The 142,595-nt window shown below is 46.9% G+C and overlaps 5 protein-coding genes and 1 long non-coding RNA gene across 9 annotated transcripts; 3 read left to right on the top strand and 3 right to left on the bottom strand.

Annotated features, from left to right (window-relative positions):
* Positions 1–25,165: 25,165 nt before the first annotated feature.
* On the top strand, positions 25,166–28,588 carry SDR39U1 (short chain dehydrogenase/reductase family 39U member 1). Its single transcript, XM_049898292.1, is given in 7 exon segments — positions 25,166–25,225; positions 25,511–25,617; positions 25,701–25,785; positions 25,788–25,860; positions 26,165–26,286; positions 27,190–27,333; positions 27,627–28,588. Coding segments are annotated over 7 exon segments (960 nt in total). The 5' UTR covers positions 25,166–25,209; the 3' UTR covers positions 28,040–28,588.
* A 1,167-nt stretch (positions 28,589–29,755) lies between these two features.
* Positions 29,756–41,671, bottom strand: KHNYN (KH and NYN domain containing). Of its 2 annotated transcripts, none has more exons than XM_049898290.1 (8): positions 41,407–41,671; positions 40,534–40,751; positions 38,421–39,514; positions 38,154–38,284; positions 37,974–38,070; positions 32,501–32,608; positions 32,195–32,296; positions 29,756–31,152 (listed from the first exon to the last, which is right to left on the bottom strand). In XM_049898290.1, the coding sequence occupies exons 1-8, from the start codon at positions 41,426–41,428 to the stop codon at positions 30,903–30,905; spliced, it is 2,022 nt and encodes a 673-aa protein (XP_049754247.1). In that variant the 5' UTR covers positions 41,429–41,671; the 3' UTR covers positions 29,756–30,902. The 2 variants fall into 2 exon arrangements, with proteins under 2 accessions (XP_049754247.1, XP_049754248.1); XM_049898291.1 differs by lacking the exon at positions 41,407–41,671 and adding an exon at positions 40,931–41,204.
* A 966-nt stretch (positions 41,672–42,637) lies between these two features.
* Positions 42,638–45,048, top strand: CBLN3 (cerebellin 3 precursor). The gene is made up of 3 exons (XM_049898278.1): positions 42,638–42,937; positions 43,265–43,384; positions 43,676–45,048. The coding sequence occupies exons 1-3, from the start codon at positions 42,638–42,640 to the stop codon at positions 43,871–43,873; spliced, it is 618 nt and encodes a 205-aa protein (XP_049754235.1). The 3' UTR covers positions 43,874–45,048.
* A 17,590-nt stretch (positions 45,049–62,638) lies between these two features.
* Positions 62,639–83,676, bottom strand: NYNRIN (NYN domain and retroviral integrase containing). 2 transcript variants are annotated; one of them, XM_049898006.1, is made up of 9 exons: positions 83,155–83,676; positions 82,797–83,011; positions 73,256–73,941; positions 71,585–73,144; positions 70,588–70,718; positions 70,360–70,456; positions 68,746–68,847; positions 68,413–68,514; positions 62,639–67,190 (listed from the first exon to the last, which is right to left on the bottom strand). In XM_049898006.1, the coding sequence occupies exons 1-9, from the start codon at positions 83,495–83,497 to the stop codon at positions 64,343–64,345; spliced, it is 6,084 nt and encodes a 2,027-aa protein (XP_049753963.1). In that variant the 5' UTR covers positions 83,498–83,676; the 3' UTR covers positions 62,639–64,342. The 2 variants fall into 2 exon arrangements, with proteins under 2 accessions (XP_049753963.1, XP_049753964.1); XM_049898007.1 differs by lacking the exons at positions 82,797–83,011; positions 83,155–83,676 and adding an exon at positions 81,561–82,593.
* LOC126083911 (uncharacterized) lies at positions 82,480–116,425 on the top strand. Its single transcript, XR_007518891.1, has 5 exons — positions 82,480–82,700; positions 84,744–84,881; positions 109,747–109,863; positions 110,911–111,003; positions 115,465–116,425. It is a non-coding gene; the product is annotated as an uncharacterized LOC126083911 (long non-coding RNA).
* NFATC4 (nuclear factor of activated T cells 4) lies at positions 109,844–122,221 on the bottom strand. Of its 2 annotated transcripts, XM_049898009.1 has the most exons (11): positions 121,987–122,221; positions 120,705–120,880; positions 119,785–120,584; positions 117,706–117,868; positions 116,915–117,114; positions 116,419–116,591; positions 115,476–115,616; positions 114,332–114,387; positions 113,924–114,050; positions 113,143–113,724; positions 109,844–112,415 (listed from the first exon to the last, which is right to left on the bottom strand). In XM_049898009.1, exons 1-11 carry the CDS (start codon positions 122,084–122,086, stop codon positions 112,348–112,350), a joined length of 2,586 nt encoding a protein of 861 aa, XP_049753966.1. In that variant the 5' UTR covers positions 122,087–122,221; the 3' UTR covers positions 109,844–112,347. The 2 variants fall into 2 exon arrangements, with proteins under 2 accessions (XP_049753966.1, XP_049753965.1); XM_049898008.1 differs by having other exon boundaries at positions 119,785–120,880.
* Positions 122,222–142,595: the final 20,374 nt, after the last annotated feature.

The following is a 142,595-nucleotide window of genomic DNA, read 5'->3' as shown; positions in this document are numbered from 1 at the left end:
CCTGCCAAGAATCATGTATCCAGCAAAACTGTCTCTTAAATATGAAGGTGAAATTAAGACATTTCCAGATAAACACAAGTTGAGGGAATTCATAAAAACCAAACCAAAACTGCAAGAAATACTAAAGGGAGTTTTTTGGTTAGAAAATCAATAATATCAGGTATCAACCCAAGACTAGAACACTGGGCAGAGCAACCAGAAGTCACCCCAGACAGTGAAATCCAAGAAAACAATGAAATCATACACCTTCTATATGGAGAGGAAGATATGGCGATACAAAGAAATAAAAGTTACATTTAAATTTAGAAAAATAGGGGTAAATAATAAGGTAACCACAAAGGAGACAAACTATCCCACTCATCAAAATACAATACAAGGGAAAAATACAGACTCAGCAAAATCAACAACAAATATGGGGTGGCCCAGGGCATTATTGCCTATGGGCAAAGTGATGGACAGCTACCAGTTGTTTTCACTCAAATCTCCTATCGCTGGTCTTGGATTGATCAAATCCTGGTGAAGAACTAACCCCAGAAACCTGACCTAGCCTGACCAGCAGGGGTTTCCTCGCAACTCACTGCTCTGAGGTGTCCCTACACCAACCACGGTCAAGGAGAGGCTCTCAGATGCACACAGAGACTCTTGATGGTTATGTCTCCAAAAATCCCAATAAATTAGTTTTTCCAGGCTTGTGTGTGTGTCTCCACTCTCTCCTGCTCACTTCTCCCTAAGTCATTCCCTGATCCACTCCCCCAGTGGACAGTGAGATTTGAATGGATTTCTCTGGACTGACAGAATCCACATTTATTATACTCACGCCTTCCTTGACTCATTCGTTTTCTTCAGAACTGACTACTTTGTTCCTTTCAGTGGGATCAGGATGAGTGAGGGGAACACTTTGAACTATACAACAAGAATTCTCAACACAAACACACACACGCACACACAAGTCAAAAGATGGAAAAATCATGACAATCTCCCCATAGTGATCCCATTAAAATATCCCTGGGAATCAAACTTTTCTACCACCCCACTTGCCCCTTCATGGGCCCAGCTCCACCTCCATCCTAGCAGCCAGCCTAAGCTCCAGACATACCCTCAGGAAAAGCAAAAGGGATCTGCAGTGCCCCTGAGGGGAGAGGTTTTCTCACGTCCTGCTACCTCACTCCTACTCTACAAATAGCCCACAAGCCTACTTGACTTGACCTTGTCCCTGAAATACTATGACAGGCTTCCCATGAAGGAGCTGTTGGTGCTTCCTCTCTGTGTATACAGTGAGTACATGTGTCTAAATTTGGCAGCAACCAGGAACTCAATGAACACTGGTTGAAAGAATAAATAGAATATCTCCAAGGGTTGGGCCTCAGGCCAGGAGCTTATGCTTTGTGACCAATACTTGCGAAGTATACACTTTCCTGCTACATCATCCCCATCAAAACAGCCAAGATGTTATCTGTAATCAAAAAGGTGGAGGAATCTGCTGCCAATAACAGGATTTAGATAGCAAAGGAAAGAATAAAATCTTTGCAGCCCTCTGAGGATCACAGTCTAGAGCAGTCACATTAAAAGAAGACAATTAGACTACTCAAGGGTCTTACAGAAACCCAGACTGAACTGGACCCACAGCCACCTCAGTTGTTGTTGTTGTTAGGTGCCACCGAGTCGGTTCCGACTTATAGCAACCCTATGCACAACAGAACAAAACACTGCCCGGTCCTGAGCCATCCTTACAATCGTTGCTATGCTTGAGCTCATTGTTGCAACCACTGTGTTAATCCACCTCGTCAAGGGTCTTCCTCTTTTCCGCTGACCCTGTACTCTGCCAAGCATGATGTCCCTCTCCAGGGACTGATCCCTCCTGACAACATGTGCGAAGACGCAATCTCACCATCCTTGCCTCTAAGGAGCATTCTGGTTGTACTTCTAAGACAGATTTGTTCATTCTTTTGGCAGTCCATGGTATATTCAATATTCTTCACCAACACCACAATTCAAAGGCATCAACTCTTCCTCGGTCTTCCTTATCCATTGTCCAGCTTTCACATGCATACGGTGTGATTGAAAATATCATGGCTTGGGTCAGGCACACCTTGGTCTTCAGGGTGACATCTTTGCTCTTCAACACTTTAAAGAGGTCCTTTGCAGCAGATTACCCAATGCATGCTTCTTTTGATTTCTTGACTGCTGCTTCCATAGCTGTTGATTGTGGATCCAAGTAAAAGGAAATCCTTGACAACTTTGATCTTTTCTCCATTTATCAGGATGCTGCTCATTGGTCCAGTTGTGAGGATTCTTGTTTTCTTTATGTTAAGGTGCAATCCATACTGAAGGCTGTGGTCTTTGATCTTCGTTAGTAAGTGCTTTAAGTCCTCTTCACTTTCAGCAAGCAAGGTTGTGTTATCTGCATAACGCAGGTTGTTAATGGGTCTTCCTCCAATCCTGATGCCCCGTTCTTCTTCATATAGCCCAGCTTCTCGTATTATCTGCTCAGCATACAGATTGAATAGGTATGGTGAAAGAATACAACCCTGACATACACCTTTCCTGACTTTAAACCAATCAGTATCCCCTTGTTTTGTCCAAACAGCTGCCTCTTGATCTATGTAAAGGTTCCTCAGGAGCACAATTAAGTGTTCTGGAATTCCCATTCTTCCCAATGTTATCCATAATTTGTTATGATCCACACAGCCAAATGCCTTTGCACAGTCAATAAAACACAGGTAAACATCCTTCTGGTATTCTCTGCTTTCAGCCAGGATCCATCTGACATCAGCAATGATATTCCTGGTTTCACGTTCTCTTCTGAAACAGGCCTGAATTTCTTGCAGTTCCCTGTCGATATACTGCTGCAGCCATTGCTGAATGATATTCAGCAAAATTTTGCTTGCATGTGACATTAATGATATTGTTCTATAATTTCCACATTCGGTTGGATCACCTTTCTTGGGAATAGGCATAAATGTGGATCTCTTCCAGTCAGTTGCCCAGGAAGCTGTCTTCCATATTTCCTGGCATAGACAAGTGAGCACCTCCAGCGCTGCATGTTTGTTGAGACATCTCAGTTGATATTCCATCAACTCCTGGAGCCTTGTTTTTTGCCAATGCCTTCAGAGCAGCTTGGACTTCTTCCTTCAGTGCCGTCAGTTCCTGACCATATGCCACCTCTTGAAATGGTTGAACATTGACTAATTCTTTTTGGTATAATGACTGTGTGTATTCCTCCCATCTTCTTTTGATGCTTCCTGCTTCATTTAATATTTTCCCCATAGAATCCTCCACTATCACAACTCAAAGCTTGAATTTTTTCTTCAGTTCTTCCAGCTTGAGAAACACCAAGAGTGTTCTTCCCTTTTGGTTTTCCATCTCCAGCTCTTTGCACATGTCATTATAATACTTTACTTTGTCTTCTCGAGACGCCCTTTGAAATCTTCTGTTCAGTTCTTTTACTTCATCAATTCTTCCTTTTGCTTTAGCTGCTCGACGTTTTAGAGCAAGTTTCAGAGTCTCATCTGACATCCATCTTGGTCTTTTCTTTCTTTCCTGTCTTTTCAATGACCTCTTGCTTTCTTCATGGATGATGTCCTTGATGTCATTCCACAACTCATCTGGTCTTCGGTCACTAGTGTTCAATGTGTCAAATCTATTCTTCAGATGGTCTCTAAATTCAGGTGGGATATACTCAAGGTCATATTTTGGCTTTCATGGACTTGCTCTGATTTTCTTCAGTTTCAGCTTGAACTTGCATATGAGCAATTGATGGTCTGTTCCACAGTCGGCCCCTGGCCTTGTTCTGACTGATGATATTGAGCTTTTCCATCGTCTCTTTCCACAGATGTAGTCAATTTGATTTCTGTGTGTTCCATCTGGCGAGGTCCATGTGTATAGTCGGCATTTATGTTGGTGAAAGAAGGTATTTGCAATGAAAAAATCATTGGTCTTGCAAAATTCTATCATTCGATCTCCAGCATTGTTTCTATCACCAAGGCCATATTTTCCAACTACTGATCCTTCTTCTTTGCTTCCAACTTTCGCGTTCCAATCACCAGTAATTATCAATGCATCTTGACTGCATGTTCGATCAATTTCAGACTGTAGCACCTGATAAAAATCTTCTATTTCTTCATCTTTGGCCCTAGTGGTTGGTGCATAAATCTGAATAATAATCGTATTAACTGGTCTTTCTTGTAGGCATATGGATATTATCCCATCACTGACAGCGTTGTACTTCAGGATAGATCTTGAAACGTTCTTTTTGACAATCAGTGCAACACCATTCCTCTTCAAGTTGTCATTCCCAGCATAGTAGACTATATGATTGTCCAATTCAAAATGGCCAGTACCAGTCCATTTCAGCTCACTAATGCCTAGGATATTGATGTTTATGCGTTCCATTTCATTTTTGACGATTTCCAATTTTCCTAGATTCATACTTCATACATTCCAGGTTCCAATTATTAATGGATGTTTGCAGCCGTTTCTTCTCATTTTGAGTTGCACCACATCAGCAAATGAAGGTCTCGAAAGCTTTGCTCTAGGTCGACTCTACTTTGAGGAGGCAGCTCTTCCCCGGTCATCTTTTGAGTGCCTTCCAACCTGGGGGGCCCTTCTTCCAGCACTATATAAGACAATGTTCTGCTGCTATTCATAAGGTTTTCACTGGCTAATGTTTTTCAGAAGTAGACTGCCAGGTCCTTCTTCCTAGTCTGTCTTAGTCTGGAAGCTCAGCTGAAACCTGTCCTCCATGGGCAACCCTGCTGGTATCTGAATACCGGTGGCAAAGCTTCCAGCAACACGCAAGCCCCCACAGTATGACAAACTGACAGACACTTGGGGGAGCCACCTCAGAGCACCTCCAAAATCCATCTGTCCTCATCAATAACACACCATCTCAAGTACTGTATTCCAGACCAGTAATAATTGGGGCTGGTCCAAGCCTGCGAGGAAATAGCATCCTCCAAATGCAAGCAGCACCACCTGCCTTCATCCCAAGGCCTCTGAACACTAGAGTAAAACCACCAGTTGCCATCGAGTGGACTCCAACTCATGGTGACCCCATGTGTCTCAGAGTAGAACTGTGCTCCATAGGGTTTCCAATGGCTGGTTTTTCAGAAGTAGGTCACCAGGCCTTTCTTTCAAGGCACCACTGGGTGGACTTCAATCTCCAACCTTTTGGTTAAAAGCCAAGTATATTAACTGTTTGTACCACTCCGGGACTATTAACACAAGAGTAATAAACTAAAAACCAGAAACATATCTTTTCTGTGCTCATTTTGATAATTGTGTTATATATATTTGTGTGCACAAAAAATATTATTGCTTTATGTGCTTTAAATTTTACAGAACTGGTGACAAACAGTACATATTCTGCCACCTGCTATTTACCAACATTAGATTTTTGAGATTTATTCATGTTAAAAGGTTAAGAAATGATTTATTCATTTCTAACTGATATTAAAAGATCATTATAGGATCATCTCACAATTTATTATTTTATCCTCCTATAGGGTCGCTATGAGTTGCACTGGAATCGGTGGCAATTGGTTATTTTGGTCTACATAGACTGTTTTCAAGTTTTTGCTTTTACAGTGCTGTTAGAGCATTCTAAAAATATGCGTCCTTGTGCACATGAACACAGGCAAGAGATTTTCTATAACATATTCCTAAAAGTGGAATCATGGATTGAAGTGTATGCCAACTTCAAATTTATCAAACATTGTGAAATTACTCTCCAAAATGGTCGTGCCAATTAACGCTCCCACCAAAAATATGTGAGAATTCTCCTTGCTCCATATTATTTCCAATTCTAGGTGTTACCTAACTTTTAAACTTTTGTCAATCTAGTTATTCAACCAAGTTCCTATATATGAATAATATGTACACATCTTTGATCCATTTTTCTATTGGGTTTCTCTCATGTATCGAACTGTGTCCCCAAAAAATATGTGTCAACTTGGTTAGGCCATGATTCCCAGTATTGTGTGGTTGCCCTCCATTTTGTGATTATAATTTTCCTATGTATTGTAAATCCTAATCTCTGCCTGTGGTTAAAGAGGCAAGATTAGATTATGTTAAAGAGGATTAAGGTGGGATTGTAACACCCTTACTAAGGTCACATCCTTGATCCAATGTAAAGGGAGTTTCCCAGGGTGTGGCCTGCACCACCTTTTATCTTACAAGAGTTAAAAGGAGAGGGAATTGAGCAGAGAGTTGGGGGCCTTATACCACAAAGAAAGCAACGCCAGGAGCAGAGTTAGTCCTTTGGACCCGAGGTTCCAGGGCAGAGAAGCTTCTAGACCACAGGACGATTAATGACAAGGACCTTCCCCTAGAGCCAACAGAGAGAGAAAGCCTTCCATTGGAGCTGATGCCTTGAATTTGGATTTCTAGCCTATTAAACTGTGAGAGAATAAATTTCTCTTTGTTAAAGCCATCCTCTTGTGATATTTCTCTTAGAGCAGCACTAGATAGTTTGTATTATCTTCTAATTATTGTTTTGTAGGACTTTTTTATACATTCTGGATACTAATCATTTTTCAGCTATAGCATTGCAAATGTCTTGTCCCACTTCATGGCTTTTCTTTTCATTGTGAATGTGGTGTCTCTGGTACGAGAGACTTTTCATTTTTAATGGAGTTAAAGTTATCAATTATTTATTTTATAACTTAATTTTTGTGTCTTGTTTAAAATATCCTTCCCCTATGCCAGATTCATATAGATTTCCCTATTTTTTTCATTTAAAGGGTTTTTCTTTTTCTTTCCTTTCCCTGCCCCCTTAGGTCTTAATATAACTTGTTGTCCTAGTTCTGATCACAAAATAATTCCTCTTTTCTGACTTTCAGTCCATGGAAGGATTATACTTCCCCATCCTCTTTGGAGTTAGGCGTGGCCATGTAACTAACTTTGACCAATGAAATGGGAATAATACATGAGCCATGGGTCGCTTCTAAGAGGAATCTTTGAAATCCAGTGCACAATCTGCTACATTCTCTCTTTCACTCTGCATAGCATCGGGCAACAGATAGTGGTTGTTTCACCAGCCTGGGTCCCAGAGTGAAAAAAACACGAAGTTGAACCCCAGCTAACCCATGATGGACATGTGCATGAGCAAGAATAAATTTTTATCTTGTTCTAGATACTATGACTTTTGGATGTAACCTAGCTCATTCTCATTAATACAGAAATTGATATCTGGAAATGAGATACTGCTACTAAAAAAAAACAAAAAACTAAAACATGTGACATTGGATTAGTTTGGGGCAGCAAGGCAGCAAAGAAACAGTTATGTTCTTTGTTATGTTAATGAGACAGGATTAGTATTGGGTATGTCTTAAATCAATCTCTTTTGAGACATAAAAGAGATTAAACAAGCAAGTGAGAGAAACAGAAATGGGGGAAGAGAGATGTCAAGCCACATGAAGACTGCCCAGGAGCAAAAACTCAAAACAGACAAAGACCTTCCTCTAAAGACAACAGAAAAAGACTTCCTCTAGAGCTGGCACCCTGAATTTGGACTTCTAGCCTCCTAAACTATGAGAAAGTAAACTTCTGTTTGTTAAAGCCATCCACTTGTGATATTTCTGTTATAACAGCACTAGATGACTAAGACGCCAATGAAAATGATGAGCTGGGTGGGAAACTAAATCAACACGTGTAAACTGGAACTTTCCTAGGCAAAAAATGATGTATGGTCACTTTGATGCTGGAGCATTATTGCCTAAAACTGAACCTGAGTATGATCTGATCTAGTTTTTTAATTTGTAGAAAACACAGGTGACAGAAGGACATGTCAAATGACACCACAGAAGATGCTATCAGCAAAAACCAAGATGTGAGGACTGTCTAAGACAAACCACCTTGATTTCTTCAACATAAACTGCAAGGAAAAAAATAAAATAGGGAGGTCCATCCCATAAATCGAAAGATACTTAAGAGACATATCATCCAAAAGCAGTGTAGGAGCCCTGTTTGATTCCGATTTGAAGTATGAAAAAAATATTATGAGATGATCAAGGAACTGAAGACAAAAGAGATATTTGATTATATTAAGGAATTATTGGTATTGCTTAAGGTGTGATAATGATGTTGTGGTTATGTTTTTTCAAAGGAAGTATTCTAATTTTTTAGAGCTACAAATTGTAGTTGCCAATGACAAAAACCCATGAGGTTACTAACTAGCTTGCAAAGGTATACACTCAAAGATTTTCAAAAGCAAAACACTATTTTAAGCTAAGTAATAGTCTGTTCCTTGTAGTTCTTTGTTACAAAGAAACAAACCAAAATCAATTTGCATAACATATTTACTACTGAGTAGAACTCATTCCCAGAGAGGAGCTAGAAGGCATATTATTTTCACAGAAGGATATGAGAGAATAGAGATGGGGAAAATACTGAAATAAAGATAACTGTGTAAAAATGGAAAACACTGATGAGAACACCCTGGTAGGGAGACCCGCCCAAGCAATCCAGAACATATGTACAAAGCCAGGTACTCATAGACAACCAGAAACCTAGATGAATAAAAGGAGGGAAGGCATTTTTAACTTCTGGTATAGCTAAGAAATGCTACAAATCCAAAACAAAAAAAAAATTTAATTATAAAACTTGGTCATACAGGGAGAATCAATGAAGTAAAATATGAATACAGAAAGAAGAAAGAGACAGCACAGAGAAAGGAATGGGAAAACACATGTTGGTAGAAGAAACAAAAACACAGGCAGGGGAAGTGAAAGAAATCTACAGAAATACAGAGAGAGAAAGGCTTAGAAATCTGGAGAAAGCAGAGTTTCCATTCTCGTTCTTAATCTGTTTTTTTTACATAGCCTACCCACGCCATCTTCTACCTCTGCCTAAGTCCCTCCCATAGAGAACGGTCAAGATTGGCGCTCTATCTCTAAAAAGGGTTGTAAAGTCCCAGATCAAAAGGGTGGGAAAGGAAAAATAATTATGCTTTACTACATAGTTGTACATTCTTCCATCCCTGCATTCCTACCCCAACCCAGCCATACCCAAAGAAGACCATGGGAGTGCTGGTAGGGTGGTCTGCCTATACAATTTCCATCCAGGCTACCTAAGCTGAGGTCTTGGGCTCACAGCATTCTCTGATATGGAGGCTGGGAATTGGGTCTCTCTCTCTCCTGGTCCCTTCTCGTCAGAGAAGCTTCCTCCCTGTTCTGAATTCAGGCTAATTTCTCTGTCTCTGTGACTACCAATGACTACTTAACTGCATTAATTAATCTTGTAGCTGGGAGGGGAGAAGGAGGAGCTGGTCACAGGATGGCCATGCTGTTTGCACCTGAACAAAAGTACCATTGTAATTACAGGATGGCTGTGCTACCTGCTCCTAAACAAAGGCAGCTTCCTCTTAACCTACCTCCTTCCTTTTGCTTCCATGCAGTCTAGTACATACACCCCTCCAGCTTACACTATATAAGCCCCAGACCCGAGTCTCCCTTTGTTGTCTCATCCATGGTGCATTGAGGGGAACACATGAAAGTGACAGAACATCCCACCCTTGGATGGGAGACTTTTGGGAGAAACTGGTAAACATCTGCTCTGTTTATTGTTGTCCTGATTACTGTAAGTAATAAAAGCCTGTGACCACATCAATGAGTAGTGTAATTATTTGTTCTGATCCAAAGAGCCCTGCATGGTTCCATCTGATTTATTTCACACAGCACATTGCAGAAGGTGACCTTTGCCTTCCCTCTTTAGCCTGAGGTATCAACACTGGTGTCCAGAGAGTAGACTGTCGGCCCAAATAATCCATGGGCGCCTAGAACCACTGGGGGCCGGCTCTGATGTCCCAAGATTTCTGATATGTGGAACACGCTCCCCTTCTCGCTGTTGTGGTCAAGGCCCTGACAATGAAAATCAGTTTTTTACAACTTTCTTTAGCTGGGTGAGGAGCTAGTAAAGTAAAAACCATCTTTGCACTGGCTCCAAGTCCCAGCAGGTGAGGGGAGCAAGGTGAGCCTCAGTCAACTAAGGCAACAGGCCATCCACCAGGCTCTGAGGCTCACCCCACCCTGAGAGCTGGGTCATATGAAGCGAGGGGTGGCATGTAGTGTGGGGAGTCTCTCATACCAGCCCTCAACACGCCAAGATAAAGGTGCAGTGGCCAAGAGTTAGGAAGGAGCAGTTGCAGACCTGCTGCTATCCCCAGCAGATGAAGCAACCCTAGAGATAAGAAGTTTTCCTTCCAGGTCAGTGCCACAGGCATATTTTTAAGATTAGTATTGCCCCAGGAGACAAAGTGACTCATGGGAACCATAGAATTAGACTTTACCCACAAGTCCCAACAACCAGAAATTTAGAGATGAGAATTGGGGAGCCCTCCATTGGCGCATTGAGTAGTAAATGAGGACCCCTCCAAGCTAGGCTGTGGTCCTTACCTATCCCAAAGTAAATAATTCGTGAGACTCCCTCGGAGGGGAAGAGTGGATGGCTCAAGGAGCCAGCAAACTGGGGCTGAAGTGGTCAAAAGGGATAGGCAGGACTGGAATCACAGCACCTAACAGAGTCCCTGCTCAGTTTCTGGCCGTCCTCTCCCTCTTAACCTCACTCACACACTAGCAGCAAACTGAGCCACTTCCTCAGCCCCTTACTTAGGGAAGAGGAAATAGAGTTAACAAGAGGAGGGGTCTCTAGCCCAGGGTATTCTCTTTATGTCTCAATTTTTTTTTTTTCTTTTTCTGTTTCTTCCCAACAGAGTAGAGCTCAGGGCCCCTCCTCCTATCTTCTCTCAGGTTTCCATCTTGCTTCCCTGGGTAAAGGGAGTGCCGAATTCTCTCAGCTACAGCAACCCAACTCATGGCTGAGCCATATTCTGTGCAGCAACTATCCCCAAGGAACTTTCTAAATTAGAGTGTGAACAGTTCTGTTCCTCCTCACCCATCCCAATTCCCCATCTGTGCCCCCAGGACCCTCTCAACCCACCACAAAACCCTACAGGTGTGCACCCATTTCTAACCACACCCTTGCATGCCAGATCTCTCTGTTAGGGCTCCTCTTCAGGAAAGTGGAATTTCCTCCCTCTGTTCTCACCCATCCCACCTCCTTCGAAAGGCAGAGATAGCTGGGATGGAGTGAGAAATCAACCTAAGGTGGGGCAGGCTGTGAGGCATGGCTTGGAGTCTCTTCAGGGCCCTGCCCCAAACCACTGGGGAGAGAGTGGAACCTTCCTGCCCAGGGGCAAGGCTCTCTTCCACAGCTAGACCAGCTGGCCACTGGGAAACCCACACAGGTCTATCTTCCATGCCCTTCCCTTCTCTGCCCTGCCTTGCCACCTGCTGCAAGTCCAAAACCCAGCTCAGCCTTAGGTTTCCCTTGATGCCTATCCTCCTTCAGCCTGGTTGTCTCTGCAAATTGCTCAAAGTACCTCCTTCCTTCCCAGCCACCAGCTCCTATCCTCTCCAGCTCATCTTGACTTGAGCAAGTTCCTCCCACACCTCCTCTTTTCCAGGCTCCCAGAGCCCCATGTGGGCTGCATCAGGACCTCTCCATTGTCTCATGCTCTAGTCTCTGGGGTAGGTGGGGCTTCACCCCAGAGGCTACTCAACGCTTCACAGCTAGCCCTGGACTCTCCGTGGGCTCAGAGCCCACTGACCACCTAATTACTTTGAGCAGCCCTGTCCCTTGTACTGAAACTCACCCCATCTGGCCACCTGGAGTATGGCACCTTTTAAGTAAGAGAAGGTTCCTCTCTGCCACAGCCAAAAATTATTGCACGCCTACTAACTACATCCCAAGCATAGGGATACAGCAAATAAGACAGGCTCAGTGCCTACACTACTGACAATCACGGCCCATCAGACTTTTGCCTGTGCTAATATCCCAGGAGGAACACAGCTTATCCAAGATCTGTGTTTGAAATAAATTTTTTTTAATTAATGACCTTGTTTTGAGATAAATACAGTCATATAGAATAATGCAAAGTTTGTATATATTATCTCATTTAATCCTAGAGGAGGCAGAGCCAAAATGGCAGCTTCATCACATGCACCATAACATTCTTCTGCACCAGAGGCCCAAAAAACCAAGCAAAACAGAATCAGGTAACAATGCAGGAACCCTGAACATCAAAAAAGAAGGCCTAAGAACTGAACCAAACACTGACTAGAAGGAAAAAGAGAGCGAAAGCAGTGAAAGAGGAGCAACATGGAACAGAGGAGCTCAGTCAGCCATCCCGCCTGACTCAGCCATCTTAGGACAAAGCCAGCAGCAAGCCCAGGTGAAGAAAATAGCAAGGCAACTTTACAACTTCCCAAAAGGGACAGAGAACCTCTACAAAGACATACAGAAAGAAGCAGAGATAGGGAGGGTGCCAGGATTCAGAACTGGAGATACTCAGGAGCACTGACCTTTGACCTCAGGGGTGAGTGGTGCTTACAAGACAGTGGACTTGCAGAGTGTCACCAGGGGCTCTCCCACACAGCTGGTCTCCAGCCAGCCCCCTGCCTTGTACTCAAGACAGGACAGGTCCCACTCACTGGCTGCAGTGGACTCACGGTGCCCCAACACCAGTGTATCCTAACCAGAGGGATGTATTCCCCCCTCACCCCATCCTCCTAAGCAGAGGCAGCAGAGGGTCAATACCCCTACCCCCTTGCCTGACTGAAAGACCACAACACAAGCCTATCCACTACCTACCCTTGTCCACCAACGAGCAAGACTAGGCATGCCCTTGTGCATGTGCCCACTTGCCATCTACTGCCCCCCACGGGCCCAGTGGAGGGCAGCAGCAGCAGGACAGCAAGAGAGCTCACCCACCACTCCCTCCTCATTCCCCCACCCAGCATAAGGTGGTGGCAGCAGCACCACTGTGCATGCATCCACCAGACTCAACTCTATACCTTAACCCACCCAGCAAGAGGCAGAGGAACCACAACTGTGCACATCCCTCCATAACCCCTTCCTACCTCCCCCTGACTAGAGGCAGCACCACTATGTGTGAATCCACCAGTCACTACTCCACCCCTTAACGCACCCAGCAAGAGGCAGAGAAGCCATGACTGTGCACACACCCATCCACAGCACCTTACCCCCTTCCCCCATCTGACTTGAGGTAGTACCTCTGTGCATATCCGCCAGGCTCAACTCCATCCCTCAACCCACCTAGCAAGGGGCAGGAGAGTAGCAACTGCACATGCAGCCCCCCATGGCCCCTTCCTCCCTCCCCTCCCCAGTGCAAGACAGCACCACTGTATGTGCATCTGCCGGGCATGACTCTCATGACTCCATCTTTTAAGCTGCCCAGTTAGGGACAGAGGAACTACGACTACATGTGCATCACCCTGAGGCCCTTTCCTCTCTCCTCCTGCCCAGATGCAGGGCAGAGGAGTATAGGATGTGCACGCATCCACCTACTGCACCTTCCTCCCTCCTCCCACCACTGACAGACATATGCAGCAAGGCTGCTTAAACATCCAACATCTGCCTGCCATTCCTTCCTCCCTCCCCCTGCCCAGGAGGAGGTGGAGGTAGAGCAACTGCATGAACATCCACCTGCTGTACCCACTCTACCACCATACCTCCCCCCCAACCAGCAAGAGGTGACGAGCATGCTCCCACTCACCCACCATACCCACCACACCAGCTGCTCTACCTGCACAGGAAGCACCATTCCCGGCTTCTGCTTCACCAAATGCAAGACAGATGGAGGCCAAAGCCCAACCAACCCACCCTCAGCTACCCGGCAAGACCAATAAAACAGAGGCCGGAGCTCCCACGCCTACCCACCACTCCACTAGCCCAGAGACAGGTAAGGAGCACTCCAGCACAGCCAGTCCAATGACCAGAGCACCACTCCAGCCACACCTGCCAAGAATCATCAAAACAAAACAAAAAAGCAGGACCCAGCAAATAATCATACAATTAAAAAATAAATGCAATAATCCCTTAATGTCCCAGAGACAACAAACAATAGCAAACTACCTAAAAAAGTGGGGCAAGATGGCCCCAGCAAGTGACCATAATAAAGAACCAGAAATCCTTCCTGAGGAAGAAAATGTAATGGAGCTTCCTGATAAGAAATCCAAAAGGCTTATGTATAGGGTCCTCAAAGGAATCAAGGAAAACACAGACAAATCTATGGAAAGCACAGACAAAACCGAGGAAAGCACAGACAAAAAGCTACAAGAATTCAGGGAAACAATACAAGAACAAAATGACAAATAGACAATTGGAAGCCATACAAAAACTGCAACTAGAAATCCAGAAGCTTAACAATAAAATTTCAGAAATTGATAATGCAACGTAAAGTCATAGGAGTAGAATTGAAACGACAGAAGGCAGGATCAGCAAAATAAAAGACAAATCCCTTGACACTAATCTGTTTTCTAGAAACAATAAAAAAAAAAGAACGAAGAAAGCCTAAGAGTTATGTGTGACACCATCAAGAGGAATTACTTACACATGACCAGAATCCCAGAAGCGGAGAAGCCAACAAAAAGCACAGAAAGAATTGTTGAAGATATGCTGATAGAAAACTTCCCTAATATCCTGAGAGATAAGAAGATAACCATACAAGAAGCACACCAAACCTCATGCAGGATAGATCCCAAAAGAACAACAAGACACATAATCATTTAATCCTAGAATCACAGTTTGATTGGAGCTAGAACGCTCAAACACATCTTTGAAAGGTAGTATGGTGTAGTGGGTTTTGTTTTTTTTTTTTTTTTTATGGTGTAGTGATTAAGCACACTGGAACCAAATTGTCTGGATTCAAATCTCAACTCTACCACTGTGTGACCTTGGGAAAAATACTTACCTTTTTTGTGCCCCAGTTTCTGCATCTCTGAAATGCAGATAATAATAGCACCTATCTCATACAGTTATTGTCAGCAGTTAATGAGCATTAATACTTGCTTTAAATACATAAGAGCTCAATAGACATTAACTACCATTGCTATTGCCTAATTCAGTACTCTAATTGTATAAGTATGACACAGAAAGTTAAAAGGACTCCCATAGTCACACAAAAGTTCCTGACTCTTACACCAAAGATCTTTCCTCTGTGTCATTGATCCCTTTAGGAACTAGAAGACTCAATGGAACCAAGTTAACTTACCCACCTAGCACCCTAACCAAATGCTTAAATCCTCCTACCTCATCCTCATCCAGTGATCACTAAGCCTGGGTGGCCACTTCACTTCCTGACTACTCAGATGATTAGAAAGTTCTTAAACTAAAATCTGCTTGCTAGTAACTTCTGCCCAGAGGTCCTAGATTTTCTGTCTATATTCACAAGAATGGTTCTAATACTTCAAACCCAAGGCTACCCTCCAAATGTTTCAAGACAGCTGTCATAACCTCTCAAGGGCACCCCTTTCCCTGACTAATTGCTCTCATTCCTTCAACCACTCACTTCTCTGGACATAGTCCTCAGAGTCCAGGGCAGACATCTTTCTGGGACAGATGTTTTCCCCCATGTCCAGCTGTTGTGAGACAACACGTGCAAAGACAAGAGACAAGTGCACCTGCCCTTTCCCTGAGCCCCTGCAAAGAAAAAGGTGGACAAAGTGAGGTTTTGATATAAGGCCACTGGAAGAGTGGGGCCAGTCAAGGATATAAACTAAAACAGAGTCACCCCTTGAACCGAGACTCATGTGTTCAAGTGTAAGAACAGTGGCGTAGCTGATGAGTGTGTTGTTGATATCTGAGATTTGGTTCAAAACAACCAAGGACCAGGGAAGGCGGGGAAATTGGCATGGAAAGAGTAATAGATAGATTGAAGTACATTGGGTTCATTGTACAATCCTCCCTACTTTTGTTTATGTTTGAAATTTTCTATAATAAAACATTTTTAAATGTTTCTGATACAATATCTAATACAAAAAAATGACCCCTTCCTTTCTCCTGGAAATAGAATTCTTCTCTAGTATAGGAAAGGATGATAGCCAGGCTCCTGAAACTTCTCCTGTCTCCCACATGGAGACATTTTCTTGCCTCTAAACCAAAAAACCAAACCCATTGCCATTGAGTCAATTCCAACTCATAATGACCCTATAGAACAGAGTGGAACCGCCCCATAGAGTTTCCAAAGCTGTAAATCTTTACGGAAGCATACTGCCACATCCTTCTCCCACAGAGCGGCTGGTAGATTCAAACCACTGACCTTTCAGTTAGCAGTAGAGCACTTGAACCACTGCACTACCAGGCTCCTCTTATCCTGCATCTAGCCTTTAAAAAAAAAAATCCGTTGCCGTCGAGTCAATTCCAACTCATAGCGACCTTATAGGACAGAATAGAACTGCCCCATAGGGCTTCCAAGGAGTGGGTGGTGAATTCAAACTGCCAGCCTTTTGGTTAGCAGCAGAGCTCTTAACCACTGCACCACCAGGGCTCTGCAAAATGTAATGCTGAGGCATTACGTATGTGCACTGTTTTAGTTATCTAGTGCTGCTGTAACAGAAATACCACGAGTGGATGGCTTTACCAAAGAGAAATTTATTCTCTCACGGTTTAGGTTTAGGAGGCTGTAAGTCCAATTTCAGGGTGCCAGCTCCAGGGAAAGTCTCTCTCTTTCTGTTGGCTCAGGGAGAAGGTCCTTGTCACCAATCTTCCCCTGGTCTAGGAGTTTCTCAGCACAGGCACCCCAGGTCCAAAGGATGTGCTCCCTTCCTGGTTCTTCGTTCTTGTTAGTAGGAGGTCCCCCTGTCTCTACCTGCTTCTCTCTTTTACATCTCAAAAGAGATTGACTCAAGATACAACCTAATCTTGTAGATTGAGTCCTGGCTCATTAAGATAACTGCCTCGAATTTTGCCTCATTAACATCATAGAGGTAGTATTTACAACACACAGGAAAATCACGTCAGATGACAAAATGGTGGACAATCACACAATACGGGGAATCATGATCTAGCCAAATTGACACACATTTTTCAGGGACATGATTCAATCTATAACATGCATCATACCTATAATAGTGTGATAGTGGGTACTTGTTTGTGATATTATGGGTAATTATGTGTTTTTTAATTAATTTTAAAATTATTACATAGATTTGTATAATCAATGTGACTAAATATAAAACACAAAGGAGCAAGAGACTTTTTCTGAACCACCTTCATAGGGATCCAGAATATAAACTGAGGTAGAGCACATATTCCAGAAAGGACCTTCTCAGAATGCTGTGGGACCAGAGCACAGGGGATCCAGATCCCCAGGGTAGAAAGTGCAGGAAAGATTCATGACCCTCCAGACCCAGTGCTGGGAACCCCTCATGGGAAAGGCAGTAGAGGGGCCCAGAGTCTAGACGCTGCTGAGCCCTGCCATCCATACCTGCAGGAGTCTGCCAAGGGGCTAGGGTGGGATCCTGGACTGCAGGCTGACTGAGATCCCAGAAGCCAAATGTCCTAATGGAGCCATGACTGATCCCATCAAACAAGCCACCTGTGGGCACACAGTCAGAGAAGATAAGCGCAGCCAGCAGTAGAGATATGATTCTGAGATTGGGGGATTATTGCCTATTACTTCCTCCTGCCTACCGATAACTCATTGCTGTCAAGTTGATTCCAACTCATAGTGACCCCATGTGTGTCAGAGTAAAACTGTGCTCCAGAGGGTTTTCAATGGCTGATGTTTGGGAAGTAGACTGCCAGGCCTTTCTTCCAGGGTGCCTCTGCATGGACTCAAACCTCCAGCCTCTGGGTTAGCAGCCAAGAGCATTAACTGTTTGCACCACCCAAGGACTCTTCCTCTTGTGTGGCTGGTGCTTAAAGCCATCAGGGGGAGTTGCATGTGATTCATCCCTCACCATAAGAGGCTTAACCCAACCAATGGGAAGGGAATGTCCCACGCCTGCCCAGCACAAGCACTGGGCTGTGCTAAGTCCCCTATGCTAAGGGAAAGAGAAAGAAGTTAAACTGATCAAGTCAAACCATTTTCTGAGAACTGGCCATGTACCAAGACATGGTGTTGTGCATGAATTAAAGAGAAGGGAAAAGAACATGTGTTAGTGTGTGGGATTTGTTTCTCCTGGGAAAATCCTGGACTTTCTCTCTTCTCACTGTAAGATATCTCATGAACGATCCTCCTACAAACTATCTAAGGCTGCCCTTCTGACATCAGCCCACTCAGCCAGCCAGGCCAGGGAGAAATGGAGAAGCAAACAGATCACTACCCAGAGGATGTGATTTGGGCTGGGGCTATCATTTACTAAGCCTATGTTTTTGATTAAATGATGAGAGGTTTCTTCCCTTACTCAATTTTTCAGTACTTTGAACATATTTGTACAGTTTAAGCATTTTGGGGTTTTTGTTTTTCAATACATGGCTTTAGGGCTATCAAACTAGAACCAGGGCGACACTGCCCCTCTGCCCAATGGCTCCCCAGAAGAGAACGTGGCTGTGTTACTTTGGGTTTATTTTCTCATAGATCATTGCCTCATTAGGCAGGGGTAGCCAGGAAGCTAAGATCTTTGTCAGTTTTTCTGATGGTTTTACTGATGAAAAATCTCTGATTTTCATCTAGCACATGACCTTATCATCTGAAAAGTGCACCATGTCCAGCTGCCTGTTTTCTATCACCAACTCCATCTCTGGGCTCTTGAACAGTCACATTGATCTGTTCTTTGGGCCTTTCTCCTCAAAGGGCCTTTCTGCCATGTCCTGGCAGTGACATATAGCACAGTCACACATGGGTAATTTAGGAAAAGCTCAGTGGTGGGTCTGTATACAAAGTAGGCAGGGTTAAGGGAAACCAATAGGGGATGATGATGCAGCACAGAGCAAACAACAGTGAGAAGCCACACAGTCCCTTAGGCATGAAGGGCCTGGAAAGAAGGCCGAAGCTCTAACCCTCCTGTGGTTGTAGCTGCAGGACAGGAGCTGTGGGCTATGGTAGAGGAAAGAACCATTTCTCATCAGTGGCCTAGCAGGGAGGGATTGTGTGAATAAATTCCAAGGCTTCACCCTCCTCCTGCCCCCCAACTCCTGCCAGCTCCAGCTGAAAGCCCCAGGGAGACTTTCAAAACAGCCAACAAAGCTGGGCATCAGACCTGGGTGGAGGGTGGATCTAAAGTGGTAAATGGAGAATAACCATGCAAAGCCTTTTTCCTCTCTGAGCCCAATCCTTAAGAGAAGCTTCTACAGACTTCTTTGGCCTGTTAAAGACATTTAAACCATGTCTTTGGCCTGAAGTTCTAAAATACCCACCCCCCATTCTATTCACAGTAGGTCCCTCAACTCTTCCTTTTCACGGGCAGAAGAAAAAGGAAAAAGTCACATCCCTTAGATATTCTCAAGCCAGTGCTAAAGTAGTTTTTGTGCAGGAAAGGCAGCAGGCCCACAAGGGATACTACTGTGACTTACTTCCACACGGGATGCAGGAAATGCTACTTGTTAAAGCCAAATCCCTCAAGCGGAAGACCTCTGGTCCTCAGGTGACAGGGGCCATCGAGAAGGTTGGAGTTTTTTAAGAGCCAGAGAGAGGTCTTTTGGTCACTCAGTAACAATTGTCTCCTACAAACAGTAATTTAACCTGGACCTCACCATGCCACTACAGAGAAGGAACACTGACCCATGCCAGGAAACGTAGGGTGACATTCATCAAAGTTCAGCTAACAGCTTCACGAGAACAAAATATTTGACATCTATTCTACCATGTATTTCGCCCTCTTTACTCGGCATTTTATAAACATTTTCTCTGGTTCCTCATTTTGGCCCAAGTGATTTGAGAGAATTGCTGGCCTCAGGTCCTCCCACTCTACTGGAGGGTTGCGACGAGTCAGAATCAGAATCAACTCGAAGGCAGTGGGTTTGGGTTTTTTTGGTTTTTTGTTAGCCCTGGTAGCGTAGTGGTTAAAGCAATCGACTGCTAACCAAAAGGTCTGTGGTTCGATCTGCTTCCACAGAGATTTATAGCCTTGGAAACCCTATGGGGTCACCATGAGTCAGAATTGACTCAACCGCAATGGGTTTGGTTTTTGGGTTATTAATGTAAAGGTTGGTGGTTCACCACAAAAGAAAGACCTGGCAACCTGCTTCCCTAAAGATTACAGCTAAGAAAACCGTACGGAGCAGTTCTGCTCTGTAATACGTGTGGTCGCCATGATAAAAAAAAAAAAAAAAAAAGTGTAGTCGCCATGATACCAACACTAAAACCAAAAAAACTAAACCAGTTGCCATCAAGTCAATTCTAACTCACAGTGACCCCGTAGGACAGAGTAGAACTGCCCCACAGGGTTTCCAAGGCTGTAATCTTTACAGAAGCAGACTGCCACATCTTTCTCCTGCTGATGGGTGTGAACTGTCGATCTTTCAATTAGCAGCCAAGCACTTAACAACTGTGCCACCAGGGCTTCTTATACTAACACTGTTGTTATTAAGCGCCATCGGGTCCGTTCCAACTCATATTGACCCTATAGGACAGAGTAGAACTGCCCCATAGGCTTTCCAAGAAGCAGCTGGTTGATTTGAACTGCTGATCTTTTTGGTTAGCAGCTGAGCTCTCAACCACTATGCCACCAGGGCTCCATACTAACACTAAACCCCCCCCCAAAAAAAAAACTATGGCCAACCTGTTAACAGTTGAGACTTACAGATGCAAACGAGTAGCCTAAGGCAGCAGGTGGGTCTATTGCGTCCTTGAACCCACTCTGTAGTCAATTCCGTTTCCTGAGTCATACTGGGGGAGGTGCTACTGCCATCTAGTGGCTGGAAGTCAGCGATGCTGTTAAACATCCTACCATGCACAGGACAGCCCCCAACAAGAAACATTTATCTAGTTCAAAATGTCAGTTGTGTGAGCCTGAGACACACTGCTTTAAGGTTAGTGCTTTTGTGTTCCTTGAAGAAGACTTTTGTTTTTCCTATTCTTAACTGAGCTAATAGGTGACTGTTTTATCAAAATAATAATAGCAACAATGTATTGGATGATTATAGCTTATGGATAAGTGAAATGAATAATAGCAATGTTAAAACAAAAAAAAAAAGAGGGAGGAATTTTGAATACTCTGTTATAAGGTACCTGCGCTACCCGTGAAGTGGTAAAATGCTATTTGAAGATGAACTTAGATCAGTTGATGTATATTGAAAACTCTAGACCAAACACTATGAATCTAAGAACAGGCTTCACACCTTTCACAAAATTTAACTCAAAATGGATCACAGACTTAAATGTAAAAGGAAAAACTATAAAACTTTTGGAAGATAACATAGGAATCTATGTTCTCTTCTAGTTGTCTTTGAATTCAGGGAAGAGATTCAGGCTGGAGACAGAAATTTGAGATTCATCAGATACTGTTTAAAAACATAAGATCCATACTAGGGAGTAGGCACAAGGACCAAGCCTGCAGCGTTCCCATGTTTAGAAATCAGGAGACAGGCAAAACCAGCAAAGAAGACTGAGGAGTGGCTAATGAGGTAAGAGGTAGGAAGATAGAACAATGTCCTGAAAACCAAAGGAAGAAAGTGTCCCATTGTAAACAAATGCTGCTAAGATGCAGCATACATGGACTGAGAAGAGATCAATGAATTCTACAACGTGGAGGTCACTGACAAAGCTCTTTCAGCAGAATAGGGGAAAGGCAGCGGCCACAATACCTCTAAGATAGAACCTAGGCTTTCTTCAAAGATTTTATTTCCCCTCCAAGAGTTCTTCAATCCCAATAAAATTAAGTCCCTGCTCTGCATACCAGCATTTCATCTAAGAGCTAATACTCCAGCGCTTGCCTCAATTGGAGTTCTGAGAATGGTCCATAAAATTTCCTGGCTATGACTTTCTTCCTCACAATTTGTGCCAAGTATTTGGAGCCTCTCACCTTCACTCCTGTCTTAGGCTGGGTTCTCTAGAGAAGCAAAACCAGGGAAATATGTATATATGTGTATAGAGAGAGAGAGAGAAATTTATATCAAGGAAATGGCTTGCGCAGTTGCAGAGGCTGGAAAGTCCCAAGTCTGTGAGTCAGGTGTCAGGCTGGAGGCTTCTCTTGACTCACATAGCTACACAGGCTGACAAATTCAAGATCGGCAGGTGAGACAGCAGGCTGCTGGCTCAAGTCCCAAGAACCAGTGGTCAGATGATGACAAGCCAAATGCAGAATCCAGAGCAGAGCAAAATCCACTGAGCTTTGCCAGAAAGTCCATATACATTGGATGCAGGCCACACCCCTAAGGAAACTCCTTTTCAACTGATTGGCTGCTCATCAGAGATTTCATTATGGAGGTGATTACGTCATTACATAACGAACAGAGTACATCATAACTGCCAAACCACAGAGAATCAGGGCCTAGCCAAGATGACACACAACCATAACCATCATAACTCCCATGTCACTAGTCACACCCTCAGCCTCACTGTCCCTTCTCACAAGGGGCACAAAGCTCTGGAAGAGTCCCACCTTGCCTCCATGAGGATACTGATATACCTCTGCTGTCTTGAATCTATGGCCTAAGGCATCTGATTCAGGAGAAATCCCCCGCCACCCTCCCCCCGACCCCGCACCTCCACCAGCTCACTGAAAGGAACAACAGAGCAAGGAGAGTAAGAAAGGTGTTATTAATAACAAGGGTATGAAGAGGGAGGGAGTTCCTTTCAGAGCTCCAGCTGTGACTCCACCCCACAGAAGGTCCAGTACTAAGTACATGACTCAGGTATGGGCAGTCAGAACACCCCATAGTTGCCCAGAATGATATTAGATGGACTTTTTCATGTTCACCTTTTCCCGGAGGTCGTAACCCACCAAGAGCTTTATGCAAGGGTTTCAGTCCCAGTCTTGCTTGGGTCCCAGGCATTATCTTCTGTTACCCAAGCTTCTGGATTACTAAGACTCGCAAATAACAACAAGATAGCTCAGTCCCAAGGCATGCTTTGCTTTTGGTCCCTGGGGATTTCTAACTAACTCAGCAATGTATTTATGTGGGGTCTGTTAAATTTTATCCAATGTATTCAGGCATTCTGTACTGGGAGTTTTTTAGGATATATAAGCCGCTGTAACATTTCTCCTACATGTTTTTATCACTCAGCTTGCCATATGTGGAATAGTTTGCAGGGGAGAAACACACATAAGTAAAGAGACCTCTTTGGAGACTATTATGGATTGAATTGTGACCCCTCCCCCAAAAAAACAATATACACATGTCATGGATTGAATTGTGTCCCCGCAAAAGATATGTCAATTTGGTTAGGCCATGATTCCCAATATTGTGAGGTTGTTCTCCATTTTGTGATTTTCTTATATGTTATAAATCATAATGTCTGCCTGAGGTTAAAGAGGATTAGGGTGGGATGTAACACCCTTGCTCAGGTCACATCCCTGATCCAATGTAAAGGGAGTTTCCCTGGGGTGTGGCCTGCACCACCTTTTATCTTATGAGAGAAAACGAAAGGGAAACAAGCAGACAGTTGGGGACCTCATGTCACCAAGAAAGTGCCAGGAGCAGAGCATGTCCTGTGGATCCAGCGTTCCTGCTCGGAGAAGCTCCTAGTCCAGGGGAAGACTGATGACAAGGACCTTCCTCCAAAGCCCACAGAGAGAGAAAGCCTTCCCTGGAGCTGACACTCTGAGTTTGGACTCCTAGCCTACTCAACGGTGAGAAAATAAATTTCTCTTTGTTAAAGCCATCCACTTGTGGTATTTCTGTTGTGGCAGCACTAGATCACTAAGACTACATACATATATGTATATTACATATATATATTATATATATAAAGTGTGTGTGAATCCTAATCCTTATACCTCTGAATGAAATCCCGTTTAGGAATATGGTTTTCTTTGTTATGTTAATAAGGCCATATCAGTGTAGGATGTGTCTTAAACCTAATGGCTTTTAGGATCTAAAAAGAACAGATTAGACAAAGAAAGAAGCAAGCACAAATGGGAGAAAGATAGATGCCATGTGGAGATTGCCAAGAAACTGAAGGATGAGTTACAGAAACTGAGACAAGAATTTTCCCCCAGAGCTGACAGAGAGAAACCCTTACCCTAGAGCTGGTGTCCTGAATTCTGACTTCTAGCTTCCTAAACTGTGAGAAAATAAATTTCTGTTCATCAAAGCCACCTACTTGTGGTATTTCTGATACAACAGCACTAAGAAACTAAGACACAGACTATTGCAAAAAGTTAGGCAAAAGAGAATAATTAAACAAGAGTGGTGGCGGAGACAAAGAGAAATAGATGAATCTGGGAGATATTTAGTAAGCAAACTCAAGGGAGTTTCAGACATCCAAGAAGAGATGTCTAGTAGGAAGTTTTAAATACAAGTCAGGAGCTCAGTGGAGAGATGTCAACTGCATATGAAATTTGAGAACTCTTCCGTGAAAAACTGATAACTGAATTCACAATGCAGATAAGATTGCTTGGGACAAAGTGCAGAATGGGGAGAGAAGAAGATCCTAAGACCCAGCTTTGAGAACTCTAACGTTTTGAGCCGACTGAGAAGGAGCAAGCAAAGGAGACTGAAAAAAGCCAAAAGAAAAAAACCTTTAAGCTAGGAGAAAGATCAGACTGTGGCTTAACTAAGGCCAAAGGAACTTTCTAGAAAAATGACTGAAAAGTAGCCATTGGATTTGGTGACATGTGGGAAATTGGTGATTTTGCAGAGAGGAGAAATGAAAAGTCAGAAAGGGGGTAAACTGGGAAGCAGAAAATGGAGACCACTCTTGAGAAGTTTGGCTGTGAAGACAATAGAAAGGACACTAAGCAGGAGAAAGAAGCGGACTGGAGAAGTAATTTTAAGATGGGGGAAACTTTGAAGTGTTAAATGCTGATAGGAAGGAGCCGGAACAGAGAGAGGAGAAGATAAAATAATTGGCTGAAAAGAAAGAAATCCAAAGAACAGGGGGACGGATTTTCTTGGATTACTGACCCACCAAACCGAACCGACAGCCGGAATTCGGCGGTTTGGACCGCATCGAGTTTTAGATTAAGGGTATTTTCCTGCACTAAGACCTTCCCTCCTCCGCCTCCTATCCGTCTTTCCGTGTCCCATGGCTCTAATCCCACATCGCCCCGCCTCGGTGAAATAAATGCCTTGTGAACATGTAATAAACGTCCTAACCCCATTAATAAACGTCCTAGACAATAAACTCTTCCGGGACACCCGGCAGGGCCGCGCCCATTTCAAGATTTCCCGTCCCCCTAATTTTTTTTATTGGGACGCGCTTCCGGAGACGCATGCGCAAAGAGGTCGTAGACGCGCTCAAGGCAGGAAAAGTTGGGGGGGGGAACTCTAAATCTTGCACAGGCGCGTTAGGTTCTGGTCGCTATGCGGGTGCTTGTGGGTGAGGGAGGCCAGAAAAGGAGTGGGGGTCATGTTTATGGAAGAAAATCTAACCTGAGATGGCGGGCTCGCACTGACTGTCTTGTGCGCAGACAGCTTGGCCTTGGCAACCTAGTCCTAGAAGCCGAATTCCCCTAATCCCTGTGACCTTTGTCACCTCTGCATCGCGGGGAGGGAGGGAGAAAAAAAAAAGTCTGGACTCCGAAGGGGTGGCACCAGAGGAGGGGTCACATGCGGGGATTAAAGGAGCCCCTGGGAGGATAAACAATTCGTGTTTCCCGGCCAGGTGGCGGGACGGGCTTCATTGGAACAGCCCTAGTCCAGCTGCTGAAAGCCCGAGGCCACGAAGTGACGTTGATCTCCCGAAAGCCTGGGCCTGATCGGATCACATGGGTATGTCCAGCCGCAGGACGCAGGGTGGGAAGGGGCGGCTTGGCAGGGCGGAGCCTTGGGGCACTGTGCGCCTTCCCTCACAGGATGAGCTCGCTAGGTCGGGGCTGCCCTGCTGTGATGCCGCTGTCAACCTGGCTGGAGCAAACATCCTCAACCCTCTCCGAAGGTCAGCCGGGTCCTGAAGCTGATATCCTCCAGAGCAGAGGGAGGAGAGGGTCCGTCTCTGAGGAGAGCCTTTGAGCTGTGGGTACTAGAACTCCCAGATAGAGAAACCAAGTTGAAATCTCTCCGTGACAACTTGTCCTCTTACCCCTTCCCACCCACCTACTAGTCTCCTCAGTCAGCTCAGTTGACTTTAGTCCTCACATGTAACTCAGGATGCCCAAGATAAATACGTCTGTTCTCTCTACCGGCGGCATGGGCCATTTCTCTAAGCCACAACACAGTGTTTTATTAGAAATGGCTACTGAACATGCCCTAGGGAAAGAGAGAAAGGCATGTGCATGTATGCATTTTAGTAACTTTTTGTTTCCCGTTTCTCCTGTAGGTGGAATGAAGCCTTCCAAAAGGAGGTTGTCAGCAGCCGTCTGGAGACCACCCAAATGCTGGCAAGCACCATCTCCAAGGCCCCACAACCGCCAAAGACCTGGATCTTAGTCACAGGTGTAGGTATGCCTTAAATCACCAACCTCTTACATTGGGAGTGGGGTGGGGAATGCAGAATGAAGGGGTAGTTCAGTCCTTTTAGTTATATCCAGCCCAGAGCCATGGTCTCCTTCCATAGGCACAACAATTTCCTAGGCCTTCAACAGATGTATGTTTCTCCTGACCTTGTATTTACTTTCACTGAGAAACGGGGGCCCTCAGAGAAAGAGCGGGGGAGTGACCTTCCTCTCAGTGCCAGGGAAAATTCCACCTACTCCAAAGTCCCTTGCTTCTCACACCACAATTCTTCAGGAACAGAGTTCCTGATTGTCGTATTTCACCTTTGGGGCCAAATAACTGAAAACAATTATAATGTATATACCAAACCCATTGCCATCAAGTCAATTCCGACTCATAATGACCCTGTAGGACAGAGTAGAACTGCCCCATGAGGTTTCCAAGGAGTGGCTTGTGGATTCAAACTGCCAATCTTCTGGTTAGCAGTCAAGCTCTTAACCACTGTGTTTTATACATATTACATCATTTAGTTCTCACAACAACCCTATGAGGTAGCTATTGTTATTTTTCCCATTTTAAAGATGTGAAAATCCTGCACAGAGAGGTTAATGACTTGCCTAAGGTCGCAGAGCTAATAAGTAGTGGAGCTGAGATTAAAACTCAGAAGCCTGGCACTCAAGTCTTTGTTCTCAACCACTACACTCTGGCAGCCTCTCAGCTTAGCCCTGCAACCAAAGATAAGCATCCCTCTAGGACAGTTACAGGTCAGTGTCATGGAGAAGTTAAGGGGAAAATATCCATGACTCTGTCTTCCCATGGGGAGACCCTAAGGGCCAAGGGGAGCCTTGACCTCAAAAGGCTAGGCAGGACCAAGAACACCCAGGCAGACGAATGCTGTTTCGCTGGCAGCTTACTACCAGCCCAGCCTGACTGCGGAGTATGATGAGGACAGCCCCGGAGGGGATTTTGACTTTTTCTCCAACCTCATAACCAAATGGGAAGCTGCAGCCAGGCTTCCTGGAGATTACACGCGACAAGTGGTGGTGCGCTCCGGTGAGAACCAGGGGCCTGGGAATCAGACAGGGTTGGGGCATCTTCTCCGGGCTGGGGGGCAGTGGGATCAGGGAAACTGAGGTTACAGAGGGTGAGAGAGTGCCACTGCTTCTGGCCAGCCTTCAGATGGGGGGAGGGTGGGAAGTCCCAAAGGGAGCCACGCGCCTCAGCAGTCACGGAGCTACACTGGCATGGGGAGAGGATGAGGAAGAGTAAACAGAAACAGAGAGGAGCAGTGGGACTGCTTGTAGGCTGAGGAGCCTTCCCCGTACCATCCTTCCTGCCTCCTGTAGGAGTTGTGCTGGGCCGTGGGGGTGGTGCCATTGGCCACATGCTGCTGCCCTTCCGCCTGGGTCTGGGAGGCCCCATCGGCTCAGGCCGCCAATTCTTCCCCTGGATTCATATCAGCGACCTGGCGGGAATCCTGGCCCATGCTCTTGAAGCAAGACACGTGCAGGGAGTCCTGAATGGAGTGGCTCCAGCCCCCACCACCACCAATGCTGAGTTTGCCCAGGCTTTGGGTGCCGCCCTAGGCCGCCCAGCCTTCATCCCCCTTCCCACCACTGTGGTGCAGGCCATCTTTGGGCGAGAGCGTGCCATCATGATGCTGGAGGGCCAGAAGGTGGTCCCACGACGGACATTGGCCACTGGCTACCAGTACTCCTTCCCGAAGCTGGAGTCTGCCTTAAAGGCAGTGGTAGCCTAAGTAGGGAGGCTGATGGCAGGGGCCTGAGGCCATTCCCTCCAACAGTGACTTCCAGGGTAGATACTGTGAATAGGTTCGAGTGTGCCTCTACTTGAACTCTGAAGTCATGCATTCTTAGGGATTCCTTCTCCTACTTCTCTCCCATTGTTTTGTTGCTCCACCCTATTTAATTGAGAGACTGCCCACGGTCTCAAGATTGTAAATCCATGAAGTTAGGACCTCAACCCCTTCCCAAAGAAATTTCCAAGCCTGGTTTCCCTAAGCGTCCCACTCCTGCCTCAGTTCTCCTTTATGCTATATAGGGAATGCTCTGTAGTTCAGGCAATAAAGACAGATTATCTCACTAGCTTTGGCTCATCTCTTTGGCCTAGGTTCTCCCAGAATTTATTTCAAAGAATGTCACCTTAGATTGACTCTTTCCCTTATATGGGGTTTTGGAAGTTGCAATGGACAACATCTCTCCTCACCCATCCCCTTGGTCCCTCAATTGCCACAAGTGTTGGGCACAAATTTGGGGCATGAGGTTGTGATAGACTGGAAGAAACAAATGAAGACGCATTTCCAGTAGATCCGGTGGTCACCCTGCATACCTGTTCATGGACTGCCACCATGATGCTGACAGAGGAAGAGGTGAGGCCAGGTCTAGGAGAGCCTTCAGTCCATGTCACCAAATGGTAAGGAATTGATAAAAAAATCACGTTGGTCCCAATTCATCAAGCTGCAGCAGGACAAAGTCAACATATCCGCCTGTGAAAGCACAGGACTTGCCTCTCAGCTGAATGGGGCCACTTCGGTCAACAGGGGCCCATAGCACAAAAGAGTAGAAGATACCTCTGGCCCACTCATACCCCACCATACTGAAAGTGAATGGGGCAAGGATATAGCACCATTAAATTCAACCCAATGGGGGGCGCGGGGGAAGGCCCAAAAGTTCATCTAGGACCTTTTCCCTTTTTATCTACGCTGTAGGTTTCTGCCACAGCTTGACCAGAAGTAGCCTGCAATTCAGGTCATATTAGCCAGTCTCCTTTCTTCCCAGGGGATTATGGCTATCTTTGAGTCACTGTCACCTCCTTGGCCAGAAACTATCTAACACATCCATCCCCAGCCCAGGTCAATACTGTCTAGTGGTGTAAATCATCAGTCATGGGAGGGAGGGTAGTGGTAGGAGGAGGCGCATGGGACCCAGCGACCCTGTCCACCATCATCCAGCTCCCCATGGTAGTTACTAGAATGAGGGACAGGAGCAATAGCATTCAACACACTGTGCCTCTCAGAGCGAGGAAGTCCGAGCCCGAAAAGGATCGGGCCCAGAGACTTGCTGCAGCATCTAGACAGAACTCAGGGCACCTGTCCTTGTTCCTTCTCGAGTCTTAGAGTCAACTCTAGGAATTTGACTGGCCTCAAAGTAATAGAAAAGCGTATTTCGGGGCTGCACTAAAGAAAGGACTAATGACTAATACTTCCAAAGATTGAACATGCTACCTCGTGAGGCAGTAGCTTCTCTGGCAAAGGAGGACTTCAAGCAGATACAGGATGGTGCCCTCCAGGAATCAGGGTGGAGAGAGAATGTCCTGATGTGACAGAGTTGATCTAGTGGCCAGTCAGATACCTTCCAACTCTTGATTCTTTGGTTTTCATTTTCCAGATAATCAGTTCATTGAGATACAACCTCTATAAACCCTCCCATCCCCATACACACACATACACACAACAGAAGTGTGCCTCACTTTATGAAATATATGTATTAGGTAGAGAAAATGTTAGGGTCAAATCACATCGTCACTGCAGAGCATGTCTTCGTTGGATTTGTGATTGCTCCCAGCATTTCAGCAAGTGCATCTAACAGGGGACTTTCTGACACATTCGTTAATCTGTAAACACTTGATTGCAATGGGAGAGCTGCCATTTAAAAGAACCCTGAGAGTATTTTGGTAATGTAAAAAGTCACCCCCTAATTTAACTATTTTGTAAGTGTGGATTTTGAGGTTGCCCAAAAGGGACGCAGCCATTATAGGGCACGTTATACTGAGAACTCTGTTAAAAGCCAGGGCACAGGTGGATGCCCAGGGGACAGACGACCCACAGCTCTCTGAAAGTTAGGTCTTGGTTAAGAAACATGCGCAGTCAGATACACCTGAGACGGTCAAAGTACCTTTCTTCCAAAGAGCTTTCCAGTATGTTCTCATTGCTCCTCCCAACGGGTATTTCTACCCCTAATTTACAGGTAGAAATAAAGGCCAAGCAGCTCGATCTGATCCCAGACAGGCATAGCTAAGACCAGAAGCCAAGTCTCTCCTTGCCTTCACCAGCTTCTGGCTCTCCCACTGCGACAAGCCCACCTAACACTACAGCCTTTCCAGGGCCCAGCATTTCTGCCAGTGATCTCAGAAGCCTAACCAGGCCTGGACAGCACCTGTCCTCTGACCACCCAGAGCAACAGCCAGGGGAAGGAAAGGCTTAGTTTCCTTGTCACCGTTCTTTGTTTCCCACCCTGACTCGGCTTAAAGGTAGAGCTGGTAGTCCCAGTCTCTACGATTTAGCCTTTCCAGCAGCCCCCACTCCCTACAGAAACCGTGTGCTAAGGCAAAGTTGAGAAGTCAAGGCTGAGCAGAACCTCTTGAGAGCTGGTTGAGGTCCTGACTCCAAATGACATCAGGTCACTTTATGGACCTATCTCCAAAGTGACCCAGGCAAAAGCATTCCCAACTCTTGAACGCTCTTCCTTAGTGCTTCCCCAACCCAAAGTACCAACTTAGGGTGAGTCTGGGTCAGGCTCTGAGCAGCAGAGAGACTCTCACAGAAGGGACCGAGCTGGGTGGGACTGGAGCTGATGGGTGGCAGCCACTCAGGCAGGTGAGGCTCAGAAATTGAGACTGAGCAGGGCCTCAGAGAGTTGATTGATGTCCCGGCAGTATGGCTCCCGCTGCAGGATAAAGTCCACCTTGTGATCCTGGCCCCAAAACACCTCCAGCAGCTGGCGCCGGAGCCGCTCTGTCTCACGGGTCTTCCGAATGCCACTGCTGCCTTTTTCCTCTTCTCTCCCCTGCTGCTGATGATTGTGTTTTGTGATGCCCCTGGAAGGATGCTGAGCCTCAGAAGACCCCTGTGTCCTGGGAAGAAGCAGAGAAAACGTGAAAAGCTGATGAATGTCCAGGAAGGAAATAAAAGCACAGTGGGCCTCCCTGCTCCCCCCCGTTAATTGGCCTGCCTATTTTTTTTTATTCCTGGCTCAAGGAGCCCTGGTGGCGCAGTGGTTAAGCACTTGGCTGCTAACTGAAAGGTCAGCAGTTTGAACCCATCAGCTGCTCCATGGGAGAAAGATGTGGCAGTCTGTGTCTGTAAAGATTTTTTTTTTTTTTAACCCATTGCCATTGGGTCGACTCATCTTTCTCCTGTGGAGCAACTGGGGGGTTCGAACCATCAACCTTTCAGTTAGCAGGCTAGCGCTTAACCATTGCACCACCAGGGCTCCTTTCCATAAAGATTACAGCCTTGGAAAACCTATGGGGTGGCTCTACTCTGTCCTATAGGGTCGCTATGAGTCAGAATAGACTCTAAGGCACAAGGTTTTTGGTTGTGGGGTAGAGTCCTGAAGTTCTCAAAGATGTCCACTAAGTGGCAGTATCAACCCACCTCTAAGGGTAGACAGTTCCTCTGGAACCAGGAAGGTGAGCTTTACCATTATAATCTAGATCTAGTCTAGTAAATTAATCACTTAAGGGTCCAGCAGAGGGCAGAAGTAAAAGCAGCCATGTTACAAATAACTGTCAAAAGCACTGGTTAGGGGAAACAGGATCTCCCCTCCCAACCAGGAGGTTCTAAGGATTCCCCACCAAACCCAGCCAAAACCAAAAACCCATTGCCATCTAGTTGATTCTGACTCCTAGCGACCCTATAGGACAGAGTAGAATGGCCCCATTGAGTTTCCAGGGAGCACCTGGTGGATCTGAACTGCCGACCTTTTGGTTAGCAGCTGTAGCACTTAACCACTACACCACCAGGGTTTCCCCACACCAAGCCCAAGGCAATTCAAACTAGAACATAATTAAGCTGGCCCAAATCGAGGTCACACCCAAGCCCCCAGGCCTACAAGGCTTCCCTGCAGAGAAGGTCAGGCTGGGAAGGTCTCTGCAAGAGAACCTGGGGCATTACCTGACTGGCTTCTTCAGGAACTCATCCAGGGTAGGGCCATTTCGCCCCAGCGGGTCATCAGGGACCATGAAGAGGTTTCCCACAAAGGTGAAGGGCAACAGGCTGGATGGGGACAGAGAATGCAGAGTCACAGAGGGAGCCCTTGCCCACCTCCCAGGCAGCTGAGACCAATACCACCAGAAACTGCTGGCTACCATCCTTGAAAGCAACTTCAACCCCTTCCCATAGTCCCCACCCAGAGGCTAGAGCAGAGCTGGTTTTAGAGAAAGATGAGTCCCTGCCCTATCTCAGGGAGGGCTCCCTTACCGCTCTCTGATGATTGCCATCCATTTCTCAGACTCCTCTGCCAGGTCCCGGAACTGGTCATTGGAGACAATGATCCCATCCGTCTCCTCAGCCAACTTTACCATGAACCTGTCTCAAAAACCAGGGTAGCCATTCTTGGACTCTCCAAGGCTCCAACCCCAGAGAGTATTATGGACTCCCACGACCTACTTCTGGTGATGATATCTAGCCCTCACCTCACCATAACCCAGCCACCAGGTGACTGACTGGCTATAGGTGCCATGGGTTAGAAATAAAACAAAGATGAATCCAAGCTGGTCTCCCCAATAACATCCCCTCCACTCACTACAATCCCTCACCAACACTATGCCTCTGTAATAAAAGTAAGATCTGGCTCTGTCACCTTCTGCTCTTCCCCACCAGTCAGTCATAAATCCAATATGTTCTTTGTTTGAAAAGCCTTTTACCTCTACCCCTTTCTTTCCAGTTCCACCATTATCACCCTATTCATTAGATTATTTCAATGGGGATATTGCAAGATTCTCCAAATGGGTCCCCTACCTTCAGCCACCATCCAGGCTATTCAGCCCTTCACCAAAAGAACATGCTCTTCCCCAACACAAAACTCTCCTACAGTTGCCCTTTATCTACCAAATAAAGTCCACGTGCCCAAGCCTGGCGGCCAAGGCCCTCCGGGACCCAGCTCCAAGCCATCTTTACAGCCTTCTCTGCCAATATTACCTAATGTACCCTCAAGACCAAAGTGGATGTCAGAAGAGACTGTGAAACTTGATCTTGAACACAGAGTAGCTAAAGGAAATGGAAGAAATGATGAAGTAAAAGAGCTGAACAGAAGATTTCAAAGAGCAGCTCGAGAAGATAAAGTAGGTATTATAATGAAATGTGCAAAGACCTGGAATTAGAAAATCAAAAGGGAAGAACATGATCAACATTTCTCAAGCTGAAAGAACCAAAAAAATTCAAGCCTTGAATTGCAATATTGAAGGATTCTTTGGGCGAAATATTGAACGACACCAAACCAAAACCAAACCCAGTGCCGTCGAGTCGATTCCGACTCATAGCAACCCTATAGGACAGAGAAGAACTGCCCCATAGAGTTTCCAAGGAGCGCCTGGCAGATTTGAACTCCAACCCTTTGGTTAGCAGCCGTAGCACTTAACCACTATGCCACCAGGGTTTCCATTGAATGACACCAGGATTTCCATTGAACAACACAGGAAGCACCAAAAGAAGATGAAAGGAATACTCAGAATAACTGTACCAAAAAGAAGTGGTCGATGTTGAACCATTTGAGGAGGTTGATCAAGAGCTGGTGATATTGAAGGAGGAATTCCAAGCTGCACTGAAGGCACTGTCGAAAAACAAAGCTCCAAGAATACCAATTGAGATGTTCCAACAAACGGATGCAATGCTGGAAGTACCTACTCATCTATGCCAAGAAATTTGGAGGACAGCTACCTGGCCAGCCGATTGGAAGAGATCCATATTTGTGCCCATTCCAAAGAAAGGTGATCCAACAGAATGTGGAAATTACCGAACAATATTATTAATATCATATGCAAGTAAAATTTTGCTGAATATAGCTCAAAAACAGTTGCAGCAGTACATCGACAGGGAACTGACAAAATTCAAGTAGGATTCAGAAGAGGACATCGAAGAAGGGACACCATTGATGTCAGATGGATTTTGGCTGAAAGCGGAAAATACCAGAAAGATGTTTACCTGTGTTTTACTGACTATGCAAAGGCATTTGACTGTGTGGATCATAACAAATTATGGATAACATTGCAAAGAATGGGGATTCCAGAACTCTTAATTGTCCTCAGGCAAAACCTGTACCTAGACTAAGAGGCAGTCGTTTGAACAGAACAAGGTGATACTGTATGGTTAAAATCAGGAAAGGTGTGCATCAGAGTTGTTTCCTTTCACCATATTTATTTAATCTGTATGTTTAGCAAATAATCTGAGAAGCTGGAGTGTATGAAGAAGAACATGGCATCAGGATTGGAGGAAGTCTCATTAACAACTTGAGATATACAGATGACACAACCTTGCTTGTTGGAAGTGAAGAGGACTCGAAGCACTTACTAATGAAGATCAAAGGAGTATGGATTACACCTCAACATAAAGAAAACAAAAGAAACAAAAACAAAAATCCTCACAACTGGACCAATAACCAACATCATGATAAGTGAAGAGAATATTGAAGTTGTCAAGGATTTCCTTTTACTTGGATCCACAATCAATGCCATGGAAGCAGCAGCCAAGAAATCGAACGATGTATTGCACTGGGCAAATATGCTGCAAAAGACCTCTTTAAGGTGTTGAAAAGCAAAGATGTCACTTTAAGGACTAAGATGCGCCTGACCCAAGCGTGGTATTTTCACTTGCCTCGTATGCATGTGCAAAAGGGGAAAATAAATAAGAGAGATGGAAGAAGAATTGATTCATTTGAATTATGGTGTTCGTGAAGAATATTGACTATACCATGGACTGCCAGAAGAACAAACCAATCTGTCTTGGAAGAAGTACAGCCAGAATGCTCCCTAAAAGCGAGGATGATGCAGTACTTTAGACATGTTACCAGGAATCCCTGGAGAAGGACATCATGCTTGGTAGAGGTTCAGTGGAAAAGAGGAAGACCCTCAACGAGATGGACTGACACAGTGGCTGCAACAATGGGCTCAAACATGGCATTGACTGTGAGGATGGCAAAGGACCGGGCAGTGTTTCACTCTGCTGTACAGTGCGTCACTATGAGTGAGAACCAACTAGATGGCACCGAACAACAACAACCCTCAACTCCAGGCAAAATCAATGGTCAGATTGCACACCGTTCTCCAAATATGCCCTGTGCCTTCTCACTTTCATGTTTCGTCAACTATTCCCTTTATCTGGAAGGCAGTTAGCAAACCTCACTGGTGAACAGAATCATCACAGGAACTTTAAAAATATCCCTGCCTGGGCCTCACTTTAGTAATTCATATTTCCTAGGGCAAGGGTAGGACTCCTGAGCTGGTGGGTGGGGTCTTTTTAACAACTAAAAAAATCAAGAGATTCAGAACATCCAACCTCATTCTCAACCAACAAAAAGCACACAAATACCTCCCTTCCCACACAACCGCTGCCAGAAGTGAGCTCCTCTGAGTTCTTGTAGAGTTTGATCTATAGTTTATTTTGACTCTTTGAAGACAAAAATCAGGTTTGTTCCCAGAATTCCCACCTCCTTCTGCAGGTCATGTACCTAGTTATGAACTGGGCAGTTAATATTTGAAAGTGTGGTACAGAGGAGACAGGGATTCAGGATTAGGTGTGACAGATGTCTAGTTCTGAGTTCCTGTCTGGGAAACAAATTGAGGGAATGACATATAAAAGTATATGCCCAATATTTCCATATTTTACTGTTATGTTATGTTGTGTCTTGTTCAGCAATAGCCTTACAGGAGGCCTATGCTATGCGCCACTCTGCTTATTCACTGTTAACAGGCCAAATTCCAAATTCATATCATGTTGTCTGCCCACCAGGTCCTACACAACTGTGCAAACCTTTAAAATTTGTTAAAACTGGCTCAACCTTCACTTTCAGTTCTTTTTCACTGCAGGTGTGGAAAGAATGGTCCATACTTGGATAATCTGTGAATCTGGGCATAAAACAGAATAACATTGGAAGAAAGCGAACTGCCTTTTTGTAGAATGGCACTTACTTGTTAAGGGGGCGTTACGGGTTGAACTGTGTCACCCCAAAATGATTCCCAGTATTGTGTGGTTGTCCTCCATTTTGTGATCTGATATGATTATCCTGTGTTGTAAATCCTAACCTCTATGACGTTAATGATGCGGGATTACAGGCAGTTATGTTAATGAGGCAGGACCCAATCTACAGGATTAGGTTGTATCTTGAGTCAATTTCTTTTGAGATATATAAGAGAGAAGCGAGCAGAAAGAGGGGAACCTCCTACCACCAAAAATGAACCAGAGGAGCACACCCTTTGGACCCAGGGTCTCTGCACTGAGAAGCTCCTAGACCAGGGGAAGATTGATAACAAGGACCTTCCTCCAGAGCCAACAGAGAAAGAAAGCCTTTCCCTGGAGCTGGCGCCCTGAATTCGGACTTCTAACCTACCAGACTGTGAGAGAATAAATTTCTCTTTGTTAAAGCCATCCCCTTGTGGTATTTCTGTTATAGCAGCACTAGATGACTAAGACAGGGGGTAAAAGTTAAGTATTTGAAAAGGCAAAATATGTAATCACTACGGTTTAGAAACTGGTTTTTCATTTAAAACTGAATGGTATCCTAGAGAATAAAGAACTTTTAATTTTTTAATTTTTAATTGGTTTATTAACTTTCAAAATCTGTCCATTTTCCACACCATGTATGTATACTAGGGAGGGAGTGTGCCCTTTGGGGGGGTGTGTGTGTGTGTGTGTGTTTTAAATATCTGGCAACTCTACTCAGAGTTTTGACTTCTAATTTTTCCTTTGCCAAATACTAGCTTTTGCCAAGACAGTCAATCACTCTTACCCTGAACCTCAGTAACCCACTGCCATCAAGTTAATTCCGACTCACAGAGACCTTATAGGACAAAATAGAACTGCCCCATAGGGTTTCCAAGGCTATAATCTTCACAGAAGCAGACTGCCACATCTTTCTCCTGTGGAGCAGCTGGGTGAGTTCAAACCATCGACCATTTGGTTAGCAGCCGAGCGCTTAACCACTGCACCATCAGGGCCCCTTCCCTCAGCCTCCACGTCTGCATAATAAAGATACCCTCCTTCCACATTTGTTTGAATTCATGCAGTTAAGAGGTAATATCACTCTGCTGTTGCCTAGCACCTTGACTTAGGCAAGCACATACCTTATCTTCTTTTGATATTCACAAGGAGCGTGAATGAATGGAGGAGAACCCTGAGACAAAGAGGTAAGTCACTAAGAGAGTGGTCCACAAAGTCAATGAGTAGTGCAACTTGGGGCTCAGATTCAGATCTTCAAATTCTAAGTCCAGTGATTTTTCTATTATGCTTTGTAGAATCTTATTACTCATGGATCATGTTCTTCATTTTATTCATTATTTTGAAGGTTTACCAAATTGTTGGGGAAATTTCTCTATGTGTTTAGAAATTTAGGTTGTAAGAAGGCATCTGTCAGCAGTCATGCCACGAGCTTTTCCACCTTTCCATTAAACCAGTATGTATTTTCTAGACTCTAAGGCACCATAATATGAGGGATCATTAAGTAGTTTGATGAATAAAAACTGAATGGTGAATGGGCCAACAGCTGCTCACAGTATACCCATTCTCTCCTGTAGAGCAGGCTTACCTATCCAGTCACAAGGACACACTGAGGAATAACTAGCCCCCTCCCTGTCACCCATGCATGGAGACAGTGCAAAGGGCCCGAGATTCTCCCTCTCTCCCTCAGTTTCTCACTGGGCTCCCCTGAATATCAAGTGCAGTCTGGGAGAGGAGCAAGTACCTGTCATCATAGGAGGAGATCCTCTTGCCATCCATGACCCTCGAGGGAGTGAGGGAGAGCAGACTGAGAGAATACAGCTTTTGCAGGAAGTGACCCTCTATAAAAAGAGAGGAACACGAAGAGTTACCCCAAGGTAGAAACAGAGCCTATCCCTGGACACGTGAGACCAGTCCAACTCACCTCTGACCCTGGCATCCTTACTGAAGCGCCACTGAGGCACAAAGACGGTTATGTCCCGGTGGCCGCGGTCCCAGAAGTACTGCACAGCAATGGCAATGCCTCGGCTGGAGAAGTAGTGCTGGAGGCCGTGCCTGCAATGGGAAGAAGTCACCACTCTGGGGGCCCAGAGCCTGGTGGAATGCCAGTCCCTCAGCACATGTCCCCAAGGTGGGTAGATGCCTGTCTCATCCCCCCTCCCTCATGCTCTTTGCCCCACCAGGTACTCACACCATGGCCACGTTGCTGCCGTCAATGACAATATGGCGGAGGTCTGGCTGGCCAGGCACATTGGCAAGGCACAGAGTGAAAGGGTCCTGTAGGGCCTCCTGGAAACGCTGCGTGCCAGTCACCAAGTTGCTGCCCCGGGTGCCCCGTTTCCAGGGAGACCCCCGACCTCGAGTCACAATCTGCTGCTTGTCTCCCTTGTCTCCCCTGTCTCCCCGGTCTCCACAGTGCCATGGGGGTTCAGGTGCAGGTGGAGGGCTAGGCACTCTTGGAGGTGAGGCTTGCCCATTGTGGAGCCGCTGGAGGAGGGAGGCTCCCCGGGGCTGACTTGCTCTCTGAGAGGGGCCATGAGCCCCAGGAGGCTCACCCTGGGCACAGAACCCTCCTCTCTCCTGAGGCAGCCCCTCCTTCCCCATAGCCTTCCCCTTCAAGGGCCCTGATATCCCTACCTCTCTTCCCCCTGACTGTGGCCCCAAGGCCACATCTCTCTCCCAGGCCTCTTCCCCAGGTAGCTCCTTCCACCCCAAATCCATCTCCCTGGAACTACCTTGTCTGTCTCCCCTTGACTCTCCCCGCCCCACAGATCCAGTATCCTGGGACTCCCTGCCTTCACTTAGGGGATCACTGACTTCCAAGAGCTGAGCACCCAGCAGGCCTGGGCTTCTCCCCTCCCAGGAAGAGCATGCTTGTGGCCCCTGTCCCCTGGATGCCTCCTGCACCAGACTCAGCAGTTCCTCTTGGACAGCTGGAGGCAGCTGCAGTAGGGCCTCTTTGTGGGTATCCCCCCAGGGCTGCAGCAGGGCAGAGAAGTCTCTCAGGACACCAGCAAACTGTGAAGTTCCAGCGGATGGCCTTGGCTGCAGGTTCCAGCTCAGCCGCTCCACCAGTTCCTCCACGTGGCTCTGAGCCATGACGAAGGCCTCAGTCAGGCCACTGATCATCAGTGAGCCAGGCGCCCGGGGAACCAGGTGGGCTGTTGTGCTCCAGGCCAAGCAGTCAAGGAAGAAGCCCTGGGCTCCGAGGAAGATGCAGTGCAGTTTAGGCGGATAGTGGATCTCACCCTGCAGTTCTGGGCTGCAGAGACCCTTCAGGTACTCCTGGGGGGTGGGGGAAGGAGGTGGAAAAAAGGAAACTGCTGGAATCCTAAGTGGCCCTGTCACCCCATCTGCCTCATAGCTCACCCCTGAGCTCCAGGATGCCAGTGCAGAGCTCCTGACAAAGGTGGGGGTTGAAAAGAAAAGGTGTAAAGAATCTCAGTTCTTTCCCTTTTTAGCTGACAGCCTGTGGCTGTCCACCTAGGACTTGACTCAATTTGTTATTTCATTAATTGGCTACGAGGCTAGCTCCTTCAATATTTATGTGTGTGTGTGTTGTATATTTTCCTAACAATGATCATCATTGCTAACTTTTACTGAACTCATGTTTTATATGCTTTACATGCTTCATCTCATTCACAATAAGCCCAATGAGGTGGATACTGCTTTTATTCCCATTTTATACATAGATAAGGAAACTGAGGTCACAAGGTTATTAGGTGGTAGGGCCAATACTGGAACTCCAGCCTGCCTGACTCCAAAGGAAGCAATTTAGCCCAGCCTCAGTGGCACCAAGGGTCAAGCGCTCAGTTGCTTTGCTAACTGAAAAGTTGGTGGTTTGAACCCACCCAGTGGCTCCTCAGGAAAAAGATCTGGTGATGTGCTTCCATAAAGATTACAGCCAAGAAAGCCCTAAGAGGCAGTTCTACCCCAACACATGGGGTCATTGTGAGTCTCATACCACTCCTCACACAACCACCACTCACCCCATAGCAAATTCCTTGGTGGAGCCTGCTTGCTCCGTCAGACTATCTTTACTCTTCCCAAGTAGCACAAACTGCTTTGAACTGAATCATCTGCCCCTAAGTCCTGGCAGAGCCACCCAGAACTAGGCTGGCCTCCCGGCAGAAATGAAACCAAAACTACAGGCAAATAGAGAATTGGGAAGTTCCTCAAAGCTCAGGGGCACTGAGGTTGCCAGTGATACAACCCAGGAGTCAAGTACCTCCCCAAGCCACTCCTCTGCCCCCTCAAGGAGGGAGTCATAGTTCCCCCGGAAGAATCCGGAAAGGGGCGTTTACCTTGGCTCTGCTGGCGTTCTCCTTGGGGCCCTCAAGCTGCAGCCAGATGTGGGGGTTCTCGGGACAGTCCTTGGGAAGGATGCTCATTCCTACGCTGAAGATGCGCTCCACGTTGGGCTGCTGCTCCCGCACCTTGTCCTCCGCCTCAGCACACACCGCAAAGCGGTCAGGTGACAGGCAGCCGGTCCCCCAAGTAGGCATGGTTGCTTCACTCAGCCCTGGGAGGTGAGAAGGGAACTCAGAACCTCCTGTCCCGTCAACCCAAAGAAATCTTGGTCTCTTGGCCTACACCAGCTATCAACAGGCGCTGCACATAGTTACTAGTTCTGGTAAGCAGTCCCAGGGTGTGACAGGCATCTGAATCCATCATGGACGTAGGGAAGGAAAGCCAGGTTACCTGGACAGAGGATTTCTTCCTGGAAAGGGAGTCATGGATAAACTAGGCTGTCTCTCTGGGATGGGCATCTGGCCTTTTGGAAATGAGCTGGAAGGGTGGGGGACTCCAGCTTGGCCTGGAAGCCAGAAAGAGTGGACAAGTGACGAAAGACTCCTGAGGGAACCTCTCCTTGGGGAACTCTGCAATCTCCCAGTCCCAAACAGCTCCTTAAAGACGACTCCTCACCGGGACTTGAACTGGGCTGTCCTCCGGGGTCCCTGTCTGCATTTCCAAGGTCTTAGCCACTCCCACCCTCCCCCAGCGGCCCGCCTCCCCCGCGCGTCACGCCACGTTCCCCACCCCGGGCCAAGGGACCACGACGTGCTCCGCCCAAGGCCGCCGCCCCCGCGCGGTCGCCTGGGCAGCCCCAGGAGCTGTCGCACTCAGAATTGGGCCTCGGGGTCCCTGCGCCTCCGCAGAGAGGGAGGGGCGCCTACCCGTCGCGGCTGCCCGCTCCATCCTTGTCCCGCAGGCGCCTCTCGGTGCCCCGGACCCCCAGCTTCGCCCAGGGAAGAAGGGCAGGCAGGGGGACCCGATTTGGGCAGGCCTTCCCGGACTCTTCACCCAGCCGGGCCCTCTCGTCCCCACATCGCAAAATGTTTTTTTGAGTCACTTCCTGGCCTTGGGCGGGGTCAGCCTGGCTCCGCCTGGGGGCTGGGCCTGCGCGACCAGGGGCTCGCTGCCCGGCGGGAGGAGGCACCCCGCGGCGGGCTCCCCCTCCGGCAGCGACCGAGCCCTCCTCGCTCCGCCTTCCTTGGCAGGCTGGCGGCGAGGCCCAGCCCAGTCGGCTCTCTTGGCTCCTCTGGGTTCTTGCTCCTTCTGCGCAGCTGTTTCTCGCTAAAGAGGAACCACTCATTGAAAGTTGGGGGTGAAGAGAACCTTAAAGTTCATCTAATCCAGACCGTTCGGATGAGATTATGCAAGGAGGGAAAGTGACCAGCCCAAGGTCACCAGTTGGTGACACTCTTGGCCTAAGCACTATCCACCAAAATAATTGTGGGAAAAAGACAAGGGCAGGCTTTTCTTCCAACAAATGGAAAAAATGCCACGGAGAAGGGCTGTCGACTTGTGAGCGATTTTGAAAAAGAGGAGGAAGGGACCGTGGAGCTGTGGCCACACACACACTCATATGCACACTCTCAACATTCACACACATTCTCTCATATGTACACACACATTTTTACAGCTCACATTCACACACATTCTCACACACAAATACGTACTTTCATACACTCACATATTCAAACATGCACACACACTTACATACACGACGCCCATGCTCAAACACCCATGCTCTTTATTGCCCCAGTTCCAGCTTTTGTTGCCATCAGAAAGGGCTGCCCTGGGGTTCCCGCTGTGGCTCTCCTGTCCGGCAGCTTCATCCCTCCTCTCCCTCCCAGGGCCCAACTGCTGTCATTTTATGCTCTGCCAAGGGGGAGGGAACTGCGGTGACAGCAGGAGTAACTGAGTGAGAGGCAGGACAGACTCTTGGGGCACAGAAAGGTATGGAGAGGGAGGTGCCGAGGCCAGATGACAGTGAAACCAGAGAGAGGGCTGAGGAATAGGGTGAGGGGTGGTGAGAGCCTGCAGAAGAGGAGGGGAAACAGAAAGGATCAAGAGTGAGGGGGCAGAGGACGGGGGACTGGTGAGTCGCAGAGCCACTCAGTCATGCTGGGGGCAAAACGTGGCTGGCTACCAGGTTCCCCACCCAGCCCCAGGCTGCCCTTGGCCCTGATGCTTCTGGCCCTGGGGGCTGGGTGGGCCCAGGAGGGGGCAGAACCAGTGCTGCTGGAGGGGGAGTGCCTGGTGGTCTGTGAGCCTGGCCGAGCCACTGCAGGGGGGCCTGGAGGAGCAGCCCTTGGAGAGGCCCTCCCGGGACGAGTGGCATTTGCTGCAGTCCGAAGCCACCACCATGAGCCATCAGGAGAGACAGGCAATGGGACCAGTGGAGCCATCTACTTTGACCAGGTAACTCCCTCCCACCCTCTGGAAGGACTCTGCCAGGACCTGGAATAACTGTCCGAGCCTACTTTACTGCCCCTCAAACTTTAAGAAAACAGCCTTCTACATCTCCCCTAACACAACCACCTGCCCCGCTATTTCCCTTGCCTACACTCACTCATCCACCCTCCTTGACTCTTCCCACCATTTCTTTAGAATCTATACATTCCCACTGTTTGCTCCTACTTGACACCCTCCTTCTTTTCCTTACTCATTGCCCCTTCCCCCAATCCAGGGGTATCCCTGAGCCTCAGACATCCTCTAGTCCCACTCAGCAGGCTCTGCCTTCCCCAGGTCCTGGTGAATGAGGGTGGTGGCTTTGACCGGGCCTCGGGCTCCTTCGTGGCCCCTGTCCGGGGTGTCTACAGCTTCCGCTTCCACGTGGTGAAGGTGTACAACCGACAAACTGTCCAGGTGACCTGAGCGCCGGGCCCCATCCTAGCTCAGGAGTGGGGTCGGGGGGTAGGTAAGTGGAGCTGGACTGTCCACTGGGCAGACCCTCCACTGACCTGTGTCCTGGAGGGCTGGGGGAGGGAGGAAAGTAGGAAAGGTCCAACCTGGCAGAGTGTGGGAAACATGCAGCTCAAAAGGTGGCCACCCCCGGGGTTTCCAGAATTCCACAGACTCACTCACTGGGGCTGGGGGTCCTGAGATAAGGGGAACCTAGGGCTGAAGGAGGGGTGCTAACCAGGCTCCCCTCCCCAGGTGAGCCTGATGCTGAACACATGGCCTGTCATCTCAGCCTTCGCCAATGACCCTGATGTGACCCGAGAGGCAGCCACCAGCTCTGTGCTGCTGCCCCTAGACCCCGGGGACCGGGTGTCCCTGCGCCTGCGTCGGGGGAACCTGCTGGGGGGCTGGAAGTACTCAAGCTTCTCTGGCTTCCTCATCTTCCCGCTCTGAGGACCCAGGCCTTTCAAGGGCAGGAATTTAGCCCCTGGCTGCTGCCCTCTGCCCTCTGCCCTCTGCCCTCTCCTGCCCCCAGAAACAGCATCTTTGGGACAGGGGAGAGGTTCCCTCTGGCTGTCTGTATCCCACCTCCTTGCATGGGACCCTGTGCCAAACACTCAAGACTAAGAGGAGAAAAGCGTAGAGCTGTGGCATCTCCGGGCCTGCCCCCTCTCACTCCGCCCTCTCATCTGCCTTCCCAGCCTCCCCCCTGCATCTCTTCATGCCTGCAGCCCCAGGATCTGGGCAGGGTTTGGTAGTGAGGGTGGCCTGCATTACTTTGCTGTCTCTGTTCCTCCTGCTTCCCCTACTCAGCTTCTTGCTCAGTGCTGTTTGGAGACAGGTGGCACAGGTGACCCTGGCAGGCCCCCACAGGGGACAGATGGACTAGCCTCAGCATACCCTGCAGGCTCCTTCCTGTGAGAAGTGCCAGCATCCCGGATCTCGACTGACACAGTCAGGAGCTGAGCCAGCACTGTATGGATGAGAGCAGGAGGCTCAGCTGTGAGCAGCACTGTGGGGAGGGCCACAGAGCAGCTCAGAGGCTGTGGCTGGTGGGGCAGGAAGGGGGAATACACCTCCCCCGAACTTGGTACATGTTCTGCGTGTGCACGGACAGCTGGCAGGGAGGGAGCCCAGAAATCCATGGTGCCAGGTCCCAGGTGAACTCTGGCCTTCACCTCCCCACCCGAGATATGGGATGTGTGTGTTTGCTCTGGCATTGTTCATGAGTGGAGCTGAGTGCGTGTGCACAGAGTCACCTTGGGCAGCTGGAGGTGAGGGTGGAGGGTCACACATCCATGACTTTGTATCCTTTCTCTTGGCCACCTCCTGGAACAGCTCCACCCCTGCAGTCTGAACTTTGTCCCTATACACTCTGACTGCCACCTCCTTCAATTACCTTCGCTGTACCTGTTCCAGTCTCTCCCATGACTCTCTTCTTTTTCCTGATCTGTGTTGTCTTACCCTCCTTCTTAAACTTCCTTCCATTCCATGACCCATCCCTCTAACCACTCTCCTACCAATACCTTCAACGCTCTCTCTTTTCCTCACTCCACCGTCCCATTGGCCCAGCATGGATGAAGCTATCAATAAAGTGACCAGAGAATGAGGATCGGTGAGACACTGAAGAGGGGGGATGCTGTTACAGTTTTTATCAGGGTTAAATAACATAAGCAAGTATGCTGTAGACAAAATAAATGTAAAACTGTATACTTGAGTCAAATAAAAAAGGATTTAGTAAAATTGAGCTAAATAGGAAATACTAGTGTGAATTTGTGGTTTTAAAAAGAAATTTTTTTTTGAAACTTTGTCACTCGTGTAACTTAGAAGCATCAGAGACAATCTGATACACAGCCTTAACACCTGGATTTTGATCTAAAATACCATTCACTTTGAAAAGGACCTAGAGTTCTTTGGACTATAGTTCCATGCCTTAGATAACTACAGGCCTGGGACATGTTGTTGATAACAGAAAGCAAGGATAATTTTTTAAATGTATAGAGTAGAGCTGAAAAGACAAAGGAAGCAACTTAATGAGGCTCCCACTTGCCGTGTTGTGACGATTTCATCATCAAACGAAAATAATATCATTAATTGGAACAAGGTAAATTTTTAAAATCTATGAACCCATAATGATATTCAAAAAGGAAGACTACACCATGAAGTGTGCAAAAAGATATAATAAAACTGAAGAAGAATGACTATAATAGGATGTTTTTCAATGAACTTCGAAAAGTAGAAGAGGGTAAATATAGTGGATATTTTGTCTAGTCATAAAGCACATTTATTTTTCTTTATTTGTATAAATAGGCAAAGACAGATACAAAGAAAGGATCACTGGTAGCACAAGAGTTAAGCACTCAACTGCTAACCAAAAGGTCAGCAGTTTGAACCCACCAGCTGCTCCTCAGGAGAAAAGACCTGGCAATCTGCCGCAGTAAAGATTACAGCCTAGGAAACCCTATGGGGCAGTTCTACGGTGTCACAATAACAACAGATACAGAGAATAGTGAATAAGCCAAATAATTCCAGAAAAAAATTAGAACTGTACCAAGAATGAAAGGAACTGGTCAACACAATTTGATCATATGTTATCATCAGAAAAAAAGAGTCCTACAGTGTGTTACAAGATGATGAATTAGTCAAACGTCCAGAAGAGAACTGCTCACTGCTCAGACTTGATCCCACAGCTCCTAGGAAATGAAGCCTATATATTTACTCAAGTAATTATAATGAGATTTTAAAAAGGTAAAATGATTAGATTTGGTTTGGCTGAAACAGTAAAAATCCCAAATAATAATGGCTTAAACAAGAGAGCATATTATTTCTCTCTCATAGGAAAAAACTGTAAATAGAGTTCAGTAATGGGATGGCAGACCAGCTTACACTCCTGTGTGGAGTGAGGGACCCAGTGGTCCCCATGTTGGCTGCAGACAGCAATAGAGATTCAGGGAGGGCTAAGGGTGGAGACAGCATCTGAGCCTCCAAAGGGCAGGGAAGCACTCGGGAAAGGCAAAGGAGGTCTCTGGAATGGGGGAGTGGGCAGGAGTCCTGGGGCAGGGGCTGGGTGACTCTACCACAGACCAAATCCCACACACATCACACTGCAAGGCCTGGAAGCCACCTCCTGATGGCTGATGGACTCAGAGCCAAAGCGTTTTCTGGGGGCAAGTGACGAGGACGGTGCAGCAGATCACAGCGGGGCTTCACGTCCAGGGGCTGGCCAGAGAAGGGCCTTTGGACCCCTCAATGGTATGGCTGTATAGCAGGAAATTCCATGGACAGAAGGACTGAGCTCGTCTTGATGAGCATCAAAGACCAGTTTCCCTTCTTGCTGTTCTACCATTCTTAGCATGCCACCTCATGACCCAAGATGGCTCTTTGAGTTTTAGCCTTTACATCAGCCTCACAGCCAACAAGAAGAAAGAAAGGCACATCCCTTTCCTTTAATGAAGGTTTCTGAAAGGTGCACCCAACATTTCTGATTGCATCTCATTGACTAGAATTTAGTCACATGGCTACACCAAGCCAAGGAGGGGGGCTAGGAAATGGTCTTTATTCCAGGCAGCCATACCCAGCTGAAAGTCAGTTTTATAATAAGGAAGAAGGCGATATTAAATATTGGGGTAGGCAAAGTAGAAGTTTTTTTAAATGAAAATGGACCAGATCAATTTGTAAATAATGACAAGAAAGTCATTGTATTAGTTTTCTATTGCTATGTAACAAATTACCACAAAATTAGTGGCTTAAACAACACCTATTTATTATCTCATAGTTTCCTCAGGTCAGAGTGCAGCAGGGCATGGCTGAATTCTCTGCTCAGGGCTTCCCAAAGTCAAAAGCAAGGTGTAGGCAGAGCTGTGTTCCTTACTGGAGGGGAAGAATCCACTTCCAAGCTCAGTCAGGTTGTTGGCAGAATTCAGTTCCTTGTGGTGTAGGACTAGGGTCCTTGACCCACTCCATCTTCAAGCCAACAATGGTGGATCAAGTCCTTCTCACACTTGAATCTCTCTGACCTACCCTTCTGCCACATCTCTGTGATTCCAGAGAAGAAAGCTCTCTGCTTTTATGGGCTCATGTGATTAGATTGAGATAATCCAGATTAAGAAAAAAAAAGTGCCATCGAGTTGACTCCGACTCATGGTGACCCCGTGTGTGTCAGAGTGGAACTGTGCTCCGTAGGGTTTGCAATGGATGACTTTTCCAAAATAGGTTGCCAGGCCTTTCTTCTCAGATACTTTGGGTGAATGTGGACCTCCAACCTTTCAGTTGGCAGCCGTGGAGAGTCAACGCTTTACACCATCCAAGGACTCCAATCCAGGATGTCCTAACTCGACGGCACTGGTTTTTTTTTTTTTTAACTTTAATAAGGAAACCCTGGTGGTGTAGTGGTTAAGTGCTACGGCTGCTAACCAAAGGGTCGGCAGTTCAAATCCTCCAGACGCTCCTTGGAAACTCTATGGGGCAGTTCTACTCTGTCCTATAGGGTCGCTATGAGTTGGAATCGACTCAACGGCACTGGGTTTGGTTTTTTTTTTTTTTTTTTTGGTTTAACTTTAATAAGGAGCCCTGGTGGCACAGTGGTTAAAGTGCTCAGCTGCTTACTAAAAGGTTGGTAGTTTGAACCCACCAGCTGCTCTTCGGGAGGAAGATGTGGCAGTCTGCTTTTGTAAAGATTACAGCCTCAAAAACCCTATGGGGCAGTTCTACCCTGTCCTATAGGGTTGCTATGAGTCAGAATCCACTTGATAGAAATGGAAATGAAACTTTACATCTGCAAGGTCCCTTTTGCCATGTTGCATAACATATTCTCAGGTTCTAGGGATTAGGGCATGGATATCTTTGGGGGGCCATTCTACATATCACAGTCATTAAATATCATTTAGAGAAAATACAACCAGTTACAAGACACTAAAATGCATGCAAAAGGTGAGGTCCTAAAAAGTCCCCATGATGTACAAGGTGAACACTGGCTCAAGTTTTAATCATCTTTGAAGATGAACCAGTTCCCAGATCCCAATCAAGAATTCATTGATAATCTGAAAACTGGTTTCAACTGATATAATGTTCTTCTTTTAAATAATCCAAATCTGAAATGTAGTCTGAACTGACATAGTGTTTGTCTCTTGGGTCTACAAACCCATCTTTACAATGGGTTAAGTGTAGGTGTAATAAATTTTATAGTCCTAGTAATGATTTGCGTGTGTTACCAAAATGTTTGAAGCTTTAGAGAAGACGACCTAATAGACTGGTGATTCTACTGAAATACATAGGAGGATTTTACTGATTAAGTTTGTAATCAATGTTAAAATAAGGTGATTTGTAAAATGTACATTTTGATTTATTGTTTAAATGTGTTTATATACATAAATACTGTTTAAATGTCTAGAAAATTTTTACTTAAGTAGATTTATGAAGTAAATAGATTGAATAATAAATAAATAAAGGTGGTTAATGTTCCTCTCCATGTACCAAAAAAAAAAGAAACTCCTCATACATTAACCAGTGCCGTCCAGTCGATTTAGGACCCTAAAAATAGAATACAGCTGTCCACTTTCCCTACACCCATGCCCTGACAGCTGAGTTCTACAGAGAAAAGTCCCACCAGTGAACAATTCAATACGGATTTAAATCCATGGCCTCCAGCCACGCCTGACCCTCAGTATTCCAAGCAATTCATCTGTGGATTCCTTTGCCAGCCTTATTCCTTATCCCCCCAGAATCCAGTTGAAGTCTTCTGTTCTCTCCTTAAGGCTTTTCAACTCTGCCTCCAATGTCTACAGCATACGACCTCTCCTTCTACTTCACTGAAAAACCAGGAACACCAGGCAGGAACCCTTCCTGCTACCACACCTGCAAACCCACCTTCATCCCCATCTCTGCTTCTTCCTGTCAGGTTCCATGGAAGATGAGTCCCTCTTGTCAAGGCAGCTATCTTCATCCACCAGCCACGGATCCCATTTTCTCCAAATATACTCTGATCTTTTATTTTCCTCTCCCCTGAATGCTCAGCTTCTCCCTTTCGATTCATACTTCCCTTCAGCATTCGGCTCAAGTCTCTAAAATCTAAAATAAAAAAGATAGATGTGGATATAGATATCTTCAGTCTTATGTGCCCCTGCAGCTAGCTAGCATCATCTCTCCTTGTTAGAACCAAATATCTTAATAGAAATATCTGTGCTAACCAATTGCTCACCTCTTAAATCACTCGTCAACTATGGTCTCCACTGCTCCACCTAAACTGCCCTCCGCTGATCACTCACAACTTCCTTATCACTAAAGTCTACAGACACTTCCTAGTCCTTCTGTTGCTCAGTCTCTCCCTAACATTTGACCCTATTAACCACTCCCTCCTTCTAGAAGCCCAGCTTCCATGGCTTTGTGCTCTCTATTGTACCCCCCACCCTGACTCTGGCCGTGCTCCAATTTCTGTCCAATTCTTAAATGTTAGTTTTCCTCAAGATATCGCCCTACGATTTCTCCTGTCCTGACTTCTACATTTTTACCTCTAGCCAGGATCTGCCCCCTAAACCTCAGACAAGTACAGAAATGCCCCAGCTACAGTCAATATGCTTGTTATGTTTTTAGGTGCCATCAAGCCGGTTCCAAATTTAGTGACAAAAAAAAAAAAAAAAAATTTTTTTTTTTTTTTTAAATGTACAATAGAACAAAACAATGCCCGGTGCTGCACCATCCTCACAATCGTTGCTATGTCTGAGCCCACTGTTGCAGCCACTGTGTCAATCCATCTCATTGAGGGTCCTCCTCTCTTTCGCTCATCCTCTACTTTACCAAATATGATGTCCTTCTCCAGGGGTTGGTCCCTCCTGATAACATGTCCAAAGTACATGAGACAAAGTCTTGCCATCTTTGCTTCTCAAGAGCATCCTGGCTGTACTTCCAAGACAGATTTAGTTGTTCTTCTGGCAGTCCATGGTATATTCAGTATTCTTTGCCAGCACCACAATTCAAAAGCATCAATTCTTCTTCAGTCTTCCATATTCATTGTCCAGCTTTCACATGCTTATGAGGCAATTGAAAACACCCTGGCTTGGATCAGGCCCATCTTAGTCCTCAAGGTGACCTCTTTGCTTTTTAACACATTAAAAAGGTCTTTTACAGCAGATTTGCCCATTGCAATACGTTCGCTGACAACTTCGATCTTCTCTCCATTTACCACGATGTTGCTATTGGTCCAGTTGTTTTCTTTATGTTGAGGTGTAATCCATACTGAAGGCTGTAGACTTTGATCTTCATCAGTAAGTGCTTCAAATCGTCTTCACTTTCATCAAACAAGGTTGTATCATCTGCACATCACGGGTTGTTAATGAGTCTTCCTCCAATCTTGCTGTCGCTTTCTTCTTCATACAGTACAGTTTCTTGCATTATTTGCTCAACATACAGATTGAATAAGTATGGTGAAAGGATACAACCCTATTGCACACATTTCCTGATTTTAAACCATGAAGCGTCTATCTCCTTGTTCTGTTCGAACAACTGTCTCTTGATCTAAGTACAGGATCCTTGTGAGCACGATTAAGTGTGTTCTGGAATTCCCGTTCTTTGCAATGTTATCCATAATTTGTTATGATCCACATAGTCGAATGCCTTTGCATAGTCAATAAAACACAGGTAAACTTTCTGGTACTTTCCGCCTTCAGCAAAGATCGATCTGACATCAGCAATGATATCCTATGATAGGCTAAAACCTAAAATTATAGTTTTTCTTCCTCAAATCTGTTCTCTCTCCCTTGTTCTCTGTGTCTGTAAAAGGAACTTCCCTGTTGCCCAAACCAACAAGTAGCCATTACACTTGATCCCTCCCTCTTCCATAACCCCCACATCCACTGCTTTCCATCCACCCTGCCTCAAACCACCAATCTCTCAACTTGATTTCTACAAAAGCCTAACTGGCCCCTTGGCCTCTAGTTTTTCCTCCATTCATTCTCCAAACTGAGGTTGCCATAGTGATCTAAGTGAGCTTCACTGCCTAAAACCTGTTAGGGGTTCCCAGTGGACCTTAGAATAAAATTTATATTTCTTAACATGGTTTGCAAGGTCCTTCATGATCTAGCACTTATATTCTCCTCTGTTTCATTTTTTTATCATCTACAAGAGCGCAGAGACATAAGAAATTGCACCACTTATTAACTGAGGCAAAATTGTTCCCTTTGGGAAAAAAGGTATGGTATTTGAATCGAAACTTATCAAGATGAATTCTGGAAAGATGGCAGCATAAACAGACCTTTATCCACAAACACAACAAGAAATACAACAAGAGCACCCAGCTTTGAGGGACTCTGAATCGGGACCAGAGGAAAGCAACAGGGAATTAACTGCAGAGAGGCAAGTATCACCGAATCAACAATGGGTCACATACAGTAGGAAAATCTTTTCTCCCACCATCCCTGCCCCTCCCCCAAGTCATGCGGGCTGCTGGCTGCTGTGAACTGAGGAACTGGCCCCAGAGAAAGAGCCTGTTTCCCTAACCACCACATCCCTTGCCTGTACAAGGAGACAGGACCCCAAGCTTCTGCACAAAGCTCAACAAGGCAGACCTTCCCAGGGGCCCATTTGGAGTGTACCAGCACCTCCCCCACTGGGACATTGTCCATTGCAAGCCCACTGTGAACTGCTACAGAAGGTCCCCTGCAGTGGAGTCTGCTCTCATAGTCAACACTCTACCTTCCTCCCTGTACACCCTATAGATCAGACCTTTGAAATCAACAGGACACATCTCCTGGGGAATCAGTTTAGGTCTGCCTGCTCCCTCTTGGACTCCCTGGGAGGTATGTCCTGTTGGTCAGGATAGAGGCTCCTCCTGATTCCTGTAGCCATAAAAAAAAAATTTTTTTTTTTTTTTTTTTTGATAAATCCAAGATCTGCAGGCCAGACAGCATGGATCTAGTTCACAGGCTCTGCAGATTGCCAAATCCCAAAATCAGCAGGCAAGATGGCAGGTAAGCTGCTAGCTCAAGTCCCAAAAGCCAAACTTCAGGCGTTCCTACCTCTACAATCTTGTTAGCCATTTCCTTGATATAAATCTCTGTATATATGTTTATATGCTTTACTGGTTTTGCTTCTTAGAGAACCCAACCCAAGACATTTGGTACCAAGAGCAGTTTTAGAGAAACAAAATTTTAAGTATGAGTTTTCTGAACTGGTTCTCAAATCTGCTTAAAGATGTTGATGACTCTGCTTCCATTAGTAAAGAGGACACTGCTAATCCATAGCATGAGGTGGCAATACAAATACCCAAAATATCACCACCAATAGATGAGGTATTGATGAGAGGCAAGGCTCTGGGTGATTGCATATTTGATACCTCTCTACAATTTTGTCATAATGACAAGTGTAAGGAAGCTGGCTGGCTGGTCCTACTTTCGCTAGATGAGCTGGTGAAAGAAAGAGATGAGCTCAGGACTTCAGAGTCAAAGCTCAAGAGCCACATAAACAACCTCAAAGTTTCCACTTGTGCTTTGAAAGAAAGCCTTATTTTTTGTAGTAACAGAGCTGATATTGCCAAAAACCAAACCTCAAGTCTTATCTTAAGAGTGGTTGAATTACAATACCAACCAACTGAATTCCCAACATCAAGTGTATGAAATTGAAGTGAGGAAATTGGTTGGGAAGAAATGGGATCCTGAAACTTGGAATGGGGACATATGGACAGATACTCAGGGAGCTGGGGACACTGAGCCCTTCAAGTCCATTGAATCGCTCCTGCCAACAAAACTAGCCCTTTCACTCTCATCTGAAGATATTACTCAACCTTTGTCTATTAAGCCACCCTCCCCATTAAACCATTAGCCCCTCCACACTCATCTAATGAGATGAACCCAGCTCATCTAATGAGATGAACCCAGCTCATCTAATGAGATGAACCCATCTTCTGAGGCAGCTGCCTTACAGAAAAATGTTAAGTGTTCTCAAAACACATCCCCACCACGGATTTTGGCTTCTAGACCTTTAACTAGACTTAAGTTCCACCAAGGCCCAAAAGGTGAAGTACGAAGTGTGACCCAGGAGAAGGAACACTATACTCCAAAAGAACTGCTTGATTTTTCTAATAAGTACAAACAGAAACCTAGGAGACATGTGTGGGAACGACTATTAAGGGTGTGGGATAATGGCACAAAGAACATAAAGATGGATCAGTCTGAGTTTATTGATATGGGCCTCCTAAGCATGGATTCATTTAGTGTTTCAGCTCCAGAGGTTAGGAAAGGATCTAATAGTTTATTTGGTTGGGTTGCTGAAGCATGGATTACACTATGGCCTACACTAAATCAAGTTAGGGAAATTGGCATGCTAGAGTGGATTTACCAGTTTAGACCCAAGACCCACACACGAAGTGCCCAGAGAACACACCTTTTACCACAGCTGTAAGGAACAAATTTGCGAAGGGAGCCCAGGCATCCTTGAAGATTGCTGTGATTGTTATTTTATGGGAACTGCCCTAATTGAATTAAGACACCTAACTACAATGGGGCTGATTGGACTTAGGGTTGGTAGGGCCCAAGTGGCAGCAATCAATCTACAAAGAAAAAGTGGGTGTGGTTACCATAATGGACAGCAGAGTTAAAGCAGTAATCAGAATAGTATGACTCATATGGACTTATGATGTTGGCTACTTAGTCATGGTGTCCCTAGGAGTGAAATAGATAGGAAATCTACTAAATATTTACTTGATCTGTACAAGCAGAAGAATCTAGGTCAAGTGAACAGCAGTCTAACTCAAATTGCCAGAGAGAGAGTCAAGGCCCCCTCAATCAATTCCCAGACTTGAGCAATTTTACAGATCCGCAACCCCTTGAATGAAAGGGAGGCCAGGTCCTCTTGAGGAAGTGCTCCATTTCATTCCCAAAAACTTATACTGTTAATCTCTCTCCCAGCCTTCCCCCAAAGGGGTTTATGGCATTTTGCAACAGTGACTGTTCATTGGAGAAAAGGAAATAATCAGACTTTTTAGAGATTACTGAATACTGGCTCTGAAATGACACTAATTCCAGAATACCCAAAACTTCATTGTGGCAGAATAGCCAGAGTGGGGGCATATGGAGGTCAGTTTATTAATGGAGTCTTAGCTCATGTTTGTCTAACAGTAGGTCCAATGGGTTCCCAAAACCATCCTGTATAGATTCCCCAGTTCCAGAAAAGCATAATTGGAATACATACAGTCAGCAACTGGCAGGACCCCCACACTGGATTCCTGATAAGTGGAGTAAGAGTTATTATGGTAGGAAAAGCCAAGTGGAAGACATTAGAGCTACCTCTACCTAGGAAAATAGTAAACCAAAAGCAATACCGCATACCTGGAGATATTGCAGAGATTACTGCCACCATCAAGGACTTGAAGTATGCAGTGGTGGCGATTCCCACCACGCACCCATTAAACTCACCTATTTGGCCTGTGGAAAAAACAGATGGATCTTGGAGAATAGCAGTGGATTATTGAAAACTTAACCAGATGGTGACTCCAATTGCAGCTACTGTTCTAGATGTAGTTTCATTGCTTGAGCAAATTAATACATCTCCTGGTACTCGGTACACAGCTACCAATCTCGCTAATGCCTTTTCCTTCATACCTATTTCAAAGGAACACCTGAAGCAGTTTGCCATCAGCTCGCAAGCTGGCAAGGCCAGCAATATACCCATAGTGTCCTACCTCAGAGCTGCATCAACTCTTCAGCCCTATGTCACAATTTAATCCTCAGGGACCTTGATCACCTTTCTCTTCCACAAGACATCACACTGGTCTGTTACACTGATGACATTATGCTGACTGGACCTAGAAAAGAAGAAGTGTCAATGACTCTGGACTTATTGATAAAATATTTGCACGCTAAAGGATGGGAAATTAATCCTACAAAAATTCAGTCTCCTTCCACCTCAGTGAAATTTCTAGGGGTCCAGTGGTGTGGGACATTTCAAGATATTCCTTCTAAAGGGAAGGATGAGTTATTGCATCTGGCTCCTCACACAACTAAAAAGGAAGCACAATACCAGGTGAACCACTTTGGTTTTTGTAGGCAACATATTCCTCACTTGGGTGTGCTACTTCGGCCTATTTATCAAATGACTCAAAAAGCTGCTAGTTTGGAGTGGGGCCCAGAACAACAGAAGGCTCTGCAATAAGTTCAGGCTGCTGTGCAAGCTGCTCTACCACTTGGGCCATAGGATCCAGCTGATCCAATGGCGCTTGAAGTGTCAGTGGCAGATAGAGATGCTGTTTGGTGTCTTTGGCAGGCCTCTATTAGTGAATCACAGAGCAAACCCTTAGGATTTTGGAGCAAAGCCCCGTCATCCTCTGCAGATAACTACTCTGCTTTTGAGAAACAGCTTTTTGCTTGTTACTGGGCCTTAGTAGAGAATGAACACTTAACCATGGGCCACCAAGTCACCATGCAGCCTGAGCTGCCCATCATGAACTGGGTGTTGTTTTGACCCACAGAACTATAAAGTTGGACATGCACAGCAGCACTCCATCATTAAATGGATGAGGCCTGAGCAGGACCTGAAGGCACATGTAAGTTGCATGAGGAAGTAGCCCAAATGCCCACGGTCTGCGCTCCTATCACATTACTTTCCATCTCCCAGTCTGCACCTATGACCTCATGGGGAGTTCCTTATGGTCAGTTGACCAAGGAAAACTTGTGCCTGGTTTACAGAGGGTGTGATATGCAGGCACCACTCCAAAGTGGACAGCAGCAGGACTACAGCCCTTTTCTGGGACCTCCTTGAAGGTCAGTGGTGAAGCGAAATCCTCCCACTGAGCAGAGCTTCGAGCAGGGCACCTGGTTGTTCACTATGCTTGGAAGGAGAAATGACCAGATGTGTGATTGTATACTGATTCATGGGCTGTGGCCAATGGTTTGGCTGGGTGGTCAGGGACTTGGAAGGAGCATGATTGGAAAATTGGAGACAGATTTATGGAGAAGAGGTATGTGAATAGACCTCTCTATGTAGCCCAAAGAAGTGAAGATACTTGTGTTTCATGTGAATACTCACGAAATGGTAACCTCAGCAGACGAGACTTTTAACAATCAAGTGGATAGGATGATGCATTCTGTGGAAACCAGTCATCCTCTTTCCCGAGTCACTCCTGTCATTGCTCAATGGGCTCATGAACAAAGTGGCCATGGTAGCAGGATGGAGGTTATGCATGAGCTCAGCAACATGGACTTCCACTCACCAAGGGTGACTTGGCTACAGCCACTGCTGAGTGCCAAATCTGACAGCAGCAGAGGCCCAAAGTAAGTCCCTGATATAGCAACAACCCTAGAGTTGATCAGCCAGCAACCTAGTGGCAAGGTGACTACACTGGACCACTCCACCATGGAAAGGGCAGCATTTTGTTTTTGCTAGAATAGACACTTACTCTGGATATGAATTTGCCTTCCCTGCACACAATGCTTCTGCCAAAACTACCATCCATGGATTTTCAGAATGCCTTATCCACCATCATGGTATCCCACACAGCATTGCTTAGAATCAAGGGACTCACTTCATGGGAAATGAAGGGCGGCAATGAGCCCATGCTCATCTAATTCACTGGTTTTATCATGTTTCTCGTCATCCTGAAGCAGCTGGCTTGATGGAATGATGGAGTAGTCTTCTAAAGACACAATTACAGTGCCATCTAGGTGGGAATACCTTGCAGGGTTGGGGCAATGTTCTCCAGGATGCTGTATATTCTCTAAACCAGCATCCAATGTATGGTGCGGTTTCTCCCACAGCCAGGACTCATGGGTCCATGAAGCAAGGGGTGGAAATGGGAGTCACACCACTCACTATTACCCCTAGTGATCCACTCACAAAATTTTTGCTTTCTGTCTGTGCAACCTTATGCTCTGCAGGTCTGTGTCAGTGGCATGCTCCCACTCGGAGACATGTTGCTGATTCCATTGAGCTGGAAGAATGCCACCTGGCCACTTTGGACTCTTATGCCTCTGGATCAACAGGCAAAGAAGGGAGTTACCATACTAGTGGGTGTGATTGATCCTGATTACCAAGAAGAAATAGGATTGATATTACACAATGGAAGTAAAGAAGAGTATGTTTGGAATGCAGAAGATCCCTTATGGTGTCTCTTAGTACTACCATGCCCTTTAATTAAAGTCAATGGAAAACTACAGGAACCCAATTCTGATACGATTACTAATGGACCAGACCCTTTAGGAATGATGGTTTGGGTCATCACATCAGGCAAAGAACAACGACCAGCTGAGGTACTTGCTGAGGGCAAAGGGAATATGGAATGGGTGATGGAAGGAGGTAGTTCTAAATACCGGTTACAGTCACACGATCAGTTGCAGAAACAAAGACTATAATTGCTATGAGTATTTCTGCTTTGTATATGTGCATCAAATATTTTTGTTTTCTTCACTTATGAAATATAAGATGCAAACAGGGCTGGTGCATTTTCAGTTGTATGTGTGTGTTGTTGTGTCATGTTAGGTGCAAGTGTGGCTTTATAATTTTCTTTATTCAGAGATTATGTATGGTTGAAGGAGATGTCTACAGGTGCCAAGTTTACAAGGGGTGGACTGTGACGGTTAGATTGTGTGTCAACTTGCCTGGGCCATGATTCTTAGTGTTTTGGCAGTAGTATAATGTTGTGATCACTTCCCTGTTGAGATTTGTTATGTGATCACCCCCATGATGGGATGTGCTGTGAGGAGCCAATCAACTGAAATGGAGTTTCCTTAGGCTTGTGGCCTGCATCTGAATATAAGCAGATGTTCTGGCTTTTGACTGCTCTGGATCTTGCAGCTGGCTCCTGTTCATCTGACCTCTGATTCTTGGGACCTGAGCTAGCAGATTACCTGTGGTCTTGCCTCCCAGTCGTGGGATTCCTTGGTCATCACAGCCTCTGAGCTAGAGCCCTGCTCTCCAGCTTTCTGATCTTGGGTTCACCAGCCTCTGCAGCTATGTGAATCAGGAGATGGCTTGCAGGCTTGCCTGACAACCTTGGGATTCATCGATCTTTACAGCCTGTGAGCAAAAGCCCTACTCTCCGATCTGCCTGCCAATCTTGGTTTCACCAGCCCCTGTGGCTACGTGAATCAGGAGAAGACTCTATCCTGATCCATTGACTTGGGACATTCCAGCCTCTACAAACCCGTGATTTTTTTTTTTTTATATATATAGTTACACTCTTTACTGGTTTTGCTTCTCTAGAGAACCCAGCCTAAAACAGACTGCTTATGTACATCCAAACTCCTTATGGGATTTGCTTCATTGGTTTGAAGGTTTAGGGTCATGGTTTCACGGGACATTCCAGTTAATTGGCCTAATAACGTGTTAAGTGTTTCTGTTCTACCTCCTAGATCGTTGCATAGTGCTTGGGGTCTTAAAAGCTTGCAAGCAGCCATCCAAGGCACAACAGTTGGTCTTTACTCACCTGGAGAAATAGAGGAAGAGAAAGAGTCAGGAATAGGAGGAGGATATGGAGTGTGTGGATAATTGCCTCCATCAACAACTGCCTCTTTTATCATGAGAACATCAGAACTGGATGGTGTCTGGCTACCACTGCTGAACATTTTGATCAAAGAGTCTATAGAAGAATTTTGATCAAAAGTGGGGAAATGCAGAACAGAATTTCAAATTCTCCTGGACTCCAGACTTTCTGAAGCCATGGAAGGTGGATGAACCCCTAAGATAATCTTTAAACCTTAAACTAAAAATATCCCCCAAAGCCTTTTTAAAGTCAAACAAGAGATTAGCTTAACTAGTAAAAAGAGGTCTGCGTTGAGAATTATGCTCTTTTAAGAACTATATATATGGGATCAAATTAACAACAGCAGCTGGAAAGATTAGAAAGGAAACTTAGGGGTCAGTGAGTTAATGAGGGAGGAACAACTCAGAAAAGGAGGATGAGAATGGTTGCACAACTCTAAGAATGCAATCAATGTCACTAAATCGTACATGTAGAAACTGTTAGATTGGTGTCTATCTTTCTGTGTGTATTCTCAACAACAATGACAAAATAAATTTTAAAAAACAAACAAACAAACTTATCAGGGCCAAGAAATTGTTCTCGGTCCCACTGAGGTCAGTCAGATCCTGTAGCCTGTGAATCATCTCCATCTGGATCAAGTTCAAATGGAGAAATCTTAACTGACACTATATAATACATTAATAAAAGATGGAGAGGTCATAGATTAAAGGGGGGAAGGAGTAACTCTAACAAAGGGAATATACTCTGGAAGGTGAAAGGCATTGAGCATAAGCGGTTAAGATGATGGACACTGGATCCAGGGTTCATACCCAACCTCTCACTTAACAGCTGCATATGACCTTGAATGAATTACTTAACCTCTCTGTGCTTCATTTTTTTCATCCATAAAATGGAGGTAATAATTGTACTACCTTACAGGGTTGAAAAGCACTTGGAATAATGCCTAGCACAGTGCAAGTACTCAATATATGTAAGTTACTGTTACCATATGAATTAGTAAACAAGTTAAAACTTAAACTTGGGCATGCTCCCAGGATTCTTAGACAATCCTAGAAAAGCAGGTAGGGTTTTGTTTTGTGTGGCCATTTATTTGTTAAAATGTTTCTTTCTCTCATCTGTGTTCACTTTTTTCCATGAACACATAGATTTAGGAAATAATTGCTAGCAAATGCAGATTATACCAAGCTTAGTGGTTCCCCCATACAAGGTAGATTATGTAAATTTTAACATGAGAATGGGAGAGGGCAGGGGATCTTCTTTATAGTTTGCACTATTCATGAGACTATTTGCATACTGGCTACTCTGTAATTTCTATCTACTAGAAAATTGGGAAAGCCCCTGCCAGGGCTCCAAATGAGAAAATTGAAATTGAGTATAAAAGAAAGAGCACAGGGACTATTAGTCTAGATGTCCATGGTGCTCGACTGTGGACCAACCTCATTTACTTGTCCCTCCAAACGCAGGAGGATCTCAAATCTGTGCTCAGACTTTGAAAATTATTCAACAATGGAGACATCTCACCATCAGAGGGCTGAGAAGCCAGCATGGGTAAAATCTGATAATTGGCTTGAAGTTCTCTTGAGTAAAAAAGCAAAGGATTTTGCTGAGCCATTTTTCTGATTGATGTCTTCCACTTAAGACTTCAGAGCCTTTTGCCCTCTGAAGTAAGGGCAAAAGTAAGAACCTGTATGCTGCTTTTGGGGTAAAGGAGTCAGGAAAGACCTCTCAGAATGACACGTAGCTGAGGCCCCAGACACCTGGCCATGTGCTCCTATGTCAGACTGTTTCCCTTCCTGCCCTGTATTGTATTTGCTTGTTGAATCAGCTGCCTCCCCACATGACTTGAGCTCCAAAAGGGCAGATACCATGTCACTTACGTCATCTGCTATCCACCCCACACCTAAACAGAGCCTGGCACACAAGAGGTGTGCTATAAATACTGAATGAATGGCAGTGTGTACATGAGCTGAGGAGTCCTCAGGAACCCAGTTCCCTCCTGCCACTCCATACACCTGCCAGTGCCAAGCAGAGGTCTGGGCAAGAAGCCAAGGCCTGAGCTGCAGAGATCCAGAGTTGAGAAGCTTGGACAGGGTCATGAAGGTCTCTGAGCCTGAATGTAGACAACAAGAGTTCTAGGGGCCACAAGAAGAGTAATGTTAAATATTGTAAGAACTCAAGAAATAGTTTAAACAGAGAAGAAAATATTCTTTGATGGTTATGAGAGGGGGGAGGGAGGGAGGATGGGACAGGGGTATTCACTAATTACATAGTAGATAAGAACTACTTTAGGTGACAGGAAAGACAACACACAAGAGAGGTCGGCACAATTGGACTAAACCAAAAGCAAAGAAGTTTCCTGAATAAACCGAATGCTTCGAAGGCCAGTGTAGCAGGGGCAGGGGTTTGGGGACCATGGTTTCAGAGGACATCTAAGTCAATTGGCATAATAAAATCTATTAAGAATACATTCTGCATCCCACTTTGGAGAGGGGCATCTGGGGTCTTAAACACTAGCAAGCGGCCATCTCAGGTGCGTCAATTGGTCTCAACCCACCTGGGTCAAAGGAGAATGAAGAACACCAAGGACACAAAGTAATTACGAGCCCAAGAGACAGAAAGGATCACATAAACCATGGACTACATCAGCCTGAGACCAGAAGAACTAGATGGTGCCTGGCCACAACCAATGACTGCCCTGACAGGGAACACAACAGAGAACCCCTGAGGGAGCAGAAGAGCAGTGGGATGCAGACCCCAAATTCTCATAAAAAGACCAGGACTTAATGGTCTGAGACTAGAAGGACCCCAGAGGTCATGACCCCCAGACCTTCTGTTGGCCCAGGACAGGAACCATTCCCAAAGCCAACTCTTCAGACAGGGATTGGACTGGACAATGGGTTGGAGAGGGATGCTGGTGAGGAGTGAGCTTCTTGGATCAGGTGGACACTTGAGACTATGTTGGCATCTCCTGCCTGGAGGGGAGATGAGAGGGTGGAGGGGGTTAGAAGCTGGAGAAATGGACACAAAAAGAGAGTGGAGGGAGGAAGCAGACTGTCTCATTAAGGGGAGAGCAATTGGGAGTATGCAGCAAGATATATGTAAGTTTTTGTGTGAGAGACTGACTTGATTTGTAAACTTTCACTTAAAGCACAATAAAAATTTTTTTTAATTCTAAAAAAAAAAAAAAAGAGTAATGTTCACTAGCATGCAGTGAATGCTTACCCCATCCCAGCACCACACTAGCCAATTCACACACATTATCTCATGCCGTCCTCCCACCACCCCATAATTTAGGAACTGTTACCCTGCACTTTATAGATGGGAAACAAGCCACATAGGTAGCAAATATAGAGCCAACATCCAAACCTAGGTCTCTCATGTGTCCAGTACAACTAATCTGGCTCAGCGCTAATGTCATTCTCTCTAGCCAGCCTTCGTCTTCATTCCCACCCTGCCCATTTCCAAGACATGAACTGCAAAGAGCCTGAGCTTACAAGTCCAGAGTCTGGGCTCTAGTTCTAGCTTTGCCATTAACCAGCCAAGGGGCTGAGTTCTGGCCTCATTTATAAAATCAGAGGTTGACCAGATGACCTCAGAAAGGTATCATGCAGGTTTTAAGATCCGTAAGTCTGTTTGAGAAAAATAGAGCAACCTTACTCCACGGCCACCCCCACCCTCCTCACTCCTATAGTGAATACAACGTTCAAAAGAGAATGAGACATTGGTTCCAGTTTGATCTGTTTATTGACAAATCAAATGAGGAAAAAAAAAAGTCACCAAAAGGGGGGTATAAGATCATGAATGTGGTTAACAGGAGGAATGAATATAGCACTGGGGAGGGAAAGTGAGGTCAAAAACATCATTAGAGAAAAGAGGAAGAGAATAGCTGCTAAAATCCTCACAGTTCACCTTTCAATTTTTCAGCCAGCACCCAAACATTCTTTCCAGGGCAGGGTCAACAGCTAGAAATGGTTTAATTATATCTTGGTAGTCTGTCTACAAAATCTGGGAGATGGTGAGCTGGAGGGAATGCAGGTATAGGATTTTGAGGAATTCTCTAGCTTGAACCTGTCACTAAATGGCTGTTTGTGGTGAACTAGGAATCAGGAAGCTTGATCCTGGTCCCAGCTCAGTCATGAACTAGCTTCATGACTTTGCACAAGTCACTGTCCCACTCTGAGCATCTCCTCAGCTGTAAAACAAGCAGGCTCTGCTCTGGCTCTGGCACTCCACAATGCCAAGAGTTCTGGCCACCTCAGCTTGCCTTCAGATGGAGTCCACTCTGTCAGCAGCAGTAGCAGCAATTCAGAGGGAAGAGCATATGCACACTGCACGGCTGGTACACACGCACGAGAAATTCACTCCTGCTGCCAGAGTGGTCTTTGCCAAGAGTGGCTGAGGGAGCTCGGGTTTTGCTCTAAACGGAAGGCAGGGTCAGAGGACCAGGGTGATCCAAACAAACCAATCACACACTACAGAGGGTCTGGGAATGAAGCGGTGAGGCAGGATGAGCAGAGGGCTATGGGCTTTGGGAGGGGGTGGGGAGGGATCGGGAGGTAGAGCCATGCTGGCACCTCAGTGTGTACCAGACTCCTAATTTCAGAACCCACCCAAAAAAAACCGAGGCCTGGGCCCCTTGATCTAGTTGAAGCAGCTCTTCAGGTAGAGATGCCTCAATCGGCATCGAGATCCTTGATTCCTGTGGGATTGACACCATCAAAACATGGAGGGTGTCGTCTCCACTGGCTGAAGTAAAATGAGGTAGGCTGGATCCATTCTCTCTCTTCCCCTGTCTAGGCTGACTAGTGGGCTACTTGTAGCTGCCTTCCTCCCACCCCAGCTCCGAGCCACTGCCCTTCCTTAACAGCTGGGCGGGCCTGGCCTGGCCTGAAAAAGCCACCTGTGAAGCCAGGGAGCCAGCTGCCTCCCAACAGCCCACTCAATCTGTCAGCTGTGACAGCTCCAAGGGCAAAGGTCCCTAGTGAACAGGTTGAAGGGAGGAGCCCACATTCAGGGTTTCTGTTTGGGAGAAAAATGTGGTTCCATTTCAGTGGACACAGAGCCACACTGTTTCATAGCTAAGACAGCCAGAAATAAGATTCGGGGGTGTGTATGTGTGTACACAAGCGCACCTGCATGTGACAGGGCAAAAGGATACTTGGGGAAAAGACGCTGAGCTTGGCCTAGCTTGGTAGGGGGCTTTCTACTTCCCAGGCTAAAATTGCCAGAGGCCCGTATCTGACAGCCTTTGACAGATTCTCTGAATACCTCAAACTGGTGGTGTTTCCATAGGGACACTGGTCCCTAGTTCAATGCAATTCAACAAAGCTTTATGAAGCAACTTCTCTACAAAAGGCACAACTGAGGGCCCCCAAGTGTGAGAGCACTGCTGGGGACGGGAGACCTAGCAGCAGACACCCAGGAGCCCTGGGGCAGAGGGGGCTCCACCGTGCTCCAGCTTACTGCTCCAAGGCCTTGAAGGACAAGGGAGTGCCACTCTTAGCAAAGGCCTTCATCAGACTGCTGGGATAAACGCAGCCCAGCTTCTCTGGGGTCGGGAAGCCCCACACCCTATAGAGAGACAGGCTCAGCCGGTCCCCGATATAGAAGGGACCCACCCATTTGGCACTGCTGCCATTTCTGGGGAGGGACAGCAAGAGGACCTGGTCACCCACATTCCACTCCTTCTCCTGGCTCTCCTGCTTAAAACGCCTGTTCTCCGCCTTCTCAGACGCCTTGTCGGCCACCCTCCAGTGCAGGTCCAGCAGTTCCCCAATCAGCTGGAGCAGGAAGATGTCCATCTTGAGCCCTTCAATGTTGGCACTGCTCATCTCCCACCAGAGGGGCTCAGCCAGCTTCACCTCACCCCCCGTCAGGATCTGGGATGGCGTGGCCTCCGTGGAGGAGGCCCTGAAGGCCAGGTGCAGCAAGGGCAAGGACGCCGCCCACTTCTTCCCATGAAGGAAGATGAATTCTTTGAGGGCCCTCTTGAATTCCCAGTAGGCCCCTGAGCTTGTCAGGCAGGGGAACTGAAGGTCCCTACTCAGGGAGGCTGCCTGGGCCCCCAGGGCCAGCCCACAGCTCACAAGGACATGCCGGGCAAACTGGGAGCCCTGGGCTGCCTCCAGCCTCACAGGAACACCCCACCTGGCAAACACGTGCTGCAGCAGCACCTGGGCCACAGCCGTGTGCGTGTAGGGCTTCAGCGGGAAGGCCTCCACCCACCTGGTGTTGGGGTCAGCCACAATAAGCACGTGCTTGTGGCCCTCCTCACTGATGGTGACTGGACCCACCACCTCGATCTGTAGGTTCGACCAGGGGGCGGTTGACCTGATGGGCCACAGGGACTCAATAGCCTTCAACTCGCTGCCTATGAGATTCCTGGGGATGCAGAACAAGCAGCTTCTACAGTACTCTCTCACGTGCTCCTGCATCCCAGGCCACCACCCCAGCAACCGCAGCTTCTTGTAGGTCTCCTCTGGCCTCTGGTGGGCCCCCATGGGGAGGTCATGCACAGAGAAAATCAGATCCCTCCGGAGTTGCCTCGGGATGACCCAGACCCTGGGCCTCTTGTCTCCCTTGAACATAAGCAGGCCACTCTCCTTGTCAAGGCTGAGGGAGTTAAAGGCAGAAGCGAAGGGTGAGGAGTTGGGCAATTTCTGCCCAGCCTGCAGCTTGGCAATGATATCTGCCAGGGTGCTATCACTCAGCTGCAATGCCAGCAGGTCAGGCCTCTTGCCCTTGGTACGGGGAGACACTACAGGGACTGGTACATCCTTTGGCAAATTCCACCACTGCCCACCCCCCTGGGCACCCTGTTTGGCCAGGGTGTCCACTGTCACTGCAAACAGGGACCCCCGGTAGGAGGTTCGGTAGATAAAAGGGAGGGCTGAGAGGCCAGAGGTGAGGGATATGATGTAGGAGAGCAGGTCTGGGTGAGGTAGCGGAGCCCCGTCAGAGGAGAGGAAGCCCCGAGCCCTCCAGAGGGGAAGGAGCTCCCAGAGGAGGCTGAAGATCCAGTTGCAGTGGGTGAGGAAAACCACAGGAAGGCTGGACTGGCCAAAGCGCTCCAACCCACAGGCCACAGCCGCCAGATGGGCATAGGTTGGCGTGTAAGGGGAACAGGAGAAGGAAAGGGAGACAGGGGGGCTGGTAGGAGACAGGATATAGAGGCCAAAGCCAGCACACCACTCATCCTCACGGTAAAAACAATAGCCTGACATGTGGATACAGACAAAAGTGGACAAGTCGGAAAAAGGAGGCAGAACCTGGAAAAAACGAGGCATGGAGGCAGCAGGCGTCAGGAGTCGGTTTTCCCCCAGCAGACCCTGGAGAAGGGTCAACTCCAGGGCCCTCTTGCCTTTGTCCTGTACCAAAAGGGACCATCGGATCAGCCATGCTTTGGAAACCCTACAGCCCTGCCTAGCCTTGGGGTCCACAGAGGTCCGGGAGGCATAGGAAAGATCCAGGACCACTGGGAAGTCCCCAATGCAGCGGGAAAAATGCTTGAGGGCCCAGGCTACCGCATAGGGGCTGTCTCCCCCTGACTGCGGGCCCTCGCTGTCCTCGTCAGGGAGGAGGGGTTTCGAGGTATAGGCTATGGGGTGCTTCCTCCCTGAGTGCTCCTGGTAGAGAGTGGCCGTCAGGGCCACCTTGCTCACTGTCACCTCCAGCCAGAAGGGCAGCTGGGAGTTGGGGGCCATGAGGCAGAGGGCAGACACCAGGGCTCGCTTTAGGGCCAGAAAGGCCTTTTCGTGCTCCCAGCCCCACTGCCAGTCCGGCTTCTGCTTGAGGAGGCTGTGCAGTGGGCCCACAAGGGCTTCATAGTCAGGGATGACATCCCGGTGGGAGTCCATGAACCCCACAAAGAAGGAGAGTGCAGTGAAGTTGCTAGGGACTGTCAGCTGGGCCAAGTGGGCCAGAACCTGCTGGCAGGGAGCCTTCCCATCCCAAGGAATGCCCAGGTAGGGAGAAGCCCCCCCAGGCAGAAGATCAATGTCCAGGGCACCGTCAGGGGGGTCGTGGAGGCTGAGGCACCGAAGGATCTCCTCTGACAGGGAGGGACACTCAACTCCAAACACTGATGCCAGGGAAGAGTCACAGTCATCTTCCTCAGCTGGCCTCTGTATCCCATGACCCTCTCTCAGCTTCTCGTCCTGTCTTTCCTTCTCCACCTTGACTTCTTCCACGTGCTGTAGACTCTCCAGGGGCTCAGGATCAGCATCATCACTCAACTCAGAGATGCTGGCTGAGCTGGAAGGAAGAGTCTTCCACACCTTCAGGAAGTTGCCAATGTCAGTGTCCAACCTACATCAAAAGAGCAGAGTGGAGGGACTGGGGGTCCTGATGGAAGAGGAAGAAGGGTAGCTCCACGCCAAGAGGTCATCCACGAGGAAAACCTCATCTGTGGAAACCCTATGGAGTCTCGCCCATTCCAAATGGCACAGCCTAAGGAGCATCAGGCAGGCCCCTGCCACAAATACCTCCTCCATCTCCTCCTGCACATGCCAGAGCCTCTGTATTCAAGATTCATCTGTGCTTTGAAGGCTTCTCAATCAAAACCTCACTGACAGGTAACACTGAAACCAGTTTTAAGCCAATGGTTTCATAAGTGTTAGATGGTTGGCAGCTTGCAACCTGACCACAGGATGAGCAATGCAGGAAGAGATCAAGAAATGGGAGGAGAGCCTGACAGGGACTTGGGGGACACCATAGACAAACCTCATCCACACCAATTTTTTCCAAACTGGCGAAATGGGACTGGAGGACCTGGTGGAGGAAGCAGTGCCCTGCCGAGAAGGTCCTGACAGCAGTCCCCTGCTGGGCCCAAAGAACTGGAAGGGTGGCAGCAAGGTGGCTTGATGGGAGTGGAGGTCAGAGGATCTGAGTTACTCCAAACCAGTTCTGCCAGCACCAGCAAAGTGACCTTGGAAAAGTCACCTGAGTATCAGATTCCTCATCTGTAAAATGAGGATAGTGGTCACTTATATCTAACTCAAGTTGTGAGGATCGAACGAGATGACGAACGTAGAAAAAAATTCTGATTGGGTATCTACTCTAGAGAAAGTTCCCTTATACATACACAATGAAACTAGAATGAGACTTCTGAAAACAGAATGTTCACTGCAGCCTTGGTACCAACAGGATAAAATGGAAATAGCTAAAACGGCCCTCAATAAGAGAACAGATAAACACATTGCATGTTCATGCAAGGGAATCCCACACAGCCATTAAAGTGAGCTACACAATTAACATGGCACATGCCTAGAAAATTAAGGAAACAGTGAGTACAAAAGGCAAGTTGTGGAAGGATATATATAGTCTTAAAGTAATATGTAAAATTTTAGAACTGTAAAACCATTCTGTAAGTAATTTATGGATACATAAACACTTGGTAAAAGTATGCAGACATAGAACAGTCAAATGACTCTCCCCATTCTAAGCACAGGACAAATGTTGGCTAGCACTAAGGGAAAGTTCCCATCGGTCCCAGGAGGGATTGGGAGGTAAGGGAGGCCTGGTCCCTTACCTGTTTGGCTTCTTCAGAAACTCATCCAAGGTGGGGCCATCACGGCCCAGGGGGTCATCTGGCACCATGAAGAGATTGCCGGCAAAGGTGAAGGGCAGCAGGCTGGGCCCAGGAAGGAGGAGGCACAGTCACAGAGAAGACCTTGACCCACCCACACCCTGTTGTCACCCGGGTGTCTCCACAGCCAAAAAGGGGCTGAGGCCCACATCTCCTCCTGGGAAACAGCGGTGAGTACTACTGCAAACCCCTCTCTTGGCCCCAACATCCCCCAGCCCAGGGGCTGCCTGACATCCAAGCGGAAGGAACAGTACGGCCCCCAGGGAGCCACCTCACCGATCTTTAACCATAAGTTTCTTGGAATTATTCATCAGGACGTGGATCTGTTCATTGGTGACAATGATGCCATCTGTCTCCTCTGCCAGCTTTACCATGAACCTTCAGCAAAAGGGAGAGTTACTAATGACCCAGTAACCAACCCCTCACTCCTTGCAGCCTCCCACTGAGGTGACAAAAATTCTACCCTTCCTAGTCAGGGAGCCAGCGCGCCCGGAACACATCCCTTCTTGATGCAGCCATATGGGATCCCTGAACATCCCTCTGTCTGTTTCACCCAATAGCCACCTAGGAGGGGGAACTTGGATGCACACACACTCAAGTACACATACAAACACACCCCCCTATTACACACACAGGCATACACACACGCAACATGTACAGACATATACACGGAAACCACATACTTGTCCACATTCACACATACATATATACTGCTTCAGTTTTCACATCTGTAAATTGGAGATAAATACCCACCCTATATTGTTGTGAGGATTAAATTGAGTGAGATAATGCATTTAAGTGTCTAACTCAGTGCCTGTCACACAGCATACGCAGAAATATTCCATATTATTCCACATCAATGCACATCCATATACATGCCAAGACATGTATGTATGCTAACACATATACAAACACATGCCTGGACAAACAAATCCATTTTCTTGAGGATCACTTCTCCTCTAAAGAGGGGTGTGACCAAGAAAGAAAAAGCAAAGGTGAATTACATCTCAATATTCCCTGAAGGTTTCCATTCCCATTACTCCAGCATGCTATTCCACAAGTGCCCAGCAGAGGGGCCTCTGTAGAAAAGCCATCTCCCTCAAATCCAGTCCTGCTTTAGAGTCTGAGTCGGAATCGACTTGAGGGCAGTGGGTTAGAGTCCTTACCCTGGTGGCGTAAATGGTTAAGTGTTACAGCTGCTAACCAAAAGGCTGGCAGTTCTAATCCACCAGGCACTTCTTGGAAACCCTATGGGGCAGTTCTACTCTGTCCTATGGCCTCACCGTGAGTCAGGGTCAACTTGATGACAACATGGGAGTTTAGGACTGACAAGCAGGGAGACGCTGGTATTTAGCTAGGGGGCCGGGCCAGCCTAACTCCAATTCCAGAGCCCAGCCCAGGAACCCTAACCACATACAGCCATACATACTTCCTTCCAAGGCCAGGTGTGGGTGGAGGAAAAGATTGATGCACCTGCTTGAGACATTAACTTCAACCTAACTGGCACCCAAAACCAGGTGCCTGCGGTACCTCTGACACTCAGTTGAAGCACTAGAAGTCACCTGAGCTAGCCTGACATAAAGCAGCTAAGTCTTTACTCATCATTCATGGAGAAAGAAAACCTGTTAATAATTAAGGGAAATCAAACTCCAGCATTCCAAAGTCAGGAGTGACCCTTGGCTTGCGCAGAGCCAGCCTTGGGGCCTTCTCCTTGCTTGTGTCCCTTCTGCCTACAGAGGGCCCACGCCCCACCCCTTCCTCTCTGGACATGATCCCTTCTGGAGTGTTTGCCTTCATGTCTCCAGAGCAGATGGGGCAAGACTCCAGCTAACACAGCGGCCCTGCCCAGCCCCTGGCCCCACAGAGAGAAATCCTGGGGAGCAGGCACACCTATAATCATAAGTGGTGATCTTCTTGCCATTCTCCAGCTGGGAAGGGGTGATTGAAAGCATCTTGAGGGAGTGTAGCTTCGTCAGAAAGTGGCTCTCTGGAGGTGAAAGGCAGAAGACAGAGACGGTAAGAAAGGCTAAGTGGAAAAGGTGGGAGGATGCAGCAGAAAGGCAGGGAAGAAGAAGCCTGGGGATGCTGGAGAGGCCGGGTGGGCAGGGGACAACTCACCTCTCACCCTTCGGTTCTTCTTCAGCTGCCAGGTTGGCACAAACACAGTGACCTCTCGGTGTCCCCGGTTCCAGAAGTACTGCACCGCCATGGCAATGCCACGGCAGGAGAAGAAGTGCTGGAGGCCATGCCTGTGGGGTGGCCGGGGGTGAGGGGGCAGCCTCCTGAGCCAGGAATGGCCCGGCCTCGCACTTCTCCTCAGAGCCAGCCCTGTGGGGCCTCAAAGTGGGCAAAGACACCAGCAACAAACGCCCTGCTCCCTCCATCATCAAACATTCTGTGAGCACCCACTGGGTGCAGGGCACTGCCGGACGCTGTGCATGGGTGTGTGCATGTGTGTGTACGTTTGCATGTAGGGGTGGCGAGGGCAACAGGAGGAAGAAGACAGCCTCTACACTCAAAGAGCCCATTTTAGAGGCTGGAAGCTAACATTCACTAATCATCTACTGGGTGCTGGGTGTGTGCTCAGCACAGATAACTACCAAGTGGCAAACTGAGTGGCATGGCCAATAAGCGCTGTGAAGGGAGGATGATCTCTAAGGACTGGCGAGGTCGGGAAATGCTCCATGGAGGAATTGCACTGCACCTTGAAATTTGCGCTAAAAGTTTAAAAGCTGGCCTGGGGTTGACAGATGTTATCCTGTGTGAGCCAGCCTGGCAAGAGCATGGGCCTTGGCATTGGACAGACCCAAACCCAAAGGCCAGCTGGCGCCTTCCTGGCTCTGGCAGCTTGGGCAACATCCTTCACCTCTCTGAGCGTGCGTCGGCATTAATCAAGGAAGGAGAACAGAAACCTACCTTTGCAGGGCTGCTGTGAAGATTCAATGTACACGCCTGGCATGTAGTAACCACTCCACATGTGCCCCTTCCCTCCCCCATTTTTTCCCAACTTGAACCCTATGTCACCATGGGGTGCCCACGTTCCATCTCCCACAGATGCCCTGCCCCAGGTCCCCAACATCCCCAGCCTACCCCAAGCCCGCCTGTGGCTACTCACACCATGGCCACACTACTGCCATCAATGACCACTCGCCGCAAGCCCTGGTCTCCAGGTTCCCCCGACAGGCTCAGCTCGAAGGGTGTATTCAGGGCCTCATGGTACCTCTGGAAGCTGGTCACTGTGCCGTTCGCCTGAGGGTGGCGAGGCGGTTGCCTCGGGGCCCCTTCCCATGCTCCCAGGAGACTCTCCATCTGAGGACAGTGCTGACTGCTAGGGGCCAGGGTGTGGTTGGGCTGGGGACCCTGCCTTCCGACCTCCCCCTGGCCCTTCGGGAAGGTGGCACCGCCCTTTGATGAAGGCTGGACCTCACTCAGGAGTTTTGCTACATCCAAGGTTGGCCCTGAATCTGGGGGTGCCTTCTGAGCTGCCGGCGTTTTGGGAGCCCTGGAGGCTTTGGAAACTGTATGTGCTTTGGGGGCTGCAGGTGCCTTGGAAGCTGTAGACCCTGTTTTAGCTGCAGGTACAGTTTGAGCTTTGGACATTTTGGGACCTGCAGGTGATGTTTTCACTGCAGGCATCTTCTGAGTTGTGGGCGTGTGAGGGGTTGTGGGCACCACTTGAGTTGTGGGTGCCATTTGACCCACGGCTGCTTTCTGAGCTGTGGGCAGCCCCTGAGCCGCTGGCTTTGTCAGAGTTGAAGGCACTTTGTGAGCTGCAGGTGCTGTGTGGACTGCCGGCATCATCTGAGCTGGAGGCACTTTGGGGGCTGCAGGCGGCATTTGAGTCGTGGGTGTTTTCTGAGCCATAGGCACCACTGCAGCCATGGGCACTTGCAGAGTTTCAGGCACTGTTTGAGCATCCAGCACTGACTGGGTTGTCATGGCCAGGGGTCTCTCTTGAGCTGAGGGCATCCTTTGCCCTGTGAGTCCCACTGGTAAGGGCCCCTCTTTTGGCTCCTTACAATCCCATTCTGTATTTCCTTGATCCCCTGGCTCACCTACAGCTTGAAGTTGGGGTGTAGTGGTAGAAGGTAGCCCTATCTGTGCCAGTCCTGGGCTAACTCTGTCCTTTACACCAGAGGCCCCTGGGACCACCAATAAACTCATGACTTTTTTGGAAGTCTCTGGCCTCGGGCAATTCTGTAGGGCCACCTTTCCTCCCAGCCCCCCATCTGGTCCACAAGCTGGGCTTTCCACATTGGGCAAAGGTGACAGTTCCTTTGGCTTCCACTCCAGGTTTAAGGGCAAAGGGTTCTGCCCTGGCAGCTTGAACTGAATGGGGCCCAAAGGCCTCTGCCAGAAGGGAAAGTTGAAGCACGCCTGGGACAGGAGCCAGGCCAGGTGGAGAGAATGCAGTTCATTGATCCTCCAGAACGTTGCAGCAATAGCCCCTGGCCACAAGGGCCCAAAGGCTGGTCCTGGGCTCCAGGCCTTCCAGGGCGGGCACACACCTAGGGCTGATACCGGAGGCTGGAAGGAGAGTTTATCTTCCACCTTCTGGACCTGCCTCAGCTGCGACAAGGCTTGTGTGTGGTTCACGGAGTCTTGGCTGCTGGTGGTTTGCACTGGTCCTTCCTCGAGCACATTGTCCGTGCCACCTTGGCTGTTGGAACCGACCCTAGAGGAAGCCCAAGTTTATTGGAAAGGTAGGAATGTAGCTATTACTACTTCCTTAGGGGTGGGGGAGCAGGGGTAGGTTTAGAGAAGCCACTTATTCTCCAGAACTTACCGCACTAGCTGGTTTGCTGTCTCCTGCTGTTTGGTCTGGGCTGAGATCTCCTGAGGGCCAAGGATGCCTGAGACCAGGGGCCCGGTGGCTCCCAGGCTGGTTAACCTCTTCGAATCCTCTGGACCCCCATTCTGGAGGGTCCCCATTTCCAGCAAGGGCCCAGGACCCTCCCCCACAGACACCATGGCCGGGCCTTCCTTGTGCTGGTGGGGAGGGCAGATCAGGAGCTCTGGGTCAGAGAGGGTGTCTGAGGTGCCAATGTGGCCCAGCCACTCGATGATGTCCTCCTTGCCTGCCGCATCCCGCACCAGGCTCAGCAGCAGCTCCTGGACTGCGGGGGGCAGCTGTAGCAGGTCCCCTGCATACTGGTCACCACGGATCCACACCAAGGCCCCAAAGGCCCGGGTCACCTCGGCCTCCCAAATCCCCCGGGGGGTCAGGAGAGGGGCAGGGCCCCAGCGCAGCCGCCCCACCAGCTCCTCCAGCCAGTTCTGGGTCATGATGAAAGACTCGGTCAGCCCGCCCACCATCAGGGAGCCCGGGGGGCCAGGCACCAGGTAGGCCAAGGTGCTCCAGCAGAGACAGTCGAGGAAGAGGCCCTGGGCCCCAAGGAAGGCGCAATGCAGGATCGGCGGGTAGCGAACCTCCTTCCACAGCTCGGGGCTACACAGGCCCTTCAGATACTCCTGGGCACAGTGGGGCAAGCACAAAGGAAATCAGCCCTTTGCAGGCCTGGCATCGGCTCTGTCGTCCCCCACCCACAACTCCTATCCCCGCTAAGCATGTGCCAGAGGCCAGCTCCTCTCTCAATGGTCCTGCCACCTCACACACCCATTTCTTTCCAGGGAACCCTCTGACAAAGTGGAGTAGGCCTGGAGGAGGGAGGCAGGGGAAAACCTGGGTTATAGTCAAGGGACCTGGTTCCAACTTGACCTCAAAAGATTAGGTTAATTTTGGGGAAGTGATCATCTTCTCAGTCTCGGCCTCAGTCTCTTCACCTGTAAAATGGCCTATTAAGCTAGATACTTCTAAGGTCCAGTCCTACTCTGGCATTCTAGGATTCCATAAGAGCCAAGGGAGAGGGGGCTGCACCCTCTACACACCACGAACATAACAACGATGATTAAGCACACAAGCTTAAAGGAGACTATATAGCTTTGAATGGCAGCTCTGCCACTTCCTAGTTATATGACTGGAGCAAGTTATTTATCCTGCCTGTGCCTAGATTTCCTCAGCTGTAAAATGGGGATGATAATAGCTCCTGCTTCATTAAGCCATTGTGTAGCTTCAGTGAGTTAATACATGGGAGTGAACAAATTCAGAGCCACTGTACAGTCTTTAAAGGGCTCTGTAGCTTGCCCAAGGGCCCCCAGTTAGAGGGTGACTGGACTAGCATCACAGCCCACATCTGTCTGACTCTGAAACTGAAGCTCTTTCCACCTCCACTGGACGACTGCACAGTGACTTCGGGATAATCCTGTGGGATTCCAGCTTAATCACCCTCCAGAAGGTCTTCTAGAACAACCTGTACCTGTAACCATGGTAACTCTGTTGCCTAGAGGGGACAGAAGAGAAGATAAGACGCTGGGCCAGTGTCCAGGGGAACCCCGCAGCTATGCACAATAGCTGAACCAAGAGGAGGGCCTCTGGCTCTCTGGGCAGACCAAGCCCTCCCATAAACAGGGCTCACGTACTCAGTCTTTAGCTGGGATGAGTAGAAGGAACCCTGGTGGCACAGTGATTAAGTGTTCACTGGCTAACCAAAAGGTTGGTGGTTCGAACCCACCAGTCACTCCACGGGAAAAAGATGCAGCAGTTTGCTTCTGTAAAGATTTACGGCCTTGGAAACCCAATGGGGCAATTCTACCCTGTCCTGTAGGGTCACTGTGAGTCAGAATTCAACTCGAGGGCGATGGGTTTGGTTTGAGTTTGGTGATGAGAAGAGGTTAGGTTGCTCCACTTTATAGGTCCAAGGAAGCAGCAGCGCTCCCCTCCTAACCAACTGAATCACGTTGATTGCATTTGCCCTCATATCCCCCCACATTCCTGTGTCTATGACAGTCACCCCTCTTCCTGCTTGCCATTAGTAAACTAATGCTCCATTTGGGATCTCCAACACCCATCTTGAAGACCACTGCAGCCCCTCGGCTCAGTTCCTAGGCCATCCTGTTCTGCTCAGACCTAGGCTTACCTCCACCACCTGGCCCAGGCCATGAACCTCCAAGCACCTCCCCAAGGAACCTCATATACACCCAGACACTTAGGCCCAGGTCTATTCTCTTTTCAATCTGTCCAAGACCTAATGGACATCCCAAGCCAACATCTCCTATGTGGAACCTCAGCTCATTCCATTGACCAACAAGGGTGGATCTGACTAGGTACCAAAAAACACTCACATTATTCAGTTGCTCCCCACATTCCAACTACTTGAAAACAATATGTAAAATTAAGATATGTGCAGGGGAAGAAGATTACAGTTCCTTTCTTTCTCTTTTTGCAAAGAGCTTAAGTCTTTATTGTTATATCAACTGTTAAATATTTTTTAATTAAAAATATATACTGTTAGTTGCCATCAAGTTGACTGCGACTCATGCTGACCTTATGTGTAACAGAACAAAACACGGTCCAGTCCTGCACCATCCTCACAATCTTTGGTATGTTTGACTCTACTGAGACTGATACAACTTTTAAGATAATAAATCTGAACTAATATTTATTCAGTACTTACTATGTGTCAGGCCCTTTACATACATTATCTCATGTATTCCTCCCTCCGTCCTATAAGGACATTACTATCATCCCCATTTTGGATGAGCAAGGAAGGTCACACATCCAAGGTCACACAGATAGTAAGCCAGGATACTCAGGCACTCTGACTCCAAAGTATGGGGTCTTACCCATGATGCTGTCTATACTGTAGAGAAAGAGAAGATAAGGAAAAAAACAGGCATTTACATTCCAGAAAACATCTACAACTTTCCTACTTAAAGCCTACCCAGACCTTTTTCCTCTAAGAGGAGAAAAGGCAGAGAAGAGACAGGAACAACTGGACAGATAAGTGATATGAAGATGAAGAGAAAATAAGCACAGAAAAAGAGCCATGTATTTATAAAAATATACTGCCAATGTCCCACAGACCCTTTGCCAACTCGTAAATTAAATCAAAACAGTAACACCCAATATTCTAATACTACTCTATACTTGATCAAGATGTTTTATTATTTAACACCTGGCTTAGGATTCTCCTTTCTCTTAAGTCAATTACAATTCATTGACTGCCTTCCAGAACCAACCCAATCTGCACTGCAGAATACTCAAAAGGTTCAGAAAATGGCAGCACTAAGAAACTCTGGAATTGGGGGCGAAGGGGAACCTAAAATAAGGAGGACTAAGGTAAAGATGTTTGAGGAGCAGATAGATCCAGGAGCCCATTCCCCGCCATAGAAGCTTGGCAAGTACCTCCCCATTCCAGTAGATGGCTGGATGTTTGTTTTCTAGAGAGTGGAAAAGAGGATCTCAGGACTAGAGGTCAGTCAACATATTGCAGAACATGGGTATCATATGAAAACCGTAGGAAGAGTGAGGGGGTCGAATAATGATATACACAATGAAAACTGAATGCAGAGAAACTCATTCTTCCATTCAGAGCATTGGCAGCAAGACCCTGACTCTCCAGACCACAGAGTAGAGGGATATATTCTGGGAAGTCTGACCAGCCCAAAGGCAAAGGGCTAATAGTGACAAAGTGGGTACCCTAGCAGACAGTGCCCCCAAATCTCTATACATTCAAGCTCAAAATCAACAAGCCTCACCCACAAAATGCTGTCAATCAGGTGCTTCTCCTCCACTCTTAATCATAAAGAGATAAGCAACGATTACTAGACTTAGGGGGAAAAATTCTAACGTGAAATATAAAGACCAAAATATACAGATAAAAAGCCACATGAAGGGAAAGAAACTAGGCAGGTATGAAAACATCAAAAAGCTTGCTATCATAGTTCTCCTCAGAGAAATAATAGAGTACAGTGTATACCCTTAACAAGAACAGGATGCTATTTTTTAAAAAAGCATTGAGAGAGAACAGAAAAGACTCTTAGACATTAAAAATATGATGGCAGAAATGAAAGACCAAAGAAAAAGTTTAGAAGATAAAGCTGAGGAACTCTCCAGAAAGCACAGCAAAAAGTCAAAGAGTTGGAAAATAGAAAAAATAAGAAAATTAGAGGACCGGTTCAAAAAGCTCAGTGTCTGAATAGAAATTCTAGAAAGAGAAGCCAGATAAAACACAGGGAAAGAAATCATCCACAAAATTGATTTCAAAAAATTTCCTAGACCTGAAGACCGTATTGTGTCCATATTGAAGGGACCATCAAGTACTGTGCACAATGGATGAAAACAGACCCCCACAAAGGCACATCTCTGGGAAGCCTCAGGATACTAGGGAAAAAGAGAATATCCCACAAACTTGCAGGGAGAAAAAAACATCACATACGAAGGACCAGAGATCAAAATAGCTTCAGACTTCTCAAAAGCAAGAAGTCTATGGAGTAATGTCTTCACATTTCTGACAGAAAATACTTTTCCATTTATAGTGTATTTATATTTTAGAAATATGTTTTTAAAATTCATTTACAAAATCATAAAAAAACATTTTTAAAGACAAATTATCAATCGAGTGGAAACCCTGGTGGCGCAGTGGTTTAGAATTCGACTGCTAACCAAAAGGTCAGCAGTTCCAATCCACCAGCTGCTCCTTGGAAACCCTATGGGGCAGTTTTACTTTGTTCTATAAGGCCACTACGAGTCAGAATCGACTCGACGGCAAAGGTTTGGTTATGATTTATCAATCAAGTGACCTTCGGATATGGAAGGTTCTCAAATTTTACCTCCTATAAAACCTTTTCAGGGAGCTGCTGGAGAGCATTTTCCAGCAAATCAAGGAAGGAATCCGAGAAAGGAGATCCAACATAGGAAAGAACCAGTGAGAAGAAGACAACATCATTCACATTAAGACATTCCAGAAATCACTACTGAATACCTACTACGTGCCAGGTACTGTTCTAGAATGGCAACTGTCCCCAGGCATAGAAGACAACTAGTTCAGATTGTAGACTATGACTCAAGAGACAAGCGTGTTGAGAGCAGTTGTCAGCATACCCTCTACCACTGCACCATCTTTTTAACCTGAGGAAACTACTGATGGATGTGCTCCACCAACCCTTGAAAGAGGAAGACACGTGGTCCAGGAAACAAGGCACTTAACAAAGAAAAAAACAAAGAAATGCCCAGGATGACAGTAAACTGAAGTCTCAGAATGACAGCTGTGCAGGCTTGGAAAGCAACTGACCAAGCAGGAAGGATGTCTTCAAGGAAAGATTTGGAACTGAAAGAACAACTTGAACAGAAGCATTGACCTTGTAGAAAATTGTGCTGAGAGGCTACCGGAAGTTGTAAGAATTAACAAAAGGTACAAAGAAAAAGAAGCAAATTGAAAAACCAGAAGTTATTAACCTCAGGGAAACCAAAAAGTAAGAAAACATAATCACAATACATATCAATGCTTAGATGTGAGTGATATTTTCATAGGCATAATGATGCAAATACTAAATACAGATTTAACAGAAAAGTGAAATATAGTTACATTGGGAAGAGAGAGGGGACAGCAGTGTAAGGGAGCCAAATCCTCACCTAGGATAACAGGCAATGCAAAGATGACCTCTAAAATTGATTCATCAAAAGATAATAGTATATACATATTTTTCAAAACTACATGTAGGAGCCCTGGCATCCCAGTGGTTAAAGCGCTGGGCTGCTCACCGAAAGGTCAGCAGTTCGAATCCACCAGCCACTCCACAGGAGAAAGACGTGGCAGTCTGCTTCTGTAAAGATTTACAGCCTTGGAAACCCATAGGGCAGTTCTACGCCATCCTATAGGGTCACTATGGGTCAGAATCAACTTGGTGGCAATGCGTTTGGTTTTGTCTATGGGGAGGAATAGAGAAAGGGAGTTGGGACTGACAGGGCAGGGCACCACTGTGTTCTTTTACAGTGTTGTCATTAGTTGCGTTCAAACTGATTCTCACTCAGGGCGACCCCATGTTTGCGGAGTAGAACTGCCCACCCCTTAGGATTTTCAAGGCTGTGACCTTTTCGGAAGCTCATCCCCAGGACTGTTTTCTGAGGCATCTCTTAGTGGGTTCAAACCACCAACCTTTCAGCTAGTAGTGGAGTGCTTAACTGTTTGCGCCACCCAGGGACCCATGTTATAAGCTTTTTAAAAAATGTTGGATTTTTTAAATGTGTATTACTTGGATAAAAAAAAAAAATTAAGGAGAAAAGAAGGATTAGGTGCCCACAACCAGCAGTATGCTGGTCAATGATTAATAGTCAGCTGAGGATGGGGGGCCGATTTTTACCATTTGTCAGTCTCTAGGATGTAAATACTACCACCGTGTCCAATTTCAAAGTAGCAGTGGAACGCCACTGGATTGCAAAACTCCTGAAATTTTAACAATGGACCAGTAGGAGCCATCTCCAGCACACCACTGCTCACAGCTAGTGTGGAACAGGGACAGATCAATGTCCAGGGACAGATCAACTTCCAACTGACAACCAAGCCAAAAGGCAGTAAGCCACACCCTGTCCCAGGGCTCCAGAAGCCACTCTTCTCTCCCATCGTCACTGCCCCTGAGCTCCCCATTACCTCCCTCCATTGCCCCCAAAAAGGAGACACATCTACATGTCCCCTCTCCTCTCTGCTGCTCAACAAACCCCCGCCCCATCATTGCCAAGAAGGGCAGGATAGGTCTTGTCCCTGGGTCCTTATGATCATTATTAAAATCCTCCTTCCCACTTGGAGGCCTGGCTGGCACAGTGGTTAAGTACTATGGCTGCTAATCAGAAGGTCAGTAGTTCGAATCCACCAGCCGTTCCTTGGAAACCCTACTGGGCAGCTCTGCTCTGTCCTATAGGGTCACTATGAGTCGGAATTGACTTGACAGCAATGGGTTTTCCACTTGCTGATTTTACCTCAAAGAGGCCGAGCCTCCCCCATGTTGATTTTTGCTGCCTGGGAATGTGATTTCCAGCAATGTCTTCGTTGTTTTTTAAACCGCACAACAACAAAACAATTTAGAAACACTCTTGAGTTCTACAGAGCTTTTCCTGGAACACCAGCCTCATATAATGTAGAAATACTACCAGACCCTTCTATACAGATGACCTTGTATACTTCTTGACCCCTCCTCCCTTCAGGCCCAGACAAGCCCCACCCATACCCCAACATTCCTAGCTTCCTTCCCTTCCCCTCAACCCCATTCCTACAGTCTCTACTCTCACTGAGTCCTCTCTGCCAGCCTAGTGTACACAGGCTGTTATAAGAGTGCATGATTCTGCGTCCCTACAGCTGGGATTGGGATCGGCCACAACACCTCCATATGGAAAATACAAGATTTCATTATACTTGGGAAGTTTACATGTATTGGATCACTAGCCCTTAGAGCAGTTTATCCAAGCTTTACAAACAAGGACACTCAGAGTGGAAAAAAGACTTACTTAAACTAATACAGCTGGTTAACAATTATAACTGACATTTATATATATATTTTATATATAGCTCTCTACATTTTACAAAAGTATTTATGCATGCATTATTTCAGTTGACTCTCACAAACCCTTCATGCAGTGGGTATTATGATTTTCTGTTTTATGGTTGAAGAAGGAGGTTCAAGACAGAGTAAGTGAAAGTAGCAAGCCCAGTCTGACCTCCAATCCCCAAATCTCTCTACCACACCCTTCTGTCCTGGCTGTAATTTAGTGACAACAAATCGAACCAAATCTTCTAAGCCCTGGAACAAAGCCTTATCCTCCCTACCATCCCTGCCCTCCTGCTCTGATCCCAATCTTTTATTTCTGCTCATTCTGTGCAATAGGGAAGGGGTTACCTGGAACATTCTCCCATTATATTTCCATCTTGAACAGTGCCTTTCCCAAAGGGAAGAGAAAGCAGAATGGGGAGGAAGTGGGGGGAACTGAGGGGGCGACTGGTCAAGCTAGCAGGGCCTGGAAAGAGAGCCTGAGGTGATGTGAAGGAGGGCAACAGCGGCCCAAAGAACCCTGAGGCAGCAGTGAGAGCTGGTGCAGATAAGCCTGAAAAAACTGACAGGATTTAAGCAGGGAGCAGGCGGACCAGGTACCTCAGAAAGTGCACCCCCATAAAAGTGAGCTGTTATATTAACAAAAAGATTAAGAGCTCAAAAGGCTCCTCTTATTAACCCATCCCATCCCAGTTACTCATAATTCTTACCCTGAGGGCCCCTGCACATCTGTTCTCAGGGCAGACACCCCTCCCCTCTACGGGCACCTCTGTCAGACTTAGTAAAGCTGCTGACACAGCAGCTCAACAGAGGGGCAGAGGGAGGAACTTCCCAGCCTGCCTGCCTGTGTTCAGGGCCTCCCCCACCCATGGCCTTGACCAATTGGGATGTTTGGTACAGACCCCAGCCAGAGAACATGTGTCCAGCCAGGGAACGTGTGTACGTGTGTGTGGAAGGAGGAGGGGGAGGGGGAAGGGGAAGAGGAAAAGGTGGTCTGGGACAGAGGGAGGCTGCAGCATTCCTACTAGGAAGAGATAAGATAAGAAAATCTGGGGAAAGAGGGAGACCTTGGCCATGATTAGGGACAGTGAGAACCTGAGAGGCCCAAGTGGGAGGGGAAGCTGTGAGAGAAGCCAAGGAGAACGCAAGAGAGGCCCACTGTGACCTGGCCTGTCCAACGTTCAGCCCCACACAGCAGGCCTTTCATCTGAAAGCCCACAGCCCTCCTCCCAGATCGATCCCCACCCCCCTGCCTTAGTTCTTCAACCCTGGACCCCTTCAGAAGTCTGCCAAGGATGTCAAGAGTGTGGGCAGGAAGCCCAGAGCACTGGGTTCCGGTCTCAGCCCTCAGCACTCCCCACCTACCAAATCCTGAGCACTCAAGCAAGCCCCTTCCCCTCTCTGGTCCCATTGCCTCATCTGTAAAAGGCCAGGGCTGCTCTAGAAGAGTCTCTAAGGTCCCCCCCAGTCCTAACACTCTGAAAGCCTCCAAGGGGCAATCCAGGAGTTAAGGAGACTTAAAGAGGGACAGAAGGACCTAGGCCTTCCAGAGTCTTGGTGGAGAACAAAGCGGGTGTGTTCTAGAAGCCAGGGAAATGCAGGACCTTAAGTTGCTTCCCCCATGGAGGAGTGGGGTGGATGCTGAGGCTCCAAGGTGCTCCTGGGGTAAGGGACACACACCGTGAAGGCTCTCTTAGCGCACTTGAGGGATAGAGCGACTTGCAAGAGAGGGGTGGGGCAGAAGAGAAAGAAGGAACCAGAGGGAAAGAGAGAAGGGAAGGAGAGAAGGCTGGAGATCTGGAAAGGCCAGAGGGTGGCCCAGTACCTGCCCGCCATACTGTCGAATCCAGGTCGGAGTACCCCTGGGGACCACCGTCTCCCGAGGGGCAGGGGAGGGGGAGGAGCCTGGCTGGCAGGGATGGTGGGGGTGGGGAGAAGCTAGTTACCTTGGCTTTGCTCATATTCTCCCGGGGCCCCTCGAGCTGCAGCCAGAAGTAGGGGGTGTCCGGGCGGCTCTGAAAGGCGTTCAGCTTGACTCTAAAGATGCGCTGCACTTGCAGCCGTTGTCGCTGCACCCGAGGCTTCGATTTGGTCTGCACCATGAACCATTCCTGCGCCGGAGGGTCGCCCCGGGACAGGAGCATGGCTGCCCTGCGGGCCCCTGGAGGGAGGGAGACCGCAGTGTCAGGGGGGTCTCAGTGCGGGAGGCGCCCCAGGCCGCAGTCCGAGGAGCCTACGCCACGCCCCCTCCTCCCTCCGGCGCGCCCCGGCCACGGCCTCCTTCCTCCGGGCTCCCGGACCCACCGGCCACGGCTCCGGCGTCCGCCCTCCCGGGCTCCGACCCTTTCGGCGGCGGCTCCCGCGACGATCTCTTCCTGCCAGGGGTTGCAGCCGGGGGTGGGACCGGTCGGGCTCCAGCCGCCCTTCCCTCCTCCCCTAGCCTGCCCCCACCGCCAGTCCGCCGGCCCCTCCTGGATAAACTCTTTCTCTGTCTGCTGGGTAGCTTAAAAGGGGCGCAGGAGGCGGAGAGAGGGAAAGACGAGGCGAAGAGGAGGGGGCGCGGAAGGTTTCTGGAAACCTCTGCCTTCCACGCATGTTTGGGGCCCAGAGCCGGAATCCAGGGGTCAAAGTTAATTTCTTTCCACATTTCCCTTTCCCTGTGGAAGAAAGGGGAAGGAAGAGTATTCGGGTTGGGGGTAGGGGGAGACTGCTTTCAGGGACCTTTCCTGAGATTTGGGACAGGCCTTTCTCCCCGCCTCCTAGGTTTCCCCTGAGAACCAGAACCTCAGCCACTCCTTCCCTCTCGGTGTGCGCCAGTCCTTGGAGGAAAGGGTTAAGGTGGAGCAGGGTGGGGAGCTCTGGGAGGCTGAGGCCTGAGGAAACTGTGGGCTGGAGACCAAACAGGAAGGAGAGGGTAGCAGGACCGACTTCCCACCCCCTACTGAAGTCTGGGGACAGCCTGGAGCTGGCAGACAGCCCAGACCCTCCTGAAGCCCCCCAGGGCTGGAGGGGCGGGAGGGTGTCGGAGTTCTAAGACTGGAGTTGTTTATGAAAGCCCTTTTTAGCAAGCTAAGTTATGCTGTGAGGGGAGGCTTTAGGATGGGAGTGAGTCTTGTCCATAGTATAACCTATGAGGTCTCCCTCAACCCTTGACACTCAGCAGGCTAATGGGCATCAGTAGTCTGGGACCAGCCCTGGACTGGGAGGCCACCTGCACACCTGGGCCTAAGGCTCCCTCAGCACAAAGAACACCTTATAAAGAAAGCCCTGCAGCCTGAACAGAACCTAGCCCTGTGGAGGGCAGAGGTGAGTCCTGGGCCCTATGACCTTATTTTCCAAACCAAAATCGAGAGCCACAGTCTGACAGGCACAAGTGTACTTATGGGAACAAAGGGCAGTGACTTTTAAATTAGGCCTGCCATGGAAAATCTGGGCTGCGGGGCCATCATGTGTTTGTGTGCAGGCAAGGGGCCAGGAGCGCATCACTACAAGGAAGGAGCCCAGTTAGGGGGAAAGGAGGAAGGGCTCGCACTACCCCTAGTCCAGACCAGACTCTGACCCACCCACGCCCCATCCACCCCCGCATCTTCTCCCTAGATTAAATTCAGAAAAGGAAAAAGTGACCTATGTCACTTCTGGCTTAAAAGCCTTCTGCTCTGCCCCATCTGACTCCCCTATTCTGCCATCTACAGAGGTTTGAACCAAAGACCCTCAAAGTAAACTTTGGGTATTTAGCCCAGGTGATTATCTCCCCCACTCTGCCCACCTCTGACTGCTCTCCTTTTATCAAAACAGGCTCATGCCTAATTGTGCTTCAACTTCTCCTCTGAAGCAAGGTGAGACCCACATATCCCTGCTCCCCACCCCTCCCCTGAATAAATGCTTTGTTCTAGGTGCCCTCTTCCAACTGACTGGACCACAAACACAGTGGCCATCTTGAAGAAAAACTCCCAGGCTTGATCCTATGTTCAAAGAGGCCATGTGGAGGGTGGAAAGAGGTCAAGTTTCGAACTCAGGAACTTCGTAAGTAGGTAAAAGAGGTTTTTTTTTTAAAACTTATACCACCATTTCCTTGGCTCATAAAAATGGGGTTAATAATACCTTTAGCAATCAGTTGTCATCAAGTCAATTCTGACGCATGGCAACCCTATGTGTGTCAGAGTAGAACTGTGCTCTGTAGGGTTTTCCATGGCTGCTTTTTTAAAAAGTAGATCACCAGGCCTTTCTGCCAAGGTGTCCCTGGGTGGACTTGGACTTCCAACCTTTTGGTTAGCAACTGAGCACATTAGCTGTTGCACCACTCAGGAACTCCAATACCTATAGCACAGGCTGTAAATCAAAGCACAGGTAGGGTACATGGCACAGTGCCTGCACAGAGGAGATACTCAACACACGTTAATTCTCTTCTCTCCCAGATCTTGTCTCTCTCCCCACCTCAGCTCTGGCTGATGTGTCACCATCCAAAACCAAACCTGTTACTACTGTAGATTCCTACTTATAGCAACCCTATAGGACAGAGTAGAACTGCCCCATAAGGTTTCCAAGGCTGTAATCTTTACAGAAGTAGACTGCCACATCTTTCTCCCATGGAACAGCTGGTGGGTTTAAACTGCCAACCTCTCAGTTGGCAGCCAAGGGCTTAACCACTGAGCCACCAGAGCTCCTTTGTGTCACCATACCCTCCCAGAAGCCCCCTCTTTCTAATCCTTTCCCATCTACCTGCCACCAGCCTAGCTCCAAGGCCAGGTTCTCCTCACCCTTCCTGCTTACCCATCTCTACCTCCCGCCTCTCCACCGTGATGTGGTGGATTTAGTTAGAGAGCCTGGTTCTGATCCCAGCTTAGTCAATAATGAGCTGTGCACCCTTCAGCAGGTCGCTAAGTCCATTCACCTCTCCAGGCTTCAGCTTCCCCATCTAACTTCATCATCAGACCAAATTCATCCACTCATTCAACAAATTCAACACATTTATTGAGTATTGACTATGAGCCAGGCCCTGGGAATATAACAAGGAATGAGACAGATAGCTCCCTGCCCTTACGGTGGTTGGGGTCAGAAAGAAGAAAACAGTGTGATTTCAGGGAATGATAAATACTAGAAATAAAACAAAACAGATAACCGAGAGTGCCTTGTCAGGCACCTCGCTGATGAAGTGATATTGCAGTTAGAGGGAGAGGGTTCTGAGATGGGAACGAGCTAAGCTCTTAGCAATTTTCTGATCCAGATCTCTCCCCAGCACGAATACATTCAGTGATTCCTTGGCTAAAATATTAGGTTAAAACTCGTTTGTGTTGGAGGCCTTCTATGACCTGGCCCAAATCCACTTTTCCAACCTTGTATAGAAGGATCCCAGCTCAAGTCTAAGAAGAATTAGCTCTGTCTAGGCATGTCTGGCAACGGGGTAGCACACCCTGCCAGGAGCCTGTTTGCCTGAGGAATGAGAAGCCTCCATGGAGAAAGCTCATGGAGCCTGCACTGTGAGCTTGATAAATAGATCCTTATCCCTCTAAGACTCCAAAGGGAGAGGCAGTTCTGTCGCTCAAATATCTCCCGACCCAGCTCACACTTACTGTTCTTGTCTGAGCTCCTTGGGATGGGGGTGGGGATCCAGTCACCCCTGCTTGGGCCTTTTGTGTCCTTGTGACCCAGAGGGAAGCCAGGCTTCTCCCTGACTGTGCAAAATGCTTGAGAAGCTTTCATTCCTGGAGGATTTCCATCAGAACAAAAGTGGCTTCCCAAAGGGCACATAGAATGGTCAGGCATAAGGTGGTTGCAATGAGTCAAGAGCCAGAATTACTACCTTAGTGGCGATTGCCCTTATTGGTCAGGGTCCTAGCACGAAATACAGGATACTTTCCAAAGGGGTGACTGATAGAAGTTTTAAAAATGGACCTTTTACAGAGACGTGGGCAGGGTTATGGAAAACTAATAAAAGAAGGTGCAGTACCTTGGGGCTAGTATCCTTACTACCTGTAGGCCTGAAAGGGCAAAGGGAAGAAGTGATTGTTGGAATCAACCAATTGGCAAGAGATGGTGTTGTAAAAAAAGGCCACAGGAGAGGAGCTGTGGCCTTAGAAAAAGATATGCAGGCTGGGGTCCAGCTTGGAGGTAGCCAGGAGAGCATATGTCACCTCTCCTCCTACCTTCCAATTTCCTGCTAATGCCTGGCATTGGCCAAACTCAGTCAGAAGCCAAAGGGAAAGGAAGGTGGGCTGAGGCAGTCCATTTAGGTCAGGCTCCTAGGCACAGGGCAGAGTGGAAAAGAGCAAAGAGGAGAACTGGGAGCACGCAGAAAATATACCCCATGTTTCCTTTACACCTACAGGCTGATGAGGCCCAAGGAAACTGGGATCATACTAATTTCTCCTACTCTTCTCTCACAAATGTTATTTTCCTACTAGATATGGTAAGACTGCATCTTACGTACTTTGGACGTGTTGTCAGGAGGCATCAGTCCCTGGAGAAGGATATCATGCTTGGTAAAGTACAGGATCAGTGGAAAAGAGGAAGATCCTCAATGAGATGGATTGACACAGTGGCTGCGACAATGGGCTCAAGCATAACAATGATTGTAAGGATGGTGCAGGACTGGGCAGTGTTTCTTTCTGTGGTACATAGGGTTGTTATGAGTCGGAATCAACTTGATGGCACCTAACAACAATTTTTACCTCTCTCTCAGGAACAGTCCTGTCTAAAGGAAAGAAACAGTTTTGGACTGGGTGAATCTCTAAGATGTCCCCCAGTGCAAAAGTCTAAAACTCTAAGTCATCTCTCCAGAAGATGGAGAAGAATGGCGCCTGGATAGGTGCACTGCACAAGTGCTTCATCAGTCTCAGGAACACCAGGCCATGGTCAGCCTGGGTGTCTTAGCTGGGTTCTCTAGAGAAGAAAAACCAGTGAAGCGTGTATATATAAAAAGAGAGAGATTTATATCAAGGAAATGGCTCATGGGGTTGTAGAGGCTGAAAAGTACCAAGTCCATGGGTCTGGTGTCAGGCTGGAGGCTTCTCCTGACTCACATAGCTGCAGGGGCTGATGAATCCAAGATCGGCAGGTCAGACTGCAGGCCACTCACTTATGGGCTACAGAGGCCAACATAGCAGGTAAGACAGCCAGCTGCTGGCTCACAGGCTGTGGAAGCCAACAAATACCAAAATAGGCAATACAGCAGGCCAGTGGCTCAAGACCCAAGAATCAGAGATCAGATAATGACAAGCCGGATGCCAGAATGTCCATATGTATCGGATGCAGGTCATGCCCTCAAGGACACTCCCTTTAGAACTGATTGGCTGATCACATCAGACCACATCATGGAAGTGATTACATTATTTCCCAGAATGGGGGATAACTACATCATTACATAACTTTCAAACCACTGAGAACTGTGGCCCAGCCAAAATGACACACAACTTTAACCATCACGGTCCACGTCTTGTCAACTTGGCAGCTGTCCCTTAAACTATACATAATCTCTAAATAAAGACAATTATAAAGTCATACATGCACCTAACATGATACAACTAATGCACATACAACAAAAAAACTCACTAGCCCTGTTCACGTATTTATAAGTGAAGAAAACACAAATATCTAACGCACACATACAAGAAATACTCATAAGAATTACAGTCCTAGTTTCTGCAACTGGTCACATGGTAGTAAATGGTATCTCAAACTACCTTCTTACACCACCCATTGCATATTCTCTTTGCCCTCAGCAAGCACTTCAGCTGGTCATGGCTCTTTCCTGGCTACCCAAACATTCCTTCCTGAAGTGTCTGGGCCATTAGTAGTCATATCAGAATTGCATTCCCGCAGATTTCCATTGATTTTAATCACAGGGCATTGTAGTACTAAGAGACACCAGGAGGGCACACCTGCATTCCAGACATACTCTTCTTTACCTCCATTATGTAACATCAATCCAATTTGCTCTTGGTAATCAGGATCAATCACACCAGCCAGTATGATGACTCCCTTCTTTCCCTGTTAATGCAGAGGCCTGAGGAGCCCAATGTGGCTGGGTAGCATTCTTAACTTTCAGTCCAATGGAAGCAGTGTTGTGTCTCCTAGTGCAAGCATTCCTGTCTTTGGAACTAAGACCTCTAGACCCACAAAGCATAGGGTTGCAGGTACAAGAAGCAAAAATTTTACGAGTGAGTCACTAGGGGTATTAGTGAGTGGTGCCACTCCCATTTCACATCTTGATTCCTGGACCCATAAATCCTGGCAATAAGAGACACAGCACCATATATTGAAGGCTGGTTTAGAGCATATCAAGCCTCTTGGAGAACATTTCCCCGACCCTGCAAGGTATTGCCACCTAGCGGGCACCGTAATCGTGCCTTTAGAAGGCTATTCCAATGCTCTGTCAAGCCAGCTGCTTCAGGATGATGGGGAACATGGTAAGACAAGTGAATTCCATGAGCATGGGCCTATTGCTGCATTTCATTGGCTATGAAGTGAGTCCCTTGATCTGAGGTGATGCTATGTGGAATACCATGACAGTGGTTAAGACATTCTGTAAGCCCACTCATGGTAGTTTTGGAAGGCAGTCTATTCCAGTAAGAACAAAACAATTCTGTTTCCATGTTGGAGTGGTCTAATGTGGTCAACTTGCCACCAGGTTGCTGACAGATCACCTTGAGGAACGGTGCCATACTGGGGACTCAGTATTGGTCTCTGCTGCTGACAGACTGGGCACTCAGCAGTGATGGTAGCCAAGTAGGCCGTGGCGAGTGAAACCCCATGTTGCTGACTCCATGCATAACCTCCATCCAGCCACCATGGCCATTTTGTCCATTAGCCCATTGGGCAATGATGGGACTGGCTGGGGAAAGAGGATGACTGGTTTCTACAGAATGCATCATCCTTTTCCCTTTATCGTTAAAATCCTCCTCTGCCAAGGTCACCTTTTGAAGAGCATTCACGTGAAACACAAATATCTTCACTTCTTTGGCCCATTTAGAGAGATAGTGCCACACTGGTTAAGCACTCAGGCTGCCGCCCAAAAGGTTGGCTGTTCGAATCCACCTGCCACTCCTTGGAAACCATGTGGGGCAGTTCTACTCTGTCATATAGGGTTGCTATGGGTCAGAATTGACTCAACACAAATGAGTTTGTTTTTTGTTTCATTTTGTTGCTTGTTTTTGGTTTGTTTGTTTATCCACATACCTCTTTCCCATACCTCCTCATCTCCAATTTTCTAATCACATTCCTTCCAAGTCCCTGACCATTCAGCCAAACCATTGGCCACAGCCCATGAGTCAGTATACTTTCACACATCTGGCCATTTCTCCTTCCAAGCAAAGTGAACAATCAGGTGCACTGCTCAAAGTTCTGCCCACTGGGAGGATTTCCTTTCACCACTGTCCTTCAGGGAGATGCTAGAAAGGTGCTACAGTGCTGCCACTGTTCACTTTCAAGTGGAGCCTGCATATCATGCAGAACCATTTGTAAACCAGGCACAACTTTTCTCTTCCTCAGTCGACTGATCATAAGGAATTCCCCATGAGGCCATAGGTACAGACTGAGAGAGGGTAGGTAATGTGACAGAAATGGAAACCATGGGCATTTGGACCACTACCTCATACAATTTACTTGTGCCCTCAGGTTCTGCTTGGACATGATCTCATATATACCACTTCCATTTAATGATGGAGTGCTGCTGTGCACATTCAAGTTTATGGCTCTGTGGGTCAGACAACACCTAGTTTATGATGGGCAGCTCATGTGTCTTAGTGTTCCACGGAAAAGCATTCAGTCTCTACTAAGGCCCAGTAACAAGCCAAAAGCTGTTTTTCAAAAGGAGAGTAGCTATCTGCAGAGGATGGCAGGGCTTTGTGTGTGTATGGGTGTGTGCTTTAGGTGAAAGTTTACAGAGCAAATTAGCTTCTCATTAAATAGTTAATAAAATTGTTTTGTGACATTGGTTGCCAACCCTGAGATGTGTCAACACTCTCCCCCTCTGTGCCCTGGATTTCCTGTTTCCTTTCATCCAGTTTATCTGTCCCTTCCTGCCTTCTCGTCTTTGCAACTGGGCTGGTGTGCCTATTAGTCTTCTATGCATGAATCGAACTATGAAGCCCCTTCCTCAGGTCTGCTATTGTTGGCCCTATAGACTTGTCTAATCTTTGGCTGAAGAGTAAACCTCAGGAGTGACTTCAGTACTGAGTTAAAAAGGTGTCTGGGGGCCGTACTCTCAGGGTTTCTCCAGTCTCTGTCAGACCAGCAAGCCTGGTTTTTTTTCTTTCTTTTTTTGGTGTGTGTGTGAATTTGAATTTTGTTCTATATTTTTTTCTTGCTCTGTCCGGGACCCTATACCATGATCCCTGTTACAGCAGTTGGTGGTGGTATCCAGGCACCATCTAGTTGTTCTGGGCTCAGGCTGGTGGAGGCTGTGGTAGTTGTGGTTCATTAGTCCTTTGGACTAATTTTTCCCTTGTGTCTTTGATCTTCTTCATTCTCCTTTGTTACATCTGGGATGGGACCAGTAGATATATCTTAGATGGCTACTCGCAGGCTTTTAAGACCCCAGATGCTACTCACCACAGTCAGATGTAGAACAATTTTATTACAGACTATCTTATGCCATTTGAGCTAGATGTCCCCCGAAACCATGGTCCCCAACCCTCAGCCTAGTAGCTCTTTCTCTCAGGGCATTTGGGTTTGTCTGTGAAGCTTCTATGACTTTGTCCTGGTCAAGTTGTGCTGACTTTCTCAATATTGTATACTGTCTTACCCTTCACTAAAGTTACTACTTACCTACTATCTAGTTAATGGGATGGCAGGGATTTACTGCAAAATCCTAAGGGTCTGCACTGTGATTCCCCAATAGGAGGGAGCCTGCTGAAGACTCCAACTCTATCTGCCACTGACACTTTAAGCACCATTGGATCAGCCAGATCATATGACCCAAGTGGCAGAGCAGCTTGTACAGCAGCCTGAGCCCATTGCAGAGCCGTCTCTTGTTCTGGGCCCCACACAAAACAAGCAACTTTTCAAGGCACTTGATAAATAGGCCAGAGTAGCACACCCAAATGAGAGATATGTTGCTTCCAAAATTCAAAGAGGCCCACTGGGCATTATGCCTCCTTTTCAGTCGTGGGAGAAGTCAGATGCAATAACCTTGACACACCCCACATCACTGGACCCCTAGAAATTTCACTGAGGTGGAAGGCACCTGAATTTTTTGTCAGATTAATTTCTCACCTTCTAGCACACAACTATTTTACCAATAACTCCAGAGTCACTGACACTTGTTCCTTACTAGGTCCAGTCAGCATAATTTCATCAACCTATTGGACAAGTGTGATGTCTTATGGAAGAGAAGGCAATGAAGGTTCCTGTGGACTAAATTATGACATAGGGCTGGAAAGTTTATATATCCCTGAGGTAGGACAAGTGAGGGTGTATTGTTGGCATTGCTAGCTAAAGGCAAACTGCTTCTGGTGTTCCTTTGGAACTGGAATCGAGAAAAAGGCATTGGCCAGATAAGTGCATACCAGGTACCAGGAGATGTATTAATCTGGTTAAGCAATGAAACCACATTTGGAATATCAGCTGCAATCGGAGTCACAACCTGGTTAAGTTTACTATAATCCATTGTCATTCTCCAAGATCCATCTTTTTTTTTGTACAGGCCAAATAGACAATTTGAATAAGATGTCTTGGGAATCACCACTCCTGCATCCTTCAGGCCCTTGATGGTGGTGTTAATTTCTGCAATCCCTCCAGAAATGCAGTCTTGCTTTTGGTTTACTATTTTCCTCGGTAGGGGCAGTTCTAATGGCTTCCAGTTGGCTTATCCTACCATAATAGACTTTACTTCTCAGGGATCTAGTGTGGGGCTTCTGCTGGTTGCTGAGTATATCTATTCCAATTACACATTCAGAAATGGGGAAATCACTACAGGATGAGTCTGAGGATCCACCAGACCCACTGTGACATGAACCTGAGCGAAAATTACATTAATAATCTGACCTTCACAGTGGCAGGCCACAGTGACGTTTTAGAATTATGTCTCCTGGAATTTCTGCCAGTTCAGAGCCAGTGTCCAGTAATTCCTGAAATTTCTGATTATTTCCTTTTCCTCAGTGAACAGTGACTCTTGTAAAAGGCTGCTGATCCCTTTGGGGGAGGCTTGGAGAAAGATTAACAGTATAAATTTTTGGCAGTGCAGCAGGGTCCTTCCTTACGTGGATCCAGCCTCCCCTTCATTCAAGGGATTGTGAGTCTGGCCGCAATTCTGAGAATTGATTGACGGACTGTGAATCTCTATTCTAGTGATTCAAATTAGACCGTTGTTCACTTGATCCGCTTATACAGATCAAGAAAATATTAAGTAGATTTCCCATCTAGACACCGTAAATAAGTAGCCAATGCCATAAATCCATATGAGTCAGACTATTCTGATTGCTGTTTTGATTCTGCTGTCCATTTTAGTAATCACACCCACAAGGTCTTTGTTGATCGAGTGCCACCACTTGGCCCCTACCACAGGGCCCATTCAGCTCCACTGTAGTTGTTCTTGTTGTTAGGTGCCGTCGAGTCGGTTCCGACTCATAGCAACTCCATGCACAACAGAATGAAACACTGACCGGTCCTGAGCCATCCCCATAATCATTGCTATCCTTGAGCTCATTGTTGCAGCCGCTGTGTCAGTCCACCTCGTTGAGGGTCTTCCTGTTTTACGCTGATCCTGTACTCTGCCAAGCATCATGTCCTTCTCCAGGGACTGATCGCTCCTGACAACATGTCCAAAGTATGTAAGACGCAGTCTAGCTGTCCTTACTTCTAAGGAGCATTCTGGTTGTACTTCTTACAAGACAGATTTGTTCATTCTTTTGGCAGTCCATGGTATATTCAATATTCTTCGCCAACACCACAATTCAAAGGCCTCAATTCTTCTTCGATCTTCCTTATTCATTGTCCAGGTTTCACATGCATATGATGCGATTGAAAATACCATGGCTTGGGTCAGGCGCACCTTAGTCTTCAAGGCGACATCTTTGCTCTTCGACACTTTAATGAGGTCCTTTGCAGCAGATTTATCCAATGCAATGCGTCTTTTGATTTCTTGACTGCTGCTTCCATGCCTGTTGATTGTGGATCCAAGCAAAATGAAATCCTTGACAACTTCAATCTTTCCTCCGTTTATCATGATGTTGCTCATTGGTTCAGTAGTGAGAATTTTGTTTTATTTATGTTGAGGTGCAATCCATACTGAAGGCTGTGGTCTTTGATCTTCGTTAGTAAGTGCTTCAAGTCCTCTTTGCTTTCAACAAGCAAGGTCATGTCATCTGCATAACACAGGTTGTTAATGAATCTTCCTCCAATCCTGGTGCCCCATTCTTCTTCATATAGTCCAGCTTCTCATATTATTTGCTCAGCATACAGATTGAATAGGTATGGGGAAAGAATACAACCCTGACGCACATCTTTCCTGACTTTAAACCAATCAGTATCCCTTGTTCTGTCCAAACAACTGCCTCTTGATCTATGTAAAGATTCCTCATGAGCACAATTAAATGTTCTGGAATTCCCATTCTTTGCAAAGTTATCCATAATTTGTTATGATCGACACAGCCAAATGCCTTTGCATAGTCAATAAAACACAGGTAAACATCCTTCTGGTATTCTCTGCTTTCAGCCAGGATCCATCTGACATCAGCAATGATAGCCCTGGTTCCACGTCCTCTTCTGAAACCAGCCTGAATTTCTGGCAGTTCCCTGTCAATATACTGCTGCAGCCATTTTTGGCTCAAAATGAGAAGAAACAGCTGCAAACATCCATTAATAATTCAGAAAGTGGAATGTACAAAGTATGAATCTAGGAAAATTGGAAATCAAAAATGAAATGGAACACATAAACGTCCATATCCTAGACATTAGTGAGCTGAAATGGACTGGTATTGGCCATTTTGAATCAGATAATCTTTGGTCTACAATGCCAGGAATGACAACTTGAAGGGGAATGGCATTGCACTCAACATCTAAAAGGACACTTTAAGATCTATCCTGAAGTACAACACTGTCAGTAATAGGATAATATCCATATGCCTACAAGGAAAACCAGCTAATATGACTATTATTCAAATTTACTCATCAACCACCAAGGCCAAAGATGAAGAAATTAAATATTTTTACCAACTTCTGTAGTCTGAAATAGATGGACCATGCAATCAGTATGTATTGGTAATTACTGGTGATTGGTATGCGAAAGTTGGAAACAAAGAAGAAGGCTCAGTAGTTGGAAAATAAGGCCTTGGTGATAGAAATGATGCCATAGATCACATGATAGAATTTTGCAAGACCAATGACTTCTTTACTGAAAACACCTTTTTTTCAACAACATAAATGGCAACTATACACATGGACCTTACCAAATGGAATACACGGGAATCAAATTAACTACATCTGTGGAAAGAAATGATGGAAAAGCTCAATATCTTCAGTCAGAATGAGGCCAGGAGCCAACTATGGAATAGACCATCAGTTGCTCATATGCAAGTTCAAGCTGAAACTGAAGAAAATCAGAACAAGTCTATGATAGCTAAAGTACTACCTTGAGCATATCCCATCTGAATTTAGAGACCACCTCAAGAATAGATTTGATGTGTTGAACACTAATAACCGAAGACCAGATGAGTTGTGGAATGACATCAAGGACATCATACATGAAGAAACAAGAGGTCATTAAAAAGACAAGAAAGAAAAGATCAAAATTAATGTCAGAAGAGACTTGAAAGTCGAGTAGCTAAAGCAAAATGAAGAAATGATGAAGTAAATGAGCTGAACAGAGGATTTCAAAGGGCAACTCGAGAAGACAAAGTAAAGTATTATAATGAAATGTGCAAAGATCTGGAGATAGAAAAGCAAAATGGAAGAACACCCTCAGCATTTCCCAAGCTGAAAAAGCCAAAGAAAAAATTCAATCTCGAGTTGCAATATTGAAGGATTCTATAGGGAAAATTTTGAATGATGCAGTAAGCAACAAAAGGAGATGGGAGAAATACACACTGTCACTGTGCCAAAAAGAATTGGTCGATGTTCCACCATTTCAAAAACTGACAGTACTGAAAAAAGAAGTCCAAGGTGCACTGAAGGCATCGGGGAAAATCAAGGTTCCAGGAATTGATGGAATACCAATCGAGATGTGTCAACAAAGGGATGCAGAGCTTGAAGCACTCACTTGTCTATGCCAAGAAATTCGGAAGACAGCTACCTGACCAACTGACTGGAAGAAATCCATATTTGTACCCACCCATTCTAAAGAAAGGTGATCCAACAGAAGGTGGGAATTATCAATCAATATCATTAATATCACACACAAGGAGGATTTTGCTGAAGATCATTCAAGATCAGTGAAAAAGAGGAATACCCTCAATGTAAAGGACTGAGACAGTGGCTGCAACAATGGGCTCAAGCACAACAATGACTGTGAGGAATGTGCAAGACCAGGCAGTGTTTCGTTCCATTGTACATAGCGTCGCCATGAGTCAGAACCAACTCAATGGCACCTAACAACAACAGTTATCATTATTGGAGGCCTGATGACTCAGAGGTTAAGCATTTGGCAGCCAATCAAAACGTTGACAGTTTAAATTCACCGGCCACTCCCTGAAAACCCTATGGGGCAGTTCTACTCTGCCCTATAGGGTCGCTATGAGTTGGAATTGACTCAATGACAAGGTGTTTTTTAAGTTTTAGTCATCATTATTAGATAAGAGAAATAAATTAAGTAAATATATCACCAAACAACCAAACCTGTTGCCCTCGAGTTGATTCCGACTCATAGCGACCCTGTAGGACAGAGTAACACTGCCCCATAGAGTTTCCAGGAAGTGCCTGGTGAATTCAAACTGCTGACATTTTGGTTAGCAGCTGTACCTCTTAATCACTTTGCCACTAAAGTTTCCAAAATATATCAATATGTGTAAATAATGATTATTTTTTGGGGGGGGAACCTAAGAGAATCAACTGAAAATATATTACAAAGTATCTTTACAAATAATATGATTACGAATGAGAGTTAGGTTACTGGGTACAATCTTAACCGGAAGCTCCACTGAAACCTGTCCACCATGGTTAGTTAACTCCCCTTGCTGGTATTTGAAGTACTGGTGGCATTGCTTCCAGCACCATAGCAATACACAAGTCACTACAGTATGACAAATTGACAGATAGTTGGTGGCAAGTACAAATAGATGTGCCTAATTCTATCCCCTCCCTTTTTTTTTTTTTTTTTTTTTGAGGATAGTATTCTATTGTATGAATATCCACATTTAGGTTATTTCCAATGGGCCATAACAAACAACACTGCAAAGAAGAACCTTCTTCATATTTTTTCTTTTTTTTTTTTAGCACGTGTAGGATAGGTCTGTAAAATGAATTCTTAAAAGTGCAATTGCTGGGTCACAGAGTATATGCACTTAAGATTTTGATAGATATTGTCAATTGCTGCCCTTGGAGGTTGTGAGGACGTGCCAGCAGGGTATGAGAGTGGCCAACACTGTACATTGAAAAATGTTGCAATTCTTGCCTCTCTGTAGGTGAAAAATAGTATCTTGCTGTAGTTTTAATTTGTATTTCTCTTATTAAGAGTAGATTTGTGAATATTTTTGTATATTTGTTGTTGTTGTTGTTAGGTGCCATCAAGTCGGTTCCGACTCATAGCAACCCCATGCACAACAGAACAAAATACTGCCCGATCCTGAGCCATCCTTACAGTCATTGTTATGCTTGAGCTCATGATTGCGGCTACTGTGTCAATCCACCTCATTGAAGGTCTTCCTCTTTTCTGCTGACCATGTGCTCTGCCAAGCATGATGTCCTTCTCCAGGGACTGATCCCTCCTGATAACACATCCAAAGTATGTAAAACACAGTTCCGCCGTTCTTGCCTCTAAGGAGCATTCTGGCTGTACTTCTTCTATTTAAGGACCCTTTATAGTTCCTTTAGATTTTTTTTAATGGGCAGGTACTACCCTATAAAATTTTTAATATAAACAAGAGGAAGGTACACCTTTTGCTATACAAATATATCAAGACCTAAGGAGGAAATTCTTCCTTCCATTAAGACTGTTCTAAATACTATTAGTGGTTACGGGGTTGGGGGGATCACTCTTTAGGTGTCTTAGTTATCTAACGCTGCTATAACAGAAATACCACAAGTGGATGGCTTCAACGAACAGAAGTTTATTCTCTCGCAGTCTAGTAGGCCAGAAGTCCAAATTCAGAGCGTCAGCTCCAGAAGAAGGCTTTCTCCGGAAGGTCCTTGTCATCAATCTTCCCCTGGGCTAGGAGCTTCTTGGCTAGGCAACTCTGGGTCTCTCCTCCCGTTGCTCCTTTCTTGGTGGTATGAGGTCCCCCTGTCTCTCAGCTTGCTTCTCTCTTTTATATCTCAAAAGAGATCAACTTTAAACACAACCTACTCTTGTAGATTGAGTTCTGCCTCATTAACTAACTGCCTCTAATCCTGCCTCATTAACATCATAGAGGCAGGATTTACAACACCTCAGGAAAATCACATCAGATTACAAAGGGGTGGAAAATAACACAATACTGGAAATCAGGGCCTAGCAAATTGACACATATTTTGGGGGGACACAGCTCAATCCATGACACTAGGTAATAGTGACTTTTCGTTTATGGTGATAAGAAAAGTGGCATTGAATAGGGGTGAAGTTTGTATAACCTGACTAATGTAAATGATATCACTAAACTGTACACAAGAAAAACAACGAATTGGCAAATGTGAAGTCATATATAATCTTACTACAACTTTATCAAAAGAAAAAAAAAGAGGCTATAACAACTGATACCGCTTAGATATGACCAAATACCTCACAGGATTCATTTTCTTGGTTCAAAGTTTCAAAGGGCCGTGGCTTCCAGGGACAATCCAGTAAATTGGTATAATATTATATATTTTTTAATTTATTTGATTTTTTTGCCGTTATTGATATACACAGCAGAACATTCACCAATTTAATGATTTCTACATGTACAATTCAGTGACACTGATTACATTCTTTAGGTTGTGCAGCCATTTTAACCCTCCTTTTCCAAATTGTTTTTCCCCGATAACATAATCTCACTGCCCACTAAGCTTCCTATCTTTTAATCAACGTGATTTTTCCACCACCACAAACTGAAACTCGGGATCCATCTATTGTGTCCATGCCAAAATGTTTGGTAATGGTAGCCAGGCACCATCCAGTTCTTCTGATCTCATGACAGAGGAGGCAGTAGTTCATGGATACCATTAATCCTGTAGTCCACCTCCTTCTCTGATTCCTGGGTCTCTCTTATTTTGCTTCTGGTGAATAGAGACCAATTATTGCATCTTAGATGGCTACTCACAAGTTTTTAAGTTCCCAGGCACAGAATTAGGAGGTAGAACAGAAACTAAAAATAGTATTATATTGCTAGAAAGGGAAATGAAGTCTTGATACATACTACGACATGGGTGAAGCTTGAAGAAAGTATGCTGAGTGAAATAAGTCAATCACAAAAGGTCAAATATTGTATGACCTCGCTCATATAAAACAAGAAGAACCGACAAATGTACAGAGACCGAAGTTTATTAGTAGTTACCAGGGGTAGGAGTGAGAGAGAAGGGGGTATAATGTAATCACTTTTCATGATATGATCTGATAATCAGTCAAAAAGGGAGTATTCCTGGGGGTTTAGTCTGCCTCCAGAAAATAAATGGATCTTCTGGCAGAGCTCACTCTTCTTTTGACCCTGCACTCTTCTCATCACCTGACCTGTGAATCTTGGGACATAAGCCTGCGGAAAAGTCTCTGGCCTGCCACCTGATCTATGAATTTTGGACCTGCCAGCTCTACAATTGCATGAGCCAATCTTTCTCTCTCTCTCTCTATATATATATACACAAGGAGCTCTGATGGCACAATGGCTAAGCACTCAGCTGCTAATCGAAAGGTCAGCAGTTCAAACCCACCAGCCCTTCCATGGGAGAAAAGACCTGGCAGCTTGTTCCCATAAAGATTAAAAAAAAAAAAAAAAATTCAGCCTTGGAAATCATATGGGGCAGTTCTACTCTGCCCTATAGGGTCACTATGGGTCAGAATCAACTTGACAGCAGACAACAACAACATATATATATATATATGTACATATATGTATATGGAAACCCTGGTAGCATAGTGGTTAAGATCTACAGCTGCTAACCTAAAAGGTCGGCAGTTCAAATCCACCAGGCGCTCCTTGGAAACCGTATGGGGCAGTTCTACTCTGTCCTATAGGGTCACTATGAGTCGAAATCGACTCAACGGCAACGGGTTTGGCTTTTTTTGGTTTTTATGTATATTTTCTGTTTTATATGTATAGTATACGTATACTATGTATATGTATATGTATATATCTGTCTCACTGGTTTTGCTCCTCTAAAAAGCCAGGCTAAGGCAATTGGCCACTGTGGTAGACTGCAGAATGTGGCCACAAATTCCTTCCATCCCTACATGAACACCCTTTGCAATGTGACACTGTTCCTCCAACCATCAAGAGGTAGAGTCTGTTCCTCTACCCCCCTGAAATGGCCTGGCCCTGTGACTTGTGCTGACCAATAGAATGTGGTGAAAATGACATTTGCAGTATTTGAGCCTAGGCCTCCAGAGACCTTGCATCTTTGGCTTTCACCCTCTTAAAATGCTTCTGCCATATTGTAAAAGAGCCTAGGAGGATGTGACATCATGTGGAGAGGCCACATGGTCAGAGAGATGCTTAGTCATCCCAGCCATCCTCCCAGCTGAAGCTCAGATATGGGCATGGGCCATCCAGAATCAACCAGCTGAGCTGCCACCGAGTGCAGCCACATTAGTGTCTGGGGGAGAGCAGCAGAAGTACTGCTAGGGTAAATTCAAGAATCATGAGAAAAAATAACTCATTGTTGTTTTCAACCACTAAGTTTTAGTGTGGTTTCTTACATGCAATAGATAACAGACAGAAATTATTAAAACATCATGAGGACCAAACAAAACAGATCAAATCACCAGTTGGTGATCTTTTTCAAGTGTGACCCTCTCAAGAACAGGAATCATATCTTCTTGATCTTGGTATCCCCAGTGCCTACCATTGCCAGGTACTTAATACTTAGTAAATCCTTTGTGAACAAATAAATGTGGCTTTATGACAAACTGCACAGCACAGCTGTAGCGTGCTTGAGGAGAGAGCTTTGTCTTACATGCCTTTTTAATCCCAACAGAGGCCAACACTTTTCCACGAAGTTACCATAGACCTTCTAAAGAGAAAAATCATTAACTGAGGAATTAGCAGTACAAATTTAAAAACAGAATGGAATTTTGGATAGCTACTGAACAATTAAGCCAATGAAAATTTTGGTTTTACATCTTGGGAGAACAAGTGAAGATCATCCTGACCAGACACAACTTCATAGAAACAATGGGGAGTCTTGAAAGGAGACAGGAAATGGAGTGTAGCCAAATCCATTCCAAACTGGAAAACCAGCCAAGACTGCTCCGTAGCCAGTAGGGTGATTAAATTAGGAAGAGAGAATTTTCAGAAAGGGGGAAAATAATACAAAAGTAACCCACAATGGAATAGAAACTTATCACTTCTGTGTTGCAAAAACCTTTCATGCTCTATCGCATCACTTACATTAGGGGTAATAAAATGTTACAACACCCAATTGAATCTAAATGCCATGGCATCATTTCATGGCTGGGGGGTGCTAACCAGGCACCACGGCAGACCAAGACCTTAGCCCTCTCTGATCCTTTGTCCTTTGCCAACAGGGGAGACCAGCAGCACATTCTCTCCAAGGGGAGAATCATCCTGAAAGAAGTTAAAAAAAACTGAGTGGGGAAAGGGGCTCACTGGTGGCTAAGAACAAATTTTTACACCTCATCTCCACATTAAAAAAAAAAACAGTTGTCATTGAGCTGATTCTGACTCATGGAGACCCTGTGTATGTCAGATGAATGCTGTGCTCCATACTGTTTTCAGTGGCTGATTTTTTAAAAGTACATTATGCTGCGTGACATAAGTCAATCACAAAAGAACAAATACTGTATAAGACCACTATTACAAAAACACGTGAAAATGTTTCTACACAGAAAGAAACAATCTTTGATGGTTACAAGGGAGGGTAGGGATGGGGAGGGAAAAACACTAACTAGATAGTAGATAAGCGGTAACTTTGGTGAAGGGTAAGACAGTACACAATACTGGGGAAGTCAGCACAGCTTGATCAGGGCAAAGTCATAGAAGCTTCACAGACACATCCAAATGCCCTGAGAGACCAAGCTGCAGGGCTGAGGGCTGAGGACCACAGTCTCGGGAACATCTAGCTCAATTGACATAACATAGTCTATAAAGAAAATGTTCTGCATCCAACTGTGGTGAATAGCAACTTGGGTCTTAAAAGCCTGTGAGCGGCCAAAATCATCTACTGGTCCCATCCCAGCTAGAGTAAAGAAGAATGAAGAAGACTAAAGATACAGGGTAAAGATTAGTTCAAAAGGACTAATGAACCAGAACTACCACAACCTCCACCAGAATGAGCCCAGAACAGCTAGACAGTACATGGCTACCACCACCAACTGCTCTTGCAGGGATCACAACAGCGGGTTCTGGACAGAACGGGAGAAAAATCTAGAACAAAATTCAAATTCACAGACACACCAAAAAAAAAAAAAAAAAGGACTAGGCTTGCCGGCCTGTCAGAAACCCCAAGAGTATGGTTCCCAGGCACCCTTTTAACTTAGTACTAAAGTCACTCCTGAGGTACATCCTTCAGCCAAATGTTAGACAGGTCCATAGGGCCAACAACACACATGACTGTCGTGCTTCATAGTTCAATCATGCATACGAGACTAATGGGCACTCAAGCCCAAAAGCAAAGATGAGAAGGCAGAAAGGGACAAGAAAACTGGATGAATGGTGTGATGGTTAAGATTGTGTGTCAACTTCGTTGGGCCGTGGTTCTCAGTGTTTATATGTGATCACTCCCATGATTGAATCTGCTGTGAGTAGCCAATCAGTTGAAAGGGAGTTTCTTTGGGGGCGTGGCCTGCATCAAATATAAGCAGACATTTTGGCTTTTTGGCTCACTCTGGATCTTGCAGCTGTCTCCTGTTCATCTGACCTGCGGCTCTTGGTACTTGAGCTATCAGCTTATCTGCCCGTTTTCAGATTCGTCATCTGCACAGCCTGTGAGCAAGAGCCCTGCTCTCTGACCTGCTGATCTTGGGTTCACCAGCCCCTGCAGCTACGTGAATCAAGAGAAGCCTCTACTCTGATCCACAGACTTGGGACGTTCCAGCCTCTACAATCGCATGAGCCACTTCTTTGATATAAATATTTCTCTCTATGTATATTTATACACTTTACTGGTTTTGCTTCTCTAGAGAACCCAGCCTAAGACAAATGGAAACAGGGAAACCGGAGTGGAGAAGGGGAGAGTATTGACACATCTCAGGGTTGGCAACCAATGTCACAAAACAATTTGCGTATTAACTGTTTAATGAGAAACTAATTCGCTCTATGAACTTTCATCTAAATCACAATTTTTTAAATAAGTAGATGACCAGGGCTTTCTTCTGAGGTACTTCCAGGGGGACTCTAACCTCCAATGTTTTGGTTAGTAGCTGAGCATGTTAACTATTGCACCACCCAGGGACTTCACCTGATGTACTGGTATGTACAAAATATATATATCATTGAATTAATAAAATGATAAAAGAAATATTTATCATCACCATTGTCATCATTTTATTTAAACATGTATTATTTATTTTATGGTTTTTAATTTACGACTCTTGTGTTCAGAGTCCCCTAGGTGATGCAAATGAGTTAATGAATTTGGTTGCTAACTGAAAGACTGAAGGTTCAAGCCTTACAAGAAAGGTCTGGCAATCTACTTCTGACAAAAGCAGCCGTTGAAAACCCTGTGGGGCACAGTCCTACTCTGAAACACATGGGCTCCCCATGAGTCAGAATTGACTCCAGGCTACTGATTCATCTCCACCTGTGCCCAGCCAGTATTCTCCTTTCCCTACTCTACCCTTTAAGGTGGGAATTGGGGGTGAAACTTGGACATCCTATGTTTTTTTCTAACAACGCATTTAGGAGGGCCTCCTTCTACAGGCCACTCTGCACACTGTCTAAACTCTGGGACTGTTAGAATTGGCACTGTCTGGCCTAGTCCAACCCTTTTACTACTTAAGAAGTGAATGATGTCCAACCAGGGGCATCCCAGGGCCTTTGATTAAAAGTCTGAAGTTCAGTCTCTGGCCTGTCTGGCTGCCTTGTTTGAAGGCTGCCTTGGATGTTTACTTTTGACATGATCTCACCCATGAGATAAGGAATTTGCTGCAGTGTCGTGGAAAAGATCACTGGACGTGGAGTTAGCCCTGTCCCTGGTGAGTTTTGTGACCCTAAACATTACTTAAGCCCTTTGTGCCTCAATTTCCCAGGATTATTGGGAGAGGATTAAACGAGATGAGCTATGAAAAGGGATTATTGAGGTGCCTGGGGCACAGTTGGCAATCTGTTGAGCATCGTCTACCTCTGCTGCAGCTGTTCTTATTACTTATCCCTGAGCTTTGGTTTAGGATGGCAGCAAACTTGGAGTTAAACCAGGTAATCCATTGCAGTCAAGTTGATTCTGACTTATAGCGACCCTACAGGACAGAGTAAAACTGCCCTATAGGGTTTCCAAGGAGTGGCTCCTGAGTTCAAACTGCCGAGCTTTTTGTTTAGCAGCCTGAGCTCTTAACTACTGCACCACCAGGGCCCTAAAGTAAACAAAAAAAAAGTAAAACACTCCCCTAATACACATCACAGAAATGGCAGCTGTCATTTACTGTACATGAAGGTACAAGGAGTTATCAAACATCATTTCTGCTCTTTAGGACCTTATGATCTAGTAGGAGAGACAAGGGAAAGTCTCTAAAGATACAATTAACAAAGCAAATCTATGACTCCCCACTGCTGTCGAGCCAATTCCGACTCACAGCGACCATATAGGACAGGGTAGAACTGCCCCACAGGGTTTCCAAGGCTGTAATCTTTATGGAAGCAGACTGCCACATCTTTCTCCCATGGAGCAGCTGGTGGACTTGAACCGTCAACTTTTCAATTAGCAGCCGAGTGTTTTAACCAGTGTGCTACCACGGCTCCTGAATCTATGACTAAAAACCAAGGGCCAAATGGCTGATGATTCTGGAAACCAGTCTGTGACACGTGGTCTTAGAAAACACAGAAAGGATATAGTATGTGAAGGCCACTCAGAAAGAGGACATTTCCTTTTCTAACTGTTGGAAGATTCTCTTCTAACTACTTCAGACCAGCCTCCACGCGCCCCCTTCCCCCTGCCTGCCCACCCTACCCACCACTTTGTTACTACTGCCACCTGGTGTCAACCACCTTCCTAGCACCCCCGGGGGAAGCCCAGGCACTGTCCACTACTTACCCGGAGGCATAGGCAAGCAAGACCTAAAGGCCAGCCAGGGGCCTCTGGGAAGGAAGAGGCCTCCCTTCTCCAGATCTCCCAGCCTGGACCTAAATAGCAACTGCCTGGAAGGAGGGAAGAAAGGAAGCCAAGGGGAATTACTGTCCAGTGAAAACACAGCATCTGAAGTGGGATGCCTGGGACACATCCAAACAGATGCAGAACTATACCACTCCTAGCCCTAGGTCTGAGAGCTTCAGGCGAAAGTCACAGTCACAAAGCTTTCGGATGGCTTACCCATCACTCTACTAGATCTTCAACTTCTCTCTCTTGCTGGGTACTTCCCATCAATACCTAAATATATTCATGCTTTTCCTCATAGCAAAAACAAAAATCTCAACACTCTTCAAGAGATGTGATTAGGTAGTCAATAGACTCTCTCCCAGTTTGGGTTTGTCTGGTGTTTTCTCATGAAGAGGCTGAGGTTCTGGATTTGGGGAATGAATACCACAGAGGTGATGTGAGCTCTTTTCACTGCAGCATATCAGAGGGCACAGAATATCAGTATGGCTTGTTACTGATCAGTGATGTTAACCTTGATCACTTGGGTAAGGTGGTGGTTGCCAGATTTTTCTACTGTAAAGTTTCTGTTTTTCCTTTTCCATACTCTGTTTGTTAGAAGCAAGGCACAGTCCAGACCACACTCAAGGGGAGAGGGATTAAGCTCCACTTCTTCCATATTGGATTCCCTGGGTGGTGCAAATGGTTAGTGCACTTGGCTGCTAACCAAAAGTTGGAAGTTCAAGTTCACTCAGAAGAAAGTCCGGGTGATCTGCTTCCAAAAAATCAGCTATCGAAAACCCTATGAAATACAGTTCTACTCTGACACACAGTCAGCCTGAGTCAGAATTGACAGCAACTGGTTTTTCACCTTATATTATGAGTATATTTTAGGGAAGATATTTTGAGGCTTGCAAACATCCTGTTTCTCCTTAAAGTTTTTGTTTTGTTTTTAATTTTTTCATTGTGCTTGAGGTGAAAGTTTATGGAACAAATTAGTTTCCCCTTCAATAGTTTGTACATAAAGTGTTCCATGCATTGGTGCATTCCCCTCCATATGTCAGCACTCTTCTCATTTCTGCCCTGGGTTCCGTTTCCTTTTTTCCAGATTTTCTACCCCTTCCTGCCTTCTCATCTTTGCTTTCGGGCAGATGTTGTCCTTTTGATCTCGTATAATTGATTGTTCTAAGGAGCATGTTCCTCTCAGGTGTTATTGCTTATTTTATGGTCCTGTCTATTGCTTGGCTGAAAGGTGGTCTCTGGGAATGGCTTCAGTTCCAGGTCAGAAGAGTGTCTTCGGTCCGTAGTTTTGAAAGTTCCTCCAGTGTCTGTCAGACCAGTAAGCCTGGTCTTTTTTGTGAATTTGATTTTTTGTTCCACATTTTTCTCCTGCTCTCTCAGGGGCCCTTGTTGTAATCCCAGTCGGGGTGGTTGGTAGGGGTAGCTGGGCACCATCTAGTTCTTCTGGTCTCAGGGTTGTGTTGTCATTAGAGTTTTACCTGCTTACTCATTAATTGATCTTGGCTGTAGCAATTATCATTAAAAAAAAAAAAAATTTTTTTTTTTAGCAATTATTACTGTGGTGTTCTAATGGTGATTTTCTATTTCCCTCACCCCTTCTACATTTATTAATTAAAATTCGGTGAGGAAGATTTGTCCTTTTTTTCCCCCTTTTAGTTAGTTATTCAATTGTTTATTTATGTCAGCGAACTCAGATAATTATTTTATTCTTTGGATTATAACCAAATGCTATCTTTATTTGTTGTTGTTGTTAAGTGCTATCAAGTTAATTTTCAACTTATAGCCACCCCAGGTGACAGAGTAGAACTGCCCTATTGGGTTTTCTTGGCTTTAATCTTTACAGAAGCAAATAGGTCTTTCTCCAGTGGAGCAGCTGGATGGATTCAAACTGCTGACCTTTTTGTTAGCAGCCCAGCACTTAACCATTGTGCCATCAGAGCTCCTTTATCTTTATATGTTGTTATTCAAATTGTTCTAGCTTTGGCCATTTGGCAGGCTTTTAGATTGGCTCCTATGTCCTTTTGACATGCTCTTTTTTTGTTTGTTTGTTTTGTTTTAAAGTGCTTTCTTACTTCCTGGCACTGCAAGATTTTCCAGAATCACCTTGTATTTTCCCTGCCCCAGCCCTAAAACAAGCCATTTCTCCAAGGAACTCTGATTCTTTTTATTGTAGGATGGTATTAGAAACTAAGATGTACGTGTGCTCATTGCTAGTGGGGTGTCACTGATTTTAGGCCCTCTCAGCAGACAAAAAAAAAAAAAAAAAATTGTTTGTTTTTTTTTTTTACAGCAGACAAACTCAAACTCATTGATTTTGAGTCAATTCCAACTCATAGTGACCCTATAGGACAGAGTAGAACCCACCGAAGGAGCAGTTTTGGTAGACTCAAACCGCAGAACTTTTGGTTAGCAGATGGACCTTGGTGGCATAGTGGTTAAGAGCTATGGCTGCTAACCAAAAGGTCCGAAGTTTGAATCCACCAGGTGCTCCTCGAAAACCGTACGGAGTAATTCTACGGAGTAATTCTACTGTGTCCTATAGGGTCACTATGAGTCGGAGTCAACTGGGCAGCAACTAACATTGTGAATATCAATTCATTTAAAATAACATCTTATTTCCCCCATAATGGATGGACCCAATAGGTTATCTCAAAACATAGTAGTCCTCCACTACTACAATAGCTACACAAGCAGTGGGAAACACCAAGTTATGTGTCTTTTCTCTGAGGTCCCAAAGCCCCAGCTCTTCCCTCACCATTATACACTGTTCTGTAATTGCCCGTTTATTTGTCTCTGTCCTCCTCTAAATTTTAAATTCCTTGAAGAAAGGGATCATGTTTGTCTCATTCACTTCTCTATCCCCAGTGCCTCTCACAGAGCCTGGCACATAGAAGGAACGAAATCAACGTTTACAGAAGAGGCAGCTAGGGCCCAGCTAGGTCTGATGAAGGTCTTATTGAAGATCACACAGATGGCTGAACCCCATTCCTTTCCCACTGCTCTCTGAGTCGCACCTTAGCTCATCCTATTAGCTGAGTTAAGCAGTAAGTAGAGCCCAGACTACTGTAAAACTCCTGTCTGGTCTCCCCACCACCAGTCTCTCCACACAGCTTCTAAATCTTAAATATCACACACACACACACACACTGCAGATCTTCTGACCAAATGAGTGAGTAATTCCTCATTAGCCACAAAACGCGTCCCATACTCCTTAGCGTGGCCTATTAAAGCATCCCAAGTCTGTTTCCTGCCCACCTATCTGTTCTTGACCTCATATAATTTAACCCCCAGGTATGACCCCCCTCTCTCATCCTTATCTTGTTTACCCAGAAAACTCTCACTTCTTCTTTAAGACCTTGTTCAAAATCACCTCCCTTTATGAAATATTCTTTGACTCTTACCCTGGACTCTGTTCAGTGTTTCCATAGCAACATATCATTTCTGCCTCTCAGACAGTTCCAACCATCTCACACTGATCTTTAGACAGGAAGGTCTCTCCCACTAGTGACTGGATTGTCAGCTCCTCCACGGCAAGGCCCCAGTACAATATCCGTGTACCAAATGCCTAGCACAGGGCTGGGCAGGAGCAGAAGCCCTGGAGAACTTTATGGGGAGCTGACTTAGTAAACAGTCACACACTGAGGCAACTAAAACCAGCTCCCCAAAAAAGCAGCCAAACCCCTGTGTCCTTCCCGTGTTTGGAATTTCCAGGAAGCACACAAGATGCCTACTTCTCTGAGCCTTGTTCTCTACAACAACTTAGAAAGCACAGTAGTGGGTTCCAAGGCTTTAGTGGAACCAGCTGCAAGCAAATCCCACCACACAACTGGAAGGCTACCCAATGTGCCCCTTCCCAGGCCTTTTGCAGCTGTTCCTGCAATTGGGCTTCAGGCTGCCACTGAGACCCTTCTCAGATTACCTAAGTAGCAAAACAGATTCAGGGGAGGGCAGAGATGAGTTGCTATCAGGAATGTGTATGCTCTTGCCCTTTCCCCAATTTTTCCAGGTGACCCTCCACCCAAGGCTGCCCAGACAAGGCTTGTAAGAAGGGAACAAGAAGTTGCTTTAGAGTTTGGAGTGGAAAGGAGCGATATTTAATTGGCAGGTGACACTAGTTCTCAAGCTTTCCAGTGCTGAAGAATCAACTGAGGTACTCTTTAAAATGCAGATACCTAGGCCCTGCCCCCAGAAAATATGATTGAGTAGGTCAGAGGTTGCCTAGGAATCTACATTTAAACAAAACAAAACACCCTAGTGATTCAGATGCAAGTAATCCTCAGACCACACTTTGAGAAACCTTGGCCAAGAAGGCCTTTTCTGGCACCAACTGATGACCCAGCCCCTTTCTTTTCTCTTTCCCACCTATTGCCCCAGAGAGCCGGGTGTCTGTAGAGGCCTGGGAAGAGACAATGACTTTGGAAGTTCCAGAATGACAACTTGTGCAAGGGCTCCAGGAGGCCGACCCACATCAGGATTCTACTGGAAGAGGAGGTAGGTTTGTACGTATGCTATGGGCCCAGAGGGCAGAACAAGCCCTATGAACAGCGGTCACAATGAAGCAGATGCGGTTTCAACATGAGGAAGGACTTTATGGCAAATCTATTGCATTGTTCCCAGCTGAAGGCCTGTGGTCTAGTGGGAAACTCCCACCACGTCCAGCATGGCTTACAAGGCCTTCCAGAATCCAGCTCCTGCTTCTCTCTCTAGCCTCTCCTCACTACTTCTCACTTCCAGGCTTCACCTACCCCTCCTTGTCCTCCCAAACTGAACCACTCTTAGCTTTCCAAGCATATGAAGCCCTCGAAATCTGTCAGCCTCTCTCACTTGTCTTTCTTCTCCAGGACTTTGCCCACCCTGATCTCTCTGCCTGGCCTGCCCTTCGCCTACTCACAGCTTGGTCAGATCTCAATTGAGCAGTCATTCCTGGAGGTCCCTCTAAGCCCCCACAGATGGATGGATTTCCCCTGTGCTCTGCTTCCTCTGCACCCTGTGTTAAAATTGTCCACTGCCCCCAAAGACCTGACACTCTATCTGTACAATAAATACTGAGTTGAATTGTCGAATTGGAATTCACTGTTTACTTATCAGTTGGCCCCATGATCTAAGAGGTCCTCTAGGGCCTACTGGCTGGCAGTTAGTAGCTGCTCAATAAATACCTGACAATGAATGAGAAGTGATTCTCTGGCAGAAGATGAAACGATCTACCTTGGGAAGCAGTGAAGCCTCATCACTGTAGCTCTGCGTTCATGCAGAGGCTGACCCACCCCCTATTAGGGATCTTGGAAGGGGAGCTGAAGAATTCTGAGAGTGACAGATGAGCCCCAGAATCCCTTCTGACCTGAAGATTACAGTGTAAGGGCTCTAATAGGGGAGAGACGAGGGTTTTGACTGCTTTGCAAAGCAGCCAAGGCCCAGGAAGCTGATCCCTTGATGTCAGTTTGCTCTGTAGCAGTTTGTATTCAGGAAGATAAAGAAAATTTATTGGAAAGCTGCAGCTTACCAGGGGGGTCACCCTGGTTCTCTTGTCCTCCAATCCAGAGCCAGCTTTAGTTACACCCACCTCCGAACTCAAGGGTGTTTGCCAGGCCTGTCTGGACCCACTGGGCAGAGAGATGCCCCACCAGCCTTGAGGTGAGCCAAGTTTCCCAAGTACTAATTCCATGAACATCCTTTGGGTCCAGCCCCCTGCAGCTGAGCTCAGTCCACTTCAGGCTAGTGGCTGTTAGTGCCTACTGTGTGCCAGGCTCCCAGTGAGAAGGGCAGGCAAGCTCTAACTTCCTGCAACCTACTGGGACTTGGCCCCATTGACTGTCAAGATGGAAGACAAACTGGGTTTCCAGGTCAAGCCTGTCAGTGGTGACGGATGGACCAGCTACTTAGAAGGTCAGCATGGGTATGTCTGCAGGATCAGCCAGGAGCTCCTAGAATGTCCTCAGCCCCAGAGCAAGTGGCAGTTGAGCCGCTGAGGAGGCTGCTTGGCGTCCTGGAGACTACTGGTGAAGCATAGAGCTGTCTTCATCATCCCCAAGGGTGGGTGAATGCAGAGTGTAAATGAACCCCTACCGGTTTCCCCCCACCCTCCTCACACGCATACTCCTTGGAGATGAGCCTCAGGAGCCCAGAACTTCTGGGCCAGAATGCCTGAGGGTGGACTGGGGCCAGAAGCCCAGAAGTTTGGTGCTCAACCTACTGTTGATTAGCTGTGTGGCCTTGGGCCAGGCCTGTCCCTCTCTCAGCCTCAGATTCCTCCTATATAAATGAAAGAAAGTGACAAGACCAGTGTTTCCTGGCCTTGGCTATAAGTCAGAATCTGCTGGTGGTGGTAAGAGAAAGGAACTCGAAAAAACACAGATTCTATCCCCAAGCTTTGAAAGGAATCTGAATTCCCAGGGAGGAGAGAATAGAGGCCTTACTCAAGCACTGGCCCCCAGTCCCTCTACAGGGGCTTCAGGCCCCTGGGCCTTAGTTGGGAAGCCTCTGAGGCCTTCACACCCTCCCCAGCCTCCCTGCACCAAGAAGTTTTTTGGGGGTGCAGTGTTCCCAACCACACACTCCTCCTCTTTCCAACCTCTCAGCCTCTGTGAGCCACAGCTAGAATAACCTGCCCCACCCCTCTCTCCAAAGAGCTCTGGAGCCTGAGGCACTAATCAGTGAACAGTTTATTACTCTCCCAGCACAATGGCCTGTACGCAATCTAGACACAGCCTTTCACTCCAGGCAGCCCGGCCTGCGTGCCCAGTCTGTCTCCACCCCCATCCTAGTCCTCCACACTTTCCCTCCCCTACCCCTCCAAGGCAGCACCAGGCCTGGAGGCCACACCTCAGCTGGGGCACGGGAAGAATAGTTGTGGGGAGGGTAGCAAAAGCTGGGGAGAAAGGAACCAGAGTTGGCCCCAAGCTTCTGGAACCACCACCCCAGGAAGAAGGGGAAGTGGGCAGGGCTGGAGCCAGGGGGCTGGGGTTGCCAGACGATGGTTCAGGCAGGAGGCTCTTCTCCAGGAGGTGCAGGGAAGCCACTCAGGTCTCGGCCAATGATCTCACTCACTGTAAAGGAGGGGCAGTTGAAAGACAGGGCTAGAGGTGGGCCCCCTTATTTTCCAGGACTCCCCTCCCCGCCATCCATTCTAGGCAGGTCCCAGTCTAGGATGTCTCTAGGCTCCTTCTCTACTGCCTTCTCTTCCACTGGGCCTCAAGTTTCCCTGGCAGCTCTTGACACCTGCTCCCAATCAGATCTTGCCCAGGTCTCCCAGGCCCTGAACCCAGCTCCTCTCCTGCTGGCTTGGCCTGCAGTGTCAGGGCAGTCAGTGTCAGCAAGGCAGAGGTGGGAGAAGGAGAGACAAAACAGGAAGGCTTCTAGTCACCAGTCCTGACCACAGTCCCCAGGTTTGGGGGAGAGTTGAGGCAAGGAAAACACACTTGACTGCAAGCCCCTGCCCCTCTCGGAAACTCTGTGACTGAAGCCGCAAATTGAGGAAACAGGATTAAATGATCTTGAAAGTACTTCTAGCCCTAAGATTTTGGGCAGAAGGAAGAGGCACAAGAAGGGTCAGGGCAGGTACTCCATGCACCCTTCAAAATTAAGTTAACTGGATTCAGGTGGCCATGAGCACCAAAAACTTGCCTTACGGGACCCTCCAATTGGCCCTGAGAAACCAAGAATGCCCAACCTCTGGGAAGCCAAGCTCCAGTCCACCCAAAAGAGGCCCCCTCAGCAAACATGCAGAGCAACCCCTCACACACTCACACTCATAGATCCCAGTCCCACACCCACCTTCCTCCAGCGTGATACCCTGGATAGGGACACTGTCTCGGAAGCCGCTGCTGTAGCCACCCCTGGATTTCTCCTGCTCCGGATTGCCCTCCCCAGGGCCATAGCCTGGCCCTACCTCGTTGTATCCCTCAGCAGGGGGAGAATGAACACCACTCTGAGAAGGGAAGGGACCTTCAAGAGGTGGGGACGAAGGGAGTGGGGGCTGAAAAGGGGCTGGTGGAGGGAATGGCAACCCTAGAGGAAAAGGGGAGCCCCGCCCTCCATAGGGGTCACTAGGGAAAGGGCGGGGAAGGAAGGAGACTGGAGGTGGCCGGGCACAACCTGTGGTACCCCCAGTGTCAGGGAACATTCGCAGGCCAGGTCTGTAGGATGGCGGGGGCCCAGTCTGGGGGTACAGAGGGGGTGTGCCATAGCTGAAGCCTTCTGACAGATAAGGAGTTTCGTAAGCAGGGTCTTCATGGGGATAGGAGGGGTAAAGGGGTCTGGGTGGTGAGAAGTCCATGTCAGTGCCAAAGGGGGGCCCTGGTGCTGAGGAGAAGCCCCGGAGAGATGAATCCGGAAGAGGCTCCTCCTTGAAGATCACTGGGTATTTGAGGAAACAGAAGGGCATGCTGGTGAGAGGGCTGGCTGTGTCCCCACTGCACACCTTCCAACAACCTGACCTTTCCATCCCCAGATTTCATCTATCCCTTGGCCCCACAATGGGGTCACTCCTTCCCTCTGCCCCTGCCTTAGGTCCCCATATCCCTATAACCCCACCACGGGCTATTCTAGAGCGCACCAGGAAGGAACTTGAAACTCTGAGTGGGGCTGCGCTTCCTCCGCCCATTGGAGACATAAAAGTAGACCTGGACTGGTCGGGACACCCTCTTGTTGCTGTACTCAGGGACTGTCAGGGTCAGCGTCACCTGGAAAAGAGCAGAGGATGAGGCAGGGAGCCCTCAGGTATCTAGGATCAGCCCAGCCCTTCCAAGGATACTAACGGCACCTCCTGGCTTTTTTCCATTTGCCAAGAGTCAAAGGTCATTCCCTAGATATCACCTGCTTCCAGAGTGGCCAGACTGCCTCCCTCAGAAAAGAATATGTAGCGTCTGGAGTCCACTCCCATGGGTAAGGGTATTCAGTTCAAAATTTTCTGACCTCCCCCACAGCCCACCCCCCAGCATGGGTGCCCTAACAACACTGGTACCTCATTGCTTTGCAACCGGTTCACCGTGGCCTCCTCCTCCCATTGCAGCTTTCCATCTGTGCAGGTGGAACAAAGAGCTCCAACCCAACTCTGGGGCCCCTGCCCCTGCCCCAGTCCCCTGCCATTTCTCCTCTTACTGGAGCCACAGCGGATTCAGAAGACCCTTCAAAGACCTGGCACACAGAAGGGCCCATTGCACATTTACTCAACTGAAGGGAAGAGGCAGGGTTTCAAACTGTCCCCATACTGTGGTCCCACACAAATCATGTAAGGGGCCGTAGAGCAGCAAACTGAGACCAAGGGCAATGGCAGGGCCAGCCCAGGGCCAGAGAGAGTAAATGGTAGAAGCAACTCTCAAACTCTCCCATTCAACTCCAAACATCCACCCCGTGATAGTTGTGGGGAGAAGAATGAAGGATAGGTAAGGCTCTTAGCTTGAGGGAAACCAGTGAGATCCTCAAGTGTCATGACCTAGAGCCTCAGAATCTGCTCCAACATGGTTCCAGGGTACTAAACTTGGGTATAGGAGCTATGGCCCTTGGTGGGCAGTGTTGAGGGAGGGCAAAGGCCTCAGGTGGGCAGGTGCAGGTGGGAGCCTCAGTCTTCCCCTTCTGTACCCCTGCAGCTTTATCCTTGGTACCTGACAGGCTGTTGTAATCACAGCTGGGCACAAGTTCTGTGCTACCAGGCCCATAGCTTAGATGAGGAGGGGCTCAGGGCGGGGCTGTGAGGGAAGGAAGGAACTTGAAACCCTGGGTAGGGCTACACTTCCTCCACCCGTTGGAGACATAAAAATAAACCTGAACTGGCCAGGACACTTGCCTCTCTGCCCTTTTCCTTATATACCCAATCCACATGGGGGTAAATTATCTCAAAGCTGACTCCTCTTTTAACAAGTAGAATGTATTTCTTACATTTGTTCAACATTCTCATGTTTTAGATGGCTGTCACACATGTCTCCCCGTGGGAAGCAGACAGCTCAATAGGAAGGGCAGTCTATCTTTCCCATTTTATAGATAAGGAAACTGAAGCTCAACTAGTTTGTGACAGTGCCAGGGATCTCCCACCTACCGGTTCCAAGCTCTTCCTGACTCCCTCCCCTTCTTTTCCCTCCTTTCTCCTCCTCTCCCCAGGGAGAACTCACCAGGGCCCCTCTCAATGAACACCACCTTGGAGTCTGGCAGGAAGTTGGAGCCAGTCAGCACTAGTTCTTCGCCTCCTCTCATGGAGCAGGCACTGGGGCTGTAGGCCTCCACCTGGGGCAGCTCCTGGGCCGAGCGCTGGGCTGCAGAGCAGTGCGGGGAAGAGGCCTGGCTGGGTGGGGTATTGAGGGGAGAGATTCCTCTGCCCCAGCCCCATCCTTGGAATAACTGCCACAGAGCCCTGGGCGCATCCAGGGGCTTCTGGCGTAGCCCTCCTCAAAGGTAGACAGGAAAATCAACAGTATCACTGAGGTCACACCAGGGCTGTAAACCAGCTCATTCTGGTTCAAATCCCCGCTGAGAATTTGCATTTCCACCCCAGATATACTGAATCAGAATCTATAGTTTAACAAGATTCCCAGGTGATCCTTACGCATAATAAATTTTGAGAACCACTGCTCTACTGGTGGCTCTCAGAATTAGTCCCTAACCAGTTCCACCCTGTCCTATAGGGTCGCTGTGAGTCAGAATCGACTCGACGACAGTGGTGGTGGTTTCAGAGGCACTAGCATCACCTGGGAACTTGTTGGAAATGCAAATTCTCAGCGAGGTTTTGAACCAGAACCAATTCTAAGCCCTGCGTCACACAGACCATATAAGAGGCCACATCTGCATCAGAGAGAGGTGAGCGGAGTAGGCCAGGGAATTACCCAGACAAGTACCCAAGGCCACCCAGGGGCGGATGGGGTACAGGGTCACCCTGGGCCAGCCCAAGGACAGAGAGTCTGTGGCAGGGGCCAAACCACAAACCCCTTCCCGCTGGCCATGTTAGAAATGAGAGTTGAGTCCTCTACAGGGCTACACAGGACACTGTGCAGAGCAGATGGACAGACAGACAGACCAGGGAGTAAAGAGACAGAGATGGCACGGGGCCTCTTTGCTCACAGCACTCGATGGGCACCGATGCTGCCTGCACTGAGACGACCTTCCCGCTGCCCTGGGGCACGTGTACCCGGAACACCAGCCGCACTCGAGTGTTCTTGCGTCCGATGTCTGTCTCACCCTTTCGCAGCTCAATGTCTGAATTCCGAAGCTTCAGGATTCCAGCACAGTCAATGCTGAAGGCAAAAAATGGATGGCAAGCCCTCCTAGCTGAAGCCTGAATGGTAAAACAACCCAAAGAGGAAAGCTCCCACCCTCTCTCCAAAGCCCTGAATGATCTCCCAGAGAGCTATGAGAGCTATTTTCTAACCCAGGGATGGCCTCTCCAGAGTGTCCCCCAGCCCCAAATATCCTCTCCTTGATGGTGAAAAGGCCTGAAACCGGCTCTAGGGATGATGCCTCACACTTCTCCCAAGAGGAAGTGGACCTAGCCTAGGCCTGATGGAAAAAAGCTGGTCCTAAAGCCTGCAGACTGAAGAGAAGTTGAACGGGAACTTACTTGGCTGCCATGTTGTTCTCAGGGAGCAGGGTCATCTCCAACACCTTGGTACCACTGACTACAGCTTCATAGCTGGCCGTGGCTACCATCTTGCCCGTGATTCGGTGCACCTGATAGAAAGCATGAGGCCGAAGGTTCCTTTCATCTGCAGTACCAATGAACATCTGTAGGGTCAGTGGCTTCTCACTGTAGCCTAGGAGCTGGCAGAAGGAGACACAGGCCACCCAATTAAAATCCCCACTGATTCGTCTTTCATCCATCCCTGGATTTTGAGTCCACCAGGGGACAGGGATGGTGAAAGATAAAGGATATCCTGGAAGGGATTCCCTGGGGGAACTGGGCACCAGTTGTGGAGAAAATATGGCCTGGAGCTCACGGTGTTATTCTTGGAATAAGGCCGAAACTGGGCTGGAGGAAGGGAGAAGAGCTTCCAAGAGAGACTGGCCCAATTCAACTTAGGAACAACCTAATTCCCAGTGACCTTTGGCCTTAGCATAACCCCTCCCCCACATCTGGCAGGCCACTATTTTTCCAGAGTAGACATGAGGCTAGTGTCCCATGGGATGAGTTGAATTGGAGTGGAAGGACAGAATAATAGAAAGTATATCCGGGTTACTGAAGTGCATCCCTCCTCCCTTAACTCCAGCCCCTCCCAGAGGCTGCTTGCAGGGTCAGAGCTGAGAGAGAGTGTGGGAAAGGGCAGTGCCATGGGTCTGTAGAGCTGGAGTCTGGCTGCAGGGATCTGGGATGGGAGAGGAGAAAGGGTATCAGGCCTGCCCTCTGCCCCTTACCTTGACCACCGGGTGACCACCAGGGGCAGCTTTGACAGCTCCTCGGCTGCCCTCTGTCTCATAGTGGGCCCGGTGGTGGGCTCTAGGCTGCACCTCAATCCTCAGTTCCAGCTGCTCATACTGACTGGGCAGAGGCCAGTCCAGGGGGGGTAAGGCAGAGGTCCTGTGTAGGAGAGAAGAGCACCGATCACCTGTAGCCTTAGACCCCAGTCAGGGCAGCCCTTAGTCTCAGCTCCCCGGATGTGAGGGAGGAGGGTGTGGGTGTGGAAGAGGGAGTCACAGTGGAAATAAAGAAGTACAAAAGCCCAGAAGCTAGGAGAGAGATGGTCATTTGAGATGAGGATGTGGAAGATAACAACAGGCCTGAGGCTGTATTTGGGGGTGGGGTTACCCCAATACAGAGAAACCCTAAACCCAATCTTAATCTCTCAAACCTGGATGGGAAAAGAGAGATAAAGAAGCACGATTTCAGGCTAGAAAAGACCTTAGAGATTAACACCTTTGCTTTACAAATAAAGAAACTGAGATCCAGCGAGTGGAATGGAGGGGACCAAGCAAGCCAAAGAGTGACAGAGCCTTAGCCTGAGGTTGTTCTGCTCCCAGGCCAGCACCCTTTCCATTAGTTGGGGCAGGATAGAGCTCCAGGGAGCCAGGGGGTTACACATGGGCAACTTTTCCTGTGTTCAGCTCCCAGGTACCCTAGGGCAGTGGAGCTCAACAGGTGATTTTGCCCCCCAACCCCCAAGCGATATTTGGCTATGTCTGGAGACATTTCTGATTATCATAACTAAGGAAGGCAGTGCTACTAGCATCTAGTGGATAGAGGCCAGGGATGCCACTAAACGTACTACAATGCCCCAGATAGCCCCTCATAATAAAGAATTATTCTGTTCAAGATATCAATAGAACAGGGTTTGAGAACTCTGCCCTAGGAGAAACCCAGGGGAGACCACGTCAAGCTCTCTTCCCTAGGAAACTTTTCTGGGTGGAGCTAGCTCAGCCTGACATCTCAAAATTTAGGACTATTGAAATGATGGGATTCACTGTGGATGGAAGGGATAGAAGAGCTGCAAGAACTGCCTGTTTTAATATAAATTACACCCACTCCTCAGCTGTCGACTATCTCATTATTCAACATTTCTGAGTTGTTACTCACTAGTGATGTTAACCTTGATCACTTGGGTAAAGTGGTGTTTGCCAGGTTTTTCTACTGTAAAGTTTCTGGTTTTCCCTTTCTATACTCTGTTAGAAGCAAGGCACGGTCCAGACCACACTCAATGGGAGAGAAATTAAGCTCTGCTTCCCACATATTGGATTCCCTGGGTGGTAACAAATGGTTAATGCACTCAGCTGCTAACCAAAAGGTTGGAGGTTCAAGTTCGTTCAGCTGTGCCTCAGAAGAAAGGCCTGGTGATCTGCTTCTTAAAAATCAGCTGTTGATAACCCTATGGAGCTCAGTTCTACTTTGACACACATAGGGTTACAATGAATCAGAATCCACTTCACAGCAATAGGTTTTTCCCCTGATATTATTAGTATATTTGGGGGAAGGTATTATTTTGAGGCTTTGCTGATACTGTATTTGTCTTGCAAATATATGCTAATTTATTCAAATTAGCAGCTGCATTTTAAGCCCCTAGATCAGGCCCTAGAAACCGGGGTGTAGAGAAAGACAACTTCCTACAGGGGAGAAAGTGCAGGACCCACACCTGTCTAGAGCACCAGAGTGGAAGGCTGAAATCCAGCCCATGCTTCATACCTAGCTCCATGCCCAGCCTGGCACCAGGGCCCAGAGCTGGGGCACCCTAGAGGAACAGTGCCTTTACCTAATTGGTCCTCCTAGAATGTGGGACCTTTTTCCAAATTGGTCCACCAAGATATTGCTATTTTGCAAATTGTCTGTCGCTAGAGGCCATGTTTTTTCTAGTTGTCCCTGAAACAGTAGATGGCTTCTGCCCTGCAGGTTGCAAATTCCCTTATGAAAGAAGAGGACACAAAAACACTAGGACCTTCCTTCAGACCCATCCCTTGACCCTCCTGCTCTCCTGAGGCGATGGCTGAGTGTCAGGGGACCCTCACCTGAAGATAGGACTATGTCCCCCAATCCGGGCCTTGGACCAAGCGAGTGGGGACGGCACCGCCAGGTAGTCCATGCCAGCCACCTCCTTCCTGGAGCCCCCTGGAGGAGCTGCAGCCTCCTCCGCTCCTGATGGCAGCTTCCCATTGCACGGAGAAGGCTCCTCAGACCGAGGCAAGACCACGGCCTGCTCGCTGGAAGTCCGTCTGGTCTTCTGGGGGATGCTTTCAACCGGTGGGGCCCCCACATAGTCAAATGGACCAGGGGAGCCAGGGTCCCGGGCGAGAGGCAATGGGGGTGGTGGAGGTGGCTCAGGCCCCTCCTCCCCCAGGCTGCCACGGCGGGACAGAGCTGGGGAGGCAGAAGATGGGGTTCCCGAGCTGGAATAGCGCCTCTTGCCACATGGAGAGGCGGGCCGAGGCGAGGCAGGGGTGGGCCCAGGGGCGCTGAGGAGTAGCCAGCTATCCTCAGGCCCCCGGCCGCCTGGGCTGGGACCGTACAGGCTCCAGGGATCTTCCGGGGTCCACGGCCTAGGCGAGGCCCGGGGTGAGGGCAGCGGGGAGCCCAGGCCGAACCGGGAGGCCGCCTCATTTAGCTCTGACTCCACCTCGTCACAGGCCGCATACAGGGCTGCCTCATCCGAGGCGTCCGAGAAGAAGCTCCAAGAGGACAGGCTGCTGCTGCCTGGGCTCGGGCTGAAGAAGGGCCCACCGCTCTGGCCCCCTGCTTCTCGGTAGCCCCCAAAGCCTTCTGGAGGGGGGCAGTCTCTTGGGGAGCTCTCCCCCCAGGCATCGGTGTTGTCCTCCAGTGGGGCAGGCGGATCAGGCGTGGGAGAGATGGAGGTGATGCGAATGCTGGGGCACTCCAGAACCCGGCCTCCCCCTGCCCCCCCAGGCCCTCCGCCAGGCCCCCCAAGCCTCACCGACCGGGCGGGCTGGCTTTCCCAGGTGCCGGGTGAGGGGGCTGGGCGCGGCGGTGGCGAGTGCATGCCAGGCCGAGGGGGTGGAGGCCTGGGAATGCCAATGGGGGAAGCGCCATAGGGAGGTGGCTCCCCCAGGGCGAGACGGCAGCATGGTGGGGCATCCTCTGAGTCCAGTTCTGTGAAAGTGGGAAGGATGGGGGGTAGGAGGGAGACAGAGGAAGGTATGTCACAGGAGATGGGAAGAGAGAGGAGAACTTCAGATGTCTAGGTTCCTTGAATAGCTAGACACCCAAGTCCTGCTAAGCTCCCCCCTCCTCAGCAAGGAGGGATCTCTGAGGAGCCCTTCGAGTCCCAAAGACAAATGCAAAGTTAAACCTCGGGTTGAACCTGAGTCTATCTCAGGCCGGTCAGGCCTTGTCCCACTGCGAGAAACTCATCGCCATAGCCCTCTCCCCCAGGCCCGGGACCTGGGGTACCGGAGGGGGCGGGCCTTAAGGTGAGGGAGGCTAGTCGTCAAGGGTTGGAGCTGAGCCTGGAGGCGTGTTTAGGGAGGCGCTGGTCTGGGCAGGGGGCGACTCACACATGAACCCAATTAGCAGCGGTTCCCAAACCCCCAAACGGCGCTGGCAATAACCCCAGTTGCCATCGTAACCGTGGCCAGGGGAAGGGGGGCTCCAGGGCTGTGGTGACGAGGGCGAGGTGACTCCTCCTTCGCTCCCCCCAATCCGGGGGCGGGGGTGCAGTGGAGGGGGTGCTGCGTGCCGGGCCCGGCGGGAGGGGGGCCGCGGGCAGCGTGGATTCCGTGCGAGCTGCAGCCGCCGCCCCCGGCTCGATCCCCGCCATCTGCCTCTCATTGCGACCAGACGGGAAGGGGGAGGGGCGCCCTGGCGGGGCCAGAGAGTGCCCCCGGCCCTGGGCGTAGAGTCTGCTGGCCCCGGACTCGGTCAGCCAGGGTCTGGCTCCAGAGCCCAACCACCCCTTCCCTCGGCAGCGCCCGAAGCTCTTGCGGACTCGGTGCCCTCCCGCCCCCCATCCCAATGACAGTCGGCCCAGCCGGGAGGCGGCGCGCAGCCAGCGGCACCCCCACCCCAGTCACGACCTAAAAAGGAGAAAGTGGTGCTGGGGCCCCCAGCCTCATCTCCGCAGACCCCCGAAACCCCAAACTCCCATTAATCTCTGACCGTCTCAACCTCCCCAGACTCGCTGCCCTAAATTCCCCGACTCAGGGTCCCCTGGCTCTTCTCTCACTGACCCCAAGACCCCTTCCCAGCCCCGCACTAACCTTCCCCCGACCCCCCCGCGCCCAGCGGGGGAGCCTCCTTTTCCTCCCCGAACACCAGCTTAAATTCCAGCTCCTCATCCTCGCAGCTTGCTGCCCCCATGGATCCGGCCAGAGCCCCCAGGTCCGGGTCTGGGTGGGAGGGGGGAGCTCAGGAGGCCGCTGTGTCTTCACCCGCGGCTCCCTCCCTCCCCTTCTCTGAGACGCCCCCTCCTCCGCCGCTGTCGCCTCCCTCCGGACGCCCCCTCGTTATTATAGAAACTTTTCCAAACTTTTTTCCCCCAAACTTCTTCAAAGCGGCCCCCCCCCAGCCTGTCCCTGATTGGCTGCCGGGGATGCTCCGGCCCCTCCTCCTGGGATGAGATGGGAAAACCACGCGCCCCTTGTCCTCCCCCACTCTCCCTCCCTCTGTCCTCTCCCCATTCCCTCCCCTAAAAAAAAAGAAACAAAAAACTTAATTGGAAAACGGTCCCTCGAGCTTAATAGTAGGACCCTAAATATGCCTATTGGCCCATGTCTGTGACATTCTTTTCCCTCCGCAAGTCCTGCCATCACCAACACCCCCCCCCCCCCTTGGTCTCGCCAATTCGGGGCTCCGGGTCCGAGTTCCTTAAAGGAGCCACATCGTGGGTCACCAGTGTACAGGAGCCAAGGTGGACCCTTCCTTAAGTTCCGAAGGCCTGTGCAGCCAACAACACCTAACAAGGCAGGACCTTCCCCTCTCCTTTCCCCAAGCCCGAGGCTGGCTGCCTTCGGGGTGCCGGGTGGCTCCAGGCTGCTCTGAAGAGGGAAGGGCCATTCCTTCGAAGTCCCTGACCTGAGGCTACCCTGCCTGGGCCTACTGGAGTCCTTAGCCCTGCCAAATCAGCCCCTCCACCTGCTGACTCTTCCCCCCCAAAACGTGAAGGGCATTTAGCCGGCCTAGCAGTCCCAGCCGAAGAAACTTGGGGAACTGTTCAAAGGCCCACGGCCCTGTTGAGCGATAATCCAGGCCGTACTTTGCCTCTGCCCCTGTCCCAGCCACCCAGAGGGGCCATTAATTAGCCTCCACGGGAAGTCCGCTCCCTCCTCCCTAGAACTGTTGTCTGGAATGAATCCCTGATCCCCTGGCATCCCGCTCCAGCTCTCCTGGAAATCCTGGCCAGTTTTACTAGAGTCCCAGAGCCCAAAGACCTGGTGGGCCCCAAAGCTGGACACCTGTCACCTGGGTGGGAGAGGAAGGAAGATTCGGACTGGAATCTCCAGGAAGGGCAGACATTGAGGAGCTCCAGTAGTAGAAGAGGGAATTAAGGACGGGTTACTCGTGACTCGGACTCGGAGGTGATCTCCAGTCTCTAAAACCCTCCAGCTCCCGGTTCGCATCCCCAGCCCCTCCCAAGCCCGGTGCCTAAAGGGTTAAGTAAGCGATGGCTCTCGGGTCAGACGTTTACAAACTGTCGGGAGCTGGGCGGGGACCGCGCCCGTTACTCTAATGAGAAACAGGCTCCTCGGGGCTGGGGGAAGAGAGGGCAGGCCCAGAGGCCCGGAGAGCGGCTGAGCCGAGGCGACTCCCCTCCCTCGCCTCCGGTCCTCTCAGGCCCGCCCAGGGGACCCCCCCACACACCCCCCGGGGACCCCAGTGACGTGCGGAGCTGCCTCAGCTCCGAGCCCAAGGCCGCGACGCAAGAGGGGCGGGAGGAGAGTCCTGGCCGGCGGAGAGAAGAATGTTCCGAGGCGGAGCGGGAAGACCGCCTGGTTTGATTTTTTTTTTTTTTTTTTTTTGCTTCTCCTCAGGTTACATTTCCCTTCCAGCTTCATCTCGGAAATAAAGGAAAGACACACGCCCGGTGGGAGAGCTAGGAACACCCCTCATCAGGCGGCCCGGCTCCACCTAAGAGGCGAATAGACCCCCAAGGGGGCGCTGAAGCAGAGCAAAGGGTGGTGGGAAGCCGGGATTAGACAGACCGCGTAGAGACCCCAAGACCCAGCCCAGCCCTTGTTCCCCCATACACGTTCCCCACCCCGCTCCGCCGCAGCACAAGCAGACGCGCACATTCTTTTCAAATGTCATATTTCCTTTGATCCTGGGCAGCGTTTCTTCATGTGTCTGGCTCAGCTCCTGCCCAGCCAGCCTCCTCCCCCCTCACCCCCTTTTGTGTATTTTCCTGGTGAACCCTCCCCCTCCTGCCAGCATCTGGAAGGCCCAGAGGGCTGGCGTTGGCGCTCATTCCCCCGGTGGCTCTGGTCTGTCCTCCCAGTGACTCGATTTCCCCTCTCTGTGGGTGTTGGATGGAAAAGGGGAGCAGAAGGAAGCGTCGTTGAGTGCAAATTTGGTACAAATGAGCCCGGAGACTGCTCAGAGTGGAGAACTTCTTCGGGGCGGGGGACATCCCCTCGATTCTGAAAGCCTTCCAATCTGTCTGGGCTGCGCAGAAGGATGGAATATACGAATTTTGAAATGCCCTGCCTGGTATTGGAGCCTGGGGAGGAGCGGGTAGTAGTCAGTTTAGGTTGCCCTACAGTTCTGCCCTCTGGCGACCACAAAGACCCAGCCGCCCTTCCTCCCTCGGCGCTTGGCTTATCGCCTCGCTTTGCCTTTGTCCCAGCTCCGCTGCCCCCTAGCGCGCTCACCTGAGCACAGCGCGGATTTCTCGCCTTCGCGTTTGTGGAGCGCTTTACCTCCTACTCTGCACTTTCATTAGCATGATTCAACGGCCTTGTGAGGTGGACGTTATATTTTTTTAATTACACAAGCTGCATTCTCCTTGTAAACAATTCAACACGTACAAAAATATATAGTAAACCTTGCTAGTTCACCATTTTGTAAGCATTTAACCAAAACAAACCCATTGCTGTCAAGTAGATTCTGACTCATAGCGACCCTACAGAACAGAGTAGAATTGCCCCATAAGGTTCCAAGACTGTAATCTTTACGGATGCCGACTCCCACATCTTCCTCCTGGGGAGCAGCTGGTGGGTTTGAACCACTGACTTCTGGGTTGGCACCCCAGCGCTTTAACTGCTGCACTACCAGGGCTCGCTCTTTTATGCATTTACCAGCATATATATGTACACACATTCTCTTTTTATTCATATGAGATCATGCTACAAGTATTTCTCTTGACTTTTTTTTTTTTAACTCCCTCCCCTCCGTCAACAAATGGCTTTGGAAATCTTCCATGTCCGTATAAGGGCATCTGATAATGATGATAAAAAGTGTCCACCTTTTCAGTTGATAAAATGACTTTCACAAAATCAGGCTTATGATCCAGGCCTCCTGGATCCTGGTCCAATGCTAATTCCACTACACCACAGTTCATACAGGAACCTGTCTTAGCCTGGACTCCCCCAAAAAAGCAGAGACTGAGACAAGAATGTAATGTGGGTAGTTTATTGCGGAAAGCAATCACAAGAAACAGAAGGGACTGGGAAGAGTGCTAACTGAACAAGAGGGAAAGCCCATTCAAGGGTGTGTTATTGAGCTGGTCACTACTCTAAGAAATGGGACCTTCTGTGGAACCATGTAGAATATAACTCAAGACACAGAGCAGAAGAACATTTATCCACTGGCTCCCACCCCCAATGGTTAAATGGTTAAAAGTTGCCCCTGGAGTGTTAACTCCCTTACTAAACCAAAAAAAAAAAAAAATGCATTGCCATCAAGTCTACTCCAACCCATGGTGACCGTATGTGTTAACAGAGTAGAACTGCTCCACCAAGTATTCTTGGCTGTAATCTTTACAGAAGCAGATCACCAGGCCTTTCTTCCACAGTGCAGCTGGGTGGGTTCAAATTGCCAATCATTAGATTAGCCAGCAAGTCCAAACCTTTTATACCACCCAGGGACCTTGACTGCAGCAGAAAAAGCCCTTGGGCAAAAGGCAAAATACAGGAGTTATAGCTGGGACTGTGTGCTGCCAGGTGACACCTGAAAGTAATTGGTTGCCATAACAACAGCCGGAGTAAAAAAGTAGATGGAAGTGTATGTGAGGCAGGGTAAAACATGTCCCAACTCACCATAAAGCAATGATCATTTATTATCCCTCACAATTTCTGTGAGAAAGAAATTCAGACACTGTGTAGAGAGGAAGCCTTGTATCTGCTGCACGAGGTCTGGGGAATCAAAAACTGAGGACTGTAATCATTCAGTGTCTGGCAGTTGATGCTGACTGTTGGCTGAGGTTTTAGCAAGGCCATTTAGCTGTATCACCTGCACATGACTGCTCCACTTGATTCAGGCTTCCTTACAACATAGGGTCTGGTGTACGCAGGGTCACTATGAGTTGGAACAGACTCAATGGCACCTAACAACTAACACAACATCAGGCATGCATCAAGAGCCAGAGAGCCAGCCAGAAGCTATATCTTTTTATGACCCAGCCTTGAAAGTCATATTAGTCCTACTCCATCGGTCAGGGTATTCACACACACCTGGTTAGAATCAAGGGGTGAGAACATAGATCGCTCCTCTAGGTAGCAGTCAGTTACACTATAAAAAGATCAAGTGGAATGGGATAAATGCATACATGTAGCCATAAAGATGGCTACCTGTATGCACAATCTGCCATATCGGCTCACCAGATGAGGTTGTAATTTATCTGCAGTTCAACAACTTGCTAGGTTAGTTACTGAATTCAGCTTATAGCTACCTCAGTCTGACCTCTACAGATAGAAAAGAATGCCTGTAGCAGGGCTTGTATTGTCTTTTGGGCTTTGAGGTAGATGTTCTGTATTCTAAGACTTTTATTCTTCCACCTTCAGCTATCCAGTACCATCGGAAGCAAAAATCCAACCCTAACACTCCCACATTCCTCCTCACCTTTGAACACACCAAACCTCATCTAATTTGGCTTTCTGGAATGTGGAAACAGTCTTGTGATGGTTAAGGTTTGTCAGCTTGGCTGGGCCATGATTCTCAGTGGTTTGGCAGTTATGATGTAGTTTGGCAGCTATGTAATGATGTAATCACTTCCATGATAAGATCTGCTATAATGCAATCATTTCCATGATGAGCTCTGCTATGAGCAGCCAATCAGTTGAAAGGATGTTTCCTTGAGGATGTAGCCTACATCCAGTATATATAGACTTTCTGGCAAAACTTGCCTGCTTTTATTTTGCTCTGGATCCTGCATTCAGCTTGTCATCATCTGAACTCTGGTTCTTGGAGCTTGAGCCAGCAGCCTGCCACCTAACCTACCAACCTTGGATTTGTCAGCCTCCACAGTCATGACCCAGCAGCCTGCCAATCTTGGGTTCATCAGCCCCTGTAGCTACATGAGTCAGGAGAAGCCTCCAGGCTGAGGCTTGACTGACAGACTTGGGACTTTCTAGCTTCTATGACCGTGTAAGCCATTTCCTTGATATAAATCTGTCTCTCTCTCTATATATATACTTCTGCAGATATAAATTTAGATATATATATACACATACATGTATATAAGCTTCATTGGCTTTGCTTCTCTAGAGAACCCAGCCTAAGACATTTGGTACCGAGAGTAGTTCTAGAAAAACAAATTATAATGATGAGTTTTCTAAATTGGTTCTCAAGTCTGGCTAGCCATAAAGATGTTGATAACTCTGCTTTCAATAGTAAAGGGGGCACTACTAATCCATAGCATGAGATGGCAATAGAAATACACAAAATATCACCACCAGTAGATCAAGTATTGGTCTGAAGCGAGGCTCTGGGTGATCACATGTTTGATACTTTTCTACAATTTTGTCAGAATGAGAAGTATCAGGAAGCTGGTTGGTTGATCCTACTTTCACTAGACAAAGTGGTAAGAGAAAGAAATGATCTCAGGGCTTAGAGTCAAATCTCAACCACCACATAAATGACCTCAGAGTTGCCATTTGTGCACTGAAGGAAAGCCTCATTTCTTATAGTAACAGAGCTGATTTTGCCAAAACCAAACCCAGAGTCTTATGGTAAGAGTGGCTGAATAACAACAATTGAATTCCCAACCTCGAATGGTGTCTGAAGTTAATGTGAGGGCATTGATTGGGAAGAAATGGGATCCTAAATCTTGGAATGGGGACATATGGGAAGTTGGAGACACTGAGCCCCTAAATTCTGTTGAATCACAAAACCATTACACCCTCCACTTCCAACTGATGAGATTAATCCGACTGTGTCTGAAGAACCTTTGTCTGAGGTGTTACCTGGGTTGGTGTCTGAGTCATCACCTGAGGCAGATACCTTACAAGACATTACTGAATGTTCTGAAAACACGTCGCCACCACCCATTTTTGCTTCTAGGCCTCTAACTAGACTTAAATCCCATTGAGGCCCAAAAGGTGAAGTACAAAGTGTGGCCAAGGAAGAGTTATCCTACACTCCAAAAGAACTGCTTAATTTTTCTAATAAGTACAAACAGAAACCCAGGAAATATGTGTGGGAATGGCTATTAATGGTGTAGGATAATGCTACAAGAAACATAAAAGTTGGATCAGTCTGAGTTTATTGATATGTGCCTACTAAGCACAGATCCTTAATTCAATGTTTCAGCTCAAGAGGTTAGGAGAGGATCTAATAGTTTATTTGGTCGGGTTGCTGAAGCATGGATAACACTGTGGCCTACACTAAATCAAGTTGAGGCACCAGACCTACCTTGGTATACTGTAGAAGAAGGTATCCAAAGGCTTAGGGAAAATGGCATGTCAGAGTGGATTTATCCAGTTAGACCCACAGAACCACACATGGAGTGCCAGAGAACACACCTTTTACCACAACAGAGAGGAACAAATTTGTGAAGGGACCCCCAGCATTCTTGAAGACTTCTATGATTGCTATTTTATGTAAGTTAGATTTGACAGTGGGAGCTACCCTAACTGAATTAAGACACCTAACTACAATGGGGTTGATTGGACCCTTTGGTGGTAGAGCCCAAGTGGTGGCACTCAATTGACAAAGAAAAGGTGAGCATGGTTACCATAGTGGTGGTGGAGTCAAAGCAGTAATCAGAATAGTCTGACTCATATGGTCTTGTGGCACTGGCTTCTCAGTCATGGTGTCCTGAGGGGTGAAATAGATGGGAAGTCTACTAAATACTCACTTGATCTGTACAAGCAGAAAAAGTCTAGGTCAAGTGAACAGCAGTGTAACTCAAATCACCAGAATAGAGAGTCATGGCCCCTTAATTAATCCCCAGACTTGAACGAGTTTACAGATCCACAATCCCTTGAATGAAGGGGAGGCCAGGTCCCCTTGAGGAAGGACCCCACTACACTGCCAAAAATTTATACTGTTAATCATACTCCCAGCCTCCCCCAAAGAAATAGGCAACCTTTTATGAAAGTGACTGTTCACTGGGGAAAAGGAAATAATCAGACTTTTTAAGGATTGCTGGATACTGACTCTCAACTGACACCAATTCCAGGAGACCCAAAACATTTCTGTGGCCCATCAGTTAGAGTAGGGGCATATAGAGATCAGGTTATTAATCAAGTGTTAGCTCCTGTCCATCTCACAGAGGTTCCAGTATGTCCCTGAACCCATACTGTAGTATTTCCCCAGTTCCAGAATGCATAATTGGAATAGATATACTCAGCAACTGCAGAACCCACACATAGGATCCCTGACATGTGGAGTAAGGGCTATTATGGCAGGAAAGGCTAAACGGAAGCCATTAGAATTGCCCTTACCTAGAAAAATTGTAAACCAGGAGCAATACCATATTCCTGGAGGAATTGCAGAGATTACTGTGACCATGAAGGGCTTGAAGGATGCAGGGGTGGTGATTCCCACCACATCCCTATTCAACTCACCTATCTGGCCTGTATAAAAAACAATGGATATGCAGAATGACAGTGGATTATCATAAACATAATCAGGTGGTGACTCCAATTGCAGCTGCTGTTCCAAATGTGATTTCATTGCTTGAACAAATTAATGTATCTCCTGGTACCTGGTATGCAGCTATTGATGTGGCTAATGCCTTTTTCTCCATACCTATTTTGAAGGAACACCCGAAGCAGCTTGCATTCAGCTGGCAAGGCCAGCAATACACCTTCAGTGTCCTACCTCAGCACTACATCACACTCCAGCCCTATGTCATAATTTGGTCCCCAGAGACCTTGATCACCTTTCCCTTCTACAAGACATCACACTGCTCCATTACATTGATGACATTATGCTGATTGGATTAGTAAACAAGAAACGTCAATGAGCCTGGACTTACTGGTAAAACATTTGCATGCTGTTGTTCTTTGTTGTTAGGTGCAGTTGAGTCGGTTCCAACTCATAGCAGCCCTATGCCCAACAGAACAAAACACTGCCCGGTCCTGCACCATCCTTACAATCGTTATGCTTAAGCTCATTGTTGCAGCCACTGTGTCAATCCACCTTGTTGAGGGTCTTCGTCTTTTCTGCTGACCCTGTACTCTGCCAAGCGTGATGTCCTTCTCCAGGGACTGATCGCTCCTGACATGTCCAAAGTATGTAAGATGCAGTCTCCCCATCCTTGCCTCTAAGGAGCATTCTGGTCGCACTTCTTCCAAGACAGATTTGTTCATACTTTTGGCAGTCCATGGTACATTCAATATTCTTCGCCAACACCACAGTTCAAAGGCGTCAACTCTTCTTTGGTCTTATTTATTCATTGTCCAGCTTTCACATGCATATGATGTGATTGAAAATACCATGGCTTGGGTCAGGCACACCTTAGTCTTCAGGGTGACATCTTTGCTCTTTAACACTTTGAAGAGGTCCTTTGCAGCAGATTTACCCAATGCAAAGCGTCTTTTGATTTCTTGACTGCTGCTTCCACGGCTGTTGATTGTGGATCCAAGTAAAATGAAATCCTTGACAACTTCAATCTTTTCTCCATTTATCAGGATGTTGCTCATTGGTCCAGTTGTGAGAATTTTTGTTTTCTTTATGTTGAGGTGTAATCCATACTGAAGGCTGTGGTCTTTGATGTTCATTAGTAAGTGCTTCAAGTCCTCTTCGCTTTCAGCCAGCAAGGTTGTGTCATCTGCATAACACAGGTTGTTAATGGGTCTTCCTCCAATCCTGATGCCCCGTTCTTCTTCATATAGTACATCTTCTCATATTATTTGTTCAGCATACAGATTAAATAGGTATGGTGAAAGAATACAACCCTGACGCACACCTTTCCTAACTTTAAACCAATCAGTATCCCCTTGTTCTGTCCAAACAACTGCCTCTTGATCTATGTAAAGGTTCCTCATGAGCACAATTAAGTGTTCTGGAATTCCCATTCTTTGCAGTGTTATCCATAGTTTGTTACGATCCACACAGTCGAATGCCTTTGCATAGTCAATAAAACACAGGTAACCATTCTTCTGGTATTCTCTGCTTTCAGCCAGGATCCATCTGACATAAGCAATGATATCCTTGGTTCCACGTCCTCTTCTGAAACCAGCCTGAATTTCTGGCAGTTCCCTGTCAATATACTGCTGTAGTCGTTTTTGAATGATCTTCAGCAAAATTTTGCTTGCGTGTGATATTAATAATATTGTTCTATAATTTCCACATTCGGTTGGATCACTTTTCTTGGGAATAGGCATAAATATGGATCTCTTCCAGTCAGTTGGCCAGCAAGCTGTCTTCCATATTTCTTGGCATAGACGAGTGAGCACCTCCAGCACTGCATCTGTTTGTTGAAACATCTCAATTGATATTCTATCAATTCCTGGAGCCTTGTTTTTCGCCAGTGGCTTTAGAGCAGCTTGGACTTCTTCCTTCAGTACCATTGGTTCCTGATCATATGCCACCTCTTGAAATGTCTGAATATAGGCTAATTCTTTTTGGTATAATGACTGTGTATTCCTTCCATCTTTTTTTGATGCTTTGCGTCATTTAATATTTTCTCCATGGAATCCTTCACTATTGCAACTGGAGGCTTGAATTTTTCTTCAGTTCTTTCAGCTTGAGAAACACCGAGAGTGTTCTTCCCTTTTGGTTTTCCATCTCCAGCTGTTTGCACATGTCATTATAATACTTTACTTTGTCTTCTCGAGGCACCCTTTGAAATCTTCTGTTCAGTTCTATTACTTCATCAATTCTTCCTTTTTCTTTAGCTGCTCGACGCTCAAGAGCAAGTTTCAGAGTTTCCTCTGACATCCGTCTTGGTCTTTTCTTTCTTTCCTATCTTTTCAGTGACCGCTTGCTTTCTTCATGGATGATGTCCTTGATGTCATTCCACAACTCATCTGGTCTACAGTCGCTAGTGTTCAATGCGTTAAATCTATTCTTGAGATGGTCTCTAAATTCAGGTGGGATATACTCAAGGTCATATTTTGGCTCTCGTGGACTTGCTCTGATTTTCTTCAGTTTCAGCTTGAACTTGCATATGAGCAATTGATGGTCTGCTCCACAGTCGGCCCCTGGCCTTGTTCAGACTGATAATATTGAGCTTTTCCATCGTCTCTTTCCACAGATGTAGTCAGTTTGATTTCTGTGTGTTCCATCTGGCAAGGTCCATGTGTATAGTCACCATTTCTGTTGGTGAAAGAATGTATTTGCAATGAAGAAGTCGTTGGTCTTGCAAAATTCTATCATTCGAACTCCGGCATTGTTTATCACCAAGGTCATATTTTCCAACTCCTGATCCTTCTTCTTTGTTTCCAACTTTTGCATTCCAATTACCAGTAATTATCAATGCATCTTGATTGCATGTTCGATCAATTTCAGACCGTAGCAGCTGATAAAAATCTTCCATTTCTTCATCTTTGGCCGTAGTGGTTGGTGCGTAAATTTGAATGATAGCCGTATTAACTGGTCTTCCTTGTAGGCGTATGGATATTATCTTATCACGGACAGCTTTGTACTTCAGGATAGATTTTGAAACGTTCTTTTTGATGATGAATGCAACGACTTTCCTCTTCAAGTTGTCGTTCCCAGCATAGTAGACTATATGATTGTCCAATTCAAAATGGCCAATACCAGTCCATTTCAGCTCACTAGTGCCTAGGATATAGATGTTTATGCATTTCGTTTCATTTTTGACGATTTCCAATTTTCCTAGATTCATACTTCGTACTTTCCAGGTTCCAATTATTAATGGATGTTTGCAGCTGTTTCTTCCATTTTGAGTCGTGCCACATCAGCAAGTGAAGGTCCCGGAAGCTTTACTCCATCCACGTCATTAAGGTCGACTCTACTTTGAGGAGGCAGCTCTTCCCCAGTCATCTTTTGAGTGCCTTCCAACCTGGGGGGCTCATCTTCCAGCACTATATCAGACAATGTTCCGCTGCTATTCATAAGGTTTTCACTGGCTAATGCTTTTCAGAAGTAGACTGCTGGGTCCTTCTTCCTAGTCTGTCTTAGTCTGGAAGCTCAGCTGAAACCTGTCCTCCATGGGTGACCCTGCTGGTATCTGAATACTGGTGGCATAGCTTCCAGCATCACAGCAACACACAAGCCCCCACAGTATGACAAACTGACAGACACGTGCTAGACAGTGGGAAATTAATCCCACAAGAATTCAGATACCTTCCACCTCAGTGAAATTTCTAGGGGTTCAGTGATGTGGGGCATGTTGAGATATTCTTTCTAAAGTGAAGGGTAAGTTATTTGCATCTGGCCCCTTGCCACAACTGAAAAGAAGGCACAATGCCTTGTGGGCTTTCTTTGGATTTTGGAGGCAACATTTCCTTCATTTGGGTGTGCTATCCAGCCTATTTATCAAGTGATTTAAAAAGCTACTAGTTTTGAGTGGGGCCCAGAACAGGAGAGGCTCTGCAACAGGTCCAGGCTGCTGTGAAAGCCACTTTGCCAGTTGGGCCATATGATCTGGCTGATCCAAATGTGCTTGAAGTGTCCATGGCAGAAAGAGATGATGTTCGGAGTCTTTGGCAGGTCCCTGTTGGTGAATCACAGCACAGACCCTTAGGATTTTGGAGTAAAGTCCTGCATCCTCTGAAGATAACTTTTCTCCTTTTGAAAAACAGCTCTTGGCTTGTTATTGGACCTTAGTAGAGACTGAATGCTTAACCATGGGCCACCAAGTCACCACGTGGAATGAGCTGCCCATCATGAATTGGGTATTGTTTGATCCACACAGCCATAAAGTTGGACATGCACAGCAGCACCCCACCATTAAATGGAAGTGGTATATATGAGATCAGGCCCAAGCAGAACCTGAAGACACAAATAAGTTGCATGAGGAAGTGGCCCAAATGCCCAAGGTCTCCACTCCTGCCTGCACGTATGGCCTCATGAGGTGTTCCTTATGATCAGTTGACTGAGGAAGGGAAAACTTGTACCTGGTTTACAGATGGTCCTGTGCAATATGCAGGCATCACTCAAAAGTGGACAGTAGCAGGACTATAGCCCCTTTCTGAGACCTCCCTGAAGGACAGTGGTGAAGGGAAATCCTCCCAATGAGCAGAACTTTGAGCAGTGCACCTTAATGTTTACGTTTCTTGGAAGGAGAAATGGCCAGATGTGTGACTGTATACTGATTCATGGGCTGTGATGGATAGTCAGAATTGGAAGGAACATGATTGAAAATTTGAAGACAAGAAGGTATGTGGAAGACTTCTCTGAATGGGCCAAAGAGGTGGAGATATTTGTGTCTCATTTGAATGCTCACCAAAGGGTAACCTCAGCAGAGGAGGATTGTAACAATCAAGTTGAATGAGTGACACATTCTGTGGAAACCAGTCATCCTCTTTCCTCAGCTACTCCCATCATTGCCCAATGTACTCATGAACAAAGTGGCCATGGTGGCAGGCATGGAGGTTATGGATGGGCTCAGCAACATAGGCTTCTACTCACCAAGTCAGATATGGCTACAGCCACTGCTGATTGTCCAATCTGCCAGCAGCAAAGACAAACACTGAATCCATCATATGGCACCATTCCTCGAGGTGATCAGCCAGCAACCTGGTGGCAGGTTGATTACATTGGGTCACTTTCATCATGGAAAGGACAGTGTTTTGCTCATACTGGATTAGACATTTACTCTGGATAAAGATTTGCCTTCCTTGCATGTAATGCTTCTGCCAAAACTACCATCCATGGACTTACAGGATGCCTTATCCATCATCATGGTATCCCACATAGCATCACCTCAGATCAAGGGACTCACTTCACACCAAATGAAGTGCACCAATGGGCCCATGCTAATGGATTTCACTGGTCTTACCATGTTCCCATCGTCCTGAAGCACCTGGCTTGATAGAATGATGGAATGGCCTTCTAAAGACACAATTATGGTGCCAGCTAGGTGGCAATACCTTGCAAGCCCAAGCAGGACCTGAAGGCACAAGTTCTTCAGGAGGCAGTATATGCTCTAAACCCATGTTCAATATATGGTTCTGTTTCTCCCATAGCCAGGATTCATGGGCCACGGAATCAAGGTGTGAAATGGAAGTGGCACCACTCAATAATACCCCTAGTGACCCACTCACAAAATTTTTGCTTCCTGTTCTCAGGACCCTGTGCTCTGTGAGTCTAGAGGTCTTAGTTCTTAAGGGAGGAATACTCCCACCTGGAGACACATCACTGATTCCATTGAACTGGAAGTTAAGAATGCTACCTGGCCACTTTGGGTTCCTCATGCTTCTGGATCAACAGGCAAAGACAGGAGCTACCATGCTGGCTGGTGTGATTGATCCTGATTGCTAAGAGGAAATCAGACTGATATTACAGAATGGAGGTAAAGAAGAGTATGTCTGGAATGCAGGAGATCCCTTGGGGTGTCTCTTAAATGGAAAGTCAATGGAAAACTACAGCAACCCAACTCCAACATGACTGCTAAGGGCCCAGACCCTTCAGGAATGAAGGTTTGGGTCACCTCACCAAGCAAAGAACCACAACCAGCTGAGGTGCTCACTGAGAGTAAAAGGAATACGGAATGGATAGTGGAAGAAGGTAGTTAGAAACACCAGCTATGATCACATGACCAGTTGCAGAACTGTAATTGTTATGAGTATTTCTTCCTCGTATGTATGCATCAACTGTTTTTGTTTTCTTCACTTATAAAATATAAGATGTAAACTGGGCTGGTGCATTTTCGGTTGTACATGTGTTAGTTGTATCATGTTATGTGCATGTATGACTTTATAATTATCTTTATTTAGAGACTGTATATGGTTTAGGGAGCTGTGTATGGGTGCCAAGTTGACAAAGGGTGGACTGTGATGGTTAAGGTTGTGTGTCAGCTTGACTGTGCCATGATTCTCAGTGGTTTGGCAGTTATGTAATGATGTAATCATCTCCATAATTAGATCTGATATAATATAATCCCCTCCATGTGAGATCTGCTGTGAGCAGCCAATCAGCTGAAAGGGAGTTTCCTTGGGGGTGCGGCCTGCATCCAATATACGTGGACTTTCTGGCAAAGCTTGCTGGCTTTTGCTGTGCTTTGGATCCTGCATTTGGCTTGTCATCATCTGAACTCTGGCTCTTGGAACTTAAGCCACCTGCCTGTCATCTTACCTGCTAATCTTGGATTTGTCAGCCTTCGCAGCCTGTGATCCAGCAGCCTGCAGTCTGACCTGCCGATCTTGGGTTCGTCAGCCCCTGTAGCTATGTGAGTCAGAAGAAACCTCTAACCTGACGCTTGACCCACAGACTTGGGACTTTCCAGCCTGTACAACTGCGTGAGCCATTTCCTTAATATAAATCTCCCTCTCTCTCTCTCTCTCTCTCTCTATAAGCTTCACTGGTTTTACTTCTCTAGAGAAACCAGCCTACGACAAGGCTCATTTTGTTTTGTCCAATCTTTAACCCATATCCAATTTCAAATGACTCACATATTCTCTGAGATTTTTCTGCATACAAGCCCATCGTCAGATTGATGAAATGGCTTACTGAATAACTAAGGCACCATCATGGAGAAACCATATTGAGGTTAAGGTGCTTTGACATAGTGACTAATAATTAGTATTGTTTATCCTATACCAGAATACATGGTTCTGAGAAACAACATGTGGTAGATAGAACATTAGTCCCCCCAAAGAGATTTACATTCCAATTCCCAAAACCTGTGAGTAAGTTACATGGCAAAAGGGAATTTGCAGATAAGACTAAATTAATGGCCTCAGAATGGAGAGATTATCTTGGATTATGTGGATGGGCCCAATGTAATCACAAGGGCCCTTAAAGTAGAAGAGGGAGGCAGTAGAATCAGTGGGAGATGTTACTATGGAAAAAAGGCACAGAGAGGTGTAGCGCTGGTGGCTTTGAAGATGGAGAATGTGGCCACAAGCCAAGAAATGCGGGTGGCCTTTAAGATCTAGAAAAGGCAAGGAAACAGATTCTCCCCTAGAGCCTCTATAAGGAACACAGCCCTGCCAGCACATTGGTTTTAGCCCAGTGAGACCAGTATTTGACTGCTGACTTACAGAACTATGAGATAATAAATACGTGTTGTTTTAAGCCACCCAAAAGCACCTCAGAAGAAGGTCCTAGCAATGTCACAGCCATTGAAAACCCTATGGAGCACAGTTCTACCCTGAAAAACGTGGTTGCCATGAGTCAGATTCAACTTGACAGCAATTGGTTTGTTTTGTCCTTTTTTTTTTAAGACACAAAGTTTATAGTAATTTGTTACAGCATTTTTTTTTAATACAGTAGCAATAGAAAACTAATATCATCTCTCATAAATACTCTGACTCAATCTTCAAAGTTTTGCTTCTAATTCCTGTAACTCTCTATACCCAGTGCCCAGTGCCATCGAGTCGATTACGACTCATAGCGACCCTATATAGGTTTTACAATTCAAGGAACATACACTTCCATAAAGAAATTATTAATGGCTCCACTCTCACTGGGTCATTTTAGGCTCCTTGTGCCATTAAAAGAACCAGAAAAAGACAAAAAAAAAAAAAAGTCACAGAATTGTCTAGACCCAAGATTAATGACCCCAGCCATCAAGGTGGGGAGGTGGGGGGAGGGTAATAGAGTCCAGAAAGGTGTGCCTGGGGCTACAGGGACCCCTCTGAGTGTTTCCAACATGCCCACTGCTACAGCTTAACAGAAGATTGCCACAAACCTACATAGACAGGGAGGATCATCAAAGGCTCAAAACCCTCTACAATGAAGATAGGCCACCCCGCTGAGCACAACAAACATAACAGCCAGCTAAGGGGTCAGCCAAAGACAAAAGAAAAGTATAAAAGAGTAGAGAAGTCAAAATACCAGTTGCAACTACCTGACTAGTTGCAGAAACAAAGGTGGTTATCTTCCTTTCTGTTTTCTGCTTGAGTGTCCAATAAATAGATTATTGCCTCCTTCCCTTACTCTTTAAAGTCAGGAATAATCTTTTTCTTTCTTTCTTTCCTTTCCTTTCTCCCCATTATAAAGAATCAATTACTGTAGGTCAGGCTTGTCGTTTGGTTTGTCTCAGGAAAAGACAACTTTCAGTGCGGTCAGTGAGACAAAGGCATAATATGCTGATCATAGTACCTAATTTTAATCTGGATTTCTAGACAAACAGCTATTTTTTTTTTTTTTTTAGAAAAACGTGTTTTTCCTCGGTAGTCAAAACCAGGAATCTGAAGCCATATACCTATGGGGTCTTAACCAAGTGACCATCTGCACCCCTCAAAATAAACATACTCAGGAAGAGTGCTGTCTGGGTGCTGCTGTCTACAAGATATTTTCACAAGACAGACAAAGAAAATACACGTAAGCTTCTTGTGACTATGATCTAAGCATCTTGTGAAACTATCTGTAATCACTAACTATACTGTTAATAATCTGTAAGCAGTCAGAGTGTGATTATAAAAATATTCCTTGATTTTCCTGTAATTGCCCTCCCTATGGTTGGGTCCTCTTTTTACCTGATAAGAATACTTGTATAACAAAACTGCTCTGGAATTACATGGTTCCATTTTCAATGGGCTATGTAGTTTCCCGATTGCAGTTTTTTAAACTCTTAATAAAACCTCTCTGTTTTAACTTGAAACTGTGTTCAAGTCTTTCTCTACAACAGGTTTATAAACGGCAGATGGAGTTAGCACCAGAATGTTTACATAGGAGTGCCTTAAGGAGCAATTTGCTTGGAAGTGAGATTTTAGGAGGCTTTTCTTGAAGTTATGTTTGCATAGTTAGCAGACTGTTTCTCCTTAAATTGTATGTTTATCTGGGATGGTTTTGGGAGGGGACCTTTGGAAGAGCACCATCAGTGGTTGCAGAAAGATCTTGAAGATACCTGAGGAGGAATGGACATACGTCCCCTGAGGTTGTTCACTCTAAGAAAATGGTGCCAGGACTTGACCCCTGAAAGAGCCCTTCCTTGAGCTTTGAATGGCCTCTCTTTCTGGTCATGGTAAGTGTGCTCATGATTGTGCAAGGATGGTTGGGTCATGCTAGATGGAGGCATTTTGGGGGTGCAAGTATAGGAAGAAATGTGTGCTGATTAGTCCAGGAGAGAATGTTGCAGAAAGATGTTTACCCAGCCCTTTTTCTCTGCTACATGGCCCAGCTCCCCTGGTCATAGCTGACTGAATATAAAGTGGACAACTGACCAAAGCTGAACCAATTAAATTCTTTCCCTCTGGAATTTGAACTGACACATACAGACACTAGGAATTCAAGCTGATTTATTGTAATGGCATGAATTCATAGGCTGAAGTTCCAAGAATTGCATAAGTTCCTAAAGGACTAGTCCAACTTCTGCTTGAATTCTACAAGATACCCCTTGTGCTGGGTATTTTCCATTTTCCTCTCCAGGTCCTTTCTCTACTTTTATTCAACCTACATCAGATAGACATTTTTGCCCTTTGGCTCCTGACTGAGTTTGGTGAACAAATTGACAGGGTCTGTGTTTCTCTACCCAAGGCCACAACTTCCGTAAGGCAACCCCTCCCACCAAAGGGGATCAGATAGAGGTCTCACCAGTTTCCAGTATTTGTTCCCTCCACTCTCCCCTTCAGGTTTCCTGATGTTGCCTAACTTGGGTTGCTTCAATAGCCCTGGCTAGTTTCTTTGTAAAAGGTTCTTTCATTAAACTCATCCCTTTTGAAAGGACCCTGACTGCTAAAACCCTGTATATTTTTTTATAAATTCCCATTTATGATTAAAGTAGCTTAATTAGTATCTATTAGTTGCAATTAATGGACTATATGAAGAAGAATGTGGCATCAGGATTGGAGGAAGACTCATTAACAACCTACGATACACAGATGGTACAACCTTGCTTGCTGAAAGTGAAGAGGACTTGAAGCACTTACTGATGAAGATCAAAGACTACAGCCTTCAGTACGAATTGCACCTCAACATAAAGAAAACAGAAATCCTTACAACCGCGCCAATAAAAAACATCATGATAAACTGAGAAAATATTGAAATTGTCAAGAACTTCATTTTACTTGGATCCACAATCAACAGGCATGGAAACAGCAGTCAAGAAATCAAACGACATATTTCATTGGGCAAATCTGCTGCAAAAGTCCTCTTTAAAGTGTTAAAAAGCAAAGATGTCCCTTTGAGGACTAAGGTGCTCCTAACCCAAGCCATGGTATTTTCAATTGTCTCATATGCATGTGAAAGCTCAACGATGAATAAAGAAGACCAAAGAAGAATTGACACCTTTGAATCATGGTGTTGGTGAAGAATATCGAGTATACCATGGACTGTCAGAAGAATGAACAAATATGTCTTGGAAGAAGTATAGCCAGAATGCTCCTTGGAAGCAAGGGTGGCGAGACTTCATCTCATGTATTTGGAGGGAACAGTCTCTGGAGAAGGAGATCATGCTTGATAAAAATAGAAGGTCAGTGAAAAAAGAAGAAGACCCCTAACAAGATGGATTGACCCAATGGCTACAATGATGGGCTCAAGCATAATGATTGTGAGGATGGCACAGGAATGTCTTTTCTTCAAAGGGTTTTTTGTACATAGGATTGCTATGAGTCAGAACAGACTCGACGGTGAGTCAGAACAGACTCGACGGCCCCTAACAACAGCAACAGTCACAATTAAAAGAATCAGGAATCTTGGTTACAGCTGAGAGGTAGCTCACAGTAAGGATGGGAGGAGTAGGTTTGGAAATAGGGAGGCTAGATAACAGAAGCCACACCCAATGTTATGCTCAGGAACAGTCTGATTAGGATGTCATCACTGACACCACCAGACACCGGAAATTGCTCCATCACTGCTGGATGCTGCAATGAATTAATTTTAAGCTGCTCCTGCATCCTTGCATCACTTGCTCATGATTCCCAGTCCCAAAGAGGAATCTAGGTCCCATTCCCATGCACTGGCTGCCAGGGAGTGAAAGAAGGGAATATCTGGCTTCTAGTCTTCCTTAGGGAGTCCTGGGTGGCACAAACAGTGAAGCACTCAGTTATTAACTGAAAGGTGGGAGGGTCAAGTTCACCCAGAGGCACCTTGGAAGAAAGGCCAAGGGCTCTAATTCTGAAAATCAGCCTATGGAGCACAATTCTACTCAGACGTAAGTGGGATTTCCATGAGTTGGAATCAGCTCAATGGCAACTGGTTTGGCTTTGTTTTTGGTTTTAGCCTTCCTTTTTTTTTTTTTTTTTTAATGAAAGGTGGAGCCCTGACTCTCACATGATGTTCATTAAAAATCCATTGCTCGGGGTAACCCTATGGACAGAGCAGAACTGCCTCATAGGGCTTCCGAGGCTGTAAATATCTGTGGAAGCAGACTGTCACATCTTTCTCCCTCGGAGCAGCTGGTGAGTTCGAACTGCTGTCTTTCAGTTAGCAGCCAAGCACTAACCCCTGCACCACCAGGGCTCCTTCTGATGTCAATAACTACATAGAAAAGGAACTTCCAGACTGACTAGGCAAAAGATTTTGTCTTTACTTAAAAACAAAATTATGTCACCCCCCCTTAAAAAAATAAAATATTTAGGAATAAATCTAACCAGTGACATAAAACACCTTTACAAAGAAAACTACAAAACACTACTGCAAGAAACTAAAAGAGACCTATATAAATGGAAAAACATACCATGCTCATGGATAGGTACACTTAACATTGTGAAAATGTCAATTCTACCCAAAGCAATCTACAAATATATTGCAGTCCCGATCTGAATACCAACAGTATTCTTTAATGAGAAGGAAAAACTAATCACTAACTTTATATGCAAAGGAAAGAGGCCCCAGATAAATAAAGCATTATTGAAGAAAAAGAACAAAGTAGGAGGCCTCGCACTGCTTGACCTCTGAACCTACTACACAGTCATAGTAGTCAAAACAGCCTAGTACTGGTTTGACAACAGACATATTGATCAATGGAACAGAATCAAGAACCCAGATGTAAATCCATCTACCTAAGGCCACCTGATCTTTGACAACAGCCCAAAGTCCATTAAATGGGGGAAAGACAGTCTTTTTAACAAATGGTCCTGGCAAAATTGGATATCCATCTGTAAAAAAAAAAAAAAAAAGAAAGAAAGAAAGAAACAGGGCCCATACCTCACACCATACACAAAAACTAATTCAAAATGAATCAAAGACCAAATGTAAAACCAAAAACCATAAAAATCATAGAAGAAAAAATAAGGTCAGTGTTAGAGGCCCTAAAATACAGCATTAACAGGATACAAACCATAACTAACAACATACAAACACCAGAAGATAACCTAGATAACCAGGATCTCCTAAAAATTAAACACTTATGCTCACCAAAAGACTTCACCAAAACAGTAAAAAGAGAACTTACAGACTGGGCAAAAATTTT

Source organism: Elephas maximus, chromosome 10 (assembly GCF_024166365.1).
Source record: "Elephas maximus indicus isolate mEleMax1 chromosome 10, mEleMax1 primary haplotype, whole genome shotgun sequence".
Lineage (NCBI taxonomy): Eukaryota > Metazoa > Chordata > Mammalia > Proboscidea > Elephantidae > Elephas > Elephas maximus.
The sequence above is the reverse complement of the archived record's forward strand: the minus strand, read 5'-3'. Positions and strand labels throughout refer to the sequence as shown.

Bases quoted from the DNA above. Each gene is read 5' to 3' on its own strand.
- KHNYN (XM_049898290.1), bottom strand. From the start codon at position 41,428: ATGGAGCGGGCAGCCGCGACGG. The intron at 38,071-38,153 runs GTGAGTTGGACT...CTCTTTTTATAG, and splicing joins TAAGGATGCCAGGGTCAGAG to AGGGTCACTTCCTGCAAAAG. The intron at 32,297-32,500 runs GTAAGGGAGCCC...GTCCCCATCCAG, and splicing joins ATGGCAATCATCAGAGAGCG to CCTGTTGCCCTTCACCTTTG.
- CBLN3 (XM_049898278.1), top strand. From the start codon at position 42,638: ATGCTGGGGGCAAAACGTGGCTGGCTACCAGGTTCCCCACCCAGCCCC. The intron at 42,938-43,264 runs GTAACTCCCTCC...TGCCTTCCCCAG, and splicing joins GAGCCATCTACTTTGACCAG to GTCCTGGTGAATGAGGGTGG. The intron at 43,385-43,675 runs GTGACCTGAGCG...TCCCCTCCCCAG, and splicing joins ACAACCGACAAACTGTCCAG to GTGAGCCTGATGCTGAACAC.
- NYNRIN (XM_049898006.1), bottom strand. From the start codon at position 83,497: ATGTGGAAAGAAATTAACTTTGACCCCTGGATTCCGGCTCTGGGCCCC. The intron at 83,012-83,154 runs GTGGGTCCGGGA...CCCTCCCTCCAG, and splicing joins GGACGCCGGAGCCGTGGCCG to GGGCCCGCAGGGCAGCCATG. The intron at 67,191-68,412 runs GTAAGGGACCAG...CTTTTGATGTAG, and splicing joins TTTCTGAAGAAGCCAAACAG to GTTGGACACTGACATTGGCA.
- NFATC4 (XM_049898008.1), bottom strand. From the start codon at position 122,086: ATGGGGGCAGCAAGCTGCGAGGATGAGGAGCTGGAATTTAAGCTGGTG. The intron at 116,592-116,914 runs GTAAGTTCCCGT...TTTTGCCTTCAG, and splicing joins GAGAACAACATGGCAGCCAA to CATTGACTGTGCTGGAATCC. The intron at 113,725-113,923 runs GTGCGCTCTAGA...TCAAATACCCAG, and splicing joins GAGTTTCAAGTTCCTTCCTG to TGATCTTCAAGGAGGAGCCT.